General features: G+C 48.4%; 5 protein-coding genes across 9 annotated transcripts; 1 reads left to right on the top strand and 4 right to left on the bottom strand.

Moving 5' to 3' along the window:
• Window positions 1-528: 528 nt before the first annotated feature.
• On the bottom strand, window positions 529-33204 carry NAPRT (nicotinate phosphoribosyltransferase). The gene is made up of 13 exons (XM_081951964.1): window positions 32982-33204; window positions 20637-20764; window positions 19400-19482; window positions 17758-17888; window positions 16962-17077; window positions 14076-14269; window positions 12911-13051; window positions 9853-9937; window positions 8349-8429; window positions 7076-7178; window positions 5300-5457; window positions 2836-2943; window positions 529-1396 (listed from the first exon to the last, which is right to left on the bottom strand). The coding sequence occupies exons 1-13, from the start codon at window positions 33187-33189 to the stop codon at window positions 1334-1336; spliced, it is 1599 nt and encodes a 532-aa protein (XP_081808090.1). The 5' UTR covers window positions 33190-33204; the 3' UTR covers window positions 529-1333.
• Window positions 33205-38616: 5412 nt separating this feature from the next.
• LOC309391481 (elongation factor 1-delta-like) lies at window positions 38617-74423 on the bottom strand. 4 transcript variants are annotated; one of them, XM_081951987.1, is made up of 8 exons: window positions 74296-74423; window positions 61068-61191; window positions 54633-54704; window positions 46212-46311; window positions 46008-46111; window positions 45215-45493; window positions 41757-41951; window positions 38617-38703 (listed from the first exon to the last, which is right to left on the bottom strand). In XM_081951987.1, exons 2-8 carry the CDS (start codon window positions 61185-61187, stop codon window positions 38665-38667), a joined length of 909 nt encoding a protein of 302 aa, XP_081808113.1. In that variant the 5' UTR covers window positions 61188-61191; window positions 74296-74423; the 3' UTR covers window positions 38617-38664. The 4 variants fall into 4 exon arrangements, with proteins under 4 accessions (XP_081808113.1, XP_081808115.1, XP_081808114.1 ...); XM_081951989.1 differs by lacking the exon at window positions 54633-54704 and adding an exon at window positions 48639-48710; XM_081951988.1 differs by having other exon boundaries at window positions 74347-74365.
• LOC309391477 (uncharacterized protein) lies at window positions 61198-70563 on the bottom strand. Its single transcript, XM_081951980.1, has 2 exons — window positions 69379-70563; window positions 61198-64880 (listed from the first exon to the last, which is right to left on the bottom strand). Exon 2 carries the CDS (start codon window positions 64878-64880, stop codon window positions 63627-63629), a length of 1254 nt encoding a protein of 417 aa, XP_081808106.1. The 5' UTR covers window positions 69379-70563; the 3' UTR covers window positions 61198-63626.
• A 5992-nt stretch (window positions 74424-80415) lies between the features above and the next one.
• Window positions 80416-94081, bottom strand: PYCR3 (pyrroline-5-carboxylate reductase 3). 2 transcript variants are annotated; one of them, XM_081951984.1, is made up of 7 exons: window positions 93965-94081; window positions 90675-90968; window positions 88811-88875; window positions 87255-87434; window positions 84600-84812; window positions 81826-81918; window positions 80416-80912 (listed from the first exon to the last, which is right to left on the bottom strand). In XM_081951984.1, the coding sequence occupies exons 1-7, from the start codon at window positions 94047-94049 to the stop codon at window positions 80730-80732; spliced, it is 1113 nt and encodes a 370-aa protein (XP_081808110.1). In that variant the 5' UTR covers window positions 94050-94081; the 3' UTR covers window positions 80416-80729. The 2 variants fall into 2 exon arrangements, with proteins under 2 accessions (XP_081808110.1, XP_081808111.1); XM_081951985.1 differs by lacking the exon at window positions 90675-90968.
• Window positions 94082-94431: 350 nt separating this feature from the next.
• LOC309392222 (protein brambleberry-like) lies at window positions 94432-117281 on the top strand. The gene is made up of 13 exons (XM_081953241.1): window positions 94432-94493; window positions 95712-95979; window positions 98177-98305; window positions 100573-100758; window positions 104502-104724; window positions 106525-106641; window positions 107716-107895; window positions 109949-110155; window positions 110993-111146; window positions 112343-112392; window positions 113194-113345; window positions 115071-115171; window positions 116572-117281. Exons 1-13 carry the CDS (start codon window positions 94447-94449, stop codon window positions 116702-116704), a joined length of 1947 nt encoding a protein of 648 aa, XP_081809367.1. The 5' UTR covers window positions 94432-94446; the 3' UTR covers window positions 116705-117281.
• The last annotated feature ends 224 nt before the right edge of the window (window positions 117282-117505 follow it).

Raw genomic sequence — 117505 nt, 5'->3', positions numbered from 1 at the left:
TGCTGTCACCAACTGGTCTTCGTGGGCGCCTGAAAACGGCCCAACAAATGACCAAAAAACAGGCTGTTTTGGGGGCGTTTCACATGGTTTTGGGCATGAAAACAGCCTGAAAAATGCCCCCCAAAACTGGCCTGAAACCTTTCTGAACAGCCAAAAATCAGGCATGCGTGCACTGGTGTGTGCTGGCAATCTGAAAACCAGCTGGCCAAGATGCGCATGTGCACCGGCCAGCTGGTCTTCGGATTTCTGGCACTCCGGCACGCATGTTCCGGTTTTGGCACCCAGTGCCGAAAAGGTTCGCCATCACTGTCCTATGCCATTTTAGACAGATGGCTGTCCAGTCTCTTCTTAAAAGCCTCCAGTGACGAAGCGCCCTCAACTTCTGGTGGCAAGCAGTTCAATTGGTTAATTAACAAAATAAGAGTTGGAAGCCCCGACCATAACATGCTTTTCGACTGATACGCACCAAGCCGGCCAGCCTTTGAGCGGAGCAGCGTGTGAAGGCAAAGAGAACAGGAGAAACCGGACTCCACATGGATCACATTTATGGGACGGAAAAAATGAAACACACACAATTCTCAAAGCAAAAGGCACATCAAGGTGCAGTGTTGTCAAAGGCTTTTGTTGGGGGGGGGGGGAGAAAGGTGATGGGGACACATGGGGGGAACCTTGCCCGATTTTACAGCCAGCGAATCCTCTAGCCCAGGGGGTCTCCCAAAGGTGGCTGCTTTGAAGACTTGTGGACTTCAACTCCCAGAATTCTGCCTGGCTGGGGAATTCTGGGAGTTGAAGTCCATGTTTCTTAAAGCGGCCAAATTTGGGGGAACTCCCCCCACCCCCAATTTGCTCTAGACTGCAGGGACTCTGCTTTCTCGGACTGTCATTCGAAGCAGCAAACAAATACATCGGATTTTGGGTAGGTGGGCTGTGGAGGAGGCAGTTCACTCGTGACCCAAAATCACCGTGGCTATCAACACACTTCCTCCTGTATCCTACCAGCGATTTGCATCTGGTCCGGCCACAACCCTGCGCTGGGACACAGAAAATTTGGTTGGGTTCTTCTGTCAACCCAACAGACCCTCTGCTCTCTCCCAGTCACTTGGCCAACGCTCCCATAATCCCCAGCCAGCTCCTTGGGAAAGATGACCCAGAGACTTGTGTACAGGTGTGCAATTCAGGGTAACGGAGTTGGAGAGACGAGAGCGTGGACGGACTTTGGAGGTGAGCCGCTCGGGGGGGTTGGTCACAACCCCCCAATAATTTGGGGTCTTGTTCAGTCCGGATCCCCACAGCAGCCACCGGATGGTTTCCGTTTGCGACGCCGGAGTGATGCTCAGGAGCGGCTGTCCTTCTGCAGGTCGAGGAGGAGCAGGTAGAGCTTTCTTGTTACGGCCACCTGAGATGTGTAAGCAAACCAAGGTTAGGTGATGCTGCATGGAACAAAACTATCACTGAATGTGGATGTTCTGCATTGGATACCCCGAAGCCCCCTCCCAGAAGGTAACAAGGAGAACGGGTTGTGAAGAGGATGTGTAGCATCCCAGAAAATCCCGGGGATGGCTTATGTGCCGCATCGGTTATGTGCCGTGTCCTGGATGGAAGGGGAGTGAACTGCCAATGATCTTTTCTGCTGTCCTCACCACTCTATGCACCACCTTCCTGTCTGAAGCAGTGATGCTTCCAAACCAGACAGTAATGCCATATGACAGGATGCTCTTGGTTATAGAAAGTGGTAAGGACAGGGGGAGGAAGATTTTCAAAAGTCAACTGGACTTTTCTTGGTTTGCGTTCCTTGAAAACGTTTTGCTTGTCACCCAAGAAACTTCTTCAGTTCTTCAGAGTATACAATCATACAAGTTCAGAACAGGTCGTGAAGAGGATGTGTAGCATCCCAGACAATCCTGCGGACCCTGCTCAAGCATCACTTGCCATGTCCTGAATGAGAGTGAACTGCCAATGATCTTTTCTGCTGTCCTCACCACTCTCTCCACCACCTTCCTGTCTGAAGCAGGGATGCTTCCACACCAGACAATAATGCCATAGGACAGGATGCTCTCGGTTATAGAAAGTGGTAAGGACAGGGGGAGGAAGATGTACTTTTCTCACGTGACACAGAAAATGCAAGCACTGTTGTGCCCCTTCACCAGGGTCTCACTGTTGAGTGACCAAGCCAGCCTACTCATTAGCTGCACACCCTTGGTTCCAAAATTGTGCACCGTTCTGATACGCTGTTTTGCCCAGGTAAAGGTCAGGACAAGAAGAGTTTTGGCAGTAAAGGTAGTCCTCAACTTACAATAGCTCGTTTAGTGACCGTTCAAAGTTACAACGGCACTGAGAAAAGTGACTTATGACTTTTATTTCACAGTAACGACCTTTCCAGCCTCTCCATGATCACGTGATCAAAATTCAGACGCTTGGGTTCATAGTTATTACGATCGCGGTGTCCCAAGATCACGTGATCCCTTTTTGCGACTTTCTGACGACGAGCAAAGCCAACGGTGAATCTGGATTCACTTAACAACTGGGTTACTAACTTATCTACTGCATTGATTCACTTAACAACGGAGGTGAGAAAGGTCGTAAAACGGGGAGAAATTCACTTAGCAAGTATCTCGCGTAACAACAGAAACCTTGGGCTCTATTGTGGTCGTAACTCGAGGACTACCTGTATATAGATAGATGTGTAAGTGATGAGATCCCCCTCCTCAATCTATTTTATGCTCACAAGTCCAGCCTCAGGGGATTTCTTTCTCTCCAACGTGGCCTTTTGGAGCAAAATGAGATTTTAAAAGATGGGGTTGGACCCCCCCCCCTTTTTCTCCCCACCGCCTTTACCTGGTAGGCCTCCGGATCCTGCAGCCTCTTATGGACAGGATTGAGCTTATCCAAGGACATCTGAGCGTGCGCCTTGACCTCCAACAGGGTGGGGAGGGGCCGGCAAATCTTTGGGGTGAGAAAAGCAGAAAGAGAAACGGGAACATAAATGTTTCGACAGCAGCCCTTTTCTATCCTGAACAGCCGCAATATAGGGAGTCCTTGACTTACAACCATTCATTTAGTGACGGTTCAAAGATACAGGTTGTCCGTGAGTTATGACCACAGTTGAGCCCAAAGTTTATGTTGCTAAGTGAAAACATTTGTTAATTCAGTTTGGCTCCTTACAACTTTTCTTGCCACAGCTGTTATATGAATCATTGCATTTGTTAAATTAGTAACAGGAGGTTGGACTAGAAGACCTCCAAAGCCCCTTCCAACTCTGTTATTCTATTCTACTCTATTCTATTCTATTCTACTCTATTCTATTCTATACTCCATTCCATATTCCAATATTTATTCTATTCTATTCTATTCTTTATTCTATTCTATTCTTTATAGTATTTTATTCTTTACTCTAATTCTATTCTAAATTTTATTCTATATTCCAATATCTATTCTATTTTATCACGGTCATTTATGTGAATCTGGCTTTTCCATCAACTTTGCCCGTCAGAAGGTTGCAAAAGTGGATAGTGTGACCCTGAAACTGTCCTAAGTATGAGTCGCTGAATTCTGACCAAGTAACCGTGGGGCTGATGCAACGGTCCAAAGTGTGAAAAAAGGTTGCAAGCCACTTTTTTCAGTGCTGTTAACTTTGAACGGTTCCTAAATGAACCGTTGTAAGTCGAGGACTACCAGTACAACGGCAGTGACAAAAGTGACTTATGACCGTTGTTTCACATTTATGACCGTTGCAGCAGCCCCGTGGTCGCATGACCAAAATCTAGATGCTTGGGAACGGATTGTTTAGTGTCCTGGGATCATGTGATCACTTTTTGAGATCTTCTGACAAAAGCAAACTCCATGGGGGAAGCCGCATCTGATTAATGACGGCTAGATTTACTTAACAACTAATGTGATTCTCTTAACAACCCTGGCAGAAAGGCTGTAAAGCCAGGCGTGACTCACTTAGCAACGGAAATTCTGCTCCCAAGGACTAGAACTAAGGACTACTGGTCCCATGTTCATCAGCCAAACATCTCTTGGCTTCCAAAGGAAGTTCTTTGAAGTCCCAGTGGACGGCCACTTAAACATGAGCCAGCCATGTGCGGCTGCAGCCACAAAAGCCAATACGATTCTTGGCTGTATAAACAGAGGCATAGAATCAAAATAATGTGATTAGTACCGCTTTATAAGACAGGCCTGCAGCCCTCTTTCCTTTTGGGTCTTTGGCCGGCCACACTTTCTATTATTCTACTATGCTTTTTCTACGGTGGGGAAATGGGAGGGGGGATTGTAGGGAGAGTGAGATGCGATGTAGCCATAACAAAATTCCTTTCTAGAAAGCCAAGGTCATCCTTTGTCTCTGCACCTCTGCACCTGACCGGAACTGGATGGGTGGAAGCTGCCATCGTGGCAGTGGGAGATTGGACCATGTGATGGGCTGGTGGGTGTGGGGGACAAGACCTTGAACTTTCATCTGGGTGGGGAAACAGGGAAGCTTTCAGATTCGGGTTTTCCCAGATGTGTCAACATGGCTCTCTTGATCAATTGGGACTCTGAGCAATACTTTGCCTCAGACTCTGATTTAATTTTGGATGCTGTTTGGAACCCTTAGTAAGGCCACTCCTGGAATCCTGTATCCAATTTTGGTCCCCAAGTTCCAAAAAAGATGTTGAGACTTTGGAAAAAGTGCAGAGAAGAGCAACTAAGATGATTAAAAGCTTGGAGACAAAAACATATGAAAAACGGTTGCAGGATTTGTGTTTGGCCAGTCTAGAGAAAAGAAGGACTGGGGTGGGGGTGGGGGGAGCATGAGAGCAATATTCCAGTATTTGAGGGGCTGCCCCAAAGAAGAGGGGGTCAACCTATTCTCCAACGCACCCAAGGGCTGGACAAGAAACAACGGATGGAAACTCACCAAGGAGAGAAGAAATCTGGAATTAAGGAGAAACTTCCTAACAGGGAGGACAGTTAACCAGTGGAACAGAGGTTGTGGGTGCTCCATCACTGAAGGTTTTGAAGAAGAGACTGGACAGTCACATGTCTGAGGTGGTATATAGGGTCTCCTGCTTGAGCAGGGGGGTTGGACTAGAAGATCTCCAGGGTCTCTTCCAGCTCTATTCTGATTGAAATGGCATTGGGTCTTCTGCTTGAGCAGGGGGTTGGACTAGATGATCTCCAAGGTCCCTTCCTGCTCTATTCTGATTGATTGAGGTTGTGTCTCTCTCCTCTTTCGGGATGAGATTCCAATACGCCCGGAGATTTCATGCTACAAGACAGGCCGATTCCCAGGCTGCCAGAACGAGTTTAACCCCCTTACCTGTCCATCTTTAAAATAGACGAGGTGAAGGACTTCCACTGCAGAAGGAATCAACTTCCTGGCTTCCCCAGTTCCTCCTAGAGACCAATACTCCACCTCCTGGCCAGCCCCAGGAGCCGGCTCTTCCTCCAGGGCCATGAGGTCCATGCATGGGAAGCCTGCAGAGAACGAGAAGAGGCGAGGCTGGAAGTAACACCTGGCTTAGGACGGATGGGTAGATGCTTGAACAGCACCTGTCTCATCCAGAACATTCTTCTCCTGGCCAGCCAAATGTCCAAGAAAGGCCGCGAGTCTGTGATGACCCGGGAGAAGGCATGAAGGTCACACAGACAGCTGAGAGGTCAAACTCCCTTTTAATGCTCCAAATTAGGTAGGATATGGTAGGATAGGAGAATAGAGGAGGAGAGAGAGTAGGGTAGGATGGTCGGATAGCAGGGGTGAAATCCTCCTGGTTCGGCGATTGCCATTGGTTCTCGGAACGGGAAAGGACGATTGCCATTGGTTCTCGGAGTGGGAAGGGACGATTGCCATTGGTTATTGGAATGGGAAAGGGCAATTGCCACTGGTTCTCGTAGCAGGAAGGGACGATTGTAATTGGTTATTGGAATGGGAAGGGACGATTGCCATTGGTTATTGGAATGGGAAGGGACGATTGCCATTGGTTCTCAGAACCAGTGGTAAAAAAAAGCTGTGAGCTGGGTGATCATTGGAAGCTCTTTTTCTCGCTTTTTAAAGCTTTTTTTTTTTGCTTGCCTGTTCGTCCGAACTGGCAGGAAAAAAATGCTTCAAAAAGTTTTTTTAAAAAGGGTTCCATGACAATCAACTGTGCAATGTGATGGTGGGAACCTTTTCCCCCCACTTTTTAAAGATTTTTTTTACTACCTATTCACCCGAACTGGTATTTTTAAAATCCTTTAAAAAGGGGGGGGGCGGGAGAAGGTTCCCACAATCGCACGGCACAACTGAAGCTTTTTTTAACTTCTCAAAGCATTTCTTTTACTACCGGTTCGGGCGAATAGGTAGTAAAAAATGCTTTAAAAATTAAAAAAAAAGTTGGCCACGCCTACCCAGTCACATGACCCACCCATCCCCACCAAGCCACCCCCAGAGAACCAGTGGCAAAAAAACCCTGCATTTCACCACTGTAGGATAGGGATAGGGTAGGATAGTATAGTATGCAATAGGAGGATAGGATAGGTTCTGGTAGGGTAGGGTATGATTGGAGGTTAGGATAAGATAGGAAAGGATGGGATGGGGTTACGATAGGATAGGAGAATAGGGTAGGGTGATAGGATGATAGAATAGGTTAGGATAGTATAGAATAGGATAGGTTAGGGCAGGGTAGGGTAGGGCATGATAGGATAAGATAGGATAGGAGAATAGAGTAGGGTAATAGGATGATAGGATACGGTAGTATAGTATAGTATAGTATAGTATAGTATAGTATAGTATAGTATAGTATAGGATAGGATAGGATAGGATAGTATGGGATGGGATAGGACAGGACAGCTGGCTGGGGAATTCTGGGAATTGAAGCCCCCCCCCCCCCAATCTTAAAACTGCCAAGGTTGGACACCCCATTGGGGGTGCTCAGTGGGTTTAGCTCCCCCAGGTAGTCCCAGCACCTCAATATTACAACTCTACGTCCCCTCAAGCACTCAATATCTCTGCCAAGGAAATTCCTGCCTTTCCAAGATCCCAGGAAGTCAGGTCGGCCCAGAGACTCTGAGACCGGTTGGCCACTTAGCTCTGGTGTAAGGTGACCGGCTGTCTCACCTGCTTCATCCCACAGTCTGTAGACCACTTTCTTTCCGGGCAAGGTGGTCTTCTCTGGGTCTTCGGTCACTTTCAGCCTTGGAGACCCATTGACTTCAACCAGCTAAAGACGGAGCCAAAGGCAACAGGTTAAGAGGCTGAACCTCGTTCGGGGCCACCTGTTCTCCGATACGTAGGACGTTGCCCCACAGGTGGGAGGGTCGGCATGTACATTTAATCGATAAATGTAATTAGAAGTCCTTGGTTGCTCTCTGAGTTTGGTTGGTTCCTCCTCTTCCCTGCACACCCCACTCCCTTCTAGCACTGATTCAATTACCTAGATGGGTTGTGAAACGTCTTCAAGAAAACCACCAAGATCAGAGAGCACCAAGGAGTCCATAGGCCTTCTCCTCCACCTCCTCCTCCCTGCACACCCCACTCCCTTCTAGCACTGATTCAATTACCTAGACGGGTTGTGAAACGTCTTCAAGAAAACCACCAAGCTCAGAGAGCACCAAGGACCCCGGATGATTAAATTTACTACATAAATTCATCCTCCCTTCCTCCTCCTCCTCCTCCTCCTCCTCCACAAAACGCTTATCACCCTGGGGTCTCCAGGCATATTTGTAGAGCCCCGTTTTCAGAGCCTTGCCAAAGAATTCAAAGTGGGGGCCTGTCTTATCTCTGCAGGGATGATGTTCCACTGGGGGGGGGGGCACAGAGAAGGCCCTTTTTCCTGGTCACCCGAGCTCAGTGATGGAAAACCTTTTTGGCACCAGGTGCCCAAAGTGAAATGCGTGTGCTGGAGCACTGGAAATCTGCAGAGCAGCTGGCTGGTGTGCATGCATGCGCCGGCCAGCTGGTCTTTGGATTTCCCATAGGCCCATGCACATGCCAGCCAGCTGGTCTTCATGTTCCTCGCAAACGCATGCACACGCCAGCCAGAAGGTCTTCGGATTTCCGGAAACCAGAAGAACAGCTGGCGACGGCACTCATGCCCACAGAGAGGGCTCGGTGTGCCACCTCTGGCATGCGTGCCCTAGGTTTGCCCCCACAGCACGAGCTGAAGCGCCTTAAGCGAGGGAGCCCCTGGGGAGGTTTAGGAATTCTGGGAGTTGAAGGTCCTAAAGAGGCCATCGTTCCCCACCCCTGCTCTAGAGATTGAGCCGTCTCCCCTGCCCCACCGCAGGGATCCTGGCCTGCCCTGGAGAAGCAATCTGGCTTTTGCCCCCCCTCCCTCTCCTCCTTCACCCCATGCCAAAAGGCTCTTCTCGTGGGCAGAGGGGTTCGTTACCTTGTAGACGCAGCCCAAGGTGGTCTGAAGAGGACAGGTGACCAGGTGTGTCCCCACGCCAATCATGTCGATTTCGTTTCCCTGCGAGGAGCACAGCAAAACCAAAGAGGAACTCCTGAGTCACACACACACACACACACACAAAATCTCACAATGTCACACAAATCAGAGCAGGCTTTTGAACCTCAGAGGGACACAAATTCAGATCCTGTCCTATAACCTGTGGTGACCCGCCAGTGGCCAACGGAGCTGGCAGCAGATTCAGACAGTGAGGAGGTTGGGGAGGAACCTGGGCCAGTCCCGGAGTCTGGGGAAGGCTCTGACGAGGGCTCTGTGTCGGAGGCAGAGTTGGGGCCAGAGCCGTCTGACAGTTATCAGCTGCCTTCAGAGTCAGACATCAGTGAGGCAGAAGAACAGCTGGAGCCTGTTCCCAGTGTGCGCATGGGCAGAATTGCCAGACGAAAGGAACATCGCTCTGGGCACATGCTCTATGATTGTACACTCTGCAGGCAGCTGGCCCACAACCATAGAGCGTGTGCCCAGAGCGGCCACTGCCGAAAGACTCGGGTTGGAAGCCGCAGAAAAAGCCAGGCTGGGATGGCGGCGGCAGCGGCGGCGCTCTGGCTCCGTAATGAGAGCTGGGCCATGCATCCTGGGGCTGGGAGGCGGGTGAGCGAGAGCGGAACAGACGCTCGCGCAACCCCCCTCTCCAGCCATGCAGAGAGCCATTCATTGGCATTTGGAAGGCGCCAAGTCGCAGGAGCCGGGTGGCGACGAACAGGCGCTCATGCGGCTTGATGATACCCCTAGGTCAGTGAATGGCGCTGTGCCCGGCTGCAAAGGGGGGTTGCCGGGTGGCTGCTCGTGAGCGTGGTCGCTTCATGGCTGTTTTGTTGCGCTGCTGTGACAGCGCAACACAGCCGTTCGTCAATGAGGCTGTGCCCGGCTCTTTGGGAGCCCCCTCGCAAGAGAGCAGCCGCCCGGCAACCCCCTTCTTCAGCTGGGCACAGCGCTGCTCACCAACCTAGCGGTATCTCGAAGGCACCAAGCAACGCGATCACCTTTGCCTCCCCCCAGGTTCCCGCGGCTTGGCACCTTCGCGATACTGATAGGTTGGTGAGCGGCACTCTGCCTGGCCGGAGGTGGGGGGTTGTCCAGGGGGCTTATATGCGGGGGGGGGGGGGGGCTTACACCAGAAAAATGTGGCATGGCTGTATTATGAGGACATGTCGTATTTTCGGGGAAACACGGTAGTTGTATCACATCGCACCACTATCATAACACAAGTTCTCCCCCTGCTACTAAAAATACACAACACTCCATTTCGACCTCTGCTCAAACTTTCCTGCCACTCCCTTCTCTGGAAAATGAAATCACTTCCCCCTGCGCTTCAGCATGTGACCTTTAATCTTTATATTGCTAATACTGTTTCTCGTTTACTTATTTCGTCCATTTTATACAGCCTTTCCCCACCGCATGCCAAGCTGCATCGGTGTCTCCTCACCTCTCGAGACAATTCTTCCAAGCTCTGTTCACTGACATCGTTGCTGACCGTGATGGGGATCGTCTCAAACCAAGGAACCTGGAAACTGGAAGGGGAGACACGGGGGTTAAGGGACATCTTTCATTTTCCCTTTGCAACCCATAGCTGTTCTGATGCAGCCTTCACAGAAGCAAGAAACAGATTTCCCCCGCAAAGCAAACCTCCTCTCTATTTACACCTTGGGAATGAACTGCGTCGGGAATGAAAGTCCAGGCAAGAGTCCTAAAAGGAGTTAACTGAAACAATAGCCCTGATCAGCTCATTATGATAAAGGAAAGACGTGAGGTTGTGATTTAAGTCAGTTCCAACAGATAAATAGATAAACCTCAGTTCTGGCAAGGCAGACTTTGTCACATGAAACACATAAGGAGCAAACTTTCTAGAAATACGAACTGTTGTCTCCTACGACCACCACTCTCCTTTCCTTCTATTTATTCCCCAGCTAGTGAGGGGCCATTCAGAGCCCACGTTTGTTTTGCTTCCTGAGCCGGCTCCTTGTCCTTGGTTGTTCACCTCTCTGTTCTGCCACCAGCTCCGCGGGGAGGCCACAAAAACATCTACATCTACAGCCCATGCCAAGGTGATCCAGCGTTCTCCATCAAGAGAATGGGCTCCGTTCCCATTTTAAGCCCACGCTTGAAGATGGCAGGTGAGAATTTGTGTGTGTTTGTACTGATAAAATAAATATATATATAGTCAGTGGTGGGCTCCTACCGGTTGAGACCAGTTCGGCTGAACTGGTAGTGGTTTGGTGGCTGGAACCAGCAGCGACCCAGGCCTGCCACGCCTCCGAATCAGTGCCCTCTTGTTTTTTGATTCTGTGCTTGCGCAGAACAATTTTTATTGCACTGCACATGTGCGTGTCACACACATCCAGCACACACATGTGCGGCGTGCGCAAGAGCGAACCGGCAGTAGTGCCTGCCGGAAGTCACCCCTGTCTATAATGTATGACAGGTCAAACTGTGTTGCAAGTAGATGTATAAGTTATAAATTTTGGATCTGTTTCCTAAGTGGGAAAGTTGTTATTTCTGCAATATATTTGTTAGTGTTCCATGGGGGGAGGGCAGGGAAGACATCTGTTTTGGGGTTTTGGCCTTTTAACCCACCTCTTTTTTAAATATATATATATATTTGTCTAGTTTTCTTTTGTCTTTATTATTCCCCTTTGGATTTTGCAATTTAATTTTTCTAAATAAAGTAGTGCAAGAAAGGAAATCGTAGTTTGTAAAAGAAAAAAAGTTGAGGCCGCAGTGTTATTGCAGGCTGTCCTTGACTTATGGCTACAGTTGAGCCCCAAATTTCTGTTGCTAAGTGAGACAGTCGTTAAGTGAATTTTGACCTCTCTTGCCAAAATAGTTAAGGGAATCGCTTCAGCGGTTAAGTTAGCAACACAGTTGTTAAGTGAATCTGGCTTCCCCCTTGATTTTGCTCATCAGGTCGCAAAAGGATTTGCATGATCCTGGGACACTCAACCGTCATAAATATGAGTCAGCTGCCAAGCGTCTGAATTTTGATCACATGATTAATGGGTTCCTTGCTCTTTATTGAATACACAGCGTAGTAATGTCGAAGCAAAGCTACCGTATTGTTTGGACTATTAAGACGCACCGGTATATAAGACATACCAAGATTTCAAAGAGGTAAGTAAGAAAAAAAAGGTTTTTGCCTTCCCCCAGCCCCCAGGAGCCCCCTGCAGGCTTCAGCAGGGCTGGGGGAAGGCCAAAACGCAAGCCATTTGTGCGGAAAACGGACCATTTGTTTGCAAAAACAGGGGGATTTTTCCCTTCTCCCAGCCCTGCTGAAGCCTGCAGGGGGCTCCTGGGGGCTGGGGGAAGGCAAAATACAGATCTAAAAGTAGATGGAATAAATGAGCTAAAAGAAATGTAGCCCCCCCAAAAAAGAAGATTAAAAACTTGGATGAGGGTGAAAGAAGTGGGATAAAGAAGAACAGAAAGAAAAGGAGGGTGAAATGAAATATTGCATGAAAGCACTTTAATAATGTGTATGAATAGTAGAATTACATAAGTTGGACTGTTGTTCTATATGTGGTGTAAGAGATAAAAATTACTTTTGAATGTTTGCTAGGAATGTAGTAATGTAATGAATATTAGCATGAGAACTGTAAAGTGGGAAAATTAGCTCGTACCAAGAGCAGGATTACAAAAAATGAAGGATTGGAGAAAATAATACATACATTAAAAAAAATGTCATTAATCATGAAAAGCTAGAGAAAGACCATGACTGACATATTGAAATATTGAAAAAGGAAAAAAAAGGAAAGATTGCGTCCTTGATTACTGTAATGATGGCAAGGGGTAGGGAAAAAGAGGGATAAAATAGAGGTATAATATGAGGGGGGGAAATAGTAAAAATGATATAAAGAGGATAGGAAGTATGGTAGAATTATGAGAATATGCATTAGCAGAATCAAAAATGAAAATAAACTGCATTTATTAAGAACAATATTGTTATGATTAGATGTATTGAAATGTATGGAACTCAGGAACCAATCCATTCACGAAATGAGATGTGTAAAATAAAAATTAAAAAAAACTTTTAAAAAACTGATAAGTTTTCCAAGCCAAACCCCCAACCTCTCACGTAGTTGGTCCATGTAAAATAAGTTATCATAGTTATGGGAACAGTCTGCTTCAAGTCCACATCTATGGTGATGTCCTTGAACAGATTTCAGGCTCGCCCGGCCTTCATTCAGCAGAATCTCACTAGTTTCGTTTCGCCATCTAACCCATTCGAGAGCAACGCCTCCCACCTCCCTTACTCCAGGGTTGTCAAACTCCAGATGCATCACACACTGGCCACACCCACACCCAGTTTAGCGAAGGTGTGTGTGTGTGTGGGGGGGGAAGTTCCAATACATCATGTAACGCCGCCATGATGACATGAGTTTGACACCCCTGTCTTACTCTAATGGCAAATTGAAACCAAGAGACCCTTAGCTGCCAATGTTTCATCCTTGACCCCTCCGGGAGTCACCCCTAACAACTCCCCAACTCACTGCTTGCTACAGGTCCGAAAGATGTGCCGGATCGCCACAGACTGCTTGGCCAGGTCTCCGCTGTCCAGACGCACTCCGATGGCTCGGTATCCCAGCTGGTTCAAGGCCAGGGCAACGGCACAAAAGTTGGGGATGCCACTCCTGAGAAGATCAAAGTATCCGTCAAGCTCTCCTAAGGGATCGTGCCTGAAGGTTTACAGAAGATGCTATTCCTCCGTTGTTCTTTACAGTTAGTTCTCGAGTTACGACCACCAAGGAGCCCCAAGTTTCTGTTGCTAAAGTTTAAGTTTGGAGAAACTATTCGCAGGACTTCTGCCTTATAGTAACATTTCTTAAAATGTTACTACTCTTTCTGATATTGTGCTTAATAGCAGATTAACAGAGTTCTCTTTCTGCATTGCTCTAAAAAAAAGAAAGTGAGAGAAACTTTCCTTTTTTCTTTTAAAAGAAGGGGAAAGTGTGAAGAGACTGTGCAAAAGTGTCATAGAGTATTTACATGGGAGTTCCTGATGGATTTTCAACAGGGGTCTGTAAGAAGATTCAAATAAGATACACCCACCAACAAAGACAGAGCAATTCCCTTCCCACTCCCTTCGAGCACTGATGATGTTCCCTAGTTGGGTAATGAAACGTCTGCAAGGAAACCACCAAGCTCAGAGAGCACCAAGGACCTCACAGTTCTCCTCCTCTCCACACTCCCTTCGAGCACTGATGACGTTCCCTAGTTGGGTAATGAAATGTCTGCAAGAAAACCACCAGGCTCAGAGGGCACCAAGAACTACCACGTTCAAAACTGAGCTACGAATATTCTCTTTTAGCAGATTCCAAGGAGCATATATGGAAGACTTCCCAGTCAGTTATTGTCCTATGGAATCTGATCAATTCACTATCTATGAGGACATTCATTCATCTCAAGATCTCCATCCAGATCTGATCCCTTCACAGATAAGTCTTGAGTCTTACAGAAATGGTTCATCATTGCCTTCTTCTAGATGTTGCTTTGGTCTTCAGGATTCCTTCGTGGTCTCCCCTCCAAGGCCTGACATCCCCCCTCCCTGCTTAGCTTCTGGATCCACCCAAGGATGACCAGGCCAGTCCCAACCCAAATCTCATCCCTTCCAAGATTCCACCTAAAAGTGGGGTTTTCAGCCTTCCTTTTCCTTACCTCATGACACAGTAGGTGTCCACCAGGCCTTGGAAGTTGTGTGGGTAGGCAATGGCGTAGGACATGAAGGCTGCCCGCTCTCCACAGCTCACCTTCTCCGGCGGGACTTGGAGTAATTGGCACACTTGGGTCAACCACTTGTCCACTAAAGTTGGAAAGTCCATGGGCTCCTTCCCAGTCAGGGGCAGCAGGCTCTACTGGGGAAAAGAGAGAGACTGCCCAACCACATCTCAACATGCCCTAGTACTTCAGCCACCATCTTAAGAGTCTGGGATTTCTTAATACTATATTTTCCAATTCTTAACTTGTGTATGTTTTTCTGTCCCGGCCTTTTTCCCTCGTTTCTAGGCATCGGTACCATTTGTCCCAGATTTTGTGACATTCCGTCTCACCCTAGTCTTTGAGCTCGAGAGTCAGTCTGTCGATCTCTGTGCACGTCAGTATCTTTTTTTATTATTTCTTGTTTCTGAGGGAGTCTCTTTATTTTTCCATTTTTGCGGTATTAAGAAGGTGTGATAGGTAGGAATCGGATATGCATTTGTAGGGCTAGTAATTATATAAGAGAAAGGACCAACGGAGAGGTAATCTGACTGACTGACTACACATACCTATGGAATGGATGTAAAATGTAATTGTTGTAAGATCCAAACATTACATGGAAATGTTTATGACAGAAATGTCGCACTATGTCCAATGTTTTTAATGTTTCTCTAATAAAAAGCCTTTAAAAAAAAAGAGTCTTAGGATTTCCTGGCTGCTACTCAGAAGGGACATTTCACAGATGTACCTTGGAAGACTAATTGGGTCTGTAAGCTTATAGGACTTCCTGGCTATTTGCCAAGATCTTCCACAAAGTTCCATGTCTCTTTTGTCTATCCCTGAGGTAGGACATTCACAAGACCAGCTGCCAGTCTCCGATCTCCTTCCCCAAGGATATGCTCTATATGGAGTCCTTGATGGTCTTAGCTGTTTTCTTGCAGACGTTTCAATGACCTAACTAGGTAACATCATCAGTGGTAGAGGGGGGGAGAGGAAGAGGTGGAAGAAGAGGAGGATTGTGGGATTCTGGGTGCTCTCTGAGCTTGATTGCTTTCTTGAAGACATTTCATGACCCAACTAGGTAACATTATCAGTGCCATAAGGGAGTGGAGTTTGCTCTTCCTTTATATACAAGTGGCCTGCCCTGTTAATATCAGTAGGAGTGTTCTTGGTAGTTCCTTGATTGGGACATTGTTTACTGAAGCAATCAAAAAGCTAAAAGACCACAATGTCTCCTGGCCAGTAATAAACACCAAGAGAAGCAAAGTTTAACACCAAGCAATAAATAATAATCCAATAAAAAAGTACCAACTCAGTAAAGAACAACCTAATCAAGGAATCACTGAGAACACAACACAACTGACAGGGCAAGTCACTTATACATAAACAGAGGAAACCCCACTCCTTCTAGCACTGATCATGTTCCCTAGTTGGGTCATGAAATGTCTGCAAGAAAAGAAACGATGTCAGAGAGCACTGAGAGGAAGGAAGGAAGGAAGGAAGGAAGGAAAGAAGAAGGGAGGGGGGAGGGAGGGAGATATCATTGTTGACGTTACCTAGCTGGGTCATGAAATATCTGCAAGAAAACCACCAAGTTCAAGGAGAAGGAAGGAAGGAAGAAAGGAAAGAAGAAGGGAGGGAGGGAGGGAGATATCATTGTTGATATTAACTGTCTGGGTCATGAAACATCTGCAAGAAAACCACCAAGTTCAGAGAGCACCCAGAAGAAAGAAAGAAGGAAGGAAGGAAGGAAGGAAGGAAGGAAGGAAGGAAGGAAGGAAGGAAGGAGAGAGATAACATCTGCAAGAAAAGCTCAAAGAGACCACACAGTTCAATCCTGACCTATCTTCTCTTCTACTGATACTGTCTAGGTCTATCTTCAATGGTCTTTAGATCCAGAGAGAAACCTCACTTTCTCCCAACATAGAAAACAACTGAATTTCTAGCTTCTCGCCCTCCTTTAATTATCAAGGGTCCCTCGTGATTTTAATTAGGTTTTCTTGCTCTGTTTGCCTTTAGCTTGGCATCAAGCCGAGATGGAGAGTCCAACAATGCACATTACAGACTGGGTGTCTCTTATCGCGTTGCAGGCACCCGGCTGTGGTATTAATAGTGCGACAAAGCGCCATCAAAGCATCATGGAGCCCATTCATTCAACTTCAGCACATCATGGAAACAGTGATGGCCTGGGGTCATCCCAGCGTTTAGCTTCTTGGCCGAATCCCCTACCCAGGGTAGAACAAACCAGTTCTTGGGAAACAATAAAGGAAGCCAGTTTCAAGCAATTTAACAGAATCACAGAGGGACCTTGGAGGTCTTCTAGTCCAACCCCCTGCCTAGGCAGGAAACCCTATACCATTTCAGACAAATAGCTATCCAACATCTTCTTAAAGACTTCCAGTGTTGGGGCATTCACAACTTCTGGAGGCAACTTCAGTTCCACTGATTAATTGTTCTCACTGTCAGGAAATTCCTCCTTAGCTCTAAGTTGCTTCTCTCCTTGATTAGTTTCCACCCATTGCTTCTTGTCCTGCCTTCAGGTGCTTTGGAGAATAAGTTGACTCCCCCCCCCCCCTCTTTGTGGCAGGCCCTCAAACACTGGGACGTGAAACTCTGTGGAATCCTACAAATTCACCCTGGACTAGATCCAGAGAGAAAATCTACTTGGCCTTTTCCTGGAGAAATGTCGTCAAAGACCCAACAAATGTATTACGACTGTTTACAGTCACTTTCTCCTTGGTTTACAGAATAACAGAGTTGGAAGGGCTAAACTGCCTCTTCTTTCTGGCAGTTTAGCCACAGTGATTTTGGGGGGACGGACCTTCTCTTGCCCCCCTGAATACTAACCTGTGGGTTGACGTCATCCATGGAGGTAAAAGAGGAGACGTAGGAATGAGCCAACGTTCCCTGAACTGGAATCCCGTAGAGTTTCCCGGCCAGGACGTTGCTGGTGAAATCAAAACCTGGAAAAAGATAAATTTGGGAGATGGGAGGTGAGAATGAGGAGAGGAGAGGCACTTAGACAGGACATCCAAGGATTTCCCTTCATTAGCCTTCGGTAGAACCGCTTGGGTTCATACTTCATAGATGGATCCAGGCAATCCTCAACCTACATCCGTTCATTTAGTGGCCGTACAATGCTACAAAAGCACTGAAAAAAGTGGTTTATGATCACTTAAGGGATAGAGAGGGAGAGAAAGAGGGAAGCAGAGGGGGGAGAGGGAGGGAGGGATAGAGGGGGAGTGAGGGAGAGAGGAAGGGAGGGAGATGGGGAAAGAGAGGGAGGGAGAGGGGGAGGGAAGAAAAGGAGAGAGGGGGCGAGAGAAATTGAGAAAGAAGGGGAGAGGGAGGGAGAGGGGAAAGAGAGGGAGGAAGGGAGAGGGGGGAGAGGAAGAGGGGGAGTGTGGGGAGAGGGAGAGACAGGGAGGGAGGAAGGGAGGGAGAGGGGGAGGAGGGAAAGAGAGGGGGAGGGAAAGAGGGAGGGGGGGGGAGAGAGAGAGACATTCTGTAGCCATGCCCATTCCCCATGAATGCAGTTTTAGCCTTCCGGTGGAGCTGATCCCATCGTCTGGTCTACCTGATGGGGCTGAGCTCAGAACTCCCATCACCGCCTTCGGGAGGATAGTCACAAACGGGACCTTACCGCCCACGTAGGAGTACTTGGATGCCGAGAGACCTCCGTCCAGGCCCTGAGCCCGACGCAGACCCATCTCCATCAGCTTCTTGTCTGGGCCAGCTGCAAGACGGAAGCGGGCGGCGTTTGTTGCCACCAGGCTGCAGAAGGAAACCCCATTGGAGAAGGTCAGGCCTGCCGCAACTTAAACCTCTGAATAAAAACGATGCCTGGCTCCATTTGTTGAGAAAGGTATCGTTTTATTAGAGGCCAAGTGCATTGCAGTAGTGCAAAGCCAGAACTGAAAATCACGCACCAAAATCCCTACGTTCAACTTTTCCCATCCTTACCCATTTCCCATGGCCCACCCCTCCTATAACCAAGGAGGTACAGCCAGATGTTTTCATAACAATGAGTTCAAGCCAAGGTTGGAGTGTGGCTCCCTCCTTTTTCCAGCCAAGTGACCTTGAATCAGGGTCTCAAGGAGACACAGCAGCTACTTTCGACTTCCCAAGCGTTCCCCCTTTCATCCACCCTCCCCACAGTTCAAGGCAGCGAAATTCAGCAAGCTCCTAGTCAGCCATCTATTACGGAGCACGAATGCAGTTAAGGGCGGTTAAAAGGACTGGTTGCATTTTAAATGTTCTTTTTCATTCTTTTCTTTCCTAATGCACGTGAACATTTGGCATAAAACGATTCACCACCTAAGCTTTGAAAGAGCATTTACAGAGCCTGGTGGCTTTGATGGGCTGGACGAGCTAACATTTCACCTCCAAAATATCCTGTGGAAATCCATGCATAGGGATCCTTTACCACTCAATCTGCAAACTCTATTTATTTTGTCATGTTCAAGTAGCGTCTATTGGAGGTGTTGAGCCTTTGAGAGCTGCATGCAACAAAACTTCATTTTAATGTATGCTGATTAGTGTACATTCAAAGGGGCAATAAAGTTATTGTGACAATAGTTATTATTCTATTCTATAATATTCTATATTTCTTTTCTTTTCTGTTCTATATTTCTATTCCATTCTATTCTATATTTTTATTCTATTCTATATTTATTTTATTTTCTATATTTCTTTTCTTTTCTATTCTATATGTCTTTTCTTTTCTATATTTTTATTCTATATTTCTTTTCTTTTCTATTCTTTTCTATTCTATATTTCTTTTCTTTTCTATTCTATATTTCTTTTCTTTTCTATTCTTTTCTATTCTATATTTTTTCTATTCCATTCCATTCCTGTTGTTTTTATTTATATATTACTAAAACTATTGTTCCTGTAACCCTTAACTGAGTGAAACAGTGCATTGTAGGACATCAATTTCTTGAGCCAAGGTACTTCCAATGGGACAGCTTATAGAATTTGTCCAAAATCTGGGATCCGGGACTTTTGTAGAATTTATTACCTTTACTCAGCAAACCTTGAAATATCAACCTCCGATCCATTTGGGGGAAAACTGTTCAATTTCCCAGGAAAATAGATGCCCAATATCGCAACTTTGAAAAAGTTTTCGAAATGGGCTGGAGTGATTCACATTCAAAAGGGGTCATTTTGAACTGGGAAGGTTTAAAGTCGAAACTATTCTAAGCAGGGCTTTAGAACCAAGACGAGGAGCTTGTGGTTGGGGATGTGAACACGTCAAACCTCCCTGGTTCCACCCACAGACTCACCTGGCGTAGTTCACCAGGCACAGCAGGGTGGTCTCCATAAGCTGGACCACCAACAAGGGACCCCTGACCTGGAGTAACGGCACCTGAGCAGAATCAGGGAAGAGAAGCTGGGAGGTTAGACAATCTCCCGAAAGGCCCTGGGACTTTTAGCCAGAAGGTTCCTTGGGATGAGCTTCAGAACCCACAACCCTGATGGGTTAAAGTTGTGGGCTGGTTGAATTTAACAATCCTTCCTTCCCTTCCTCTCATCCTCCCATCCCTTCTTCCTTCCTTCCTTTCACCTCCCTCTTCTTTCTTTCCCACCCTCCCCTTTAATTCCTTCCCCTCTCTCCTTTCATCCCTTTTCATGCCTTCCCCCTCCTTCCTTCCCTCAGTCTCTCCTGCCTTCCTTCCTTCCCTCCCACCTTCTTTCCTTTTCTTCTTCTACTATTCTTCCTCCCCCCCTTCCTCCTTTTTCTTCCCCCCTTCTTCCTCCCTTTCCATCCTTCTTTCTCTCCCTCCCTCCCCACATTTCTTCCTTTCCTCCCTCCCTCCCTTCCTACCCACCCACTCTTCCTTTCCTCCTTCTATTCCTTCCTTCCTTCCTCCCCACATTCCTTCCTTTCTTCCCACCCTTCTTCCGCCCTTCTCTCCCACATTCCTTCCCCTCCATCCCTCTCCTCCTTCCATTTCTTCCTTTCTTCCTCCCTCTCTCCTCTTTCTCTCCATTCCCTCCCACCTATCCACTTCTTTCGTTCCTTCCTACCCACTGTCCTTCTGTTCCTTCCTTCTTCTTCCCTATTCCTTCCATCCTCCCCACCTTCCTTCCTTTCCTCCCACCTTCCTTCCTCCCCTCCATTCCTCCCGTCTCTTCCCTCCTTCCAATTCCTTCCTCCCTCTCTCTCCCTCCCTCCTCTTTCTCCCTTCTCTATTCCTTCCTTCCCACCCTTTCCTCCCTCCTTCTTTCCCACCCATCCACCCTTCATTCCCTCCTTCTATGCCTTCCTTCCTCCTCACATTCCTTCTTCCTCCCATCTCTTTCCTCCTTCCATTCCTCCCTTCCTCCCACACTTCCTTCCTTCTATCACTTCTTCCCTCCTTCCCACTCTTTCCTTCCACCTTCCTTCCTTCCCCCTCCTGTAAGGTAAGAAGAGGGCCAGCATTCCCTCCTGTTCTTCTCCTGGAGCAAACGTGGGTACTCTTGAGCTCCTGCACGCTGCCCTTTCTCCAAGGAGACTCTGCCGGAAGCTGCACCCACCCTGGAGAAAACCACCGAGCCCTCTGGGGCTGATGAGATGGAGACCTCGGAGGCATCCACTGTGTGCAAGTACTCAAAGAAAGCTTCCTCAGTCGTCGCAGGAAGGATGGACTTCAGGTACTCGACATCTGAAACAAAGGAAAGCCAAGTAAGAGATCAAAGACACTTTCCCTTAAAAAAAGGGAAAATTGGAAAATGGAAAAAATTCCCTCGGAGGGAGAGGTAATTAAAAAAAAAATAGTGTCAACTCCCCTGCGTTGTCATAGTAGAAAGGAGGGGAAGTGCATTCCACGCATAATGTCAGCTGAAGTCGGATCTCAGATTACTTCAGCAAGCTTGGGAGGGGTGCACCTCATAGGGGAATGTGATTTATGACACAGACTGAGGGGAGGGAAGGTACAGGGGTAAAGTTCAGAAGAAAAAATCAAACAAAGGACAGGCTTCACTGCAAACAGATCTTGCCTAATGGATCACCTAATAAATCACTGGTTTTGTGCTAAAATCTTGACTCGATAATTATGATTTCATTAGGGCATCGTTAGGAAATTTGACAATTAGACTGTGCAGAAATGAACAGATTAACGTTCTTATAATTTTTGAGAGCTTTACCCAAACTGCAATGAACACTGAGGCGCCGGATGGGGGACCAAGATGAGTGTGTTGGGGAACCAGAAGTGAGGAGAAGAACTAAAACAACGGCTGGGGATGGCCTAGAACTTCAGAGGCCACTGGAGGCCCGTTTCAGGGCTATGGATGGGCCTGATTGACTGCCTAGATTAAGAACAGCTGGGCCCAGAATGCCCCCCCCACCCACTAAGGAACCCACATCTGTAACTATATCAATCTTCAACCACCTTGGACTGTCTCCCATTTTTATGACATCTCTGCCTTGCTTCACTATTTGGGAATATTTGAACATTTCCCCCCCCGCCTTCTTTCCAAGTACTATCTGGATACTAAAGCCTCCAGCTCCCCATTAAGACCTTAGCCCTCCGGCTATTGACTTTTACCACCAGCACCCTTACCCAATTGGGCTTCAATATTCTATCAATTTATTCAAGGTTAGACCTGCTCCGCCTGCGGGAGGCCCCTCTCTCGCAGGTATGGCCCTTGGCTCTTACAAGGGCCTGCCTTGATGACGGGTTTGTGAACCCCGAGAGGTGGAAGAAACGGAAGCTGAGGGGATTTTTAGCCAAATGTTTTACATTGTTTTTAGGGGGTTCCAGGGAGGGGTGGGTGGGTTAACCAGGCCGGGAGGGAAGCCAGCGCCAGACGAACAGGTGAGTCCAGGAGGGAAGTGAGCGGGGTGGGGGGGGAGAGGGAACAAATTATTCCGGTAGAGGGTTGTTTTACTACATCGGTCGCGGGGAGGGGGGGATGCGAGGACAAGAGAAGATCACAAGGTCGGTTGGGAGACCGTGGCTGTTGGCTACGCCCGGTCGTTTGTACCAACCCCCGCAGCCTAGGTGGTCAGGAACTACAGAGCCAGGGCCTGCGGCTGATGCTTTGCAATGCAAGGTCCGTAACCAACAAGGCCCCCCTCATTAGTGAGTTGATCTCCGAGGGGGAGCTGGACCTTGCAGGGATAACGGTTGGGCCACGAGGGTGGTTTACCCCTCGTGGAAATGTGCCCACCGGGTTTCCGTGCATTCCATCAGCCTCGGGCCCTGGGTAAGGGTGGTGGGGTGGCGGTAGTTATACGGGATGGTCTGGAACCGAGAGAGTTCACTGTTCCTCAGATACCCGGTTGTGAATCCCTAGGTGTGAAATGGGGCCCAGGGAGGCAGTTGGGCCTGCTGATTGTATACTTGGCTCCTCGCTATACATCAGCGGCCCTGCCCGAGCTCCTCGAGCTGATCTCAGAGACGGCGGTTGAGATCCCCAGGCTCTTGGTCATGGGGGACTTCAACCTGCTGTCGACGGGAGCAGCATCTGAGGTGGCTCGGGAGTTCATGGCTTCCATGACAGCCATGGGCCTGACCCAATTAATTCAGGGCCCCACACACGAGGGCGGTCACACACTGGACCTTATTTTTGTATCTGAACAGTGGACGAGTGATCTGGGAATAGGGGATTTAGTTATTACTCCCCTGTCATGGTCAGATCACTCATGTCTCCGGCTCGACTTCCCTGCCGCTACCCCCCACCGCGAGGAGGCGGAGCCAGCCTGTCCAAGCTGGTACCGCCCCAAGCACCTGATGGAACCGGATAGGTTCCAGACGGAGCTTGGGCCACTACCTGTAGCCCTGACCCGCGCTCGGTCGGAGGACCTAGTGGCCGCCTGGAATACGGCGGCGGCTGGGGCCTTGGACCAGGTTGCGCCTTTGCGACCTCTCCTGCGGCAGCGATCCACCCGAGCTCCTTGGTACACCGAGGAGCTGAGGGTGATGAAGCGCCATAGGAGACGTCTAGAGAGCAGGTGGAGATCCTCACGCTCCGAGTCTGATCGAACACAGGTAAGAGCCTATTTACGGACCTACCTTGTGGCATTGAGAGCGGCCAAACGTAGACATTGTGCTGCTCTTATTGCGTCCGCGGATAACCGCCCTGCCACCCTGTTTAGGGTGACCCGCTCTCTCCTGTCACAGGGGACGCGGGGGGCACCCTTGCAGGGTAGAGCAGAGGAGTTTGGGGAATATCTGCAGGACAAAGTCGCTCAGATCCGGAGCGGATGGGCCCCCTCCAGTGGGCCGGACGAGCCGTCAACAGTGAGTCTTGTGAGACCATTCTGGGAGGAGTTTGACTCTGTTGCCCCCGAGGATTTGGACAGGTTGCGTGGACGGCTGCGACCCACCACATGTTTAATGGACCCGTGTCCCTCCTGGCTGGTACTGGCATCCTGGGAGGTGACACGAGGCTGGCTTCTGGGCCTGGTGAACGCCTCATTGGGTGAGGGATTCTTACCAACTGCCTTGAAAGAGGTGGTGGGGAGGCCCTTACTCAAGAGGCCTTCACTGGACCCAATGGAGCTGGCTAATTATCGTCCAGTCTCCAAACTTCCCTTTTTAGCGAAGGTTGTTGAGAATGTGGTGGCACAGCAATTTCCACGACACCTTGACGAATCCGAATATCTAGACCCACGCCAGTCCGGCTTCCGACCCGGGCACAGCACAGAGACAGCCTTGGTCGCGCTGGTTGATGATCTCTGGAGGGCCAGAGATAGAGGTTGTTCCTCTATCCTGGTCCTATTAGACCTCTCAGCGGCTTTTGATACCATCGACCATGGTATCTTATTGCGCCGGCTGGAGGGGATGGGAGTCGGAGGCACCGTTTTACGGTGGTTCGGCTCCTACCTCTCCGACCGGTCGCAATGTGTGTTGACAGGGGGGCAGAGGTCGACCCTGAGGTCACTCACTTGTGGGGTACCGCAGGGGTCGGTCCTCTCGCCCCTCCTGTTCAACACATATGTGAAGCCGCTGGGGGAGATCATCCGTGGTTTTGGGGTTGAATACCATCTGTACGCTGATGATACTCAGCTGTACGTTTCAACCCCAAATCACCCCAGCGAGGCTGTCGAAGTGATGTCCCGGTGTTTGGAAGCCGTCGGGGTCTGGATGGGGGACAACAGACTCAAACTCAACCCCTCCAAGACTGAGTGGCTGTGGTTACCGGCACCTCGGTTCAGTCAGCTGACTCCAATGCTGGCCATAGGGGGCGAACAACTGCCCCCTGTGGAACAGGCGCGCAATTTGGGCGTCCTCCTAGATGCCCGGCTGTCAATGGATGACCATGTGGCAGCCGTGGCAAGGGGGGCGTTCCACCAGGTTCGCCTGGTGCGCCAATTGCGCCCCCTTCTGGACCGGGATGCCCTACGCACGGTCACTCATGCACTGGTGATGTCTCGCCTGGACTACTGTAATGCTCTCTACATGGGGCTTCCCTTGGGACGCGCACGAAGACTGCAGCTAGTCCAGAACGCAGCCGCGGGGGCAGTCATGGGGAGTACTAGGTACTCCCACGTAACACCGCTCCTGCGCGAGTTGCACTGGCTACCTGTGGTCTTTCGGGTGCGTTTCAAGGTTTTGACCACCATCTTTAAAGCGCTCCATGGCATAGGGCCTAGTTACCTGCGGGATCGCATCCTCCCACACACATCCCTGCGGCCAATTCGCTCTCACAGGGAGGGGCTTCTCCAGGTGCCGTCCACTAGGCAATGCCAACGGGCGACACCAAGGAGTAGGGCCTTCTCTGTGATGGGCCCAACCCTCTGGAATGACCTCCCCCCCGACATTAGAACCACCACTGACTTCCGCTCCTTCCGGCAGAAACTGAAGACACACCTGTTCCGACTGGCTGGCCTGGCATAATTCTTAACGTCTACCTCCTGGCATATATATTTCTTACTGGTTTTCTAGGGGACTTAATTTTATAGGACACTGGGGTTTTAAATTCTGTATATTTTAAATTATTTACTTAGCAATTACAGTTCTGTCTATTTTTATCCTCCTCTTATTTATGTATTTATCCGTTTAATAATTTTAATTGTTTAAATTTTATTTATGATTGTTTTGATATGGACTGTACACCGCCCCGAGTCCCTTTTGGGAGAGGGGGCGGTCTAGAAGCGCTAAATAAATAAATAAATAAATAAATAAATAAATAAATAAATAAATAAATGGAAAGAAGAATCGGAGTATTATAAGATACAGGGGTCTTTTTAATCATTGGATAGAAAGTGAATATGGACGAAAACAAACAGAAAACTGAATAAATTGGGAAAGAGAACAGAGTTGAATTAAAAGGCAACTGAAATGTAAAGGTAAATTAAGGATAAGAATATACTAAAAATGATGTAAATGTTAAATATGAGGACACAAAAATTGTACTCAGATGACACACTGTCAGATTAATGATGTGAGAGTGGTGATGGAAAAATAAAATAAAATTACACAAACAAAAAGGGAAACTTTTTAAGACCGGGAAGACAAAAAACATCACAAAAGATCTTTTCAACAATAAGGAATTCACCAAGTTCACAAGGCAGCTTTTCTTACAATATTATTGTCGGGCATTGCTCCGGATAGTCCTGGAGTCTGGGGAAGGCTCTGCGTGGCAGGCAGAGATGGGGCCAGATCCGTATGCCAGTTATCAGCTGCCTTCGGAGTCAGACATCAGTGGGGCAGAAGAACAGCTGGAGCCTGTTCCCAGTGTGCTCATGCGCAGAGCTGCCAGACAAAAGGGAGCAGCTAAGGAACAGGGATCGACTTGAGAGTAAGGCCACAGGTGGACGATGAATGGCCCCTCCCAGAGGAAATAAAAGAGGAGCAAATGGGGAGTGGAGTTTGCAGGAGGCCATTAGTTCGCTTCATTGGTTCGTGACCCTCCGAGACTCCTTGCCAAGTTCTGCAGATATCGGACTGGCAGCTCTCCCAGCCAGATAAGGTCTGTGACTGTAAATCCTCCCTTGAAAGACTTTGCTGGATGAGAATGAGCAGAAATCACAGGAAATAAAAGGGGTTCATTTTTTTAAACACCTCTGTTATTCTGCTTGTCACAGAGTGACCCAGCCATCTTTCTGGCATCTTCTGTTAAAGAACAAAACATCCATTAGTGAGTCAGCCTCGCTTCTAAATTACTGCAAGAAAGAAGGAAAATAATGTGTTTTTGTGTCAATAACGTGCCAAAATTAACAGCAAAAAGCCACCGACAGTTTAACTTGAGGAAGTCATAAATGGATAAAAGAGACGGTATAAATTTGGAAGACTAATAATTTAGTGAAAAGGCTTCTGAAGTTTTTAGAACTAATTAGACAAACAGAGCAGGGCCTTGTGAAAACGTCGATAGTTTGACATCAAAGGGGAAAGACAATTAGTGGATTTCATAACAGGAGATACTGTAATATGAGATGTTATTAAACTGGAGGAAGTGGGGGAGAGAAAAACCATAAGAGTACAGAAAAAGGAAAAGAATTGGAGAAAAGAAAGTTTGCTATTTGCTTTCATAGCAAAAAGGCAGTCCTCGACATATGACAATTGAGCCCAAAATTTATGCTACTAAATGAGACATCCAAACTAGACTGTGCAGAGAAGAGCAACAAAGATGATGAAAGGCCTGGAGACAAAAACAGATGAAGAACAGTTGCAGGATTTGGGTTTGGCCACTCTAGAGAAAAGAAGGACTAGGGGAGACATGATAGCAGTACTCCAAATTAATCTCCAAAGCATCTGAGGGTAGGACAAGAAGCAACAGATGGAAACTAATCAAGGACGGAAGCAACCTGGAACTAAGGAAAAACTTCCTGACAGTGAAAAGAATTAAGCAATGGAACCGCTTGTCTCCAGAAGTGGTGGGATGCTCCATCACTGGAAGTCTTCAAGAAGAGACCGGACAGCCATTAGTCTAAAATGGTAAAGGGTCTACTGCTTGGGCAGGGGGCTGGACTAGAAGACCTCCAAGGTCCCTTCCAGCTCTATTCTGATTGAAATGGCATGGGGTCTCCTGATTGAGCAAGGGTTGGACTAGAAGACCTCCAAGGTCCCTTCCAGCTCTATTCTGATTGAAATGGCATGGGGTCTCCTGATTGAGCAAGGGTTGGACTAGAAGACCTCCAAGGTCCCTTCCAGCTCTATTCTGATTGAAATGGCATAGGGTCTCTTGCTTGAGCAGGGGGTTGGACTAGAAGACCTCCAAGGTCCCTTCCAGCTCTATTCTGATTGAAATGGCATAGGGTCTCTTGCTTGAGCAGGGGGTTGGACTATAAGACCACCATCTTTAAAGCGCTCCATGGCATAGGGCCTAGTTACCTGCGGGATCGCATCCTTCCACATACATCCCTGCGGCCAATTTGCTATCACAGGGAGGGGCTTCTCCTGGTGCCGTCCACTAGGCAATGCCAACGGGCGACACCAAGGAGTAGGGCCTTCTCTGTGATGGGCCCAACCCTCTGGAATGACCTCCCCCCCCGACATTAGAACCACCACTGACTTCCGCTCCTTCCGGCAGAAACTGAAGACACACCTGTTCCGACTGGCTGGCCTGGCATAATTCTTAACGTCTACCTCCTGGCATATGTATTTCCTACTGGTTTTTTAGGGGACTTAATTTTATAGGACACTGGGGTTTTAAATTTTGTATATTTTAAATTATTTATTTAGCAATTACAGTTCTATCTATTTTATCCTCCTCTTATTTATGTATTTACCCATTTAATAATTTTTAATTGTTATTATGTATGATGTTTTTGATATGGACTGTACACCGCCCCGAGTCCCTTTTGGGAGAGGGGGCAGTCTAGAAGTGCTAATTAAATTAAATTAAATTAAAATTAAGACCTCCAAGGTCCCTTCCAGCTCTATTCTGATTGAAATGGCATAGGGTCTCCTGACTGAGCAGGGGGTTGGACTAGAAGACCTCCAAGGTCCCTTCCAGCTCTATTCTGATTGAAATGGCATAGGGTCTCCTGACTGAGCAGGGGGTTGGACTAGAAGACCTCCAAGGTCCCTTCCAGCTCTATTCTGATTGAAATGGCAAAGGGTCTCCTGCTTGAGCAGGGGGTTGGACTAGAAGACCTCCGAGGTCCCTTCCAACCTGGCTATTCTGACTTATCATATGGACATTTAATGAAAGAACTCCAATAGCTTCTAAGTTCCACTCCCCTCTGATAAGTCAATTAAGTCCAGTTTTTAGACTTTTCAAATCCAGGTGGATTCAGTAAGAAGAGTTGGACCAAGGAAACCATAAGCCACAGGGCTGAGCCTCCCCTCCCAGTTGGGCTGGAGGTCAGCCACCATCTATCAGGGATGCTTAAGGGAGATTTCTGTCCAAAGCAGGATTGGCCCCTTCCAATCCCACCCGGCCTCCCATCTCCACCAAGCTGCAACGAGCCAAAAAATCTTGCAAGAATCCAATTCAGCATCTGAGGCTGAACACCCAAGAACAAAATGTCAAGTTTCAAAGCCTGAATGAAACCTGGATGAAAGAGTTGAAAAGAATAAATATGAGCAGGCGTTTTTTTTAAAAGAACAGCTATAGAAGTGGGTGAAGAAGGAAACAGAATCGGCAGGAAATGTTCCTTGCTTAGCGCCAAGTCTATTTATGTTCTTGGATAAGAGGTGGGTGGGCGCATGCATTTCATAAGGGATAAAGAAAACATCAATGGGAAAAGAATCGGGGAAACAAAGTCAGAGGGAGCATCTGAAGAGATGAAAAATGTGGAGAAATTTGGGAGGAAAAAGCTGGTTGCAGGATCCTAAAATTTGACAGTGGGGGAGGATGCAAACGGGCCCATTAATATATATATACATATTTTGTACAGGGTGTGGGGATTTTAGGAACTTAAGCCAATGTCCTGTTCTGCTGAACATTCTTACCTTTTTAGTTTCCTTCGGTGTTTATTCAGCACCATGGTAAACAGAATAACAGGGTTGGAAGGGACCTTGGAGGTCTTCTAGTCCAACCCCCTGCTTAAGCAGGAGATCTATTCCAGACGGTTATCTGGGCTTGATGGGAGGGATGCACATGATCAAAGAACGTCTGATCATAGAATGTAATTCTGTGAACAGAATAACCGTGTTGGGAGGGACCTTGTAGGTCATCTAGTCCAACCTCCCACCCAAGCAGGAGGCCACTTCTGACAGAGGGTAGTCCAGTCTCCCCTTGAAAGCCTCCAGTAATGAAGCTCCCACAACTTCCGAAAGCAACTTCTGTTCCACGGGTTGAGTGGTCTCACCATCAGTAAATTTATCCTAGAGTTCTAGGTTGCTCCTCTGCCACTTTAGACCCTTGATTGTATAGTAACAGTAGTAGAGTTAGAAGGGAACTCGGGAGGTCATCTAGCCCAACCCCCTGCTCTTGCAGGAGACCTATGATATTTCTGATAGATAGCTGTCCGGTCTCTTCTTGAAAACCTCCAGTGTTGGGGCACTTCTGGAGGCAAGCTGTTCCACTAGCTAAAAGAATTGCAGAATAATATTTAGAAGGGACCTTGAAGGTCTTCTAGTCCAACCCCCGGCTCAAGGAGGAGACCCTATATCATTTCAAACAGGTGACTGACCAGTCTCCAACAACTTCTGGTGGCAAGCTGTTCCACTGGTTAACCGTCCTGTCAGGAAGTTTCTCCTGAATTCCAGGTTGCTTCGCTCCTTGATTAGTTTCCACCCATTGTTTCTTGTCGTGCCTTCTGGTGATTTGGAGAATAATTTAGAGCAGAACAGGAGCTGGAAGGGACTTTGGAGGTCTTCTAGTCCAGCCTCCCACTCAAGCAGGATAATCTATACGATTTCAGATAAGTGACTGTCTAGTTTCTTCTTTAGAAACCTCCAGTGATAGGAGTGACCATGATTTCTGGTGGCAAGCTGTTCCACCGGTTAACTCCCCTGTCTGGAAGTTTCTCCTTACTTCCGGGTTGCTTCTCTCCTGGATTAGTTTCCATCCATTGTTTCTTCTCCTGCCTTCTGGAACTTTGGAAAATAGGTGGAGCCCCTCCTGTCTGGGGCAGCCCCTCAAAAATAACCAAAACAAAGGTTACATTCTTAATTTCTAGCACTCGACCAAGATGAGAGCAATCGGTCTTTTTCTTCAGTTGCTTCTGGTAGGTGCCCTGTAATTACCAGGTAAAACAAACAGGTTCTCCCAGGAAATTCCTACGGTGGGCATTGGGGGGGGGGATGGGGCGACAACAGGTGAGCTTACACGAATGGGACAATTTTTAATCCAAAGCCACAATTGTGCACAATTGTCTGTCCTGCGCGGGAAGAGAAGAACGGCTGAACTTTGAAGCAACGTCCGAAGGATGTTTCTCTCCAAGGTGGTCAAACTCCGAGGAGTTCGTACAGGTAGTCCTCGACTTACGACCACAATGGAGCCCCTACATTTCTCTTTGCGAAGCGAGATAGCTGTTCGGTGAGCTTTGTCCCGTTTTACGACTCAATCTTACCACCGAAGCAGTGCAGTTCAACTCGCAAGACTCGTTCAGGTCGTTAAGTGAATCTGCTTCTCATCGTACGACCACGGGAGAACCAGTACCTTCCCAGACAAATGGTGGTACCAAAGAGTCAAAGAAATGGCGGTAGCTGTGGAAGACATAAGAGGCTAAAACATATGAAGAACGGTTGCAGGAACTGGGGATGTCTAGCTTAAGAGAAAGAAGGACTAGGGGAGACAGGATAGCAGTCTTCCAATATCTCAGGGGTTGCCACAAAGAAGAGGGAGTCAAGCTATTCTCCAAGGCACCTGAGGGCAGAACAAGAAGCAATGGGTGGAAACTAATCAAGGAGAGAAGCAACTTAGAACTGAGGAGAAATTTCCTGACAGTTAGAACAATTAATCAGTGGAACAGAAGTTGCCTCCAGAAGTTATGAATTCCCCAACACTGGAAGTCTTTAAGATGGTATTGGATAGCTATTTGTGTGAAACGGTATAAGGCTGTGAGGGCAAACCAATGGCATGCATGCCACAGGTGGCATGTGGACCCATCTCTGCAGGCATGCGAGCCGTTGCCCAGCTCAGTTATACCATGCATGCACGCACGCGCCTCCTGGCGACCACTGATTTTTACATCTCTGCCGCGCATGTGGGAAATGTGCCTGCATGCGCGGGGCCGAGGGGGTCGCAGGGCGGGAGTGTGCGAGGGTGCAGTGCCCCCCCACGCCCCGTTTTTCATTTCAGAAGGCTTCAGGGAGGCCTGCTGGTCCCAAAATGGTGTGTGTGTGTGGGTATTTGTGCACATTCGTGGTAGGAGCGTGTGGGGGGTTGTGCGCACATGCTGAGGCCGGCGGAGTGCATTGCATTATGGGTGTGGCCACGCAGATGCATATTGTAGTGCACGCACATGTGATTTCGGCAGGCAAGGAGAAAAAGGTGAGCCCTCAGTGGTTTAAGGTCTCCTGCTTGAGCAGGGGGTCGGACTAGAAGACCTCTAAGGTCCCTTCCAATTCTATTCTGATTCATTGATTGAACGTGGGATGCTGCAATCGTCGTAATTGAAGAAAATGGTCGCCAGTCCCTCCCCCCCCCTGTCATCAACTTTGACAGGTCTCTAAACAAACCGTTGTCATTTGAGGACTGCCACCCAAAAATAAATAAGTGATAAATCAATGCTCAAGAGGGCCAGAAGGAAGGCTGGATAGGAGAACATTTTAAGGGGGTAAATTTGCACCAGGGTTTTGTTTTTGTTTTTTTGGCACCAACTACACACTTTGCGCAAAGCGTTCCTTAAAAAATGTTGCAAGGCAGCATCGTGCATGGGTGTGCGTTGGTGCATGCCCCGTTAACCAATACGCGTGCATGCAGCCTTTGGATGTGCTCCAAACTCGGATTTAGCCACACAGTCGCTCCTCTCCCTCCCCCCACCCCAGCCTTGATCCAACCGGAGGCATCGTTTCTTTCCGAGAGCCGCACATGTAAAGCAAAGCGCACACACACACACACACACACACACACACACACGATTCACAGAAGGGGAAATTGAGGCACGCTGCCTCTCAGTGTTAGCGAACTAAGGCAACCTCGGAAGTTTTTGCATGCACGTTTTAGCGACAGCGTGGGACTTACAGGGAAGGAAATTTAAAAATGTGCATTGGCTCCTTTGCCATCGGCCTATCTGTCTTCCTCCTTGCACGCACACCCACACCCACACCCACCCACCCACACCCCAATGCCTGGATGGGTAGCTGGCCCTGGCTTGCCCCCACTGAAGGCAGGTTCAATTCCCACCTGCAGCTCTCCTTCCCCAAAGCTGCAATTGAGTCCCCCATCCTCCGCCAGCTGGATCAAGCTCATCCCTGGATGGGAGACCACCAGGAGATCCCACCGCTGCTGCAGGGAAGACCCCCCCCAAAGGGACCCGTATGGCACCCCTAGGGGAACATGGGTTAATGCAAGAGGCGGGGGATGGGGGGGGGGAGAGAATCCCAGGACCTTTTGGGGAACCTCGGGGGTTGCAGAAGACTCAGTATTCCCAGCCTCCCATCCCCCTCTCCAACCCGTGGTCTGCAACCGGCTGTCCCCGAGTTCTGTGGCCCTTTTGGGGATCCCAGCCGCCCCGGGATTCCTCTTAGGGCGCCCCCCTTCTCCCAGCCCCGTAGTTAGGAAAAAGCCCTGTTGGCTCAAGCTCATCCCTGGATGGGAGACCACTAAGAGATCCCACCGCTGCTGCAGGGAAGACCCCTAGGCGCACGTGGGTTGACGCAAGAGGGGGGGGAGAAATCCCAGGTCCTTTTGGGGAACCTGGGCGTCTTCCGCGACCCCCGAGGCTCAGCCATTCCCAACCGCCCCCCCGCCCCCCCAACCCATGGTCTCCAACCGGGCGCCCGCGAGGGCTGGGGGAGCCTTTTGGGGAGCCCGGGAGCCCCGCCTTGGCCTTAGGGTCCCCCTCCCGCCCCCCAAGACCCCCGAGCGGCGCCTCACCTGCGCGGCTGAAGCGGAAGGCGCGGAGGAAGTCCAGGCAGTCGTGCAGGCCGGCGCTCAGGGCGAAGGCGCCCTGGAAGGGGCAGCGGCGGAAGAAGAGCTCGAAGGCGGCCGGCTGGCGGTGTCTCCCGGCCCGCCAGTAGCCGTAGGCCATGGTGAACTGGTAGAGGTCGGTCAGCAGCGGCAGCGAGCCCCGCCCGCCCTCCATGCCCAGCCTCCCCACCCGCCCGCCCGGCTGGCTCTGCCCGGCTGGCTCTGCCCGGCTCTGCCCGGGGCACGAGGGGACCCAGGCAGCGGAGGCCCCGCCCACCCGTAGGGAAGCCCCGCCCCCTCCTCCCGGGAAGAGACATTGTAGCGCTGGAGCGGAAGGGCCGCTTCCCGGGCAGCGCCAGCCGGGCGCCCGCGGGCCACCCCAGCCGGAGGGAGGGAAGAGGAAGGGAAGGGAATATAGCACAGAAAACAGAACAGGAAATAGAGAGAATGGAATGAAAATCGGAATTGAATGGAATAAAGATTGGAATAGAAAAGGGAATAGAATAGAAAATAGGAGGCAATAGAATAGAGAATAGAATAGAATGAAAATTGAAATCAAATAGAATAAAGATTACAATAGTAAAGGGAAGAGAATATAGCAGAGAAAACAGAATAGAAAATAGAAGAGAGAATAGAATAGAGCAAAGATTGAAATCAAATAGAATAAAGATTAGAATAGAATAGAAAAAGGAATAGAATATAGAGAAGAGAATGGAGAAGAGAGAGAAGAGAAGAGAAAATAGACTAGAAATGGAGAATAAATAGAATAAAGAAGAGAGCAATGGAGAAGATATCATAGAATAATGAATAGAAGAGGAAGAAATGAAGATTAGACTAAACTTTATTGTCACTTTGAAAGCTGGTGGAGGGCTTCTCCTGAGGCCCTGGCCGCAGATCCTGCGTGGGGAGAAGCCCTCGACTGGGGACAGTCCTGCCTTGCCCAGGGCCGAGGGCATCGCGATGGCACCGGGCTCTTGTCTGAGCCAACCGGGGCTACGGCTGCTCCACCTTGCGGGGAGGGGGCTCCCTTGCAGGGAATTCAATAGCTGCGCTGACGGACGAGGGGGGGCAGGGGTCTGGGGTTTGTTGCAGGTGCTGCGCACCTTCCTCTTCCTCACAGAACCCGGCCTTCCTTATTGAGAGACCCCAGCCCTGGTAGTCCTCAACTTACCCCGGCATTTCTGTTGCTGAGTGAGAAATGGGTTAATGCAGGGGTGTCCAAACTTGGGAACTTTAAACACTTGTGGAGTTGAACTCCCAGAATTCCCCAGCCAGCCATGCTGGCTGGGGAATTCTGGGAGTTGAAGTCCACAAGTCTTAAAGTTCCCAAGTTTGGACACCCCTGGATTAATGTGAGTTTTGTCCCGCTTTACGACTTTTTCTTGCCACATCTGAGTGAACCAGTTGTGCAGTTGTGAAATTAGTCACACGGTTGTTAAGCGAATAATAGCTTCCCCCTTGACTTTGCTTGCCAAAAGGTCGCCAAATGGGGGGGGTGTCACGTGATCCCAAGACATGACAACCCGTCATAAATGTGTCAGTTGTCAAGCGGCCGAATGTAAATCACATGTCACTTTTTTTCAGTGCTGCTGTAACTTCCGTCACTAAGCAAACTGTTTTAAGTCAAGGACTGCCGCCTCCTAAGTTCTTGCCCCTGGCAAGGCCAGCTAGTCGGGCCACTCTGGGTCACTTTTGTCCGGGGGGGGGCACAGCACTCAGAGATTCTAGGAAGGGGGCCCAACCCTTGGAGACTTATATCCCCCTTTGACTTTCCACAAAGTGAAGACCTACTGGCTCCTTCCCAGGGTGCTGGTCTAAGCCTCTTATTCATTGGCTGCCTTTGGGGGTTCTTGATTTCTTTTTTTAATATCCTGCACTTTTGGTTTTTATTTGTAAGTTTTTGTGCGAGTGGCTGTGCAATTGGGCAACCTACAAACTCTGGCACCTCAGAGTGGGCAGCTGCTGGGCAGGATGGCGCTCTGAACTCTGGTTTCTCATAAACGTTTCATGTTGAATTTTAACTATCCTCACTTCTAGTTTACATTTTTGTATTTTTTTAAAAAAAAAGACGGTTTATTTGTAGATCGCCCTAGCGGTTTCTAAAATGGGCATTGATTTATGAAAAGTCTGATGAAGACGGATGGTTAAGATAGGCAATACAAATCATAAATAGTGCATAGATGAGATAGGATAAATGGAAATAAGAAGTCAGCCCAATGTGATTTTACTCAATAAACCGTGGTAAAACCAATTAGGCATATAAGCCTGGCTTTTTAATTTTTTATACCTATTCAGTCAGATTGCTCTCTCATTATTCTTGTGATTGTTCCGAATAATAATTGTTTTATTATCTTTTTTATTCACTAAATATGAAACCCAGCCAACTGAACATTCAAAAATGCATTACAAATATCAGTGACTGGTTCTAATGGTTGATACGGTTTGCTGCCAGCGTCCTAGGTGTCAACCAAGGACCTTCTTAAAATATAAGATGTTCCGAGTAGCACAGTTTTTTGCAGTTCCGCTGGTGTTATTGCAGGAAGCTGCAATTTGTGGATGTATCTTATAAAATTATTGGACATGGTGCCAAGTGCCCCGATGACAATGGGTATCACTCTTACATGCTTCATCCATAGCCGTGTAGTTTCGATGGCCAGGTGATATTATTATATACATTATTCTATCAAACATATTATTAACAATTTATTATTATTAATCATTGCAGTCAGCCAGATGTTCCTACTGGGTTTGGCATTTTTGTCTACCTATCGGGTCCTTGCAAACATCTGGATGTTGGACAGGGTTACAGGTATCGCTGCAGGATGGAAGCAGTTAAAAAAATGATAACTATATTAATACTAATAATTCGCGGGAGAGGGGATTGCTCCGCTTGAGTGGCAGGCATGCAACTCCACATTCAGGCGCTTCACACATAAGCACGAGCGCCTGCCATTCATGCGAGTGGAACTTTGCACACGAGTGGAGGTCCCTCTACCGCTTGCGCAGCCTGATTCCGATCGGACTGCAGCCCGGTTCTGGGCTGTGGTTCAAGGGTTAGGGACCCCAGCTTTATGTACCTCAGATTTCCATAGAAACTTTCATCCCTGATTCTGTGGACGCTGAGCCTCGTGCCTGGAGGTGCAAGCATTCAACTGAGGGAATTAAAACGTTCTTTTGTTAAGCCTAAAAAAAGGTTAATTATCCTCCTCACATTTCCAAGAAAGATGGGGTTCCATGTTGAAGCCATCTTCTCTTGCAACACTGATGGAAAGATCACACCCAACATAGAACTGGCGGCTATTGTGGCCCACCAGATTTGGACAGTGAGGAGGTCGGGGAGGAACCTGGGCCAGTCCTGGAGTCTGGGGAAGGCTCTGACGAGGGCTCTGTGTCAGAGGCAGAGAGGGGGCCAGGGCCGTCTGACAGTTATCAGCTGCCTTTGGAGTCGGAGATCAGTGGGGCAGAAGAACAGCTGGAGTCTGTTCCCGATTGTGCATGCGCAGAGCTGCCAGAAGAAGGAAGCAGCTAAGGAACAAGGGTTGACTTGGGAGTAAGGCCACAGGTGGATGTAAGTGGAGTCGTACATGTGAGTCAGCTGTCAAGCATCAATGTAAATCATGTGACCATGGAGATACGGCAGAGGTGATAAGTGTGAAAAATGATCATAACACACTTTTTACAGTGCCGTTGTAACCTCGGTCACTAAAGGGACTGTTATGAGTTGGGGACTACCTGCAGTGCATTTCCAGAAGTCTGGGCTTCAACTCCCAGAATTCCACAGCGTGACCATTGATGAGAATTCTGAAGATCCAACGTCTACACAGGGATGTCCAAACTTGGGAACTTTAAGACTTGTGGACTTCAACTCCCAGAATTCCCCAGCCATTCCCAAGTTTGGACACCCCTGGTCTACACCCATGTGATGGCGAACCTCTGGCACGCATACCACAGCTGGCACACAGAGCCTTCTCTGTGGGCACACGCACCGTCGCCAGCTGCTCTTCTGCTTTCGGGCATGCACATGCGTGCCATCCAGCTGGTCTTTGTGGGCACTGGAGTGTTGGAAAATGGCCTGAAGACGACGTGAAAAACAGCCCCAAAAGGGCTGTTTTTTGGGCCATTTTCAGGCTGCTTTGGGGGCATTTTTCTTCACGGGAGCTGAAACAGCCCGCTGGTCTTTGCGGGCACCGGAGCGCTGAAAACTGGCCTGAAAACATGCTGAAAATGGACACAAAAACAGCCAAAACAACAGGCATATGCGGCTGGCCAGCTGGTCTTTGGATTTCCGGCCCATTCCGGCTTGGGCCCTCGGTGCCAAAAAGGTTTGCCATCATTGGTTTACGCTCTGGATATGCCCAAGGTTGGGGAAACACCGCTCGGTACTTGGGGAAGGGAATTCTGTTTTTAGTGAGTTGAAAGCGCTGCCACAATGTGTGTGCTTTTCATGAGCAGGAAAATCCATTGCAGGCAGTCCTCCACTTACAACCATTCATTCAGTGGCCGTTTGAAGTTATAAGAGCACTGAAAAATAGTGATTTGAGACTATTTCCCACTCTCGCAACTGTTGCTGCATCCCTGTGACTGAAATTCAGACGTTCAGCAACTGGTGTGCATTTATGACGGTTGCTTCTTGGAGGAATAGAATAGAGTTGGAAGGGACCTTGGAGATCTTCTAGTCCAGCCCCCTGCTCAAGCAGGAGATCCTATGCCATTTCAGGTAAGTGACTGCGTAGACCGTGTGCTTAGATCTGGCATGTGGGGCCACCCTGGAAATGAGCATGCAAGAAGGGACAGGAAAGGAGGAAGGGAAAGAAGAAAGACAAAGAAAAGAAAGGGAAGATGGGAAGAGAGCAAGGAAGGAAAAATAAGAGGGGAAGGAAGAAGGAAGAGGGCAGGAAAAAGGAAGAGAAGGGAAGATTATAACAGGAGGGAGGGAGGGTCTGAGGGAAGTCCTGCCTTAGTATTGGCCACCACAGATGCCCCCGATACGAGTGACGTCGAGCTGGCCACGCCCACCTTGACCACACCCACCCCAGCCCGGAGGTCAAACACAACTCTGATGCGGCCCTCAATCCAGTTTGACCCCCTAGACTCTTCTTACAAACATCCCGTATATGGAGTGCCCACGATTTCTGGAGGCAAACTTTTCCATTGCTTAATCGTCCTCACTGCTACGTCCAGGGTTGCAACCTCCACCAAAAATCAAAACAAAGATTCGCTTAAGAACTCTGTGACTCACTTAACAACTGCGGCGATTCCCTGAACAACCCTTGCAAGGAAGTTTATAAAATGGGGCTCAACTCCCTTAACATTGGTCTTGCTTAGCAACATAAATTTGGGGCTCAATTGTGGTCGTAGGTCGAGGACTCCCTGTACTTCATTTTTCTCTCAAATCCTTTTTCAGGGAAGAGGGTGGGCCTTTCCTTCCATGGGCGCGCAACAGCTGGGTGCAGTCGGACCGATTGAAACACCGCTTGTGAAATGAGCGACCTCTGGAAGTGAGCATTTACATCCCAGGCGCCGTTGATGTGGCTTTATAAGACAGCTGAAGCACCACAATCTCAGACTTCTCAACCCAAAAGAGAAGGCTCCAACATTGTCCTCCAACTTTTAACCATTTATTAGCTTTAGAAAGGGTAAAGGTTTGCCGTTAGATCTTGTTGAAAGCAGCTATGTCAACACTCTGCACCTGCAAGACAAAAGACAGGCGTGAGGAAGTTTGCACAGGGGAGACCCGGAGATCCCAGGCGCCCAGACATTTGTGTAAAAGAGACCTCGGTAATGGAGGCCTAAAAGAAACTTTGGCCAGGACGGGCATGGTCAAACGTAATGAACACTGCACATTTGAGACTTTTCTTTCCCGTGTTCAATCAGAATAGAGCTGGAAGGGACCTCAGAGGTCTTCTAGTCCAACCCCCTGCTCAAGCAGGAGACCCTATACCAGTGATGGCGAACCTATGGCACGCGTGCCACAGGTGGCACGCGGAACCATTTGTCAGGGCATGCGAGGCGCTGCCATGTAAGCTGGCCAGAGCACATGTGCGCGCTGGCCAGCTGAGTTCACCCTTTTTTTAAAGCCATTTTTCGCCCTCCCCTGGCTCCAGATGCTTTATAGGAGCCTGGGGAGGGTGAAAAGAGCCTCCCCCGCCGCCCCCAAAAGGCCCTCCGGAGGCTTCATGACTTCCCTGAAGCCTCCGGAGTGCAAAATACCGGCCCTACGGGCAAACAGGAAGTTCAGAAACAGACTTCCTGTTGGCTCAGAGGGTCGTTTTGACTGCTCTGGAGGCTTCAGGGAAGCCTCTTGGAGGTCCCTGAAGCCTTTGGAGCGCTTAAAACGACCCTCCGAGCAAACCGGAAGTGACTTCCGGTTTGCTCAGAGGGTTGTTTTGACTCTTCGAGGTCCCTGAAGCCTTTGGAGCGCTTAAACGCTCGGAGGGTCGTTTTGACTGCTTCGGAGGCTTGAGGGGAGCCTCCTGAAGGTCCCTGAAGCCTCCAGAGGGCTTCGGGGGTGGGGGGGGAGGCTGTTTTCACCCTCTCCAGGCTCCTATAAAGCCTCTAGAGCCTGGGGAGGCGAAAAAAGCATGGAAAAATGGGGGGTCGCACCTGTAGTGCACACATGCGCATTGGGCGGGTGCGCATTGCATTATGGGTGCGGCACGCCTGCACACGACCTCCCTGCGCTCCCACTTATGACACGCGAGCCCAAAAAGGTTCACTATCGCTGACCTATACCATTTCAGACATGGCTGACTACTCCCTTTTTAAAAAATCTCCAGTGCTGGAGCTCCCACAACTTCTAGTGGCAAGTTGTTCCACTGTTTAATTGTCCTCCCTGTTAGGAGGCTTCTCCTTAATTCCAGATTGCTTCTCTTCTTGATTAGCTTCCACCCGTTGTTTCTTGTCCTGCCTTCAGGTGCTAGGTAAAATAAGTCAACCTCCTCTCCTTTGTGGCAGCCCCTCAAATACTGGAAGACTGCTATCCTGTCACCCTTATTCCTTCCTTTCTCTAGACTGGCCAAACCCAAATTCTGCAGCTGTTCTTCCTATGTTTTGGTCTCTCATGCCCTCCACAACTACCTCCATTTCTTTCATTCTTTGGACAACCATTTGTCTGGAAAGGTACCGTTCTCCTGCATGAGCGAGGGGTTGGACTAGAAGACCTCCAAGGTCCCTCCCAATTCTGTGGTTTCGTTTTCCCCATCTTTGCTGAGAAGGTTGTGTAGCCTAGGAACGGCTTCGGTTCCATTTTCCATTCCTGAAATATCACCGTGCCGAAATAAAACATTAACTGCGGTTTAAAACTGCTGAAAACCTGTGAGGCGAGACTTCAACCCTGAGGGCCCCCGGGGGAAGGGGATCATTTGGGGCAAAACTCAGCAAAAAGGACAACCATGACGGGCCCTTCTTGGGACTTGGGAGTTTGACAACTGTGCTAAGCCAAACTCTGGTCTTGATTTGGACTTGGTGTGTCGAAGGCCATAATAAAACAGCATCAAAATAAGGGAGGTTTTTTATTGAGTTGTGTGAACTCTGGGACCAGAATTCTACGCATCCAGCATCATCTGAGGTAACATCAAGGGAAGGGACAATTAATCTCCCCACATGAGAAACTGGGACTCTTGTGGAAGGACGAAGCAATAAGGTTGTGATGGTACATATGCCCCCATGCACGCACAGCTGTAAAAGTAACAACAATAGCAGTTGCCTTCAAAATAAAATACCTGAAAATGTTAGATCAGGGTGACTGTGCCAAAGTTTATTAAACCATTTTTGTTTTAACGTTTTGAGATACTTTTGGCCTGGATGACTCAATCTTCATTTTCATGTTGCTTTTCATTTTGGGAAGAAACCCCCTGCAATCTATATGGCAAGAACAGGTTTAACAGATTAACAGAGTTGGAGGGGACCTTGTAGGTCATCCAGTCCAACCCCTCCCTTCCCTCAACCAAGCAGGAGACCCTCCACCATTTCTGACAGACGGCAGATGTCCAGTCTCTTCTTGAAAGCTTCTAGTGATGAAGCTCCCACAACTTCCAAAGGCATTTTTTCTGTTCCATGGGTTGATTGTTCTCCCTGTCAGAAAGTTCCTCCTTATTTCCAGGTTGAATCTCTCCTTGGTCAGTTTCCATCCATTCTTTCTTGTCTGGCCTTTGGAAAATAGCCTGACCCCTTTCTCCTCTCTGTGGCAGCCCCCGAGATATTGGAAGACTGCTCTCCTGTCTCCCCTGGTCCTTCTTTTCCCTAGACTAGCCAGGCCCAGTTCTTGCAACCGTTCTTTCCAACTACTTTCTCTGCCTGCCCAAAATTTTCATTTTGACTGAAGAAGCTACTTGGATGAGTAATAAAACGTCTACGTTTGTATAAACTTTGTTCCAGTTGCCATGATTTAACCATTTTAAGATACTTTTTGGCCTGGGTGATTGAATCTGCATTTACACCATCAAAATAAAAGCAATCCACATGAGTCAGAAGGACCAAATGTGACCTGGGAACTGTAAAATGCCCAGATCTGTGAGAGTTATAACCCTGGCTACTGGTCCCAGGGGAGAAAAGATCCCTGCTCTACAGATTATCAGTTGTAATTTGAGAGAATCTGCGATCTCTGCAAAGGAACCTTTGGCACAAGCCCTCTACTCCAGATATTCCCTAATTTATACGTTGATTTCAAGGTTTTTTACTAGCGTTGGCAGAATTTTGGGATGGCCCATCCAACAAGGAATACGACACCTTTGAAAAACTTACATAATCTTCAAATTTGGTAATCTCCTCTTCCAGGATATCTGTCCCAACTTTGTCATCCTCCACCACACACTGGATCTGGAGTTTCTTGATGCCGTAGCCCACTGGGACCAGTTTGGAAGCTCCCCAGACGAGGCCATCCATCTGAACAGTTCGGACAAACTCCTCCATTTTGCCCATGTCCGTTTCGTCATCCCACTGAAAACAAGGAAGGGGGCGAGAGTGAGAAAGCTGGACCTCAAAACTCACAGCTGGCAAAGGGGGATAAAATCAAGGCAGCTTTGTATGCAGAAATAAAGGGTTTTGTGTAAATGAGCTGAAAACCAACCAGCAAAATTGAGAAAACAATTGCTTCCTCAAAGGAGGCCAATTTAATAATTGCATGCAAATTAAGAGTCCCCTTTCGGGACCAAGAAACCAAGAGAGGGGATAGGGATCAAAAGCACTGTGAATGTATTTAACAGGTTTAACAGATTAACAGAGTTGGAAGGGACCTTGTAGGTCATCCAGTCCAACCCCCTGCCCAAGCAGGAGACCCTTCCCCGTTTCTGACAGGTGGCAGTCCAATCTTCCCTTAAAAGCCTCCAGGGATGAAGCCCCCTCCACTTCTGTTCTACCGGCTGATTGTTCCCACTGTCAGAAAATTCCTCCTCATTTCCAGGTTGAATCTCTCCTTGGTCAGTTTCCATTCCATGCAGCCTATACCAGAATTGGATCTAGTTATGGTCAAGGGAAATTGGCAGCAGATAAAAGTGAATGGACTTCAAGGGGGGAGGGGGACACAGGTCTCTTTCAGGCGTGTGGGGACTCCAGACTAATGATGCGTTTGACCCCCACCTTCAGGCTCAGCCTGGTCTTCTCCAACATTGGAAGTTTCAAAACTTTTTAAGGCTTGAGGACTTCAACTCCCAGAATTCCACAGCCAGCCATGGTAGGATGCAGGCAGAGGGAGGTTGATAACCATGGTGATGTCAGGACACGAGGGAGTTGCCTCCCCCACTTTCCACAGCTCCCCCTCGCGATCCGATGTACGTATTTGCCTGCCACTTTTAAGCACAGTCAGAGAAAGCAGAGTATCCCCCATTGGCTAGAGTAGGGGTCTCCAAACGTGGCCGCTTTAAGACCGGTGGACTTCAACTCCCAGAACTCCCCAACCACCAATTCTGGGAGTTGAAGTCCATCAGTTTTAAAGCAGCGATGTCTGGAGACCCTTGTCCTACATCCTGCAGCCATCTTGAAGCTCCTCTGTGCTAAGTGAAACATTCCCTTTTCGCCTTCCCTTGGATAGGAGTCCTACCAGACTGAAGCCTCTTGCAATTTGTCTACCACTTTATCTGTGGCATTCCAATTCTGCGCAACGCATTAAGTTGTAGTTTCACTGTACAAATGTGCTTCATCTTTCTGCAGCTACCCAAAGCTAAAAGGGAATAGAAAGCCACTTCGAGAGAGAGAGCATTAAGAAACAGGTGTGCACTCCTGTGGAAGTGGTTCCTGAACCACTTCCTGTTCCAGAAGATTACCTAAAGGAAAGCCTTTGGGGTATCTCTGCAAAGGCTCAGTCTGGGAACCACATTGGCACAGAAACAGCAAAACCAGCTCTGGGTTTCTCGCGCGAAAGCAAGCACAGTTAATTTCCTTATGGGCCACCCACAATCCACCAATCATTTCGGTTCATATTGTTATGGGAAACAGCCAGCCACGCTGGGACATCTGCTCGGTGGGTCCTTGAAATGCCGGAGATGTCTCGCGGAAGCTGATGGTTGCTTGGATACCATCGCCCCCTCCCTTGCATTCCATCCCAATGCAGCTCCCTGTTATTGTCAAGTTGCCAGCAAAGGAAAAATGTAGGCGAAAGTGCGAGTCAGTCTCGACAGGCCCCAATTCTGAGCATCAGTTGTAGTCCCTCTGTTCAGTGCTATCCTAATTTTGAGTGGTCATAAGTTGAGGATCGCTTACAAAACAGGGCAACTTATATGCTTTTTGTTAATTAATTAAATTCATCAGAAAAGGTGCTCACAGACTCCTCCTCCTGATCTCAGGGAGCTACTCTTGACTAACAGGGCTCCCTTCCTACAGTGTCCAAGGCACTGAAGGAGCAAAGACGGATCTTGGTTACGCTGCAAGAACAAGCGAACATTAAACCTCGTGCAGGAATTGTTGCTAGAAAACAGCTGCCAATGGCCAAGGGGGGAGGGAGGGAGGGAGGGGGAGGGGAGCCTGGCTCATTTCTGCTGCTTTGCCTACCTCGAAGAAAGTCAGTGAATCTTAACCTCAGCGCTGTAAGTGAGATCCAGAAACTTCCTTTAGCAATGCTTCTCAGCACTTCAAACCACCCTACATCAACTCTTTAAGGCAGGGGTGTCAAACTGGATTTCTTCAAGGGCCAAATCAACATTGTGGTTCTCCTCCATGGGCAGGCAGAGAGGGGGGGGGGGCGGGAAGAGACAGGACAAAGACCTCCTGCAGTACCCCTGCCGGCCAAAACAGGCCTCGTGGGGCATCAGCGCTGCCTATTTTTGGCGGGCAGAGTGCTGCAAGAGGCGGTGGAGGCTGAAAATGGCCCACGGTGCCTCTGCTGGCCAAAATAGGCCACGGACAGCCCCCCCACAGTCCAGTCCTTTGATATTTCCAGGCCGGCCTCGTGGGCCAGATTTGAGCCTTAAGTTTGACACCCCGTTCTGGCCCAGGCTTCCCCAGAAAGCACGAGGCAGAGTCCTGGTCCCGACAAAAAAACCCGTTTTATTAAAAGATTGTGAATTCCTCTCGTTCCCATTCCGCCAAGGCCTGGCAAAGAGTCTTTCAAAGGAATATTTATGACCACAGACCTTATCTCTCTTGGGAAGCTGCCATGTAAATATTTTCCCAAAAGAGGTGCTGTGCAGGGAAAGACTCGGCACAGAGTCTCTGAGATTCACAGACAGATCTTCACACTCCTGAAAGGAATCTAACAACCGAAGGAACGAATTGTTTCCTGCAGAAGCCCCCTCCTCTTTTGCTCCTCTTTTATTTCCTATGGGAGGGGCCATTCACCTTCCACCTGTGGCTTTACCCCCAAGTCCACCCTGATTTCTGAGTTCTTCTTGTCTTCCAGCAGCTCTGCGCATGCGCACACTGGGAACAGGCTCCAGCTGTTCTTCTGCCTCACTGCTGTCTAACTCCCATCTCTGCCTCCGACGCAGAGCCCTCGCCTGAGCTTTCCTCAGCCCCCAGGACTGGCCCATGCTCCGCCCCAACCTCCTCACTGTCCGACTCTGCTGCCAGCTCTGCCCGTGGCCCACAACACACCCCTGCTTTAAGGGCAGTAAAGCAGATGAAAAACTGAGAAAAATGAAATTTTGTTTCTGGCCTCAAGAGGAGCCACGTGGCTTTTGTGGGCTCAAGGAGGAACACGGAGGGGGGGAGCGTGGGACGGGCACGTGGGAATGCCAACCAGGCCTCCAGCCCCCAAACCTCCCACTTACCGGCTTGACATCCAGAAGGATGGAGGACTTGGCGATCAGTCCCGGCTTCTTCGACTTCTTCTGGGCGTACTGCTTTAGCCGCTCTTCTCGAAGGCGGGCAGCTTCTTGGTCCTCCTCTTCCTCGTCGCTGCCAAACAGGTCGATGTCATCGTCTTCTTCCCCGGAGGAAGCGGCGGCGGCGGCACCGCCTGGGGATTCCTCTTTGATGGCAGCTGAAGGGAGGACGACCTTCTTGCACGGCACGGCCAGGGGCTCCACTTTCTTCATGGGCGTGACGTGCTTTGTGGAGAGAACGAGGTGGTGAGCCTCACCCCAAAATCCTTCCCAAGGGGAAGCCCCAAGGGCATCCAACCCACCACTGCCCTACTCCCGAGGGGAACTAATTGGGATAGCTCAACATTGCTCGTCAGGCATCTGGCATCTGTGAGAGTCAAGGCAAAGATGCCCATTAAATCAGGAGGTTGGACCTCCAAGGTCCCTCCCAACTCTTCTCTTCTATCCTACTTCATTTTATTCCAATTCTATTCTTTCCTATTCTATTTTATTCCTATCCTATTCCTATTCTATCCCTATCCTATCCAGATTCTATTCCTATTCTATCCCTATCCTATTCCAATTCCATTCCATCCTAAATATTCTGCCTTCTATTCTATTCTAAATATTCTGCATTCTCTTCTATTCATGGCTAAGGTGGCCTGGGAAGGAATGGGCCTCGGATTTTAAAAAGCCCGTGCAGTCTACAAATGAGCAAAGCAATGGACATGCATGAGACTTATTTTTAAGCACATTTTACCTGTGTTGGTGGAGGCGGGGAAGGATGATGGGAAGCCGATGCCCTTTCCAGTACGCTCAGGCGGCACTCCAGTTTGGAGATGGCCACTTGGAGGTTGGTGACCACTGAAGACAGGAAGGAAAAAAGATTATTAAAAGGATAGGATGCTACACTCTGACCCCTCAACCTATAGCTACGACCGAGTCTTACGGCGTGGCTACTCACCACTACGAAGGTGTTGGTTCTCTGCCTCCAAGTTAGCAATCCTGGTGACCACCTCATGCTGGTCTCCGGCTGGTCCTGAGGGGGAGGGGCCCTTGGCAGTCTGCAAGAGACAGCGAGGACAAAGAAGAGGGTGGGGGTGAGGCCAGGCCAACCGCTGACCTCGACCAGACCCACAGACAACAAAGCCAAGCAATAGCCACAAGAGGGAGATGGACAGTAGAAGACTTCCAGGAAGCAACTGGGAACCAGTAAGAGCACAAGGCAGCTTTTATGGTTTTGCAGAGGAAAGGGGATGCAGGATGGGTTTCCTTCTTTTCTTAAAAGATGTTTATATAGAGGCAAAATGCATCTTAGAATAATTACAAGTTGCAATGCTGGACGATCTTGCCATGAGGCTGAGCTTGGTGGTTCCTTCCTTCCTTCCTTCCTTCCTTCCTTCCTTCCTTCCTTCCTTCCTTCCTTCCTTCCTTCCTTCCTTCCTTCCTTCTCCCACCTCCCTCCCTTCCTCTTGGTGCTCTCTTGAGCTTGAGCATTATCTTGCAGATGTTTGTAGATGACCCAACTACGTAACATCATCAGTGACCTTCCTTCCTTCCCTCCCTTCTCCTTGGTACTCTCTAAGCTCGGTTGGTTTTTTTGCAGACATTTCATGATCCATCTCAGTAATATCATCAGTGCTAGAAGGGAGTGGGGATTGCAAAGAGGAGGAGGACTGTGGGGTCCTTGAGCCTCTCTGAGCTTGGTTGTGTTCTTGCAGCCTTCCATGACACAAACTAGGCAATCTCAGGACTGATGCTCAAAGAGCTCCCGAGGCCCCTCATTTCAACCCTCAGCTGCAAGTGTTCTCCCTTATTGGTACTTTGCGAGGACACGGTGGTCCAGCATCTTCAGCTGGAGAGTAGGAACTCCACGTTAAGAAAGGAAGCGCAAGAACCCAATCCTGTAATAAAATCTCACAAGGCTCGAGAAATACCTTTCCTTATTCAGGTTGGAGAGAATGTCTGTCCCTTCTTCGTAGGATCAACAGAAGCTCTAAAGAGCTTGGCTGGATATCTTATCAGCTATTGAGTTCAAGGCAATTTTGGCTTGATTTTATTATTATTTTTGTAAGCAGGAGGATTTATTAATTTCTCCAGCCCTTCACAACGTAGCTACTCTGGCCAAGCACAAAAACAGACCTGTGAAGGCCACAAAAGATTCAAATGGGTGTGGGGGGAGGACGGGAGATATTAGCAGCGCAAAACTCTTCGTGTGATCTGAAATCACTTTTCCATCATCCTGTCTGGGAACGGATTTCTGCCAGATTTTTTTCATTGGTGAAATCTACCTGGTTGTTAAGCATCCACCGTCAGGCACGGGTTATCCTTGACTTATAACCAATTCGTTCCGTGACTGTTTCAAAATTACAACGGCACCGGAAAAAGAAACCTACGACCATTTTTCAGGCTTAAGACCGTTGCAGCATCTCTACGATCACAATCTGGACATTTGGCAACCGCTTCATATTTATGACGGTTGCAGCGTCCCCGGGAATCATGTGATCCTCTTTTGCGGCCTTCTGACAGGCGAAGTCAACGAGGGGAGCCAGATTCATTTAACAACAGTGTCACTGACTTAATAGCTGCAGGGGTTCACTTAACAACAGCAGCGAGGAAGGTCGTAAAAGGGGCAAAACCCATTCAACAAATGTCTCGCTTAGCAACAGAAATGTTGGACTCCATAGTGGTTGTAGGTTGAGGACTACCTGTACAAGTAAGGGACTTTTGAGTTTGATTTTTGAGATAGAGTCGCTGTATTTTGTGCATTTTGACACACAAAAGCACCCGGATGTTAAAATAAAACTTCTCCCAAGTTAAAAAGATAAAAGTTCCCCTCGCACATATGTGCTAGTCGTTCCAGACTCCAGGGGGCGGTGCTCATCTCAGTTTCAAAGCCGAAGAGTCAGCGCTGTCTGAAGACGTCTCCGTGGTCATGTGGCTGGCATGACTAAACGCTGTTCCCTTCCCACCAAAGGTGGCTCCTATTTTTCCACTTGCATTTTTTGAGTGCTTTTGAACTGCTAGGTTGGCAGAAGCTGGGACAAGTCACAAGAGCTCACTCTGTTATGCGGCACTAGGGATTTGAACCGCCGAACTGCTGACCTTTCTGACCGACAAGCTCAGCGTCTTCACCCCTGAGCCATGAGGGTATGACTAATACAATGTCTCTAAAAAACGGAGGAATTATATTACAGCTTCCAAAGTCAAACGCTCAGCCCTTCCAGAAGGTGCCTGAAATTGAGAAGCCAAAAATGCATAGAAATGGACACTGGACAGGACAAGCAACACAACAAGAGGCATGGAGGAGTCCCGTTACTTCCATGCCGGCTGGGACAGAGACAGACAGACGGAAGGAAGGTGATCACGTCCCTTCCCACAAGCGACTTACAGCCGCGCGACCCCGGCGCTTCTTGGACCGAACACCAGCGGCTTCCTGAGGGTTTTGCAAAACTGTCTTGAGCTGGAAAGGGCAAGATATATATATATATATTTCTTGGTAAAATAATTCCACCATGATTGAGATTCATTCATGCAGTGGAGTGGAAGGGGAGTGTAGCAGAAGCCTCACGTGCTGGAATTAAAAGGGTTTTTTTTAAAAAAAAATACTTTCCAAAGTACCAATATGCTGAGAGCAAGGAGGCGCGGAATTCAGGGAACAGCTTAATCTCAAAGCACTGTCCTCTTTAAATCAGAAAATGCTCATTATTTGGGCTGGAACAGGCTACCCTGTGACTCTCAAATGCTGCATCTGCCTGCGGTTATGCTATTTAAGTCAGGGGTCTCCAACCTTGGCCACTTTAAGACTTGTGGACTTCAAATCCCAGAATTCTTAAAGTGCCCAAAGTTGGAGACTCCTGATTTAACGAGATTCCTTTGCACAATACGGAGAATTATAACTAGGAGAATGAATGAAGCTTTGCTTGACTGTCTGTTCTCCATGCAAGAAACACTAGGATGGCATTCTTATGCAACATCCTTGGATGCACAAAGTATTTGGTGAGAGAGACATGTCGTAACAGAATTAAAAAGAGTTGGAAGGGAGCTTGGAGGTCTTCTAGTCCAACCCCCTGCTCAAGCAAAAAGACCTTATAACATTTCAGACAAATGACCGTCCAGTCTCCCCTTAAAACCCTCCCGTGGTGGAGCACCCACAACCTCTGGTGGCGAGCTGTTCCTCTGGTTCATTGTCCTGTCATGAAATTAATTTCTCCTTAGTTCTGGGGTTGCTTCTCTCCTTGATGAGTTTCCCACCCGTTGCTTCTTGTCCTGCCTGGAGGTGTGACTTCTCTGCCAAAGTCCTGCCCTCTGGAACAGAATGTCCTCATCATGGCTTTGGCCTTTTTCCCAGGCCTGGCACAGGGCATCTGGGAACATTTCACAGTGCTGGGTCAGGTTGCTTTGCTTGGGCCTTTTAAGTTTACAAGCATATATTGTAAATCACCCAAGGTCTTTTATGTAGCTGGGTAGCCTTAAAGAAAATATTATTATTACGTATTATAGGAGATGGATTTGGCTGGAAATGTTTCCAAGCTCTGAATCCCAACAAAGGAATCAGTTCAAGTGTTTTAAAAGCAGCTGCTGACATATACCGTATTTTTCGGACTATAAGATGCACCGGTGTATAAGGCGCACCAATATTTCCAAGAGGTAAGTAAGAAAAAAAGGTTTTTGTCCTCCCCAGCCCACAGGAGCACTTTGCAGGCTTCTTTTTTCACCGAAACGGGGGCATTTTCCCTTTCCCCCATCCCTGCTGAAGCCTGCAGAGCTCTTCTGGCAGGAGGGGGCGGGGGGAAGGGGGAGAAGGCAAAAACACACCCGTTTTTGTGACAAACGCCACGTTTTCCACCCATTTTTCATACAAATGAGATGTAGGGGCAGGGCTTCAGGGTGTGTGGCTATATTGAGTGTATAAGACGCACCAACATTTCCACACTCTTTTAGGAGGGGAAAAGGTACGTCTTATATGCCTAAAAATACGGTAAAAGGGAAAATTAACAATTACTCTCCTGTACAGGTAGTACAGTTGGACTGCAGGGCGATCCAACCGGTCAGTCCTAGAGGAGATCAACCCTGACTGCTCTTTAGAAGGCCAGACCCTGAAGAGGAAACTCAAATCCTTTGGCCACCTGATGAGAAGGAAGAAGGACTCCCTGGAGAAGAGCCTCATGCTGGGAACGATGGAGGGCAAAAGAAGAAGAAAGGGATGACAGAGAAGGAGGTGGCTGGATGGAGTCTCCAAAGCAGCCAGAGTGAGCTTCAATGGACTCCAGAGGATGGGAGAGGACAGGAAGGCCTGGAGGAACGTTGTCCATCGGGTCGCAATGAGTCAGACACGACTTTGCAACTAACAACAGGTAGTCCTCAACCTGACGACTAAAACTGAGCCCAAAATTTCTACTGCTAAGTGAGGCAGTCGTTAAGTGAGTTTGCCCCACTTATACAGCCTTTCTTGTCATAGACATTGAGTGAATCACTGCAGCTGTTAAGTTAGGAACACGGCCGTTAAGTGAATCTAGCTTCCTCGTTGAGTTGGCTTTCCAGAGAGTCGCAAAAGGAGACCCGGGACGCTGCAACCGTCGTAGGTCCAAGCCTGTTGCCAAGCGTCTGAATTTTGATCGGGTGACCTTGGGGTGCAGCAACAATCAGGAGTAGGAAAAAACAGTCACAAATTGCCCCCCCCCCCCGTGTTGTTGTGCTTTCGAGTGATCCTTAAACCAACGGTTGTAAGCAAAGGTAGCCTTCCACTTACGATCACAACTGAACCCAAAATTTATGTCGCTAAGTGAGAAACTCGCTATGACTTTGGCACTTGCAGTTTACGACTTTTCTTGCCACATTTGTTAAGTGAATCACTGTGGTTCCTGAATGAGTCACACAGTTGTTAAGTGAATCTGGCTCCCCCCCCCGTTCACTTTGCTCATCAGAACGTCGCAACGGGGGATCACTTAACCCCGAGGCTCTGCAAACGTCATAAATGTGAGGTGGTTGTCCAGCATCCGCATGTAAATCACGTGACCATGGGGATGCCTCAATGGTCGTAAATGTGAGGAACAGTTGTGAGTCCCTTTTTACTGTGCCATCGTAACTTTGAACAGTCGCTAAACGGACTGTTGTAAGTTGAGAACATCTGGTAATTACCGTATTTTTCAGACTCTAAGACGCATCAAGATTTTGAAGAGGTAAATAAGAAAAAAGTTTTTGTCCTCCCCAGGAGCCCCCTGCAGGCCAAGAGGGCTGGGGGAAGGGAAAAATGCCCCCGTTTTTGCAAATAAATGGGCAGAAAACGGGCCGTTTTCCGCACAAATGGCTTGCGTTTTGGCCTTCCCCCAGCCCTGCTGAAGCCTGCCGAGTCCTCCTGGGGGCTGGGGGAAGGCAAAAACCTTTTTTTCTTACTCACCTCTTCGAAATCTTGGTGTGTCTTATATACCGGTGCGTCTTAATAGTCCGAACAATACGGTAGTTTTGCTTCGACATTACTACGTTGTGTAGTCAATAAAGAGCAAGGAACCCATAGTCATGTGATCAAAATTCAGACGCTTGGTAGCTGACTCATATTTACGACGGTTGAGTGTCCCAGGATCAGGCAATCTCCTTTTGCGACCTGATGAGCAAAATCAAGGGGGAAGCCAGATTCACTTAACAACCGTGTTGCTAACTTAACCGCTGAAGCGATTCCCTTAACTATTTTGGCAAGAGAGGTCAAAATTCACTTAACGACTGTCTCACTTAGCAACAGAAATTTGGGGCTCAATTGTAGCCATAAGTCAAGGACTGCCTGCAATAACACTGCGGCCTCAACTTTTTTTCTTTTACAAACTACGATTTCCTTTCTTGCACTACTTTATTCAGAAAAATTAAATTGCAAAATCCAAAGGAGAATAATAAAGACAAAAGAAAACTAGACAAATATATATATATATTTAAAAAAGATGTGGGTTAAAAGGCCAAAACCCCAAAAGAGATATCTTCCCTGCCCTCCCCCCATGGAACACTAACAAATATATTGCAGAAATAACAACTTTCCCACTTAGGAAACAGATCCAAAATTTATAACTTATACATCTACTTGCAACACAGTTTGACCTGTCATACATTATAGACAGGGGTGACTTCCGGCAGGCACTACTGCCGGTTCGCTCTTGCGCACGCCGCTGGGAGATGGGGGGGAAAGGCACAAATGCCTCCGTTTTTGCAAAAAATGGCCCGTTTTTCACAAAAATGGAATACAGGGGCGGGGCTTCGGGAGGCCAAAAATGGCTGTATTTGGTGTATAAGACGCACCAACATTTTCCATGTTCTTGGGGGGGGGGGGGAAGGTGCATCTTATATTCCGAAAAATACGGTACAGGAGACTGATTTGGTTGAGACTGGAAATATTTCCAGGGCTGAATTCAGCAAGTGCCTAATTTCAAGTGTTTTAAAAGCAACTCCTGACATTAAAAAAAAGCTTCAAGCTTCACATTTTTAAAGTAGCTCGTATCCACCATGAAATATAATCACCAGCTTAGCTGACAGTTCTCCAAGCATCACTTAAAAATAGAATATGGATATTTAATACAGAACATCTGCTATCTCTCTCTCTCTCTCCATCCATATCTATCTATCTATCTATCTATCTATCTATCTATCTATCTATCTATCTATCTATCTATCATCTATCTATCTATCATCTATCTATCTATCTATCTATCTATCTATCTATCTATCTATCATCATCTATCTATCTATCTATCTATCTATCATCTATATATCATCTACCTACCGTGTTTTCCTGAAAATACGACCTGCCCCGAAACTAAAGCCTTGCCACATTTTTCACATGGGCAAAAATATAAGCCCACCCCCGAAAACAAACCCCCTGGCCACCCCACCCCCCGGCCAGGCAGAGCACCGCTCACTGACCTAGCTTTATTCCGAAAGCGCCAAGTCACAGGAGCGGGAGGGGGGAGCGCTCACGTTGCTTGCTGCCTTCGGGATACCGCTAGGTTGGGGAGTGGTGTTCTGTCTGGCCAGAGGCGGGAGTTGCCGGGCAGATGCTCCCTTGCAAGCAGGCTCCCGAAGAGCTGGGCACAGCCTCAGGGGCGAAGCAGCCATGAGGTAACCATGCTCACGAGCAGCCGCCCAGCAAATCCCCTCTCCAGCCGGGCAGAGCACCATGCACTGACCTAGGGCGTATCCCTAAAGTGCCAAGCCATGTGGCACTCTGCCCACCCCCCAGCTCCCGCGGCTTGGCACATTCGGGATACCCCCTGTTCCGCCCGCAGCCTCACCAAGCCCTTGCGCAGCTCTCCCAGGGCACAAATACATTAAATGTATTTAATTTCTTTTTAACTTTTGGGATGTGTGTTTTTTAATGTCGTACGCCACCCTGAGTCCTTTGGGAGAAGGGCGGCGTATAAATCCAATAAAAACAAACAGCCGCTCGCCGCTGCCACCCCGCACATAACTTTAACATTCCAAAACTCGGGGCCGAGTCTTCCAGCATCAGCCGCTCTAGGAGTGCTCTCTATGGTGGGCCAGCTGCTGGAAGACTGACTCTCTGTCCGGAAGACTCTCTGTCCGGCAGCCAGCCCACCATAGAGAGCACTCCTAGAGCGGCCTCCCTGCAGGAAGCTGAGCCTTTCATCTCACACAATCCAGGCTCTCTAACTTAAGGCAGGAGAATCTGCCCAGGCAGTCAGTCACAAAGGTGTTTTTATTTCCTTTTTTTCCAAAGGCGACTGGACGTCCTTTTCCCTTGAAGATATTTCGCTTCTCATCCAAGAAGCTTCTTCCATTCTTGATCGGAAGCTTCACCAGAACAGAAGAAGCTTCTTGGATGAGAAGCGAAACGTCTTCAAGGGAAAACAAAGTCCGGTTGTTTTTAGGAAGAAAAAAAATTGACCTGGATGACTGAGAATCTCCATAGACAACCACACAGGTAGACGTTTATCGGAGGAGGAGGGGAAGAGGAGGGGTCCTTGATGCTCTCTGAGCTTGGTGGTTTTCTTGCAGACGTTTCATGACCCAACTATGGAACATCATCAGTGCTAGAAGGGAGGGGGGTTTGCAGATAGGAGGAAGAGGGGGAGGAAATGGAGGCCTGTGGGATCTTTGGTGTTCTCTGACCTTGATAGCTTTCTTGCAGACATTTCATTACCTAACTATGGAATATCATCAAGGAAGGAAGGAGGGAGGGAAGGAAGGAGAGAGGGAGGAAGGAAAGGAACGAAGGAAGGAAGAGAACAAAGGAAGGAAAGGAAGGAAGGAACGAAGGGAAGGAAGGGAAGAAAGGAAGGAAGAAGGGATGGAATGAAGGAAGGTCTGAGAGATATGCCACAGCCAGGAAAAAAAAAAAAAGAGCGGAAAGAGCCAGTTGGTGAGAGAGCATTCGGGTACTCACTCCGGCCAGTGACCTCTGGATATTCTCCCTTGCTCTGGCAATGTCGCCCAAGATGGTGCTGGTGCCATTCTCCTGCAAACATGCAGAAAGAACCAAGTGGTGTGTTTTCCGTTTCTCTCTTCCTTTGTTTCCAAAGAGGTGCATTCAGACACAGGAGAGGCTCAAAATGAAAGGGGACCCAACTTTTTTAAGGCGCGCAAGAGCTGGCCGTGGGGAAAAGCGGCCTGCGTGAAAATTCGCCTGCTCAGCGCAAGGGCTGAAGCGGACTCTTCCTGCGCTGCGCAGAAGGCGGGCGGCTGTCAGTTAGGGAAAGTCCCAGAGGTGGTTTTCTTAATTCATTTGCGAATTTTAATGTTTCCCATGTCTTTCCCCATTTAGCCTATGGCACGTACACATCACATTTCAATGAGTACAAGAGAGGAAAATGCAAAATATGACACAGAAAATCTAAAAATACTGGGCATATTATGCCTACACCAGGGGTCTCCAACTTTAAGCCTGGAAGATTTCAACTCCCAGAATTCTTTAAGCCTGGAGGATTTCAACTCCCAGAATCCTTTAAGCCTGGAGGATTTCAACTCCCAGAATTCTGGGAGTTGAAGTCCTCCAGGCTTAAAGTTGCCAAGGTTGGAGACCCCTGGTGTAGATCAGCAGTCCCCAATCTTTACGGCTTGGCAGCCCAGCAAAGGGTGGGTAAGAGGGGAACTGGCCCGCACAAGTGGTTTACCGCTTGCCAACATCAGCTGTGCCCACTGGCCATCCTCTTGCGCAGCCCAGTTCTGAATGGGACAGGGCGCGGTAGTGGGCAACGGGCCAGGGGATTGGCATCCCCTGGCCTAGATTACGGAGATTGTGTTTTGCTTCTTTTGTCACAGCCAGGAAATGAATGAAGTCTCCATTAGAGACCCCAATTTTTTTTTGCACTGTGTCGCTATGTATGGGATAGTTTGTCACAATTCAGTGTGGCAATTTGTCCCACTTGTAGAGGGCATCTGGACACCTTATCGGTGACCAGTTGTGCATTTGGTTTGGCGTTGTTCATGTTGCACAGGGCTGATCAAACCCCAGGTGAGTTAGCCATGATGCAAGGCAAACTTTGACATTGTGTGTGTGTTTGTGTGTGTGTGTGTGTGTGTGTGTGTGTGTGGCGGTTTTCTGTCCGATGTTGTTTTCACCTTTTGTGAATGTTAGCATCACCTTCAACAAGCACTTTAGCAGCAGAAATGCAGGTAGCTCTCAACTTGCGACCACAACTTATGTTGCTAAGTGAGAGATGTTTGTTAAGTGGGTTTTGCTCCATTTTACGACATTTCTCGCTACTGTTGTTAAGTGAATCTCTGCAGTTGCTAAGCGGGGTCGTTAAGTGAATCAGGTGGCCCCATTGACTCGGCTTGTGTGAAGATGGCAAAAAGGTGGAATCACGTGGCCCCACCCCACCCCGGGACACTGCAACGGTCGTTAAATACGAGTCAAAATTCAGCGTCTGAATTTTGATGGCCTGAGCATGGGGATGATACAACAGTCGTAAGTATGAAATACGGTCATCAGAAGGTTGCAAAAGGGGATCACGTGATGGGGGGAGGTAGCAACAGTCATAAGTATGAGTCAGCTGCCAAGCCTCCAAATTTTGATCACATCATCATGGGGGATACTACAACAGTCGTAAGTATGAAAAACGGTCATGTCAATTTTTCTGGTGCCGTTGTAACTTCCAAGGGTCACTAAATGAACTGTTGTAAGTCGAGGACTACCTGTAGCCGGATGGGGAAGTTAAGTTCCATATGTTTCTAGTAGGAAGCTGGAACCGATCAGCATGAAGACTGCGCATCTATGCACAACACACAGCTGGGATTCAGAGGGTGTGTGTGTGTTTGCATCAGCCCATCTGTGACCTCCGCTTACCCATCAAACCCTTCAGCCCATCGTTCTGTGACAATACTTGTGGCCAGCTGTGCTCAACTCTTCATGGCTACACCCAGGGGTTCTCCTGCAACACCTTTATGGGGGGGGGGAAGGAAACCACCCAAATTCTGCATTAGGCAGGTGAGGGGAGCTTTGCCCAGCCAAGCCATCCTTAGACCACACTCATGCCACGGTCAGTAAAATTATTTGCCGTAAAAAGGGGTTGCATGCAAAACACACCACAACGGCTTCCACAATTCTATCGGTTTTCAGCCCAAACGCAAGTCAGTAAGTTCATTTGGAGAAACTGAGAAATGCAATAAAAATGCAATTTATCCCCAGGATATCCCGGCTAGCCCTGCAAGAGGAGTCGTTTATTTGTTTGTCTGTATTTCTATGCTGCCCATCACACATGCATGCCTCTGGGTGGTTACGGGTATTGAATTTGGAAGAGGCTTAAATTCTGTGCTCCCAAATTTGAACAAAACTCTGCATAAAAAAAAAAAGTGTCTATCATTCTTGTCCCCAATCATGGACTGAGGGCATTAAAATGAAAAATTGAGGGGGGCTTAGGGGGGTGGGACAGGCAAAAATACTGGAACAAGGAAGCAGAAAAGGCTCGTGATAGACTAGCTGTGAGATCAGAACAGGCTGATCTAACACTTATTCCACCAGCTAAGGACATGGGGTGACAAACACTTTCTCCCTAAAGTGAGGAATAAAATGCATTTTTTAAAAAAAACCTTTTTCAAAATATAACTGCAGTACGGAATTCCAATTGACACAGCCCCTGAACAAAGCCCCACATATAAGGGGCTGCTTTCATGTGTTCGGATAGGGTCTCTTGTGTGGGGTCCTTGGGGCTCTTGGAGTTTGGGGGTTTCCTTGCAGACATTCCAGTATCCCACTAACATCGTTAGTGGGACAATGATGCTTCCCCAGAGCCTGAAGCAAACTCCTGGTCCCCACAAAAAAAAACCCTTTTATGAATTTAGTGTGAATTCTGCTCATTCCCATCCAGCAAAGTCTTTCAAGAGAGGATTTGCGGTCACAGACCTTATCTGGCTTGGAGAGCTGACAGGCCGATATCTGCAAAACTTGGCAAGGAGCCTCGGAGAGTCACGAACCAATGAAGTGAATTAATGGCCTCCTGCAAACTCCCCTCCCCTGTCGCTCCTCCTTTATTTCCTCTGGGAGGGGCCATTCATCGTCCCCCTGTGGCCTTACTCTCAAGTCGACCCCTGTTCTTTAGCTGTTCCCTTCGTCTGGCAGCTCTGCGCATGTGCACACTGGGAACAGGCTCCAGCTGTTCTTCTGCCCCACTGATGTCTGACTCTGAAGGCAACTGATAACTATCGGACGGCCCTGGCCCCCTCTCTGCCTCTGACACAGAGCCCTCATCAGAGCCTTCCCCAGACTCCAGGACTGGCCCATCTTCCTCCCCAATCTCCTCACTGTCCCAATCCGCTGCCAACTCTGCTGACGGGCCACAACAATTAGTGCTAGAAGGGAGCACTACATAGAGCACTGATGCTATTCCCTAGTTGGGTCATGAGACGTCTGCAAGAAAACCACCAAGCTCAAAGAGCATCAAGGACCACACCCAACCATGATCTACAAAGATTCTCAAAAGATGTTATAGCATCTTTTGAGTCGTGAGTATACAAGTCTAGGAGAACAAGACACTCACGCACACTTTTGCAATTTTCCTCACAGAACCAGGAGAACCACTGAAAACCAGTAGCATCTGCATGGAGATGGGGCTGGGGTGGGGTGGGGTGGAAGCCTAACCAGAGGATAAAATTGCTCCAATGCGCTTCTCGGGAGCTAAGTCAAGAGAGACAGAAACAACAATAATTATCCCAAACTTGTTCCTTCTGCTGGGACCCCACAGTGAGGTGTTCCAGGGGCTTATTTTAATAAGCCAGTTTCATTTAAATCTCAAACCAAGAATCCTGGCTTGTCCCAGAAGAGGGGGAGGCAATGGCCACAGTGATCACGCACAAATGGAGGGATTTATCCTATGTGGGTGGAGAACGAAGGAGATGGTGTTAAACCAGAGGCCTTCAAACTTGGCAACTTTAAGACGTGTGGACTTCAACTCCCAGAATTCTCCAGCCAGCGAAGTTTGGGGAGCCCTGCGTTAAAACTATTTCAGGGATTAAAAGCTTCCTGTTAACTACAGTACTCCGATATCTGTGAGCCAGAATCTCAGACTACAACAAATACAGGTAATCCTAGATTTACAACAATTCATTTAGTGACCGTTGAACGGTAGAACGGCACTGAAAAAAATGATTTCACATTTACAACTGTTGCCGCAATTCCCAGGGTCACGTGATCAAAATGCAGGCGCTTGGCAACCGGCCTGTACTTATGACGGTCGCAGTGTCCCAAGGTCACCTGATCCCCTTCTGTGACCTTCCGGTGAGCAAAGTCGATGGAGAAGCCGGTGTCAAGTTTCCTAAAAATGCCCTAATTGATTCATGAATCTCGAGCCAGGTTTCAAACACAAGACCAGTCATTTATTAGGGAAACCATTAGGCAAGGCCTTTCCGCAGTCAGATCTAAGCTTTGTTTGAGTTATAGCTGAACTTTACCTCTGTTCCTTCCCTCCCCTCCGTCTGTGTCATAAATCACATTCCCCAATGAAGTGCACCCCTCCCAAGCCTGCTGGAGTAATCTGAGATTCGACTTTATCCGAAAGTATGTGTGGAATACGCTTAACAACCAGGTCCCTAACTTATCAACTGCAGTGATTCACTTAACAACAGTGGCAAGAAAGGCCGTAAAATGGGGCAAAGCAAATGTCTCACTTAACAACAGAAATCTGGGGCTCAATAATGGCCGTAGGTCAAGGACTACTTGTATTAAGTGTTAAGACTGAATGTGCCGTGTTTCAGGTAATCCTTGACTTACAAATACACCTTTAGCAACCAAAGTTACAATGGCAGTAAAAATAAAATGTGACAGGATCATTTTTTCACACTTAACGACCGTCGCAGCCTCCACAGGGTCACGTGATCAAAATTCAGGCGCTTGGCAACTGGCTTGTACTTATGACAGTTGCCGTGTCCCAGGGTTACGTGATCCCCTTTTGTGACCCTCCGGCAAGCAAAGTCCATGGGGAAGGCAAATTCACTTCACAACATTGTGACAAACTTAACAACTGCAGCGATTCACTTAACAACGGTGGTGAGAAAGGTCGTAAAATGGGGCAACACTCACTTAAGAACCGTCTTGCTTGGCAAAGGAAATTTTGGACTCGATTGTGATTGTTAAGTCAAGGACTACATGCCTGTTACTCCGAGGGTTACTCAGGAATCAGGCCACCCCTACAAACACACACACACACACACACACACAAAGGAGCAGAACCCGCAACCGCTTCCTTGACTCTCTTTGAAGGTGCCCCCCTCCCCCTCTCTGGCCAAAGACTCAAAAGTATTGGGAAGTTCATAGTTGCCCGATTCCAAGGGTGACTGTCAATGGGACAGAGTTAAAAATGGCCAGAGAAATCCTCTCTATGAGTCAAGTTATGATGCTGAGAACCGAGCAGAGAAGCTGCACAATTGGTACTCGCAGGTGGCATTGGGGGAGAACGGACACTTTTTGCCATCCGCTCTTTGGGGCTCTCTCAACGGGGTAACCCTCGAAAGGGGAGCCGAAACTGGCAGGAGAGGCGGATAGAAATATTTTTCCAAGGTGTTGTGGCCTGGACCCTCCAGCAGCCGAATCAGAGGAGGGGTGGGAGTCAGGGTCAGCATCAAGGCAACCTGAGAGCTCCGAAGGGGACGAGGGAATGGCAGAGAGAGAGAGAGACAGAGGCGGAGCCTGGGCTGTCCGTCAGCCCTCAGATGGAGAGTCAACATCCTCCAGGTCTGGAGATGGCTGATGAGGAAGAGGAGGAACAGCTGGAGCCAGTGCCTAACGCACGAATGCGCAGAAGGCAGAGGACAGGGGAGCAGAGGAAATCTATGGGCCGGTCCTTGGGACGGAAGAGCCACTGCTGCTAGTGAAGCCCCACCTGAGCTCTGGGGATAAAAGGCAGGGGGAAGAGATAAAGAGATGTGGTAGACCACTATTCATCTCCCCTGCCGGACAGACCTGTTAGCCTGCGGTGAGAGAGAACATTTTTTTTGCTGGGGCTGCCGGCACACCTAATAAAGGGATCGTTGCTTCAACTACAGGAGGTTTGTGGTGTTTGGGGAGCTGGGTCAGAACACTAGGCCTCGTGGGGACATCAACGCAGGAGAAAAATACGAGCTTGGATGGATTAGAGCTGGGATGTCCAAACTTGGGAACTTTAAGACTTGTGGACTTCAACTCCCAGAATTCCCCAGCCAGCCATGCTGGCTGGGGAATTCTGGGAGTTGAAGTCCACAAGTCTTAAAGTTTCCAAGTTTGGATACTCCTGGATTAGAGGGAACTAGGAGGGAATTGACAATTACAGGTAGAAGCCCCGTTTGGGTGGGACCAGATAAAATGAGAGGCCCCCTGTGGCCTTGGACACGGGAGATGTTAGCATCTTACCTGCCGGCAGGAAGGGCTGCGGGCTGGACCGTTCACCTGTTCGTAGTATCGTTTTTCAGCATCGTCGTATTTGAATTTGTCGAACCAGATCTTCTCGTGCATGAGGAAGTGGGTTGCCATTTTCCTGCAAAGTGGAGGACTTTAAAATCAGTATTTGAAAGGCCTTGGTTTTAGGAGCAGGTCACCGCATGACCTCGAGACGTTCCTCTCTCCTTCCCTCAGGGCCCCAGCTGGTAAAAACTCACTAACTCACTAAAGGCTGCGGTCAGCAACCTTAAACATTCAAAGTGCCACAAAAGTCCTAACCGGAAGCCCCCCGTTCAATTCTAGAGCCGACTGGAAGTCCGGTTTCCCCACCATAGAGTCTCCTCCTAGCGTGGCACCCTTTTTCCCCTACTTGTCCTAACCAAAAGTCCTATCAATTGTGGAGCCGACCGGCGACAGGGAGCCACAGCAGAGGGATGAGAGCACCACACGCGGCTCCAGAGACACAAGTTGCTGACCCCTGCACTAACCCATCACTCTAGAACTGGGATGTCCAACCTTGGTGCCTTTAAGACGCGTGGACTTCAACTCCCAGAATTCCCCAGCCAGAATTCTGGGAGTTGAAGTCCACGCATCTTAAAGGTGCCAAGGTTGGACACCCCAGATCTATACGAAAAAGCTGACCAAAATGCAATCAAACAATCAATTACTCGAATCATTTGACACTTGAAAACTGATCGGGGCCCAACCACCAGTTAACGAATTTTGGCTTCCAAGAGGGATACAGAAGGAGCAGCGCCCTCACCCTATTTTCCCCCCAGAAAATACATAGACACCAACTCTACAAGCAACACATGATCCTTCAACGGCACAGAATGATGGGCTTGGCAGTGCCCCAACCTTCTCAGTACACTCTGAACAGGCCTCCACTAATAGAGCCCTCGAGGGATTGAACAAAACCACACAACCAAGCCAGTTTTACAACGGGCCATTTCCAAACTGTTTCAGGCAGTAACCTTTATCTAGGTAATTCAGGGATAACTAGGAATCTCAGTCCCTCTTGTGAAGCAGCAATTCTACAAACATCGACCCCAAGGGGCACCACGATAACTCGCCATGGCCAAATTCACCACGGGGCAAGAGTTACACTAATATCGAAGAAATGGTGCAATGGGATCATTAAAGGAAGGATGTCGAAGGAGGGACAGCATGAAACGCGAATGACAGAAATGACAATAACTCAATTCAATTGTTGAATTGTCCCGCAGCCACAATTTGGGGGAGTTGGTAAGGTCAAGTTATCCTGTGGTCAGTTGGCTGCAGCAAGTTCTCCCATCCTGCCAAATTTTTGGAGAATTGGACACATTTTCTCAAATGAGACCAGGCAGAGGATGCTTCCAACGCATTGCATGCGGACAGCATTAAGGGTGGGGTGGCTTTTAAAACCTAGATTCAGTGGATAAAAAACTCTTTCATCTCACCTTAGCTCATGGGGACTCCCCCCCCCCTCGGTACTCATCTGTCAGGTCGCCCAAAACAGAGACAAAGGACCTCTTTCCACACCCTTTCCTTAACTTTGGAACACCAGAATGCATTCTCAGAATACAGAATCACCGAGTTGGAAGGACCTTGGAGGTCTTCTAGTCCAACCTCCTGCTCAGGCAGCAAACCCTACACCACTTCAGACAAATGTTTGTTCAGTCCAGAGGTTTTCAAGCTTGGCAACTTTTAAAACTTGTGGGCATTCTGGGAGCTGAAGTCCACAAGTCTTAAAGTTGCCAAGTTTGGGGACCCCTGGATCAGTCTCTTCTTAAAAGCCTCCAGTGATGAATTATCCACAACTTCTGGAGGCCAGATATTCCACTGTTAATTGTTCCAACTGCTAGGAAATTTCTCCTTAGCCCTAGGTTCTCCTAAAACAGTAGGGTCAATTTCCTTTTTTCAATAATGCTCCTTGCCAAAACGAAGCATCATGAGCCCCAGTGGCGCAGGGGTTAGAACGCAGTACTGCAGGCTATTTCTGCTGACTGCTAGCTGTTCGATCCTGACCGGCTCGACTCAGCCTTCCATCCTTCTGAGGTCGATAAAACAAGGACCCAGATTGTTGGAGACAAGAGACTGACTCTATAAACTGCTTAGAGAGGGCTATAAAAGCATTGTGAAACAGTATATAAGTCTAAGGGTGATTGCTATCCATCACTGTTTCGGTCTATCTATCCATTTCTCTCGTCTACCCATCCATGTCTGTCTGATTGATCCCTCCATCTGAGGTACTGCAGGCTGCCCATTGCCAGGAGTTCGATCCTGACCGGCTCGAGGTTGACCCAGCCTCCTATCCTTCAAAGGTCAGTGAAATGAGGACCCAGATTGTTGGGGGCAAGAGACTGATTGCGTAAATCGCTTAGAGAGGGCTGGAAAGCACTGGGAAGCGGCATATAAGTCTAAGTTATCTTAGCCCTGACCGGTTGCACACCGACAGCACATTTCACATCCTTTGCACGTTCAGGCTGATTATGATGTTGGAATTGAGAACATCCTCCCCCCCCCAACTCCCCTCCCCAACACATGCATTTCCTACTTAGCATCAGGCTCTGGTGAGCTGGAGGGCTGCGCAGTGGGCTGGGTGGCCTTGGCTCGCGTGGCTTCCGATAGTCGGCTGGCCTCTTCTTGGGCAAGGGAGGCGTAGAAGGAGGCTTCTGCACTGTCGTACGCAGGCTTGCTGAACCACAAAGATTCGGTTTCCGGGTGCATAAAATGCCAGGCGGGAGGTTGCGGCTGGGTTGCCGCTGCCGTTTCTTGGGGCGATGGAGTCCCAACGGCAGCGTTGTTCCCCCGTTTCCCCGTCGGCTGCTTCCTGAGGCTGCTCCGGCCCTTCTTCTCTTTCCGGCCCTTTCTGGAGATATCCGCCTGGCCGCGCTCCTGCAGCCTCACCTTCCCCGGAGGGTGGCCGTCAAACATGTTGGCGTAGAACAATCGCTCGGCGTCATCGTAGATCGGCTTCTCCAGCCAGACTTCCGACAGCAGAGCCCGCAAACTGGAGCCCGGAGGTTTGCCGTTCACCGTCTGGTTTGCATCTCCCGCCGGGATGAACGGAGTACCGGGGGCCTGATGCTCGGTATCGGCAACGTGGGCCGGAGTGGAAGGCGTAGCCAAGGCCGTCACGTAGCCCTCGTCCGGCGTGACGGGCCCGGCACTGGCCAGCTTCAGGACGGATGGGGGCTGCAGCAGATGTGCGAGCGTCACAAGTTGGGACCTTTCCACAAAAGCTGCCTCGGCGTCGTCGAAGTCAAATTTGTTCACCCACACGTCCTGAATGATGTGATGGCACGCCATGAGGCTGCCGTGGGCGCAGCGCAAGACGGCCGGATTTCCACTGAGCTCGGCCTCGGCCTGGATGGCGTCTTCGGACCAAGGCACCACAGCAGCTGGCTCAACGACGGGAAGTGCCACTGGGGGCAAAGAGTCGGCGAGCTTCACGTGGTAGGCAGATTCCACATGGTCAAACCGAGGCTTGTCAAACCAGACGTGGTCAGCCATCAGTCCCACCAAGACGGGATCTATCTTGGGCCCCAAAGGCTTGGCTTTTGGAGAATACTTCCTTTTCTTCTGCTTCTTCCCGCTGCCAACCCGCCACAGCTCGGCCTTCAACGCTTCCTCAGCACGTTCCTCGTGGCAGAAGCCGTTCACAGCCACCAGCTCTTGGCAAGGCCCGGCCGCTGAGGCGGCTAACGCTGCTTCTCGTTCATAGTGAAGCCTCTCAGCCTCATCGTACTTCGGCTTGTCCACCCAGACCTTTTCGGTGGGGTACAGCAGCTTCCTGGTTCTCATCTTCTGAACGGGGCGCCAGCATGGAGAGACAAGCACAAGAGTACAGTGGCTGAAATAACACACCACAAAGCAGTGGGCGGTGCCACAGCCTTCTCCAACCTGGGCGCATGGGCCCTGCTTGCTGGGAACTCTAGAATGGTGGCGCCTGATGCTTGGTGGGAGAAAGCTTGAAAGGCTCTGCAATGCCCCCAAGTGCCACCATTTACAGGCAGTCCTCGACTTACGACCACAATTAAGCCCAACATTTCTGTGGCTGAGCGAGACAGTTGTTGAGAGGGTCTTTTCCCACTGTACAACCTTTAAGCAGATCACTGCAGCTTTTAAATTAGTCACACGGTGGTTAAGTAAATCTGGCACCCCCATGGACTTGCTTGTCAGGAGGTCATAAAAGGGGACCACACGAACCCCCCTCCTCCTGGGACACGGCAACCATCATAATTATGAGTCAGTTGTCAAGAGGCCGAATTTTGATCATTTGACCACTGGGAATGCTGCAGCGGTCATAAGTGTGACAAATGGTCGTAAGTAACATTTTAGTGCTGTTGTTAACTTTGAATAGTCACTAAATGAACCTGTTGTAAGTCGAGGACTACTTTTATACATAGCCCTCGACTTACAATGACAATTGGGGACCAAAATTTCCGTGGCTAAGCAACATTTTTAAATGAGTCATGGTTCATTTTATGACCAGTTTTGCTGGGATACATAAATGAATCGCTGCAGTTGTTAAGTAAATCATGTGGTCATTAAGTGAATCTCGCTTCCCCCACTGGCTTGGCTTGTCAGAAGCTGGCTGGGAAAGTAGCAAAGGGCTATCCCATGATCCCAGGGATGCTTCAACCGCCGTAAATATGTGCTGGTTGCCATGCACCCGAATTTTGATTGTGTGATTGTGGAAGGGCCGATTGCAAGGCATTTTTCAGTACCATTGTAAACAACTGGTCGTAAGTCAAGGACTACCTGTATACAAAGCCCTAATCGTTTGAATGATTGCGCCATTTTTAAGAAAAAAAGTGCTTTAAGCTAATTGTTTAGAGAGCTCTTCTGCCCCTTGTCATTCTCTACTATGCCAACAATAAATATATATATTTGTTACTGCTAGATGTTGAGACTTTTAAACATTCCCACAATCTGCCCACATCAATCCCAGAAGGGGCTCACGTCCTAAACATCCAGAAGAGCCAGAGAAGGAACTTCTTGGAGAAGCTCAGTACTTCCGTGCTACATGTTGAAACCCATGTTCAAAGACCTTGGTATGGGCTAGTAGTTTTCTGGGGTCGGAGTGGCCAATCAATACTGTTTGGGCCAATTCCACTTCATGAAGGGGATTTAGGAGTGGCAAGGTCTCCGCAGGTGGCAGGGCATTCCTGGGGTTGGAAGCTAAGCAAGATTAAGCCTGGTAACTATTTGGATGGGAGACCACCAGGAAATATGTGGGCTGTAGGCAAGACTAGAAATATATATTTTTTAATCCTGGAAGATTGGTTAAGGAAACAGCATGAAATAGTATTCCATAAGTCATTAAGAGGCTTTAAAAGGTCCGTGTCTGTCTATTTGTGTGTGTGTTTTGAGGGACAGTGGTGTGATTTGGCTAGAGGTCTTGGTTGTCTCCCTTAACATTCAACAGAAGTAGCCCTCTCTTGGCAACCAAAATTGAGACCGGCAACTTGGTTAAGGAAAGCACTTGCTAAGTGTAGCCACAATTGTACTTATGATCTTATTAGAGCCTATTTGAAAGTCATAAATTCAAGAATTGATTGCAACATTTTTATCATCGTAATTGCAAAAGGGTCGTTGTACAAAACAATCACTAAATGAGGACTGCCTCTACTGAAGGAATTCAGTTCCATCCCTCCTGGTGAAGGAGGAAAGACTTTCCTCCACAATTTATGGCCCAAAATATCCCATAAATTGCCAGTTCTGTTTTTCTAGAAGGGGATATTTCACACAAATAAAGCAGAATAAAAAACTCTCAGGTGGAAAAACTAACTTCTTAGTTAAAGGACATTTTAAGGATCTGGTTGGCAAAATTACTCTATTCTCCCCAAAACCTCCTGCTGAGGTTTGGATACCCAAATTACGTGCTACTAAGGAAGAATTTCTGAACCTTTGCTGGTTTTAAATATATGTGATTGACAATTTTGGTGCCTCATTGTGGAAATAACAATGTGGTCCACATGTAGATGAAATTACTTGGTATTACCCTAAACGAAAGTCAGGCCCATCCCTCAAAGGGCCGCTGCTGTTGTTTAAAATGTACATTTCATCTCATGTATGCTTAATAACATTTTCCCTACTTACTGTTGGGAGACTTGAAATGGAGCACTCTACTATAAATTTGAAAAAGTTACTTGTCTAACCTTGAGTACATCCATCACAAATTTGAAGTAAGATGTTAAAAAGCTGTGAGCTGTTATGAGCCAAGTCCCGGAATAAAGCTTTAAGTGGACTTCCAAGGAATTGTGACAGGCATTAAATGCCTTTGACATCACAATGCCACCTCGGGGGAGACAAACCAAGGACTAATAGTAATAGTAGCTTTAGCCTAGTGTAAAATATATGATTGTCACAATACTAGTATATATATATTTCTACTGTGCCTTCCTACTTCGATTCATTTATAATCCAGTATTGCGCTGATGCTGTTTTTCACATACAAAGCCATACAAGGAACATTTTAACTGTCCTCCTGGCATAACATTCCCTTGGGCAATTTTCAATACCATCTCTCTTAGATCTAAAGTGGATCAAAGAATAAGATGCCAGCCCAAGAATTAGGAAAAAGAGGAGGCAAGTGCGTTATTGAAAGACTGGTGGGCTTGAAAAGTTTTGTAAGTTTAAGCACATTTGCAGGAGGAAGGCTCAATTTATACAAGGACAACTTGGGAGAAGTTTTATTTTAACAATTCAGATGTTTTGTGCGTCAAAATGCACAAAATATAGCAACATCTTTCTATCTCAAAAATCAAATAAAGCTCACTATTATTATATGGGGGTTTGAAATGTGTCTTGCTCAGGTAAAATTGGATTGGTTTATATATCAATACCTTTACTATAAGAATTTCCTTTATTCATATTTTTGTACCGCCCATCCATCTCAGACAGGGACTATCATGGCCAATATTTGTCTTCTCAGAGCCCATCACCATCATCATCATCTCAATCAGCCAAGCAATTCATTTCATCCCATTCCCAGATTTTTGGGAAAGAAATGGTGTGGGCTTTTTATCATCCTCCTCCAAATCCTAAATCGATCCTGGAACTAGAATTTTCTAGGAGGGAAAGCAAGCCAATGAAAAGCGCTCCATTTCATAAACCAATTTGTAAGAGCAGCCTTAAGAAAAAGGAGCTTATGGAATCTTTTAAGTATATCAAAATGTTCGCAGCACAACAACGTACCAAGTTCACAGATTGTCCAAATTATTTTACATTTGTTTCTGGAAGACAGTAAACTTAGTTTGCCCATACACAGGCAACCCCCAACTTACGATCGCAGTTGAGTGCATCATTTCTGTTGTTAACCAAGATAGTTAAGTGAGTTTTACCCCATTTTTACAACTGTTCTTGCCAACTGTTAAGTGAATCACTACCGTCAAGTTAGTAACGTGGCTGTTAAGTGAATCTCGCTTCCCGGTTGACTTTACTTGTCAGAAGGTCACAAAAGGTGACCCTGGGACGTGGGCAACAGTCATAAATACCAGTCAGTTGCCAAACGCATGAATGATGATCACGCAACCATGGGGATGCTGCAAGGGACAGAAATTTGAGGACTGTCCATGAGTCAACTTTTTTCAGCGTCACTGTAGCAATCACTAACGATCATAAGACAAGCACTCCCTGTTCTGGGGTAAGGCTATGAAACAGCTGGCCTAGGTTGACGGCTTCAGAATTTGGTGGCCCTGGTTTAGATTAGGCATTGTTCTGGCACTTTGTGGGCAGCTGTGGCTGGCATCTTTCAAGGTGGCCTACAGCAGAGCAGGGATGGTCTGAATCCCTCTCTCTCTAGCCAGATGACCTGGCTTCTCATTGGATGTTCTTTGTATGGCTTTGCTGGCTATTTGCAATGCTCTGGGGATGGGAAGGATAAATACTGAAGATAACGCTAACTATCCTGTGGCTTAGCTCATCATGTGCAAACCCATCCTGAGAACAAAGTGACAGTTTCTTTTAAACAACATGGGCGAACCCGCATATGATGTGCTAGAAAACCTTTATAATGTGCGCTATGTCAACATGGTGGCATGCAAAAACTATCAGCGGTTTTGCTAATATTGAAGAATTGGAGGATTATAAATAGTGACAGAACTACAGCTTCACCGAATGAAATGCAATTTTTCTCACCCTACCACTCTGTTGCATCAAAAGGAAAGAGAGACTTATGAAAAGGAGATCTCAAAACAATAGGACACTTTTAAAAACACGAGATTCGCATCAGGGGGGAAACGACTTCTAGTGTTAACCAGTCAAGAAATGTTCGGTGTTGTTGGCAGATACTTACTTTTTGGTTCCTAGGAAGGCATTAAAAGTAGAAGAAAGAGAAAGCATTAAAAGGAGAAGAAAGGTAAGGTGAAAATATTGTTTCTACAGGTAACAACAGAAGAGAGTAAAATGGCAAATCGCTGGAACAATACTGTAAAAACCACTACTCTGAGATTACACTATTGATTACAACATTTCTCAACTGTGGCAACTTTAAGCCTAGAGGATTTCAACGCCCAGAATTCCCCAGCCAGCAAAGCTGGGGAATTCTGGGCGTTGAAGTTCACCCATCTTCAAGTTTCATTTTCAAGAAACATAGGCACATGCCAGTGGTACAAGGACTTCTGCTGAATTCATAATTCCATTTTCCTTTAAGTCCAAAGTTAACGAATTTCCAATATGTCCCTACCCACCGTAGGACTAATCCCCGCTTACATATCTCCAAACCTCGAGGGTAACTAACTGCCCCCACATTTCCAAACGTTGAAAGCCGTGTTTCTCTATCATTTTAAACTTAAAATAAGCCCAGTTATGAAAAGAGTTTCCAAACCAGCAAACCCCAATGATGGGAGAATTTATTTCAGATTCTGAATACATTAATTTTACTTGTAAACTAGCTGTTACATCTAGTTCCTCATTCATCATAAACCCATCATAAATTAATCATTTCTGGGCTAAATTGTAAACAATCAAGATGAGTTCCTATTTAAAACATAGCAATAACACATTGTGGGTGGAACTTATAAAGCTATGAAGTCCACCATCAAAGCCACGGGAACTGACCTGCTAAGCACATGACTTGACATACATGTTCTGTTGTGCATGTGGACAGCCATAAAAATCACCTACTATTCATAAATAGACTCACAACAGTGTAATGTTTTAATTTAAGCTCTTATCCTCGAATGGCAGGTTATTTGCTATAGGATCAATGAAAGCATGCCTGAATTTGGTCGTCACAAAATGTTTATTCGTATGCTAGAAAGCTAAAGAAAAACAGAGAAGACCAGTTAAGACAGCATGCCAGGTTGCCAACAAAAACAAATAGGTCTAGGACAGAAACAGTTGCAAAAGAGAGAGAGAGAGAGAAAACCAGTAGCAGATTATATCTAATGATGTATCAATGAAGGAGAATATTTGCAGCTCAGGATTGACGTAAGAAATCCTTGGTGCTCTCTGAACTTGCTTTTTTCTTGCAAACATTTTGTTACCCTAACTAGATCCTCTGATGATGTTACTTAAGGTAAGGCAATGAAACATTTGCAAGAAAACAAGCAAGCTCAGAGAGCACCGCATCCAATGATGTACATAACAACTGCTGACAATCCGCATGCAATTAAAGTACCATATCCCAGTACAGCGCAACATTAAAAATTGAACAGGGACGGCATCCAAGAGAAGGCAATGACACAGCAGGCATATGCGTGGCTCTTCGGGGATGTTCCACGTCTCCTTTTTTTCCATGTAACTGGAGTAGATGTTCTATGTCGTGACTTGTGCTGAAGATGAGGCAAGCAGAAAGCCTGACATTTGGCACTAGAATTCCTTTAACAACTAGGAAACGTCACACTGGACAAAGCTACGGAGTCACAAATAGATTGTGCAGAAACGTCACAAAGTACAGGTTATATCTCTGACTTAGGAGAACAATTGGGGCCAGAATTTCTCTTGCTATGCTAGGGGGCTCGTAGCTGACGCCTGCCCAGTTTTAAAACCTTTTGTGCTAAGGTTGTTAAGTAAACCATGCAGCCGTTAAGTGAATCCTGCTCCCACCCCTGGTTGGTTTTGCATGTCGGAAGCTTGCCTGGGACAGTTGGAAATGACGATCCTTGGGACGCTGGCTGCAACAGCCGTAAGTTTTTTCTCTCAACGCTGCTCTACTTTTGAACAGTTGCTACGTCGACAACTGCCATATTTTCCCCAGAATAAGACCCACCTGGAAAATAAGTCCTAGCATGATTTTTCAGGACGCCCTATCCCAAAATAAGCCCCAGAGAAGATCGTCAGTCAGATGGACACATTTACTACCTTATCCCTCCCCCAAAATAAGCCCTAACCAGAAAATAAGCCCTAATGCCTCTTTTGGAGCGAAAGTTAATATAAGACCAAGTCTTATTTTTGGAGGAATATGGTACCTGTATGAGGAATGTCATTACAAGTGAATCCCTTCGGGACAAGAGTTATGTAGGCGATAAACGGTCACCCACTAAGAAAATGCAGCTTCACCAAGCTCCTAAAACAAAACTTTCATTCGTGTGGTCTAGTTTTCTCAAGAGGAAAAGAATGCAGCCTCTTTCTCGAGGCAACTTTAACTTTTCTTTTGAAAAAAATGGTTGGAGAAAACAGGCAAAACTGGTTAAGGCCTTGAAGGGCAGAGCTTCCAATCTAATTCTCTGCTGCCTGCAGGCTCAGGACTGGCCTCTTTCAAGCTGGCTTCAGGATTTCCAAAGAAGCCGAGGGAGGGCAAAGGATGACCGTGGACGGAGCACTACAGATTACAGGTAGTCCTTAACGTCGGACAATAGAGCTCACCATTGCCATTGGTAAGCAAGGCCCTTAATCCCCCCCACCCCCCATTTTACAACCGTTCTTGCCGCAGCTAAGTGAAACACGGCCATTAAGTCGGTAACCCAGCCGTAAAACAAATCTGACTTCCCCACTGAGTCTGCTTGTTGGAGGTTGCGACATGACACACCACCAGGCCTGGACTCTGCAACCGACAAAATGATGAACCAGTTGCCGGGGGTGTGAATTTTAATCACATGAACATAGGGACGCCGCAATGGTCGTAAGTGTGAAAACTGATCCCTTTTTTCAGTGTAGTTATAATTTCAAACAAATGGTTGTAAGTTAAGGACTATGTGTACAGAATCAACTAACGCCCCAAGACCTGGTCCAGCCCTAATAAAACTAAGCCGAATACAGTGTTTCTCAATCTTAGCAACTTTTTAAGATGGGGGTCGCAAAGGTCCTTTTTTTTCCCCAAAAGGCAACTGGATTTTCTTTGTTTTTCCTTGAAGAGGTTTCGCTTCTCATCCAAGAAGTTTCCCCAGCTCTGACTGAATGCTGGAGAATGGAAGGCATGGAAGGCTGGTCATTCACATCCTTTTATTAGAGTCACTGAGGCCATTTGGAGGCTTATGTCTGTCCTCAAGGGTCACCTGAGAGGTGCACATGGGTGTGGAGCCTGCTTGCAGGTGTTGAAAGGAATGTGTTGTGGACAGGAGATGGGGAGTGTCGTGTCCCTCCTGCTCTGTTGAGAGAGGGCTGTTCAATTTTAACACACATGGCCTCTTTGGCAAACCCCCGAGTGGCCTCAACAACTTTTAGAAAGAGTGCTTATGATCAGATGATTGAACGAAATATATATCCTTCCATTCTCCACCATTCAATCAGAACCGAAGAAGCTTCTTGGATGAGAAGCAAAATGTCTTCAAGGAAAAACCAAGGGAGTCCAGTTGCTTCTTGAAAAACCACCTTTGGGACAACCATGACCTGCATGACTGAGAATCTCCATAGACTTCAATCAGAATAGAGCTGGAAGGGACCTTGGAGGTCATCTAGTCCAACCCTGTTGAAACAGGAGATTGTATACCATTCCAGACAAGTGGCTGTCCAGTCTCTTCTTAAAATCCTCCAGTGATGAAGCACCCACAACTTCTGGAGGCAAGTCCTTCCACTGGTTAGTTGTCCTCACTGTCAGGAAATTTCTCCTTAGTTCGAGGTTGCTTCTCTCCTTGATTAGTTTCCATCCATTGCTTCTTGTCCTGTCCTCAGGGGCTTTGGAGAATAGGTTGACCCCCTCTTCTTTGGGGCAGCCTCTCAAATACTGGAATATTGCTATCATGTCCCCGCAATCCTTCTTGTCTGCAGACTGGCCAAACCCAAATTCTGCAACCCTTCATCGTATGTTTTAGTCTCCAGGCCTTTAATCAGCTTAGTTCAAACTAGGTTCACCCATCCTAAAAACTTAGGATCGGTGAATTTAGTTGAACTTTAAGGACGGGTGGACTTCAAGTCCCAGAATTCTGTTTTAAGTTGGAAATCCAGCATTCACCCCCCCCCCATGCCATCACTCTGCTAAACAACCAATCCCCACAACACTGTCAAATTATCTACTAAGACTATATTACTATTATTCTTCTCATCCTTCCTAGTACCTATCTCTTTCCTCTTTTGTTGTTTCTATCTTTAAATTTTATATTGTTTTGTTTCCTACTTTGATTTGATTGCTTATTAGTGACCTATGATTATCACCAAGTGTTGCATCTTATGATTCTTGATTAATGTATTCTATTTTATTTTTCTTTATGTACACTGAGAGCATCTGCACCAAAGACAAATTCCTTGTGTGTCCAATCGTACTTGGCTAATAAAGAATTCCTATTCTATTCTTATTCTTCCTATTCCTAATCCTATTATTCTTATTCCTCCTATTCTTATTCCTTGTCCTATTATTCCTGTTCCTTATATCCTATTCTATTCATATTCCAACTTAAAAGCTGCCAAGCTTAAGAAAAGCTGGCTTGATGCACAATAAGCCCCCATGGGGACATGTAAGACCGATCTCTCCCACACACACACAGATACACGAAGACCCCCTTGCGCAGCTGAAAGGGCCGCAGCCGGGGCGCATCTCGAGCCCTGAACCCCAACCCCAACCCCGCAAGGTAGACCCGCGAAGGATGGAGACTAGAGAAGCAAAGGGGGGCACGGCGGGGCCTTCAATACCCCGCGTCATCCCTCTGCCCCCACCCAGGCTCTCGCGGGATCCTCCCCCCCCATGGGGATGGCGCCCGGGGACTCCCGGTTGGGGATGCCCGAGAGACCCTTCGGGTCAAGCCAGACCGGACGCCGCCTCGAACTTTTGCGGGAGCCTCGGGAGGGGAGTTCCCAGCGCGACGGGCTCCCGGCGAAGGACGAGGGCTCTACTCACGCAGCGTCGCCGGGAAGACAAGGAAGCAGCCGGCCTGAAGGAGATGCTCACCTCACCTCACGCTCCGGCGGAAAGAAGGCAGGCACGCGCGGCGCAAGGGGTTATGGGAGCGGCGCCTCTTCGGACGAGTTCACTCTCCGCAGAACCGAGAGGGGGGGAGAGGAGAAAAGAGAGCGGGCGATACCCAGAAAAACAACCGAGGCGGGAGAAACCGCGGCGACGAGAAAAGCGGGTGTATCAATATTGCTTCGTGAATGCGACGAGAGATCAATTTTTCCGTTTTTTCCTTTTTCTCTTCTTTCTTGCTCCCCCTCCCGACAATGATGGAATAGGCCAGGTCGTTGAGAGGACGAGGCCACGATGATGGACGAGGGGGTGGTTTAAAGCTGAAGGGTTTTTCCCCTCCCCCCTAGAAAAATGTTTTCTTATCTTGGTTTTACGCGTGGTCGTCACACATGGGAAGAAAATGGTTTCTCGCAGCGAATAATCCCGAGGAATTTAAAGGTGGAGAGAGAAACACTTTCTCCCCCCCCATTTGCTAGATTGAAGTAGTCCAAAGGCGCTTGGAGGAAACCAATGCAGCGCCAGTGAAAGGGAGGGAAATGAGTGGAATGGTCTACTATTGGAAAAGGGGGGGGGAGACGTGTTCATCCCTTCCCAGCAATAGAGCTGAGAGTAACCTGGGTTGATCTACCTTCTGCAAAGGTGTCAACATCTGGAGACCTCCAACCTCTGCATTAATCCCACTCCCAAACCCTGATCAGAAGCATCCGAATGGGAACCAAATCTCAGCTTAAAAACAGCCCTCTTAACAGCGTATGAGAGGAGGAGGGGGGAGAGGATATCATTCCTATACAGGGCTCCTTGATTCCAACAGTCGTAGGGAGGGGCAGATACGAGGACAGATTAACAACTCGCAGTCGGTTGGGAGACCGTGAGTGCTGGTTACACCCGGTCGCTTGTACCAACCCCCGCGTTCTAGGTGGTCAGGATCTGCAGGCCCAGGGCCTGAGGCTGTTGTTATGCAATGCGAGGTCCGTTGTCAATAAGGCCCCCCTCATTCATGATCTAATTTTGGAGGGGGAGCCGGACCTCGCGGGAATAACGGAAACCTGGTTGGGCCACGAGGGAGGGTTACCCCTCGTGGAAATGTGCCCACCAGTTACCAAGCATTTCACCAGCCCCGGGCCCGGGGAAGGGGCGGTGGGGTAGCAGTGATTATCCGGGAGGACTTAGAGCCGAGGGAGTCCACTGTGCCACAGACGTCCGGATATGAATCCCTTGTTGTGAAATGGGGCCCTGGGAGGCAGTTGGGCCTGCTGATAGTATACCTGGCTCCCCGCCATACATCAGCGGCCCTGCCTGAGCTCCTTGAGCTGATCTCATCGGTGGTGGTTGAGACCCCCAAACTTCTAGTGATGGGGGATTTTAACCTGCCGTCGGTGGGAGAAGCATCAGAGGGGGTTCGGGAGTTCATGGCTTCCATGATAGCCATGGACCTGACTCAAATGATTCAGGGCCCGACACACGAGGGAGGTCACACCTTGGACCTTGTTTTTGTCTCTCGCCAGTGGTTGAGTGATCTGGGAGGAGTGAATTTAACCATCACTCCTCTGTCATGGTCAGATCACTCACTCCTCCGACTTGACTTCCCTGGTGCTACCCCTCGCTGCGGGGAGGCGGAACCGGAAAACACTAGATGGTTCCGCCCCAGGCGCTTGATGGAACCAGACAGGTTCCAGACGGAGCTTGGGCCACCTCCTGCAGCCCTGACCCGCCCTCGGGTAGAGGACCTGGTGGCCGCGTGGAATAATGCGACTACCGGGGCCTTGAACCGGGTGGCGCCTTTGCGGCCTCTCCGGCGGCAACGATCCACCCTGGCTCCTTGGTTTACCGAGGAGCTAAGGGTGATGAAGCGCCGCAAGAGATGCCTAGAGAGTCGTTGGAGATCCTCCTGATCCGAATTTGACCGAGCACAGGTACGAGCCCATTTAAGGACGTACCTAGTGGCATTGAGAACGGCCAAACGTCAATACTGTGCCGCTCTCATTGCATCCGCAGAGAACCGCCCTGCCGCCCTGTTTCGGGTGTCCCGCTCCCTTCTGTTTCAGAGGCCGCGGGAGGCCCCTTTACAGGGTAGGGCAGAGGAGTTTGGGAAATATCAGCAGGATAAAGTCGCTCAAATCCGGAAGGATTGGGTCCCCTTCAGTGGCCCAGTCGAGACGCCAGTGGCGAGTCTTGAGAAACCTTTTTGGGAGGAGTTTGACTTGGTTGTCATCGAGGATTTGGACAGATTGCGTGGACGACTGCGACCTACCACATGTTTACTGGACCTGTGTCCCTCCTGGCTTGTACTGGCATCCTGGGAGGTTACACGCGACTGGCTCCTGGGCCTAGTGAACGCTTCGTTGGGTGAGGGGTCTCTCCCGGCCGCCTTGAAAGAGGTGGTGGTGAGACCCTTGCTCAAGAAGCCTTCCCTGGACCCTACGGAGCTGGCCAATTATCGTCCTGTCTCCAACCTTCCCTTTTTGGCGAAGGTTGTAGAGAGTGTGGTGGCTTCTCAGTTTCCACGACATCTGGAGGAGAATGATTATCTAGACCCGCGCCAGTCCGGCTTTCGCCCTGGGCACAGCACAGAGACGGCCTTGGTCGCGTTGGTTGATGATCTCTGGAGGGCCAGAGATAGGGGCTGTTCCTCTATCCTGGTCCTATTAGACCTCTCGGCGGCTTTTGATACCATCGACCATGGTATCCTGTTGCACCGACTGGAGGGGTTGGGGGTCCGGGGCACCGTTTTGCGGTGGTTCGGCTCCTACCTCTCTGGCCGGACGCAACGTGTGTTGGCAGGGGAGCAGAGGTCGACCCTATGCCCCCTTACTTGTGGGGTGCCACAGGGGTCGGTCCTCTCGCCACTCCTGTTCAACACATACATGAAGCCGCTGGGTGAGATCATCCGTGGTTTCGGGGTGGGATATCATCTGTACGCTGATGATACTCAGCTGTACATTTCCACCCCGAACCACCCCAACGAGGCCATCGAAGTGATGTCCCGGTGTGTGGAAGCCGTACGGGTCTGGATGGATGACAACCGACTCAGGCTCAACCCTTCCAAGACGGAGTGGCTGTGGGTTCCGGCTCCCCGGTTCAACCAGATAATTCCATCTCTGGCCATTGGGGGCATTCAACTTGCCCCCGTGGAGCGGGCGCGCAATTTGGGCGTCCTCCTGGATGCCAGGCTGTCCATGGATGAACATGTGACAGCCGTGGCCAGGGGGGCGTTCCACCAGGTTCGCCTGGTGCGCCAATTGCGCCCCCTATTGGACCGGGACGCCCTACGCACAGTCACCCATGTGCTGGTGACGTCTCGCCTGGACTACTGTAACGCTCTCTACATGGGGCTTCCCTTGAAATGCACTCGGAGACTGCAGTTGGTCCAGAATGCGGCCGCGCGGGTGATTATGGGGAGTACTAAGTACTCCCATGTGACACCTCTCCTGCGCGAGCTGCACTGGCTTCCTGTGGTCTATCGAGTGCGTTTCAAGGTCTTGATTACGATCTTTAAAGCGCTCCATGGCTCAGGACCTAGTTACCTGCGGGATCGTATTCTGCCCCATACATCCCTACGACCCATCCGCTCGCACAGAGAGGGACTTCTCCAGGTGCCGTCCACCAGACAGTGCCATGGGGCGGCGCCTAGGAGCAGAGCCTTCTCTGTGGCGGGCCCAGCCCTGTGGAATGACCTCCCCCCGGATATTAGGACCACTACTGACCTCCGCTCCTTCCGTGTCAAGCTCAAGACCCACCTTTTCCAAATAGCCGGCCTGGCTCAACCATAACTTCGTATCGCTCCTGATGGGTTTTTTAATTTAGTAATTTTATTTAAGGGGATTTTAAATTGTGTTTTTAATTGTCTTTCACTTATAAGTCAATTCTCCTCTATGCACATATGTATATGTCTCTGTTCTTTTTGTATATATGTTTGTCTTATGTGTATTTTTATCCGTTTTGATTGTACGCCGCCCCGAGTCCTTCGGGAGAGGGTTGCGGCTAATCAAATAAAATTATTATTATTAAATTATTATTATTATTATTATGAAGCTTTATATCCAAATATATATTATTTTTTATACTCTTTCCATCTTCCCTTAAAATGTTAACAGAATCCACAATCGTCTGAAAATCAGACCATCCACTTAGCACTTTTTCTCTCACACAGAGGAAATAAGTTACCCAAGACCGAATCCACATATCAAAGGATAAGGTCTGCAGTCAATTACATTAGGTCTCACAGAGGAACTGCATGGTCACAAGAATAAACACCCCCCCACACACAAACACCTTAAGTGACACCCTGCTTCCGTGCCCCAGTTCTCTGTAGCCTGCCCCTAAATGCAAACTGTTTTGCATATACATATATAACATATTTGGGATGAAGATCCTTGGAAGGGTGAGGGAGGAGGAATGGATTTCCAGGGGAAAAATTGCAGACTACAGGAACCATTTGCACCACTCAGGTGACCCTGAGGACACAGATAAGCCTCCAAGTGGCCTCAACGACCCTCTCAAAGGATGCAAATGACCAGCTTTGTCTGCAAGGAGTATCAGTCCTTCCCTTCCCCACCATCCAGTCAGAGCTGAAGAAGCTTCTTGGATGAGAAGCAAAATGTCTTCAAAGAAAAACAAAGAAAGTCCAGTTGCCTCTTGAAAAAGTACCTGATACCTTAGAATAAACTTTGTTTTAGTTGCAAACAGGGCTAGTGGACTGAGCTTTGGGGCCATTTGCTCCCTGTAAGCCAAGTTTATTTTTCACACCAACAACTTCTGGAGGCAAGCTGTTCCACTGGTTAATTGTCCTCACTCTTGGGAAATTCCAGGTTGCTTCTCTCCTTGACGAGTTCCCATCCGTTGCTTCCTTCCGTTGCTTTGGAAAATAGGTTGACACCCCCCCTCCACCAACCCACACACTGTGGCAGCCCTTCAAGTATTGGTAGTCTTATCCCAATTGAGGCCAGAATTTCCGTTGCTAAGTGAGGTAGTTATTAACTTGAGTGTTGCTCCACTTTATGACCTTTCTTGCCACGGGGTTAAGGGAATCAACTGCAGTTGTCAAGTCAGTTCGGCGTTAAGTGAATCTGGCTCTCCCCTTGACTCTTGATTGTCAAAAGGTCGCAAAAAGTGATCGCATGACCCTTGTAACATTGCAACCGTCATAAATAAGATTCAGTTGCCAAAACGTCTGAATTTTGATCATGGGACTATGGGGATCCTGAAAAGTTGTAAGGATACAAAATTGGGTATCACATTTTTCAGTGTTATTGGATCTTCAAAAGGTCACTAAGCAAACTGTTGGAAGTCGAGGACTAGCTCTAGTGGCTCATGCCACGGAGACTGTTGTGGATCATGGGGGGAGGGCGGGGGGGGGGTTAGGTGATGTTGGGAGAAATATCCATCGGGTTCCGTTCCAAGCCGAGAGGAAGACACTGGAAACATGGAGGCTGATTGGAAAGAGGGTCTAATGGTGAAGCAGAAGAAGCACATGGGTTTGAGGTCCTATGGGGTGTATTTATACCTTCTCTTGGCCTTTGCTCTTGAGCTTCCTGTTCCTGCGCAAGAACATGTATTCTATTGGCTGTTGTCAGGCTCTCATAGGGCCATATAGGGGTTATGTTTGTCTGAGCTACGTTTGGTTGAGGTTTGGGCTGCTGATGCAATGAAGGGGCTTGTTGGGCGATTCCTATTGCGGCTGAGGGCTAATCCTACCTTTGTTCAGACCTTCCTGCAGGGAATTTGCTTATGAATAGAGCTATCTATCTCTTTATCTCTTAAGTGCTGACCTCTGCTGTGGGCTATTAAGGAAGGTGGGGGCTGCTTTCTCCCTCTAAGAAAACATGTTTCTCCATTTCTCACCCAGGGAAAATATAATGTTCTGCCTTTTTCAATATTTCTCAAAATGTGTCATTCTTCTAGAAGAGGGGTGGGTGCTCGGGTTCAAAGAGAGCATTTCTATCAACAAACCTCCACTGTAGCTACAAAATAGCTCTTGCTTTCAGAAGGCCGAGGAAAGAGGACCAAGCAGAGATAGAAAACAAACAAACAAACAAACAAACTCATAACCAGCAATGGAGCCACCATGGTTTATTCCGCCAATGGGGAAAAAAGTTTGGAATGGATCACACCCAGGTCGTAATAAACGGGTACCTGGAAGTGGGCACAATGTCACCTGCGTTCGGTGACGTCCTCCGAATGACAGCATTTCATCCACGACAACGTGGACAATGAGGGCAAATGCCCACTGAGCACCCACCATGCCACAGAGTCCTGGCAATTTCCTTCGGGTGGAAAACCATGGCCCGCTGCTCCTCCAGCGGTGGATGTGGACCCGATGCGCGAGAGGGACAAGGAACGTGGTACCCGTGATCCTCCAGGCACACCTGCTACCTGTCGCCCAGTTCACGCGCCCGGCTGGTGGCCGCTTCCACGGCGTTCATGACCGTCGCTCGCAGCGACCCCTTTTCCAGCTCGTGCAAGGCGTGGATGGTGGTGCCACCCGGAGTGCAAACGGCGCTTCTAAGGACAGCGGGATGGTCCCCCGTCTCCAGCATCATTTTGGCTGCTCCCTGGAGGAGAGAAATCAGAGGTTTTCCAAATTAAGGGACAGGATGGACAGAGCATAAAGGATTTTGGAGACAAAGTTCAAAATAAATCCATTCATTTATTAGGATCAACATTTTGGCGTGTTCTTCTGCGCAGCCGAAACTGATTTCCGCTTTATGGCATCTGAACTTTACCCTGTATCCCCCCTTTTCTGTCTGTGTCATAAATCATACCCACCAACAAGGTGCTGCGGCAGGCTATGAACATGGGCATTTCACACATCAGCTGTAGGAATATGAGACCTGACTCTGGCCAAAGGTATGCATGGAATTCTCCTCCCTTCCCTCCCTTTTTCTATGTCAACTTGATAATAGTCATGGAAACGCCTTACAAGTTGACAGATGATTTATTTCAATTGTGTCAGAACTAGCTTGAAGCCAAATTCATTGGGTGGGGGGGAGGTAAGCAAAGATGCCACGGACTTGAGAGACATTTTCTCGTGACACACAGCAGAGCTCATGTGTGCTACCGGGTGCGTGTACAACCCCAGGTGAGCCCAACATTTAGGTTGCTAAGTGAAACATTCGTTATAGGAGTGGTTTCACCTCATTTTACAACTTTCCTTGCCACAGCTGTTAAGTGAATCCCTGCTGCGGGGAAGTTAGGAAACACGCTTATGAAGGGAAACTGGCTTCCCCGTTGACTTTTTCAGGGCCGTCGTAACTTTGAACGGTCACTCAATGAATGCTGTCCATCAACTTACAACAGCTCGTTTTAGTGACCGTTCAAAGCTACAAAGGAAGCTCCGTTTACCGCGTGTTGCAATAGTCAAAACCGAATGGCGCGGAAATAAGTTAAGTTTTGACGGAAAGGGTCCCAAAGGAAAAACCATGGAGGGTGAATCGGAACCCAGGCCCTGCCATCCTCACCCCTTACCAACAAAGTCTGAGCTGCGATCTTGTTGGCCAATGGGCCAGGCATTCCCATCTTCACCGCACCTTCCGCCAGAGCTTCCGCAAACATGTAGACCTGTGGCAGGGAAGAAAACAAACCACGGTCCAAGCTAAGCATCCTCATGTGTGAATCAGACCATCCACAGAACAGCTTCAATAATTTTACAGTCTTCAGATGGTCCCCAAACATGGGAGAGGTCCATCAAAGGTAGAATAAAGAATTGGATTCTGCTATGCATTTTCTATGGTGGCAAAATGGAAGGAGGCATTGTACGGAGTTAGATGATATGTAGCCATAACAACATTCTTTCTAGAAAGCCAAGGTCATCCTTTGTCTTTGCACCTCTGCACCTGACCGGAACTGGATGGGTGGAAGGTGCCAGCATGGCAGTGGGAGATTGGACCATGGGATGGACTGGTGGGCGTGGGGGTAAGATCGTGAACTTTCAACTGGGTGGGGAAAACCGGGAAGCTTCAGATTCGGGTTTTCCCAGATGTGCCAACATGGCTCTCTTAATAAATTGGAACTTTGAGCAATACTTTGCCTCGGACTCTGATTTAACTTTGGATGCTATTTGGAACCCTGACATTTTGCAGATGTGAATTTGCAAAAGTTCTCTCTCAACTTGCAAGACCTGTCCCAAACCTCATGCACCCTACCCCATCATGGAATAAAGGTAGTCCTCGACTTTCAACGGTTCATTTACTGACCATTTGAAGTTACAACGGCACCAAAAAAGTGACTTACGAACGTTTTTCACACTGTTGCAATATCCCCATGGCCCCGGGGGTCAAAAGCCAAATGCTTGGCAATGGATTCACATTTATGACGGTTGCAGTGTCCTGGGGTTACGCGATTCCCGTTTGCGGTCTTCTGACGAGCAAAAAGCTGGTTTCACTAAACAATTGTGTGACTTAACCTCAGCGGTTCTCTTAACAACTGGGGAAAGAAAGGTCGTAAAATGGAGCAAAATTGACTTGACTGTCTCACCGAGCAAGATAAATTTGGGGCTCAATTGTGGTTGTAAGTCAAGGACTACCTGTACATCCTTTTGTCTTCCACACATTGATGTCTACCTAAGTGATGGACTACAACTCCCAGAATTAAAAAAAAACTATTGTAAGTTTGATCACTAAATACAATACAATAGTAGAGTTGGAAGGGACCTTGGAGGTCTTCTAGTCCAACCCCCTGCCTAGGCAGGAAACCCTATACTGTTTCAGACAAATGGCTATCCAACATCTTCTTAAAGACTTCCAGGGTTGGAGAATTCACAACTTCTGGAGGCAACTTCTGTTCCAATGATTAATTGTTCTCACTGTCAGGAAATTTCTCCTTAGTTCTAAGTTGCTTCTCTCCTTGATTAGTTTCCACCCATTGCTTCTTGTTATACCCTCAGGTGCCTTGGAGAATAGTTTGACTCCCTCTTCTTTGTGGCAACCCCTGAGATATTGGAACACTGCTATCATGTCTCCCCTAGTCTTCTTTCTATTAAACTAGACATTCCCAGTTCCTGCAACAGTTCTTCATATGTTTTAGTCTCCAGTCCCCTAATCATCTTTGTTGCTCTTCTCTGCACTCTTTCTAGAGTCTCCACATCTTTTCTACATCGTGGCGACCAGAACTGAATGCAGTATTCCAAGTGTGGCCTTACCAAGGCATTATAAAGTGGTATTAACACTTCACGTGATCTTGATTCTCTCCCCCTGTTGATGCAGCCTAGAACTGTGTTGGCTTTTTTGGCAGCTGCTGCACACGGCTGGCTCCTATTTAAATGGTTGTCCACTAGGACTCCAAGATCCCTTTCACAGTTACTACTACTGAGTAAGGTATCACCTATACTGTACCTGTGCATTCCGTTTTTGTTGCCTAAATGTAGAACCTTACTCTTTTCACCATTGAATTTCATTTTATTAGATAGTGCCCAATGTTCAAGTTTGTCAAGATCCTTCTGTATCTTAAGCCTATCTTCTGGAGTGTTGGCTATTCCTGCCAGCTTGGTGTCATCTGCAAATTTGATGAGTTCCCCATTTATTCCCTCATCCAAATCATTGATGAAGATGTTGAAGAGTATCCTAATAACCCATGGCAACAAACCAACATCTCTGGAAACCATGGCAAGGAAGGCTGGGGAATCCTGGTTATTTTTGGAGGTTTCTAATTATTTGGAGGGAGGGGCTAAGGGCAAAATCAGGTAGCAGAAAAAGAAACGGAGAGGACCCAACGGGAATACCTGCATGTGGACTAGAAACTTAAGATTCCTTTTTTTAAAAAAGTGCCTGCCTGATGGGACTGCGGGGGGCCAGATGCCGTATCTGCAATTTGCAACAAACACAGGTAGCCCTCGACCTACGACCACAATGGTGCCCAACATTTCTGTTGGTCAGTGAGACATTTCTTAAGTGAGTTTCTCCCCGTTTTACGACTCTCCTTACCACCGTTGTTAAATGAATCACTGCAGTAGTAACCCGGTTGTGAAGCGAACCTGGCTTCCCCATGGATTTTGCTCGTCAGAAGATCACCAAAGGGGATCACGTGACCTCGGGAAACCGCGACCGTCATAAATATGAGTCGGTTGCCAAAGTGGGCGAATCACGTGACTACGGGGATGCTGCAACAGTCATTAAGTGTGAAAGACGGCCCTAAGTCGCTTTTTTCCAGTGCCATTGTAAGTTCAGTCACTAAATGAATCTGTTTTAAGTCGAGGACTCCCTGTATGAGGCCGATGAAGGTCCCAGCAGGAAAAGGAGACTCACATAAGCCACGCCACTGCCGCTCAGCGCCGTGTGGATGTCAATGTACGACTCAGGGGCCTCTTCACACAACCCGCACGGGGCCAGCAGGGTCTTCAGCCGGGAGACCTCCTCTTCGCCCACGGAGGACCCTCGAGAGAGCAAGACAGCCCCCGACCGCACCTCGCAGGGAAGGTTGGGCATCATCCGCAGGACCCGAGTCCCCGCAGGAAGTAGCTGCCGAAGAAGGAGACGGGGGATTATATGGAGTTGGACAATATGTAGCCATAACAACATTCTTTCCCAGAAAGTCAAGGTCATCCTTTGTCTCTGCACCTGGCCGGATGTGGATGGGAGGAACCTGTCTTCGTGGCAATGAAATATTGGACCATGGGAAGAACTTGCGGGTCTGGGGGCAGGGTCTTGAACTTTCAACTGGGTGGGGAAACCTGGAAGCTTTCAAATTCGGCTTTCCCCAGAGTTTTATTTCTTTGGGGGTGTTTTTTGGAACCCTGACAGGCACCCGGTGAGAGAGCCCCATGACAAACTCACCTTGCTGCAGGGTGGATAAAAATAGATGGTTTTTTAAAAAAGATAAACAAAATAAGATCTTTTAAATTTTTTATCAAATTTATTTTAATCAAATGCTTTTGGAGTAAAAATCTGTCTAAAAAGAGTTTTCTACCCAAGATGCATTCATAACTTAGTTTATTCAGCGTGAAACGGGGCTTAGTTAGGTAGCAAGAGGAGGCTGCGTATTCTGCAACTTTACCTTTTTTGTAAACTCCTTCGATGCCTCCCAGCTCTGCAAAGCTGAGATCACATGCGCTGCATGGATGCATTCACACAACTTCACCGTAACCATGAGATATAAATCATAAAGCAAAGTCCAGGAATATTCCTTTATCCCATTGGTTTGCAAAGCTGTCTACAGCAGGGGTGGCTTTCAAAATATTTTACTACCGGTACCCCAGTGGGGGGGGGGGGAGGACATCACTCACGGACAGTCATATGACACCCCCCCCCCAAACTACACCGACCGAAAGGGTAGTAAACATTTTTGACAAAGGGGGAGGGGGTGCCAGCCGGGGCTCTTCGCTGTCTCCCAGACGGCGCTGGGGCAAGCCGAGCAGCCTGGTCTTGAAGTGGCGGCTGTGGCCGATGGGCTTGGCCCTTGGCTCTCGCTCCCTCTGCCCGGGAGACGGAGCCCAGGGAGGAAGATAACAGTTATTGAGGCTGTACTGCACAGCATCCTTTGGAGGCAACTTGCCGGGCAACTTCTACAAGGCGGATGTGCTCCCCCCCCCCCGATGCCCAGCACCTTCCACTCACACCCGCAGTGGCAGCACCCGCTGCGCACCTGACCTCTGCCTTTGGAAGTAACAGAGCAGTGGTGGGATACGACCGGTACGTCCTGGTACAGGCGTACTGGTGCCTGCTGGAGTCCGTTCCGGGACGGAGCTCTGGAAGGCCCGCCCTCACCTGTACGCCCTTACCGCGCACAGAGCGTACAGCGCCTGCATGACGCTCTACTGAGCAGCTGGAGCGTCGTGGGTGGGAAGTATGCATGTGGTGGACGGCCGGCCCTGTTGCACTGTACCGGTTGCAACGGGATCCAGACCCCACCACTGTAAGCGCACCGCACCACTGCATCTGAAGGGGGAGGGCAGGTGCGCGGCGGCAGGGAGCAGTGGGTGGTGCTGCTGCTGCAGGCGCGAGATGGACCCAACGGAGGCAAGTGCTCCTCTTGGTGCAGCGGCTCTGCTCGTCCGCCCTGGCCTGAAGCCTCGCCCCACCCTACCCCCGCCCAGCCCAGCGTAGGAAAAACCTTGCATGGTAAAGATTGCTAATTGCTTCCAGCCAAGTTGCGGCTGAAGGGCGGATGTGTCTCTCAGCCATGGCTGGTCTCAGAAATCGAGGTGGGAGGGGGGGAGTGCGAGGAAACCTGCCCCAAAGCCACCCCCAAATTTGCCCGAACATCTCACTCAAGTCTGGCAGCTTCAAAAATTGAAAACTACGGGAACAGTTTGCACCACTCAGGTGACCCTGAGAAGCCTCCAAGAGGCCTCAAGGACCCTCTAAAACAGGGGTGTCCAAACTTGGGAACTTTAAGACTTGTGGACTTCAACTCCCAGAATTCCCCAGCCAGCATAGCTGGCTGGGGAATTCTGGGAGTTGAAGTCCACAAGTCTTAAAGTTCCCAAGTTTGGACACCCCTGCTCTAAAACAAGGGTGTCAAACTCAAGGCCTGTGGGCAGGATCCATCCCGCGATGTGGTCAGATGTGACCTGTGGGGCCGCCCTGCAAAATGTAAGAATATGGCCCAAGTCGCTTTTGCCTGCTCTACCCAGTACAAAGAGGAAGCAGTTTGGGGAGTGGCATCCAGCAGGCCACGCCCACCCAGTCGGCCAGGCTCACCCGGCCCCGGAGGTTACCCACAACCCTGATGTGGCCCTCAATGAAACTGAGTTTGACACCCCCCATCTAAAAGGATGCAAATGACCAGCTCTCTGCAAGGAGCATCAATCCTTCCCTTCCCCACCATCCAGTCAGAGCTGAAGAAGCTTCTTGGGTGAGAAGCGAAACCTCTTCAAAAGAAAAAAAACCTAGAAAGTCCAGTTGCCTCTTGGAAAAAAGCCCCTTTGGGACCCCTACAGGTTTGCTCTATGGGGAACTCACCTCTTCCAGGGTCCGGAGTGGGACTCCAGCGGCCATGGAAACGAGGACGTGGCTGGGGGTGACCGCAGGGCTGATCTCTCGCAGGACGGCCGGGAGGACATGGGGCTTGGTGGCCAGGAATACGAAGGAGCACTTCTCCAGCACCTCCAGGTTGCAGTGGGTCGTCCGGCAGGCGAAGCCCTTTGGTTGAGAAGGGAGGGAGGGAGGGAAGGAAAGAAATTAGGAAGAAGGAAGGAAAAAAACAAGGAAGAAGGAAGGAATAAAGAAGGAAGGAAAGAAGGAGGGAATAAAGAAGGAAGGAATAAAGGAAGGAAAGAAGGAGGGAATAAAGAAGGAAGGAAAGGAGGGAATAAAGAATGAAGGAATAAAGAAGGAAGGAAAGAAAGAAGGAAGAAAGAAGGAAGAAATAAAGAAGGGAGGAATAAAGATGGAAGGAAGGAGTAAAAGAACGGAATAAAGAAGGAAGGAAAGAAGGAAGGAAGGAAGGAAGGAAGGAAGGAAGTGAGGCATAGCAACAATTCCTCAAATCCCGCCCAGTGGGGGCCACCCCAGAAACGAACTCATTGCTCTCTCCAACCCCAGCAGGTCCAAAGGACGATTCCCAACCTGGATTTATAGAGAGTCCTTGAATTACGACCACAATGGAAGTTCAAAGGAAGATTCCAAGCCTGGATTGCAGGGAGTCCTTGAATTACGACCGCAACTGAGCCCAAAATTTACGTTGCTCAGTGAGACATTTGCCAAGCGAGTTTTGCCCCATTTTACGACTTTTCTCGCCACATTGAATCGCTGCAGTTGTAAAATTAGTCACACAGTTGTTAAGTGAATCTGGCTTCCCTGTTGACTTCGCTTATCCGAAGGTCGCAAAAGGGGATCACGTGACGACCCCAGGGACCCTGCAACCGTCGTAAGTGTGAGTCAGCTGTCAAACATCCGAATATAAATCACATGACCAATGGGATGCGGCAACGGTCGTAAGTGTGAAAAACGGCCCTAAGTTCCTGTTTTCAGTGCCGTTGTCACTTTGAACGGTCACTAAGTGAACGGTTGTAAGTCGAGGACTGCCTATACAGGTAGTCCTCGAGTTACGACCACCATTGAAGTTCAAAGGACAATTCCCAACCCAACCTGGATTACAGGTAGCCCTCAACTTGGATGAGAAGCGAAACGTCTTCAGAGAAAAAACGAGAACATCCAGTTGCCTCCTGAAAAAGCCCCTTTGGGACCAACTGTGACTTGGAGGACTGAGAATCTCGCTAACGAGTTTCCTGTGCCAACTTTACCACCTGGTGCAGCCCGGGTTTGAGACCCGAGCACTATGCGACCGGCCGAGCTCCCATTCCTTGCCTCCACTCCTGCCCATCTAACAGTTCGAAAGCATGTACGTGCGAGTAGATGAATAGGTACCACTTTGGTGGGAACAGCCTTCCTCTCCACATGACCATGGAACACACGTCTTCAAACAACGCTGGTTCCCTCCACCAAGAAACGGAGGTGAGCATCGCCCCCTAGAGGCAGAAACGACAGGGATGGGGGCTTTACCTGTATATATTTACCTGGAATTTGTCCAGATTCCTGCTGGATGGAGCACTGGCCAGGATATTCACAGCTTGGACTTCTCCTGCAAGGAGAGAGGGAGAAAGATGACAATAGTAGGAGAACTTATCACTGGATTGCAAACTCACTAACCTCCCACGGTTCACAAGAGGGGATAAAGCTACGAGAAGTAGACCTTCAGCTATACAACCCCTAAAATCTCAATATTTAATAAGGCTGGGCGTCCCACCAACTCTGCTTGCTGGAGAGCGGTTCTTGCTAAGTCTCGTAAAGTCAAGGTGAGAAGATCCTTCCAATTATCTCCAAGGTACTTTTCTCAAAAGGCAACTGGACTGGTTTGGTTTTTTTGAAGGGAGGAGAGAGGAGGAGGAGGAAGGAGGTTTGCAGCACAAGGGTTGGCCTAGGAGATCTTTGGTGCTCTTTGAGCTTGGTTGGTTTCTTGCAGATGTTTCATGATCCAACTACGGAAAATCATCAGTGGTAGAAGGGGGATTTGGTGAGGGGGAGGAGGAGAAAGGGGAGAAAGGAGGGGGCGGGGAGAGGAGGAGGAAGAGAAAAAGAAGAAGGGGGAAGAGCAGCGGGAGGAGAAGGAAAAGAAGAGGAAGAGGAGGAGGAGAAGGAAAAGAAGAGGAGGAGGAGGAGGGGAAGGAAAAGGAGAGGAAGAGGAGAAGAGGGGGAGGGGAAGGAGAGGGAGGAAGAGGAAGAGGAGGGAGAGGAGTGGGAGGAGGAGAAGGAGGAGATGAGGAAGAAGAAGAGAAGGAGAGGAGTGGGAGGAGGAGAAGGAAAAGGAAAAGAAGAGGAGGAGGAGAAGGAGAGGAGAGGAAGGAGGAGAAGGAATAAAGAGGAAGAGGAGAAGGAATAAAGAGGAAGAGGAGAAGGAAAAGAAGAGGAAGAGGAGGAGGAAGGGGAGGAGGAGAAGGAAAAGAAGTGGAAGAGGAGAAGGGGGGAGGGGAAGAAGGAAAGGGAGGAAGAAGAAGAAAAGGTAGAAGAGCGGGAGGAGGAGAAGATGAGGAAGAAGAGGAGAAGAAGAGGAGTGGGAGGAGGATAAGGAGAAGGAATTTGATTTGATTTTTTGATTTTATTAGATTTATAAACCGCACCCTCTCCCCACAGGGACTCGGGGCGGTGTACAATCAAAGGTCAAAACGTCATGGGCATATACATTTAAAATAGACATATTACATGTTACATGGAGGAGGCGTAAAAACTCACAAAAACAATTTCATAAATCTATACGATGATAGTAAAAATTAAAATAACATTAAAAGCTACCCCAGAATTTAAAATAACTGCCAGGAGGATTAGAGAATAAAACTATAATTGAGCCAGGCCGGCTAGTTGGAACAGGTGGGTCTTGAGTTTCTTGTGGAAGGAGCGGAGATCAGAGGTGATCCTAATATCGGGAGGGAGGAAAAGAAGAAGAGGAGTAGAAGAGGAGGAGGAAGAAGAAGAGGAAGAACAGGGAGAGGAGTAGGAGAAGGAGAGGAAGAGGAGAAGAAGAGGAGGAGGGGAGAGGAGGAGGAGGAGGAAGAGAAAGAAGGAGTAGGAGGAGAGGAGAAGAAGAGGAAGAGGAGGAGAAGGAGGAGAAGAAGCTGGAGCTTCATTGGTTCGACACCATTAGGAACAGAAACATTCAGAAAACGGGCCTGCCGATTGACGTCCGCCTGGTGCACCGCCGTTGTCTCTCAACCACGGCAAGTCAAGACGCCTGGACTTCAACGCCCAGAATTCTGAGAGCCAAAGTCCAGACCTCTTCAAACGGCCACGCTTGAGGAAGCCTCGTCCGGAGGAAAGGCTGAACCTGCGGCAGTTAATCTCCTCACCCAACGAAGCCTCTGAGATCCCCATAGATTGGACAGTTACCATCTGGTCTCCAATAGTCCGTTTTGGGCCAGGACGCTCCAGACGGCGGCTGGGAACCATCTCTAGGATTAAACCTGTCCACGGGATCCGCTTTAGCCTGGCTTGCAAGGTGCCTCTGGAACTCAAACAGGCTTTTCTGCCTGGCGGGATGCTTTCTATCGGGACACGAGCCGGGGAGGCCTCCCTTCGTGGCTTCCGCTTGAATTCCCACCAATCTGGGGTGCCAGCGGCTTCCACCTCCTTCTGGATTGTCTCGCAAGGATGAGACCTCAGGACGCCGCAGGACAGTTGATCCTGAGGGGCAGATTCCAGAGAAATAGTACTCTTCCTCGAGGCACCCCCCCTCCCATCCTGCCTTCTGGAGTAAGTCACGTTTGCGTACAATATTAACTCCCGTTGGAGGGGTGCGGAGGCCTAGAGGTGGAGCTCTCACCTCACAATTAAGAGGCTGTGAGTTTGATCCTCGGTAGAGGCAGATATTTCTCTCTAAGGGCACAATGAGAATATAGCTGCCGAATATAACTCCGCATTGGCAACAGGAAGGGCATCTGGCCAGTAAACTCCAGTCAGCTCCGTTCAGTTGCCCAGACACCACACCGCAAGGGATTATGGGCTCATTAAAATCAGTCGCTACCGGTACAGTGCTCACGGGGCCACACATCTTTTCGTGTCCACTCCACTGCCCCTGCGACACCCAGCTGCTTGCCGGAGTTCGTGCAGGTGCCGCACGCTGTCCGTGTACAGGTAATGGACCGGTTGCTTTAAAAACCGGCATAGAACACGGGCTTGCGGGCCAAACGAGCCACTGTACCGGTACGCTGTCAGTGGCTCCTGGCTACTACCAGTATGCCCGTACCGAGCCGTACCAGCCGGAACCACCACTAATTAAAAGGAGATGATTAACTCCTGTGGGAGAAACAGGTAGCGGTTGCAACCAGAAGGGCCTTCGCACAACTTTGTGGTATGCGCCAGTTGCGGCCTTTCCTGGACCAGAATTCCCTGCCCTCAATCCCTGGTCATCTCATGGCCAGACTACAGGTAGTTCTCGACTTACGACCGCAACTGAGCCCCAAATTTAAGCTGCTAAGTGAGAATTTGTTAAGCGAGTTTTGTCCCATGTTACGACCTTCCTGGCCACCGTTGTTAAGTGAATCACTGCAGTGGAGGTTAGTAAACCTGGTTTGTTAAGCAAATCTGACTTCCCTGTTGACTTGGCTGGGCAGAAGGTTGCAAAAAGGGAACCTGAAGACTTGGACGAAAAGTTTCAAACCGAAAACTATGTTTTGATTTTGATTTCATACAAATAATAATAATAATCGCAGCATCTTTAGAACACTTTCCCTGGGAACAGAACGGCCTGTTTTGAATTTGGAAAAAGAAAACCACGTGCAACTCTTGATTTTAACTAGATAAAACCTTATAATGGGGCCAAGATAATCGATTTATATAAATTCTCCAAATAAATACAAGAACATAGCAGTTTCTAGCCAAGTTGGCTATTTAACCGACGTCGTAAAACAAAATTTGAGACGATGAAAATGCATTTTTAAACAGGCTGTATTTAAAAGTACATTTTAAAATGCATTTTTCAATACTGTTAAATAGGCCTGGTGCTTTTCACCCCTCGATCCAGAAAGTTGGTTCAAAGTTTACACTTGCAAGCCATGTTATCAACTCCTTAACCAAATATATGTTTTCCCATGACTATACGCCTCTTTTTTTTTCTGAACATACCCACACAAATAAATTAGTTTCTTCCTTGGGTTAAAATTGACTATTAGGAAAAGATGAAGAAAATCGAAGACGCTATTGTTTAAAATTAAGGTTTGGTGAAAAGGTCAAGAATCAGGTTAAACTTGGGCTGGTTTCCCTTAGAAAAAATTTCCTGCCATAATTTCCAGGTTAAAGAAAATTTCCAGAGGTTTAGAAGGCCTGAAGGCAAACGGATCGCAGGTAAGAGAGATCACTGAGAAAAACAGAGGAGGAAAAAAACAAATGGAGATTTTTCCATGACTGCAGTAAATTTCCACGAAGGGAGTTAAAATTATAAAAACTGTCTCGTCCTTTATAGAAAAATTCCCTCCCTCATTTACTTTTGAGTACAGGTAGTCCTCAACCTACGACCCCAAATTGAGCCCAAAATTTATGCTGCTAAGTGAAACATTAAGTGCATTTTTTGCCGCTTTTTACGACCTTTATGGCCACGGTTGTTAAGGGAATCACCTGCAGTTGTTAAGTTAGCCACACGGCTGTTAAGTGAATCTGATTTCTCCCTTGATTTTGCTTGTCAGAAGAACGCAAAAGGGGATCACGTGAGCCATAGATTCTGTGATCGTCGTAAATACGAGACAGTTGCCAAGTGGTTGAATTTTAATCACGTGACTACGGGGATGCTGCAACTGTCGTGAATCTGAAAAGCGGTCATCAGCCACTTGTTTTGGTGCTGCTGTAACTTTGAACCGTCACTAAATGAACTGTTGTAACTCAAGGAATACCTGTAATCTAAAATTAATGAAGGAGAGAGGCAACCTAGAACTCAGGAGAAATTTCCTAATAGTGAGAACAATTAACCAGTGGAAGGACTTGCCTCCCATCTGATAAAAGAGTAACATCTGATCCCAACAATGCAAACCACTTGACAGTAGAATCAATCACCCTCCGCTTTAGCAGTCAGGGGGTGGACTAGCTGACCTCAAGAGCTCCCAGTTCCAGCATTTTATTTTAGATCTTAAGTGTTTCCTAACCGTGGAAACTTTAAGAGGGGAGGGATGGACTTCAATCCCCAGAATTCCCCAGCTAGACATTAAAGTTGCCCAATTAAAATACCTCCCCTTCCAAGTGGTGGTGGGAAAGGACCGGCTTTAGGGATTCCTCTAAATAATGGATCCCTCTTAGGGACCCCTTTAAATAAGGGACCCCCTCTTAGGGATCTCTCGAAATAATGGATCCCTCTTAGGGATCCCTCTAGATAACGAACCCCTCTAAACAAGGGACCCCCTCTTATGGATCCCTCTAAATAAGGGACCCCCTCTTATGGATCCCTCTAAACAAGGGACTCCTCTTATGGATCCCGCTAGATAATGGATCCCTCTTAGGGATCCCTCTAAATAAGGGACTGCCCTTAGGGACCCCAGCCCCTTTACCCTTCTGAACCCCACCGCCTCTCTGCTCCGCCTCCTCTAAAAGTGGGGTGCGAGCCCCCCGCCGGGTCCTCCACCGTGGGGGGGGGAGCTGGGGCTCCGTGCCTGCCAGCGTGCCAAGTTGCACCCGCGTCCCTTCCGGGCCCTTACCCGCCAGCAGCATCGCCCGGGCCACAGCGCTGGCCATGCGCCCCGCGCCGATGAAGCCCACGCGCAGCTCCCGCAGCGGCTCCATGGCTCCTCTGACGCTGCCCCGCCGCCCGAGCCCTGGCTTTTGCTCCGGACACGCCCCCGACACGCCCCCACGCCCCCGAAGGCCAATCCCCGCCCGGGAATCCCGCGCTCGGGGGGAGCCGCCGAGCCGCCACGCCCCTTCCCGGAGGCGCGGCGGCGATTGGCTGAGCGCCCGTGACGTCAGGCCGCGGGCCATTTAAAAAGCAGCAGCGGTGCTCCGCTGGTCGCTGCGTGCGAGGCTGGTCTGCGGGGATCGGAGGGTTGAAGGGTCGCTAGGTTCGGGGTGCGTCGCCTTGCTTTGGCCCCGCTTTCCTTCCACGCCATCCCGGCCTCCGATGAGGTTTCTTCTCTCTCTTTACACCTGACCCGACTTTTGGCTGGTTTTGCCACGCCCAGCTATGCTGGTCTGTGGATGGGGGACCACGAGGAGATCTACCGTTAAAAAGTATTTAGGGAAAAGGGAATTTGCAAAGCCAAGTCTGGGGTGTGCTATGCTGGTCTGTGGGTGGGGGACCACGAGGAGATCTACGGTTAAAAGTATTTAAGGAAAAGGGAATGGGAATTTGCAAAGCCAAGTCTGGAATGTGGTCTTAGGAAGTCAGCAAGAGCTGGGCCTTCTGCGGAAGGAGGCTTTTTGGTTTTTCCCAATGGTGTTTTTCCAAAAGACAACTGGACTTCCTGAAAACTGGAAAAAGCCCCTTTGGGACAATCCTGACTTGGAGGACTGAGAATCTCCTTCTCAGTTTTCCTGCTTGGAAAGAGCAATAGACTTGCCTCCAAAATGAGCATAGATTACCCCATGAAGTTGTGGGTGCTTGAATCCTGGAATTTTTAAAGAAGAGGTTGGACCACCATTTATCTGAAACAGTAAGGTTTCCTGCCTGAGCAGGGGGTTGGACTAGAAGACCTCCAAGGTCCCTTCCAGCTCTGTTGTTCTGGTATAGAAGCTGGCTTAAGAAGCCGACATGAAATGTAAAAAGCTGAAGTATGAAAATACAACACAAATGAGGGTCTTTGGCCTTTAAAGTCCTTGCAAATGAGTGTGGAGCCTTCTTGGAACTGCTGAAAGGATTGTGTTGTGGAGTTGTGCTTCCTACAGGATGTTCAATAGTGAAGGGACACAGAGCAGAAAACGCAGCTCCACAATGCGGTCCTTTCAGCAATTTCATTTGCACCACTCAGGTGACCCTGAGGACACAGAGAAAGCTCCAAGTGGCCTCAAGGACTCCCTAAAAGGATGCAAATGACCAGAATAAATTAGTACAGGAAGGAAGGGAAGGAAGGTGTTACCTAGTTGGGTAATGAAATTTATGCATGAAACTAACCAAGCTCAGAGAGCATCAAGGACCCCTCCCCTCCTTCTCCTCTATTCTGCAAACCCCACTCCCCTCTAGCACTGATGATGTTACCTAATTGGGTCATGAAACGTCTGCAAGAAAACCACCAAGCTCAGAGAGCACTAAGGACCCCACAGTTCTCCTCCTCCTCTTCTCCTCCTCCTCTCCACAAACCCCACTCCCTTCTAGCACTGATGATGTTACCTAGTTGGGTCATGAAACGTCTGCAAGAAAACCACCAAGCTCAGAGAGCACCAAGGACCCCTCATTTCAGCCCTGAATATACTGCTTTACAGGTACAAACTGATTTTTTGTTTTTACTGCAGGCACCGTGGGAAGATGCTGCCTTTTCACAGCTGGGCCCTCGTTTTCCCTCTCCCCCTGCTTCTGGTGGTTGCCCCCTCCGCTGGGTTTTTTGGCTGGCTCTCCCAAAAGGCCTCCCCGAGTCCTGTTCCCAGTCCTGAGCCAGCAGCATCTGCTCCAGACCCAGCCAGCCTTGCGAAAGTGCCTTTTGAGATGGATACGGCCGACGAGCGCTTCCTAGCTGAAATTCAGGCGGTGGATTTGTCGCTTCTGGATTCCTGCCATCAGAAGGTCTCTGGCGCTTTGTAGACACGTGTGTGTGTGTGTGTGTGTGTGTGTGTGTATACAGGCAGTCATTGACTTACAACTGTTGTTAGTTGCAAAGTCATGTCCGACCCATTGCGACCCCATGGACAACGTTCCTCCAGGCCTTCCTGTCCTCTCCCATCCATTGAAGTCCATTGAAGCTCACTCCAACTGCTTCAGTGACTCCATCCAGCCATCTCATTCTCTGCCGTCCCTTTCTTCTTCTTTTGCCCTCCATCGTTCCCAGCATGAGGCTCTTCTCCAGGGAGTCCTTCTTCCTTCTCATTAGGTGGCCAAAGGATTTGAGTTTCCTCTTCAGGGTCTGGCCTTCTAAAGAGCAGTCAGGGTTGATCTCCTCTAGGACTAACCGGTTGGATGGCCTTGCAGTCCAAGGGACTCAATGCAGGAGTCTTCTTCTCCAGCACCAGAGTTCCTGCCATCCCAAGGTCTCTGGCGCTTTGTAGACAGGCAGTCCTCAACTTACAACTGTTTGTTTAGTGGCTGATTTTGCAACGGCACTGAAAAAACAATCATTTGTCTGAAATGGTATAGGGCAGTGGTGCTGAACCTTTTGGGCACCGAGTGCCCAAACCAGAATGCGTGTGCATGCGTGTGCATGCCAGAGCACCAGAAAGCCGAAAACCAGCTGGCCGGCACCCACATGCCTGTTTTTTGGTTGTTTTCCAGCACTCTGGTGCCCTCAAAGACCAGCTGGCCGGTGCCCATGTACACGCCAGAAACCAGAGGAGTAGCTGGCAACAGTGTGCATGCCCACAGAGAAGGCTCTGCATGCCACCTCTGGCACGTGTGCCATAGGTTCACCAAGACTGGTATAGGGTCTTCTTAGAGGACCTCCAAAGTCCCTTCCAACTCTGTTTATTTTCTTCTACCATAATTCTTTTCTTTTCCAAGTCTATTCTGTTTCTAATTCTATTTCTAACTCTATTCCTGTCCTATTCTAATTCTGTTCTAATCTGCTCCATTCTAGTTCTAATCCTAATCCTATTCTATTCCTATTCTGTCCTATTCTCTTCTGTTCCATTCTAAAAGTGATTTAAGATTGGTTCTCATGCTTAAGACATCAGCCCTATGAACACGTGATCAGAATTCAGACGCTTGGCAAATGACTCATACATATGACGGTCGCAGTGTCCCCAGGTCATGCGATCCCCTTTTGCGACCTTCTGACGGGCCAAGTCAATGGGAGGAGGCCAGATTCCCTTAACAGCTGTGTGATTCACTTAATAACTGCAGTGATTCACTGAACAACTGTGGCAAGAAAGGTCGTAAAATGGGGCAAAAATCATTTAAGAAAGGCCTTCCTTAGCAATAGAAAGTTTGCGGTCGTAACTCGAGGACTACCTGTCCCGTTCCTACTCGGCAGCCGTTCCCCCATCCTGTTGGCCAATGCACCCGTGAATTTACTTTATTGTCATTGTACGTATATACACAGTATACACACACAGCGAAATTCACATGACACCCAGAGACCAGGCCCAACACACATAACAATCCCACACACGTCCCCACCCACCAAAAAAGCCCCCCACCCAAACCACCCAAGCATCCACAGAACAGGCCAAGTATTGCTGCCCAATAGCTCACAGATGGTGGCCCTTTAGTTCATGTTGAGTGCAATTATAGCTCTGGGATAAAAGCTATTCAGAAGACGCGTGGTCCGAGTTTTAATTGTTCTGTATCTTCTGCCAGAAGGCAACAGTCTAAAAAGATTGTAAGCAGGATGGGAAGAGTCTCTGAGAATGTTGTGCAACTTCCTCAAACAGTGAGATGCGAAGATGTCGTCCAGTGATATCCATGTGATATTCTGGGCAGTTTTGATGATTCTCTGTAAAGCTTTTTTGTCTGCTGCAGACCTGCTCCCATACCATGCAAGGATGCCGTATGTCAGGACACTCTCAATAGTGCTGCGATAGTAGGACAGAAGTAGATGCTGAAATAGATTTGTCTTCCTTAGCATTCTCCGGAAGTGCAGCCTCTTCTGTGCCTTCTTCACAAGCATGCTAGCATTCGTGGTCCACGAGAGGTCCTCTGAGATACAAACGCCCAGAAATTTAAAACTACCAACCTTCTCCACCTCCTCGCCATTTATGTACAATGGGTACATCTCTCTTCCTCCTGAATTGATGGTGCGGGGCCTTTTTCTTGTCCTTCCCCGATCCAGGTCATTTCACAACTACGCTCGACTTGCACCGATCTCACGGAAGAGGACCTGGCCAAGCTAGGAGTGGCACTCTTCAACTGCCAGGCCAGTTCCGAAGGTCGGAGAACTTACCTGTGCACTGAGGACATGGTACGTAGGCACACCTTCAGGCACCTTGGCCAACGACTGGAAGGCTGCTCCGGCACTGGTTTTGTTGTGGCCCGCCAGCGGCCTGCAGAGCCGGCAGCAGATTCGGACAGTGAGGAGGTTGGGGAGGAAGATGGGCCACTCCTGGAGTCTGGGGAAGGCTCGGATGAGGGCTCTGTGTCGGAGGCAGAGAGGGGGCCAGGGCTGTCTGACAGTTATCAGCTGCCTTCGGAGTCAGACATCAGTGAGGCAGACGAACAGCTGGAGCCTGTTCCCAGTGTGCGCATGCACAGAGCTGCCAGACGAAGGGAAGAGCTAAAAAACAGGGGTCGACTTGGGAGTAAGGCCACAGATAGATCTTAAATGGACCCTCCCAGAGGAAACAAAAGACGAGCGAAAGAGGAGTGGAGTTTGCAGGAGGCCATTAGTTCACTTAATTGGTTCATGAAGAGATCAGCCTGGCAGCTCTCCAAGCCAGATAAGGTCTGTGACTATAAATCCTCCCTCGAAAGACTTTGCTGGATGGGAATTAGCAGAATTGACAGTCAATTAATAAAAGGGGTTTTTGTTGGGACCAGGAGTTTGCTTCATGTTCTCGGGAAGCCTCGGTCACAACCGCTCCACTGCGGGGTTGAAATTCTTGTTTTAATTCCCATGACAAAGACTAGAGCCATAGAGTTACAGTGATCTGAATGCAGTACTGCAGGCTAACTCTGCCGACTGTCAGCAGTTCGATCCTGGCCGGCTCAAGGTCGACTCGGAACTTCCATCCTTCCAAGGTCAGTTAAATGGAGTAAGCAGAGATGGCTAAACTGATTGCTCTGATCAAAGAAAAAAAATGCAAATACTTTTATTTCTACCTGGAAACCATTTCTGGACTTTGTGCTTGACGTGGAAACGAACTGCTGACTTTGTTTTTTACCGCTGTTGTTATAAAAATGGTTACTTTAAACTATTATGTAAAAGTAAAAAGTTGTGATTTGATGTGAATGCCTGATTCTACTCCGCCAAAGAGAGTCGGAAGTAAATCCTTTTTTTTTTTTTTTCCCCTTCTTTTCCACATTCTTTCCTTTCCTATTTTTCCTATTTGCTTTTGTATTTTCTTTGTATGCTACAACATACTGTATTTTTGGAGTATAAGACGCACCTTTTCCCCCCTAAAAAAGGGTGAAAATTTGGGTGCATCTTATACATTGAATGTAGCCCCACCCGTCCACCCACCGTCCACCTCCCTTTGGCTTCTACCTCCAAGCAATTTACCTCCTTGCAGCAAACGGGGAAAATGAGGCTTGCGGAGGCTGCAATAGGCTATAACAGTCCCTGCAGCTTGAAACAGCTGATGATTGGGAGAAATTGAAAGTTGAACTTGCTGTTTGCTCCAGTGGCAAATTGCTGGGAGGCAGATTTTTTTTTCCTTGTGCTAATCACAAGTAAAATCACTTGTGCTACCTGTTCCAATTCGCTGGCTTAACTGATTTATAGTCCCATTTTAACCTCCTGGCAAACATCTTATTGGGTAGTTTTTAAGGGTAATTTTAATGTTTATTTGTATTTTAATTTAAATATTGTACAGTCCATATGCTACCTCCTCCGTTTACCTATTTGTATATTTAAGTATTTCTATATTTTGTATTTATACTGTTTTAATATGACTGTACACTGCCCCGAGTCCTGTTTAGGAAAGGGTGCGGTTTATAAATTAAAGATGATTATTATTATTATTATTATTATTATTATTATTATTATTATTATTATTATTATTATTATTATTATTAATCAGGCTGTTTGCTGCAAGGAGGTAAGTCAATAACTGTAAATGCCTATAAGAATGTTCAAATTATTAGACTTAATTTTTTCTAAAGAGTGCTTTATTATTATTCTAGACAACTTAACAAAATGAAGAAGCTTTTTAAAATAAATGCTTGATCTGAAGAGGCCCAGTGCTATTGTATCTTTGTTTAAATAGCAGAGAATAACTTTACTTCCAGAAAGCCACATCAGTTTTATCGGCCTCTCTGCAAGTATAGTCTGAAATGTAACACTACAAACAGTGTGTGTTGTCTGTGCTGTTTGTTGCAAGGAGGCAAATTGCTGGGAGGCCGAGGCAGACTTTCCCCCACTTCTTTTCCTCCCCCCAAAATCCAGGTGCGTCTTATACTTTGGAGCGTCTTATGCTCCGAAAAATACGGTAAGCCTTCCCCCAATGCTTCAAGGGGCCAATGCTGGATTCTGAAATGCGTCTCTTTCCTCCGTTCCTTTCCTTGGAAAAGGCCCTGGCGGAATGCACAGCCGGGATGGATCCGGATACCTGGAACGCTTATCACATCGTCAGCAACCGAGCCCGGGCCGTCTGCTACGCCACCCGCCAGATGCAGTTCAAACGCCGGGCGGAGCATACGGTGAACGCCCTGGTCTCTACTGCGGTCGGCCAGCTGGAGGCGATGAAAACACTCAAGGTTCGGCTGGCCCCCGGTTCCTCAGTTTTGGTCTGGAGATTGGGGTTGGGGGGCCTGCGCTGGGATGAATGAGGAGAACGGCTGCATTCCATTTCATGACATCCCAGAGGTGCTTTTATTCCCAGAGGCAACTGAACTTTGTTGTTTTTCTTTAAATATGTTTTGCTTTTCGTCCCAGAAGCTTCTTCAGTTCTGACTGGATGGAGGGGGAAGGGAAGGATTGATGCTCCTTGCAGACAAAGCTGGTCATTTGCATCCTTTGAGAGGGTCCTTGAGGCCCCTTGGAGGTTTGTCTATGTCCTCGGGGTCACCTGAGTGGTGCAAATGGGTGTGGAGCCTTCTTGGAACTGCTGAAAGGACCAGTGTTGTTGACTGGAAATAGAATAGAATAGAATAGAATATAGAATAGCAGAGTTGGAAGGGACCTTGGAGATCTTCTAGTCCAACCCCCTCTGCCTAGGCAGGAAACCCTATACCGTTCCAGACAAATGGCTATCCAACATCTTCTTAAAGACTTCCAGTGTTGGGGCATTCACAACTTCTGCAGGCAACTTCTGTTCCACTGATTAATTGTTCTAACTGTCAGGAAATTTCTCCTCAGTTCTAAGTTGCTTCTCTCCTTGATTAGTTTCCACCCATTGCTTCTTGTTCTACCCTCAGGGAGAATAGCTTGACTCCCTCTTCTTTGTGGCAACCCCTGAGATATTGGAAGACTGCAATCATGTCTCCCCTAGTCCTTTCTCTTAAGCTAGACATACCCAGTTCCTGCAACCGTTCTTCATATGTTTAGCCTCCAGTCCCCTAATCATCTTCGTTGCTCTTCTCTGCACTCTTTCCAGAGTCTCCACATCTTTTCTACATCGTGGCGACCAAAATGATGATGTTGTATCCTTCCCCCTCTGTTGAGGGAGGGCCGTTCAATTTGGACATAGATGGCCTCTCTGTCAAAAATGTGGAATTTGCTGTCTTCAAAATAGTAGCCTTTGTCTTTTAAATACAGATCGACTTCTGAATCTAGTCCTGAATGGATTCGTTTTCCTATGTTGGGCCGTTTGTTTGTGAAGTGGTTGTTTTTTTACCCCCAACGTGCAGATCTGCGTATAGCTCCCTGCATTGTACTGCAAGTACCACGTTGCTCCGTTTGTGTCTGGGTGTTTTATCCCTGGGGTGGGCAGGCTTCTGCCTTTGCGTACTCTTAGGTTTGATGTGTGTGCACACGTATGTTGTGTTGGCTGAAGATCTTCCTGAGCTTTTCTGATATTCCTGCAACGTACGGAATGACAACGTTGCTTCGTTTATTGTTCTCTTTGTCGTCTGCTATGGAGGAGATCCTGTAAGGCAGTGTTTCTCAACCTTGGCCACTTGAAGATGTCCGGACTTCAACTCCCAGAATGCCCCAGCCAGCATTCGCTGGCTGGGGAATTCTGGGAGTTGAAGTCCGGACATCTTCAAGTGGCCAAGGTTGAGAAACACTGCTATAAGGCCTTTTTTGAGATGTGATGGAAGCCCACTTGGGATGACCACACCTTCTGAGGGCTTCCTTGATGTGTTTTTGGTTTTTTTCCTTCGCCATCTTTGCCGGCACGGAGGCCTTCGGCTCGGTGGTGTAAGCTTCTGGTGATTCCCATTTGGTGCTCCAGTGGTGGGAATCAAAATGTAAACACCGATCTGTGTGAGGCGGTTTTTCTGCACAAACACAACACAAATATAAAAAGGCAACATTAAAAATATGGTTTTCTGCCTGGATGGTCCTCTGTGATGAGCCGAATGACAGAAAGGGGGAGTAGTGAGTTCCCTCCCATATTTGGGCATACCAAGGGTTGTAACACAAATACATACCTATTTCCCTGGCCTAGCTGATAAGGAAGAGAGCCTGTGGCTTAGTGGCAATTACATCTCCCTAATATGCAATAGAGCCCTGGTTTGATTCCCAATAAGGGTATGGCTAGCTGATGAGAGCTAAATAGCTTGAAATAGATCTATACTAGTCTCCCTTTATTTATTTATCAGCACAAACACAACATTATATATATTTGTGTTACAACCCCTGGTATGCCTAAATATGGGAGGAAGGTCACTACTCCCTCTTTCTGTCCTTCGGCTCATCACAGAAGACCATGCAGGCAGAAAACCATATTTTTATTTTTAATGTTGCCTTTTTATATTTGTGTTGTATTTGTACTGATAAATAATATATATATTTATAGTTACAGGTATATACAGGTATATAGTTATTATTTATCTTTATTGCTTTTACATATTTGCTTTTCCATATTAAAAAGTTAAAATATACATTCGGAGTTGCTTTTCGTACCATCCCATATACTATTTTGTATTATCACAACCCTATTTTTTCTTTTCTTTTCACCCTCCCTCCCTTCTCCCCTTCCTTCCTTCCTTTTCTCCTTTCCCTTTCCTTCCTCCCTTACCTCTCCCCTCTTCCTTTTCCCCCTCCTACCCTCTCTCCTTCTCTTTCTATCCTTCCCTCCTTCCGCTCCTTTCCTCTTTCTTCCTTCCCTTTCCTTCCCTCTCTTCTCCTCTCCTTCTCTCTTCCTTTCCTTTTCTGTTGTTGTGGTTATATCTTTTCAACTCTGAACTGGTGTATTTTCAGGATGGCAGAATTGTTATAATTTGATGCTTATCCTTTCCTATTCCCTTTTCTTCATTATCATATCCTACCTATTTTTATACTTAGATGTTCATGTGAATTTGATGCATCTGTCCACAGAGTTGATGTGTTTGGTGAAAATCTAGTTGCCTCTTGAAAAAAAGCACCTTTGGAACAACCATGACCTGGGTGAATGAGAATCTCTATAGTCAATTTCACAACAACCTCTAAATGTATACAGGTAGTCCTCGACGTACGACCACAATTGAGCCCATAATTTCTGTCCTTAAGCGGGACATTTCTTAAGTGAGTTTTGTCGCATTTTAGGTCGTGCCTTGCCACAAGTTGTTAAGTGAGTTGCTGCAGTGGGATAAGTTAGTAACCCAGTTGTTAAGTGAATCTGGCTTCTCTCTTGACTCCGATTGCCAGGAGGTCGCAAAAGGGAATCAACGGGACCCCGGAGTATTGCGACCATCGTAAAAATGAACCTCTTGTCAAGCATCTGAATGTAAATCATGTGATGCTGCAAGGCTCAGAAGCGCGAACAGTTGTCGTAAGGCGCTTTTTTCAGTGCTGCATCTTTGAACGGTCACTAAATGAACGGTTGTAAGTAGAGGACTACCTGGTTTTTTAAAATGCACCCTAAAACTGCTGAACAAAATGCGGAATAAAATTAAATTATGCACTATGAGAAGTACATAAGGGACGCGGTGGCTCAGTGGCCAAGACACTGAGCTTGTCGATCAGAAAGGTCGGGGGTTCGAATCCCTAGCACCGCGTAACGGAGTGAGCTCCCGTGACTTGTCCCAGCTTCTGCCAACCTAGCAGTTCGAAAGCAGGTAAAAATGCAAGTAGAAAAATAGGAACCACCTTTGGTGGGAAGGTAGCAGCGTTCTGTGCGCCTTCGGCATTGAATCATGCCGGCTACATGACCACGGAGACGTCTTTGGACAGCTCTGGCTCTTCGGCTTTGAAACAGAGATGAGCACCGCCCCCTAGAGTTGGGAATGACTAGTACATATGTGCGAGAGGAACCTTTACCTTTTACTATGAGAAAGGAGATGGAAAAGTTAAGCTCCTTGGCTCGTGAGCCTTAGTTTCCCATCATTTCTGTGGTTTTTCCCTCCCGTGACAGAGGAGCCAAGAAGAGCTGAAGCTCCTCACCTCGGAGTCTTTGCAACGCGTCGTTAGCGCTCAGGAGGAGCTCCTCACCCGGCAGGAGACGCTGCGAGACGGCCAGGCGCAGATGGAGGACTCTCTCTCCAGCAACCTGGAGCACCTGGTGCAGGAGAAGGCGCTGATCGCCAGTGGGCAGCAGCAGGTGGCCGAGCTGCTGGACGGCATCACGCGCAGGATGGGTGAGAGAGAGAGAGCGGCGAGGATTCCCCCGGGGCACCTCCAACCTTCGTCCGGCTAGTCCTTGACTTACGACCACGATTCGGCGTCGGAATGTCCATTCGCTAAGCCGGGGGGATGTGTCAAATTCAATTTCATTGAGGGCCGAATCGGGGTTGTGTCTCACTTTGGGAGGGGCTGGGGGCGTGGCCAGGGTGGGTGTGGCCAGCTCATCATCACTCGTGTCGCCGTCTGTGGTGGCTGAACGCTCTGCCAGCAAAAATGGGCTCCTGAGTTCCGTTTTCAGCTGTGACAGTCTCCGGCAATTCTCTGCCAGCGAAAACAGAGCTCCATTTTCACTGGCAGTGCGTTGCCGGAGGCCGTCGTAGCCGGAAACTGCGCTCAGGAGCCCATTTTCACTGGCAGAAGCACTGCGGGCCAGTCCCTGTTTCCAGGGTGGCCCCATGGGCCCAATATGAGCACCCCGCGGATCAGATCCGGGCCTGGAGTTTGACACCCCTGCGCTTAGCAGCAGGGTCGTTCAGTGAGCCCTGCCCGATTTCACCACCACTTTTTTTTTTTTTGCTGGGGTTGTTAAGCGAATCCCATAGTCATGAAGCAAATCCTGCTCGCCGGAAGCCAGCTGGGAAGTGTGCAGATGGCAATCGCGTGGTCTTTTTTTGGGAGACCGCCACCCTTATAAAATATATTGGTAAAATTCGGATGGCGTTGGCAAGAGCGCAAATTTTGATTGTGGGGGTTTGCAAGGATGCTGTGACGGTTGTGGGTCTGGGGGTGCAGTCGTCAGTCCCTTTGGCAGCACCGTTGTAGTTTTGAAAGGGTGTTAAAGAGATGGTCGTAATCTGAGGACTCCCTGTGGAGCACCATCTCCTTCCATCCCCAAAATCTCAAAACTTTTAAGGACCATAAGAGGCTGAAGTTCAGGGCTCTTTGGTGCTCTCTGAGCTTGCTTGTTTTCTTGCAGACGTTTCATGACCCAACTAGGTAACATCATCAGTGCTAGAAGGGAGTAGGGTTTGTGGAGAGGAGGAGGGGAGCAGGAGGAGGACTGTGGGGTCCTGGGTGCTTTCTGGGCTTGGTTGTTTTCTTGCAGATGTTTGATGTTTCAATCCAGTATCTCTATTAGTGCTATAAGCTTTGCCAATTTGCACTTTCTAGAACTGATGATGTTACCTAGTTGGGTCATGAAAGGTCTGTAAGAAAACCACCAAGCTCAGGGAGCATCAAGGATCCCACAATCCTCCTCTTCCTCCTCCTCCTCTCCACAAACACCACTCCATTCTAGCACTGATGATGTTACAATCAAGCTCAGAGAGCACCAAGGACTCCACAGTCCTCCACCACCACCTCCTCCTCCTCCTCCAAAACTCCATTCTCTTCTAGCGCTGATGATGTTACCTAGTTGGGTCATGAAATGTCTGCAAAAAAACAACCCAAGTTCAGACAGCACCTCCATAGTCTTCCTCCTCTCCGAACCCCCCCCCCCCCTTCTAGCACTAATTTTATCTGGTCAGGTAACATCTGCAAAACAACCAAACCTCATGGGCCCCTCATTTGAACCCTGAGCTGCCAATATTTTTCTGCTGGCAACACCGGAATTGAAAATCCAGGGAAGTAAAGTTGTTTTGCCGGATGAGGGAGGGATAGGTTAGCCGTCTTCAAATGCTGCTGAAGAGGCATTCCCATGAGTGTCCTGATGACCCGGGAGTCGTGGCTCTCCACTTCTCTTGGGCCACTGGACCTTGTGTGTTCTTGAACCCAAATGTGGCCGGTTGTCACTGCCTCTGTTTCTCTTCTCGCAGAAAATGTCAGCAGTCACCTGAACCAGCAGGATGTGGAGCTTCAAGAAGGCCATCAGTCCATCCTGAGGGACCTGGGACAAGTCCAAAAACGGGCTCAAGAAGTCTACTCCAAAATAGGTTTGTGGTAGGAGCAGTTCAAACTCTATTCGTCTCGAGCGTAGCCCCGATGAAGTTACCTAGTTTGGTAATGAAACGTCTGCAAGAAACCCACCAAGCTCAGAGAGCACCAAGGCCCTACGGTTATTCTCTTCCTCTTCCTCCTCCTCCTCCTCCTCCTCCTCCTCCTCCTCACAATCCCCCTCCCCAGCACTGATGATATTATCTGGTTGGGTCATGAAATGTCTACAAGAAAATCACCAAACTACCAAAGACCCCACAGTCCTCCTCTTCCTCCCCCTCCTCTTCCTTGCAAACTCAATTCCCTTCTAGCCCTGATGATATTATCTAGTTGGGTCATGAAATGTCTGCAAGAAAATCACCAAGCTACCAAGGACCCCCACAGTCCTCCTCTTCCTCGCAAACCCCTCACCCATCTAGCACTGATGATGTTTAGTTGGGTAATGAAATATCTGCATGAAAGCAGGCAAGCTGGGAGAACACTAAGGACCCTTCCTCCTCCTCCTCTTCCTCCCTCCACTCCACAAACCCTCTTCCCTTCTATCACAGATGATGTTACCTAAATTGGTAATCAAACGTCTGCAAGAAAATAACCAAGATTAGAGAGCACCAAGGACCCCATACATTTTCCCCTTCTCCTCTTCCTCTTCTCCGCCAATCTTCCTCCTTTCTATTCTGAAGATGTTACCTAGTTGGGTAATGAAACACCTGCAAGAAAACCACTAAACACAGAGAGCCCTGAGGCCCTACAGTTCTTCTCCTGTTACTTCTCCTTTTCCTTCCCCTCCTCCTCCTCCTCCTCCTTCCCCTTCTCCTCTTCCTCTTCTCTGCCAACCCTATTGCCTTCTGGTTCTGAAGATGTTACCTAGTTGGGTAATGAAACATCTGCAAAAAAACAAACCCGACCAAGCTCAGAGATCACCAAGGATCCCATGGTCCTCGCATTCCTACACGGTGTTGGCAGGGATGGAGGTCTACCATGCTTAGAAGAACTCAGAAGATGGAGAAGACTTGGTTGAGTTGAGGCCCGCATGCCTTTCTTCTGGGCCTGAGACCTCCTTTCTCTTCTTCTAGATACCAACGTGGATTTGTTCCTGGCCCATCAGAAGCAAACCACCTTGTACCACGACGAGTTACTGGGGAAACTGAGGAAGATGAATGAGACGTTTGGGCTGGTCCTTCAAACCATGGAGCAGATGCAGACCAAGGTGGAAGGGCGACTGCAGCACATCCACAGGTTCATAACCTGGGCAGGTAAGGCTACCTCCGAGCAACAGGCCCACAGCCCGTTGAAAAGAGGCACGGACACCACGGGATATATGCCATAAAAGGACAAGGCTGCAGCTGCCACGGCACAATAGAACCGTGATGGCGAACCCATGGCATCAGAGATGGCACACGGAGCCATACCAGTGGGCACGTGAGCTCAGCTCTGGGCCTTCTGGGCCGCCCAGAAGTTGAGAAACAGGCCGTTTTTGTCCTCCGGGGGGTGGGGAAGGCCGTTTTCACCCTCCCCAGGTTCCTAGAAAGGGTCTGGAGCCTGGGGAGAGTGAAAAACGGACTTCCCGGTTGGACCGGAAGTCAGCAAACGGGCCATTTTTGGCCTCCAGAGGACCTCTGGGGGTGGGGAGAAGCCTTTTTTACCCTCCCCAGGCTCCTAGAAAGGGTCTGGAGCCTGGGGAGGGCGGAAAATGAGTCCACCGCGCCATTGTGTGCCAAAAGTGGTGGGAGCATGGGGGCATCGTGCACGCATGTGCGGCAGGAGGGCACATAGAATTATGGGGATGGGTATGCGCCCCCCCCGTGCTCCCCCCGCTTTTGGCACGCGATGGCAAAAAGGTTAGCCATCACTGCAATAGAAGCTCAGCCTGGCTTTGATATGTCTGCAAGTAAACCACCAAGCTCGTACTTTTGAAGAACTTTTATACTTTTGGGTTGAGTTGTGCTGCAATCTCAGCTGCTTGAATGTGGCTTTGCAGATGGGAAAATGTTACTTAAGATGCTCTTAATCCTGCTGCTCTGACCTACTCTTCCTGATACAGTAAAACCACTGGTGGGGTCTGGATCCCATTCCAACCAGTACAGTTGCCCGGCGTCGTCCACATGGACGCGCGCACGCGTGCGTCTTATCATCCGACGATGCCTCTGCGACGCTCCAGCTGCTCGACGGAGCGTTGCGCAGGCGCTGTACGTGCCGTGTGCAGAAGCGCCGAAGACTTTAAAGACAGGTAAGGAGCACGGGCAGGCAAGTGGGCCCTCCCGAGCACTGCACCGGAACGGTACCCGGTGCTCTGGGCAGGCTTCGGTACACCCATACCGGGGCGTACCTCCTGCAACCCACCACTGAGTAAAACGCACACACTTAATCCCCAAAATCCTCTTTTTATTTCAAATTGTGTTGGTAATTGTGTTCATTCACAGCCCGTAATGAGTCCCAAATAGTTGTAAAGAGTCCTACAGTATTCTGCCAAAGTCTTTCGGGATAAGGCTGATAAGCACCCACCTTTATCTTCCTTGAAACATTGCCAAAGACTTAATTGGAAATTAGTTTGCCAAGGCCACACGGAGCAAAGAGTCAGAACGGAGCTTCAGAAGGGAAACTGACCAGCATGAACCAAGTTGCTTCCTGCAAAGGCTCATGTGCCTTTGCTCCTCCTTTATGTCCTATGGGAGGGGCCAATCACCTCCAAACCTAACTCCTGAGTCATCCCTTCTGTCTTAATTGTTCTTGCCTTCTGGCAGCTCTGTGCATGCACACACTGGGAACATGGGAGGCCTGTTTGTCTGCCCTGCTGCTGTCCGACTCTGGACACTCCAGAGGCAGCACATAACTCCCAGATGTCCCTGGCCCCCTCTCTGCCTCCAACACAGAGCCCTCGTCCGAGCCTTCCCAAGGCTCCAGGACTGGCCCATGTTCCTCCCCTACCTCCTCGCTGTCCAATTCTGATGCCAGCTCCGCAGGCCGCTGCTGGACCACAGCACCTGCTTACTTAGTTTCCTGATCTCCCCAAGTTATGGGTGGCTCTGTGACATTAAGCAAAACCCCACATTGCAAGGGTCTTAGGACAATTAGCCACGGGCAACCCACCGCAGGGCAAGAGTTCCACTAATATCAAAGAAATAGTGGAATAGAAATTCACTGAAGAAAGAATGCCAAAGGAGGGACAGAATGAAATGCGAATGGCAAAAATTAAAATATTTCTTAAATAGAATTGTTAAATTGACCCGCAATGAGTTCTCCCACAGCGAGTTGGCTGTAGCACGTTGTCTCATTCCGCATTGATGAAAAAACCTTGTTGTCTTGCAGGGTTCAGCTTGAGCTCCATCTACACTTGTCTCCTGCATGTGGTCTACTTCCTCCTGGTGGCGCTCCTCATGACTTTCCTGCAGGTCCCTGGCGCATCCCGTGCGCTGCTGCTGGTCGTGGTCGTGGCCAATGCTCTCTTTGAGCTCCACCACACCGTCTCCTTGGGCTTCAAGATGCTCACCGGCCTCTTGGTGGTGTCTGTCGCAGGCAAGTTGGTGGGTTTCGGGACTCTTTGGTTTCAGCCCAACTCTGCGATGGAGAAGCTCTGCCATGTGTGCAGAGCCCTCTCCAGGCCAGCTGATCCTCCGGTTTCCAGCACTCCGGGGCGCACAAAGACCAGCTGGCCGGCCCACATGTGCACACTGGAAAGTGGAAAACCACGGCCATAAGTGCCATTTGTTGTATCTGGATTGACTTCCATTGGAATTATTCTCCAGAGCGCAAAGTGTATTTTTTCCTTACGGTCAAATTCTAAACACCATTTCTAATCATTATTTGCCAGGCTCTTGGGCTGCAGCCCAGGGAGTGGCAGTGGGGCATACCTGGTTACGTCTTCCAGGGACCCCCGGTGGGTGGGAAATTGATCTGACATTTTCAGAGCAGTTAAAACGTCCATGCTGGGTCCTCATCCAGGGTTGAGTGCTCAGTTTTGTTTAAAAAGACTAATAGAGTTAGATTTCTTTAGCTATCTACGTAGACACATATTTTATGAATTTGATTTTTTTTTAAAAAAATCTGGCCTTTATTATTTTTATAAATAACTCAAGGCTGCGAACCTACTTAATACTCCTCCCTATTTTCCCCACGAGAACAATATTGTGAGATGGGCTGGACAGAGGGGGAGGGGGAGGAAAGGAGAGAGGGAGAGAGGAGGAGAGAGAGAGAAAGGAGGGAGAGGGAGGGAGAGAGAGAGGTCCAAAGTCACCCAGTTGGATTTCGTGTCCAAAAGCAGGATTAGAACCCCAAACTAGAAGATTTAAAAGTGAATTCCAGGTGGGCGAGAGATACAAGGAACATCATCTGTCATTTCCTTCTCCCTCGCAGTCAACATACTCCTAGAAAGAATCTGCGCCCAGGCTCTGAAGCACCGGAAATGGAGACCCCCTTTGCCCCTTCCCCACAAGGCTCCAGAGACCCCTGCTTGCAAAGGGGGGCTTAAGCCAGCCAAGCACTGCCGGGTTACCTCCACGCCTGACAGGTAGGAAAACAGGAGCCGAGAATGGATTGAGTGTAATTTTTGTCAACTTCTAACGTTTGTTTCTGAATTGCATGATCGGTAGCCTGTATAAGTCAGTCTTCTTAGCACTGGCACGGAAAGAATTCTATGGCCCTGTGGTTTTAACCGTTCGGTCAGATAGGTAAGTAGGTAGGTAGGTAGATGAGATAGATTAGATAGATAGATAGATAGATAGATAGATAGATAGATAGATAGATAGATAGATAGATAGATAGATAGATACCGTAGATAGATAGATAGATAGATAGATAGATAGATAGATAGATAGATAGATAGATAGATAGATAGATACCGTAGATAGATAGATAGATAGATAGATAGATAGATGATAGATAGATAGATAGATAGATAGATAGATAGATAGATAGATAGATAGATAGATAATAGAGTGATAGTGATACAGAGAGTGATAGATGATGCATAATGAATGATGGACAGATAGATGAAAGAAAGAAATACATAGATTAGATGGATGGATAGAGGATGGATGGATGAATAGATAGAAAGATAGATAAAGATGGATAGATGAATGACACAGACAGATAAATGATAGGACGAAAGACAGACACAGAGAGACAGAGACAGACAGACGGATAGTTGAGATGGATAGATGAATGATAGACAGACAGATAGATGTTAGGATGAAAGACAGAGACAGTCAGACAGAATGTTAGATGAGATAGATAATGAATGATGGACAGATAGATGAGAGAAAGAAATGCATAGCTTAGACAGATGATATGGATGGATGGATAGAGATAGATAGATGAAAGAGACAGACAGAATGTTAGATGATATAGATAGTGACGGACAGATAAATGATAGGATAGATGAAAGACAGATAGGATAAATAAATTTCATAGATGATACAAATAGAGAGATGATAGACAGCTAGATAGAGATGGAGGAGAGAGAGAGAGAGAGAGAGATTCAGTACAGCAGAAGAAACATCTCAGATGAGAAGGAAAAGGTCCCTCAAAGAAAAACCAAGTCTCAATGCCTTTTGAAAAAGCACCTGTGGGGCAATTCTATTGCAACCTTTTCAAAAACTGGTCTGCCACTTAAAAAAGAAGAGTGAATTTTTTCCCCAAGCTGCTTGCAAAAATCCTGGAAATGCAGCTACCGGCCCTAAAATGGTTCTTGATTCCCCTTTGCAGAGATGAAGTGGGCCTCTTGGATGAGCTGGAAGAGGTGAGCTACCTGTCAGGTGAGCAAGACTGCTGGGATAGGGGGCCTTTCAGATGGGGGGGGGGGGCTGAGAACTGCCCTTGGCCTTGAGACAGTGGGGACCAGCGAGTTAGCCACGAAGATTTGACACGCAAAGTGGCATTTTAATAGATTCGTGGAGAACTACTGTACTTTCATAGAGCTGTGGTGGCGCAGTGGTTAGAATGGGGTATTGCAGGCTGACTCTGCCCACCAGGCTGTTTTTTGCTCATTTTTGCCCCCCAGCCCCCAGGAGCACTCTACATGATGAGAGATTGGGGAGGAACCTGGGCCAATTCTGGAGTCTGGGAAAGGCTCTAATGGATGCCCTGCATTGGATGCAGAGATAGAGGCAGGGCCGTCCGACATTTCCCAGCCACCAGAGAGGCAGCTGCCTTTGGAGGCTGAGATGAGTGAGGAGGAAGAACAGCTGGGGGCTGTTCCAGATGCACATATGTGTAGAGCTGTTAGGAGAGGAGAACAACGGAGGACAAGGAGTCGACTAAGGAAGCAAGGCACACATGGATGCTGAATGACCCCTCCCTGGCTGGGGAATAAATGGAAGGAAAGGGGAGTGGTGGTCGTAGGAGACAACAGTTTGTATTTCTGAAGATTTTGCTCAAATGTGTTTCGTGCCTCAGAGACTGCTTGCCAGAACTTAACTTGCAGCCTTTCGGCTGGGACCTCGGGGCCAAGCAATTATCGCAAGGAACTGATAAGGTCTGTGCTTCTGCTAAGGCTGCGTCAGAACACCAGGCCTTGCCTCTGCCTATCCCCCCCCCCCCCCCGTTGTCTTTTGCAGATGGATTTCCTCTGAAAAAAGATTGCCTACCAAAAGAGGGGGGGCTCCTTCCTTCCACCCAGGGAAGGGGGCAGGAGAGCAGAACGCTGAGTCCCTCCTTCCCTGCCATGGCTTCGCGTCGTCTGAATTTGAGCCGTGGCAACAAACCAGAGGTAACTAAAGAGGTTGGCGCATGGGGCATGAGAAGGGTCCCAATCAGGGATTTTCGGGGGGCTGGAGGGATGATGTCCAGGTTCTCCAGCTGGCTATTGGGGTGTTGTGTTGCCAAAAAAGAGGTCATCACAATTGGGATGACTTTGCAATGCAGCCTGAGTGAGTGATGGTTTTGTGCGGGTAATTTTGTCAAGGCTACCAACAAAACCCAACCATTTGGGTTCTATTTTTTGTTTACATGAACAAAATCTTGCAAATGTGAAAAGGATTGCACTTGCAAAAGCTAAACTCACATTAGACCCATGTCTATGGAGACACTCAATTATCCAGGTCATGGTTGTCCCAAAAATGGAGTGGTGCGATGGCCTAGAGGTGGAGCTCTCGCCTCACAATGCCGAGGCTGGGAGTTCGATCCTAGGTAGAGGCAGATATTTCTCTCTGGGCACGATGAGAATATATCTGCCGAATATAACTCCGCACTGGCGTCAAGAAAGGCATCCGGCCATTAAAATACTCTGCTAGCTCTATTCAGTTGCCCCAACTCCTGGCAAGGGATTATGGGGTGTTAAACGATGATGATGATAGCTATTCCAAAGATGTTTTTCCAAAAGGCAACTGGACTTTCCGGGGGGGGGGGGGGAGGGGGTGTTTCCTTGAAAATGTCTCGTTTCTCAACTGAAGAAGAACTGAAGAAGCTTCTTGGATGAGAAGTGAAACGTTTCCAAGAAAAAGCTAAAAAAGCACAGGTGTGTTTTGGAAAAGCAAGAGCTGCGGTGGCGCAGTGGTCAGAGTGCAGTACTGCAGGCTACTTCTGCTGACTGCCGGCTGACTGCAATTTGGCAGTTCAAATCCCACCTGGCTCAAGGTCGACTCAGTCTTCTGTCCTTCCAAGGTTGATAAAATGAGGACCCAGATTGTTGGGGTCAAGAGGCTGACTCTGTAAACCGCTTTGAGAAGGCCGTAAAACACTGTGAAGCGGTATATAAATCTGAAGTACTATTGCAAGGCAGGCAGGCCCATGGTGGTGCAATAGTTAGAATGCAGTATTGCAGGCTAATTCTGCCGACTGCCAGGAGTTCAAACCTGACCAGCTCAAGGTGGGACTCAGCCTCCCGTCCTTCCGAGGTGGGTAAAATGAGGACCCAGATTGTTGGGGGCCAGAGGCTGACTCTGTAAACCGCTTAAGAGAGGGCTGTAAAGCGGTAGGTAAGTATTGCAAGGAAGGAAGGACCATGATGGCATAGTGGTTAGAATGCAGTATTGCAGGCAAACTCTGTCCACTGCCAGCAGTTCGATCCTGACTGGCTAAAGGTTGACTCAGCCTCCCGTCCTTCCGAGGTGGGTAAAATGAGGACCCAGATTGTTGGGGGCCAGAGGCTGACTCTGTAAACCGCTTAGAGAGGGCTGTAAAAGCCCTGTATGGCGCTGCCATTGCTATCTTGGAGACTCAGGTTGGACAGCTCTTGCGTAGGCCTATTGGGAGAAGCCAGTGGGAACCAGGCCATCCTAGCAAACCAGCATATAGGGTCCATGTTCTGGGGATGCTGTCTGTTGCGCGACCATCCCTTGTCTCCATGGAGCTCAGAGGGGTCTTTCGGCTAATTCCCCCTAACATGTGCTGCTGCTTCTCTTGAGTTCTGTCCTCCCCCCATGGGCCGGAGCCGAGCCGAGATGGGGCATGGCATCCCAGGGGGAAAAACGTGTCCTCCTTCGGTCCCCAACAGGCCACCTTGGAGAAACTATCCAGGCCTCACGTGGGCTCAGCGCTCAACTCATTCGCCAACCCACAAGTCTCCTCGCTTAACGATTCCTTGCTCAGCGACGTGTAAGTATGGGAGCGGGCAGTGGCCGGTGTGTGAGTCAAAGCTTCAAACGTTCTCTTGGCATCTGTACATCGTATTAAGCCATGATTTGCTCAATCTAACAGACAGATGGGCTCACACAATACCTCTGTTTATCCCCGTCCTCTTAATCTCTATATGGCTACATTCCTCTTTGCACTGTAGCTGCTCAGCCAGTGTGGCCCAGTGGCTAAGGCACCTGGCGAGAAAGTCAGTGAGTTCTAGTCCCTCGTAAGCCACGGAAGACAGCTGAGTGACGTTGGGCCAATCACCAGGAGACAGTGAATTCTAGTTCTGCCTTAGCCATGTAAGCCAGCTGGGTGACTTTGGGTCAGTCACCAGGGGACAGTGAATTATAGTTCCACCTTAGTCATGGAAGCCAGCAAGATGACTTTGGGCCAATCACCAGGAGACAGTGAATTCTAGTTCTGCCTTAGCCGTGGAAGCCAGCTAGGTGACTTTGGGCCAATCACCAGGAGACTGGGAGTTCTAGTTCCGCCTTGGCGGAACTGTTGTGGGGAAATTAGTAGGTGGGAGGTGTGTTGATTATGTTTGCTACCTTGAGTTAGTTGTAAAAAATAATAAAGTCAGGGTACAAATAATATAAGTAAACATTGGTCTGCTCTTCGCCAGAGAAAAAACAGTTGAGAAACCCTGATCTACACTGATGATATTACCTAGCCTGGTAACGAAATGTTTGAGAACTTAATGGCAAGTTAATGGAGAGCAAACCCCTGGCAAATTCTAGACCAGAGGTTCAAACCTGACTGGTGGACCTCAACTCCCAGAATCCCCCAGCCAGCATGGTTGGCTGAGGAATTCTGGGAGTTGAAGTCCACCAGCCTTACACTGGCCGTGTTTGGTGAACCCCTTCCCCTAGAGTGCTGACGGAGAAGACTTTGGGAAATCAAGCCAACTGTCAGGGTTCCAAATAGCATCCGAAATTAAATCAGAGTCCAAGGCAAAGTATTGCTCAAAGTTCCAATTTATGAAGAGAGCCGTGTTGGCACATCTGAAAGCTTCCCAGTTTTCCCCACCCAGTTGAAAGTTCAAGATCTTGCCCCCACACTCACAAGCCCATAACATGGTCTAATCTCCCACTGCCATGCTGGCAGTTCCACCCATCCAGTTCCGGTCAGGTACAGAGACAAAGGATGACCTTGGCTTTCTAGAAAGAATGTTGTTATGGCTACATGGCATCTCACTCCGTACAATCCCCCCTCTCATTTTCCCACCATAGAAAAGGCATAGTAGAATAATAGAAAGTGTGGCAGGCCAGAGACCCAAAAGGAAAAGACGGCTTGCAGGCCTGACACCAACCCTTGCTTAAATCCGGAGCAGATGCCCAGATGCCACCCTCACCTCTCATTTCCCCCACTTGCAGGTCCAGCTGCTCGGCTTCTCCAAGGCCCTTCTGCCAAGGGGTGACCAGGACCGGTCAGCCATGCCGAAAGAAAGCCCTCGCCGACCACCTCTTCTGCCACGTCCACGCGGCCGGACAGAGCCAAGTGGCTTGAATCCAGCAGGATCTTTGCAGGCTTTTTGACCCTTCCTGCTTTGCAATTCCAGTGGACTCAAAGCTTAAGGCTTCCGTGCCAAGGCCTAAAGCCCATTTTCAGGGGAAGAACATCGATTCCTCTCGGTTCAGCATTTATACACTGCTGAATAATGTAGTTTCTACTAATAATGGACAAAAAAACCACCCCGATCTATTGGGTTGAGAGCAATTAACATTCTGCTCCCATTTTTTTTATGCCTATATTAGGCTTGGAGGCATTATTTAAAAGCGATCCGTTTTCTTAAGAGCCGAGGTGGCAGCTGGCTCAACGGACCGTCCATTTAGTTTTAAAAAGGAACAGTTTTTTTTTCCTCTTGAAGATGCAACTTTCCACTTTTTGATCTCCTCCCCCAAAAATGAGAGAAACACAATCCGAATCCAGTTCTGCCCCGAGGACAGTTTTTGGCTGGAGGTGAAATTTTCTTATAGCGATAGAAACAGCTGACCGACCCAAAAATGATTTGCTAACCCGTCTATAGTGGCTTCTTTTTAGAACTGATCATTGTTGTGTGCATGCTGAATAAAGATGGTTTTTTTTATAAATGCTAACTAATGCAGCCAAGGAAATAAGCAAAATCGAAAAAAATCTATTCGTGAAAATAAAAAAAATTAAACGGGGTATAGGTGATCCTCAAGTTACGACCACAATTGAGCTCCAAATTTCCGTTGCTCTGTGAGATGTTGGCTAAGTGAATTTTGCCCCATTTTATGACCTTCCTTGCCACGGTCGTTAAATGAATCACTGCGGTTAAATTAGTAC

The sequence above is a fragment of the Natrix helvetica genome (assembly GCF_964273705.1).
Source record: "Natrix helvetica genome assembly, chromosome: 4".
Taxonomy (NCBI): Eukaryota; Metazoa; Chordata; class Lepidosauria; order Squamata; family Natricidae; genus Natrix; species Natrix helvetica.
This window is presented reverse-complemented; position numbering and strand designations above follow the sequence as displayed.

Bases quoted from the DNA above. Each gene is read 5' to 3' on its own strand.
- NAPRT (XM_081951964.1), bottom strand. From the start codon at position 33,189: ATGGAGGGCGGGCGGGGCTCGCTGCCGCTGCTGACCGACCTCTACCAG. The intron at 17,889-19,399 runs GTGAGTCTGTGG...TTCCTTCTGCAG, and splicing joins TGCCTGGTGAACTACGCCAG to CCTGGTGGCAACAAACGCCG. The intron at 7,179-8,348 runs GTAACGAACCCC...CTCCGTCTTTAG, and splicing joins CCTTGGGCTGCGTCTACAAG to CTGGTTGAAGTCAATGGGTC.
- LOC309391481 (XM_081951987.1), bottom strand. From the start codon at position 61,187: ATGGCAACCCACTTCCTCATGCACGAGAAGATCTGGTTCGACAAATTC. The intron at 46,112-46,211 runs GTGAGTAGCCAC...TCCTGTCTTCAG, and splicing joins GAACCAACACCTTCGTAGTG to TGGTCACCAACCTCCAAGTG. The intron at 45,494-46,007 runs GTAAAATGTGCT...CTCTCCACAAAG, and splicing joins CCCCGCCTCCACCAACACAG to CACGTCACGCCCATGAAGAA.
- LOC309391477 (XM_081951980.1), bottom strand. From the start codon at position 64,880: ATGAGAACCAGGAAGCTGCTGTACCCCACCGAAAAGGTCTGGGTGGAC.
- PYCR3 (XM_081951984.1), bottom strand. From the start codon at position 94,049: ATGGAGCCGCTGCGGGAGCTGCGCGTGGGCTTCATCGGCGCGGGGCGC. The intron at 84,813-87,254 runs GTGAGTTCCCCA...CTTCTTCGGCAG, and splicing joins CACTCCGGACCCTGGAAGAG to CTACTTCCTGCGGGGACTCG. The intron at 80,913-81,825 runs GTAAGGGGTGAG...TCTCTCCTCCAG, and splicing joins TCGCAGCTCAGACTTTGTTG to GGAGCAGCCAAAATGATGCT.
- LOC309392222 (XM_081953241.1), top strand. From the start codon at position 94,447: ATGCTGGTCTGTGGATGGGGGACCACGAGGAGATCTACCGTTAAAAA. The intron at 113,346-115,070 runs GTAACTAAAGAG...GGTCCCCAACAG, and splicing joins GCCGTGGCAACAAACCAGAG to GCCACCTTGGAGAAACTATC. The intron at 115,172-116,571 runs GTAAGTATGGGA...CCCCACTTGCAG, and splicing joins GATTCCTTGCTCAGCGACGT to GTCCAGCTGCTCGGCTTCTC.